This window comes from Dendrobates tinctorius, unplaced genomic scaffold (genome assembly GCF_039654945.1).
Source record: "Dendrobates tinctorius isolate UK_male_01 unplaced genomic scaffold, ASM3965494v1 ptg000028l, whole genome shotgun sequence".
Lineage (NCBI taxonomy): Eukaryota > Metazoa > Chordata > Amphibia > Anura > Dendrobatidae > Dendrobates > Dendrobates tinctorius.
In genome coordinates this window covers 59,541,974-59,686,152 of record NW_027361696.1, presented here as the reverse complement: position 1 = coordinate 59,686,152, position 144,179 = coordinate 59,541,974, and the positions used below count along the sequence as shown (strand labels likewise).

General features: G+C 45.0%; 1 protein-coding gene across 1 annotated transcript; it reads left to right on the top strand.

The window, feature by feature from the left end:
* Positions 1 to 57,843: 57,843 nt before the first annotated feature.
* BCAM (basal cell adhesion molecule (Lutheran blood group)) lies at positions 57,844 to 116,185 on the top strand. The gene is made up of 16 exons (XM_073570804.1): positions 57,844 to 58,070; positions 79,644 to 79,768; positions 82,392 to 82,608; positions 83,450 to 83,520; positions 87,512 to 87,608; positions 89,178 to 89,360; positions 89,460 to 89,584; positions 91,709 to 91,868; positions 92,705 to 92,820; positions 92,906 to 93,047; positions 93,938 to 94,065; positions 94,909 to 95,044; positions 95,766 to 95,801; positions 96,200 to 96,335; positions 114,839 to 114,950; positions 115,035 to 116,185. Exons 1-16 carry the CDS (start codon positions 58,037 to 58,039, stop codon positions 115,038 to 115,040), a joined length of 1,824 nt encoding a protein of 607 aa, XP_073426905.1. The 5' UTR covers positions 57,844 to 58,036; the 3' UTR covers positions 115,041 to 116,185.
* Positions 116,186 to 144,179: the final 27,994 nt, after the last annotated feature.

Genomic DNA, 144,179 nt, shown 5'->3' with positions numbered 1-144,179 from the left:
CCGTGGAAATCATTACTGCGCATGCGCCGGTACACTATGTCCCGGAACACAGCTAAATACTTCCGGAACATAGTGACATAGTGTACCGGCGCATATGCAGTAATGATTTTCGACTTTGCCCGCAGTTGGGCAAAGCACACTGCGCATGTGCGAAGCAAGATTGCTTTGCGCACACGCGAAGGATGGAGAAGACTACCGGAGAAGAGCGCGGACGGGGGCCACGGATGGGGTGGTGAAAAAAGAAGAAACCCCGCCCATCGGACCGGACCCAGGCCCATTTACATAGGCCTGCAACTTCCGGTGACAGATTCCCTTTAACAATTCAAATCTGTTGCTGTGGCCGACTGCACCACCATTTCACTCATGGGTGATTCAATGGCTTTGCTTTCTCTGGTTCTGGCTTGTGTTTAGTCTCACACAGACCTGCCATACACAGGGCCTCCTGCTCTGATGCTTGCAAACCAAAACTGACACACCCAAACCTTAACTGAAAGTTTAAATGGGAATTGTGGACATGTGTTAGGTGGCCAGGGTGGTAGTTATGGCGAGGGGCTGCTGTTCTGGCACACCCTGGCACCCCACAAAGAAAAAATAATGTCCCGTATGTTGTGTGGTGTGGGAGTATTGCACAAAACTCACGATTACGATTGCAGATCCTGCTGATCCTGTCTCCAGATGATATCACACACTCAGGAACAGACACTGTATGTATGTCTGCTCTTCTGAAGCGTTTCTGTGCTTTTCCGTACTGTGTGGCCCTCTGGTCTCTTCTTCCTTCTACTGAATCACTCTCCAGCACTTTCTTAACTTTACAACTATGGTACACTAATTTCCCCAGTAAACCTGACTGACTGAGAATCATGAAGTCTCCCCTTTGGAAAACTCAATCACTCACTCCTACCCCTCCCAACTAGGAAAATCCCTTATTTTAACTATTCTTATACTGGCACCCTAGTTTCCTAACTCTATTGTGCCCCCACTGAACTTGACAAGGGGTATTCGAGACTCTTCAAAGCTTCTAGTCCCCTTTATCCCCCTTTTAAAACAAAAGGGCTCCCCTTCTTTTCCAGCCCTTAAGCCCTTATTCCACCATAGATCGAATAATGACAAATACACATATTATTTGGATAATTTGGCCACAGCAGCCATTTATTAAACATACAAACAAACATTTTAAAGTAACTAACAACCCAAAGGGGCAGTCCTCGAAGCCCCAAAACCAAAATCCAAGATGTTAATAAACCAACATGGCTCCAGGTCGAGTCTTGCCTCCAGCCATAAAGCACCAGCTCAGACGCACCAAAAAACAACCCGCCTGGCCAGAAACCATTACCATATATCCGAGTCCCATTTATCCCTTCCTCGGGATAACCATCCCTTCCTTGGGATAACCGTCCACTTGAGTCCACGCTGGAGGGAGTACAGGACCTCTTCCGGGTCCCCCCCAGAGCCACCAGCCTCACCAACTTTGAGGACCACCCCCACGCCACCAACACAAATGTTTTGACCCCCTCAAACATTTGTGTCCCTCCACACTCTCAAACCTTTCTCTGTGCCTTCTTGCACCGCCAAACACCACATATCCAATCCCACAGGATTAAGATGAATCCCGTCCTTTCTCCAAAATTCCTCTTTTCCAGCTTCCAAATCCATATGTCGAACGACAAGCACCTCGTTTGCACCGCCAAACCACATATCCAATCTCACAGGATTAAGATGAATCCCGTCCTTTCTCCAAAATTCCCCTTTTCAACTTCCAAATCCATATGACGAACGACAAACCCCGTTTGCACCGCCAAACACCACATATCCAATCCCCCACGATTAAGATGAATCGTGGCCTTTCTCCACAATTCCCCTTTTCCAGCTTCCAAATCCTTTTGTCAAACGACAAACGCCCCATTTGCATCGCCAAACCACATATCCAATCCCACCGGATCAAGAATGAATCCCGTCCTTTCTCCAAAATTCCCTTTTTCAGCTTCCAAATCCATATGTCGAACGACAAACGCCCCGTTGTGTGCCATAAAACGTGCAACCGCAACCCTGTTGGCCTCTTGAACAGATCAAGCCCCATGCCAAACATTTTCGGAATAAAATCCGACCAAATGACCAGCAAACTAGGATACATAGACCACAAATGCAACATGTCAAATTTGACATTGTTGATCAATTTGCGGCAAGGTCGTTTACCCAAGTCATTACCCCCCGGATGAACTACCAGTCATTCCAGAGCTCGATCAAGTCCCACAAATCTGTGAAACTCCAGAAGCAGCTGTTTCCAAACCATGCCCCGTATTCCGATCCGTCTCACAACCGCTACATCCCGTGGCACACCCAGTTGCCTCCTGTCCGGACGAACCACTGCTCTCAACGCTGCCCCATAATCCAACAGGGTAGATATCCAAGCTCCGAAAAGTACTCAAAATACAATAACCAAGTAAGATGCTAACAATAAAACACAAAATTGTTGTACTTAAGCTAAAGCCGGGTGAACGTAAGAACGGAGCTTCATACCCAACGCCCAATCTACTTCACCACTTCGTCACCTAAACCTCTTTTCCACCGGTTCCATAGCCGCTCCAATCCAAAAAAAAGTGACCATTATAATTTTGCCGTGACGCCCACCCTTTCAGACAAGATCGAAATAACGCCACAAACTGAAAACGCGACAAAACAAACCATCCTTATGCACTAGACGCGGTAAATCCGCGGGACCGCAGTTCTCCATAAAGCTGTCTAAACACATCACCGGACACATGGGAGAACCCTTGACCTCAAAAGAACTAATTTTTGTAACAATTGCCTTCCTTATCCGTTTAGACATAGGGATAAATATAACTATCCTATCCCCATAAACATCCACCACTTGCCTCATAGCCCACCTCCTAAGACCTTAGAAGGACTCACCAATTCACCCGATCGAAACCAAAGAAAAAACTCGAAAAGCACCAATTTCAAATGAGAAGAACAACCTTTCCCTAACTGTCCATTCAATAATAACCAAAACTTCGTAGGATACCGGACGTCCACCATCCAAAAATTTCCACCCTTTTCTCCAACCCTTAACTGCCTGCAAGACCAAAATGTTTTTGTTTTTTGTTATTTTTTTGTTAGATCCCACCAACCCCCAAACTTAAAGCCAAATGTTAAGGCCATCGAAAATTCTTAACTTTTTTGGGATTAACCGAACCGATTCCCAATTATGTCCAAGCAGCATCATAACTAAATTTCATCATCCAAATCATCGCTCAAAGAAGCCTACCAATTCTCCCAAATGCTCCACGACTTCTTATAGTGAGCACATGTTCCAGTGGCAATGGCCTGGATAGTAACTCCCTTACCGCAACAACGGAAGGTTCCATAAATCCATTGTGCAACACAGCCATTCTGGTACCGCCTGAGGTGCCAACTCCTGTAAACGATTCCACTGTGAAGTAAAAACAGCCTCAGGAATAGGGAACTTAATTCCAGTACTCACCTCTGACATAATCCCTATATTATTACACAATCCTAACTGAACTAAATGTTGTGAAATATTCACTAACCGCTGCCATTGAGTTACTCCAAAATGAATCCTCCTGTCCTGAATTCTCTTCCCCAAAATGACAAGCAACAATTATAGGAAATATCTCATACAGAACTTGATAGGTTGACAAACCCTCGTCCTTCCAAGTTCGAGGTCAAATCTCCACAAGCCATTCTCCCTGAATTAAGCAATAACCTACAAGACCGACCAAAAGACCCAACTCCTCCACTGATAAAGCAGGAGCAATCCATATAGATCTGTCATTGTAAGACACCAAGAAAAACGCCCAGACTTTCAAAACGTCACCAAGCTGTAGCAACCCTGCTGGCATCATTGCATGGCCTCCCATTCCCCGCACACCAACTTACTTTCTGCTTCAAGCCATGCTGTGAATTCTGTCTGTTGCCAGCTCTGTGCCTCTGCTCTCCATGTTTCCTGACTGTGTGTATAGGGGGCAGCGCTTGAACTCTCTGGTTCTTATGCAGTCAGGGTGCACCTGGCTAATGGGTCCCTGACCAATCACCTAGAGCCCTGGACTATTTAAGCCTGCCACACCCACTGGAACATTACCTGAGCAATGTCTAATCTAAGTTAGTATCTTGCTGCTGAGGAAGCCAGGCCCTGTTCTGTGTATTTCCTCCTTCTCTGGAGGAATACTTCTTGTCTTGCCTCGTACCTTGTCTGCCTGCCAGGAGGCTGAATATTCTGGCCCTTGAGTCTTGGTTCCAGTACCTTGTCTGTACTCTGTCCTCCCTTAGTCTCCCTTTCTCCTTGTCCGTGGCTTCCTTCCTTGCTGTATCTTTCCTTGTGTCCTCCCTGTCTGTGCATCTGCACCCTTGCAGCTGTCTGTGAATCTGCACCCTTGCAACTCTATCTGTGCATCTGCACCCTTGCAGCTCTGTCTGTGAATCTGCACCCTTGCAGCTCTCTCTGTGCATCTGCACCCTTGCAGCTCTGTCTGTGAATCTGCACCCTTGCAGCTCTATCTGTGCATCTGCACCCTTGCAGCTCTGTCTGTGAATCTGCACCCTTGCAGCTCTATCTGTGCATCTGCACCCTTGCCGCTCTGCCTGCACGGCTCCCTAGCCACTCTGCCTGCACGGCTCCCTAGCCGCTCTGCCTGCACGGCTCCCTAGCCACTCTGCCTGCATGGCTCCCTAGCCGCTCAGCCTGCACGGCTCTCTAGCCGCTCTGCCTGCACGGCTCCCTAGCCGCTCTGCCTGCACTGCTCTCTAGCCGCTCTGCCTGCACGGCTCTCTAGCCGCTCAGCCTGCACGGCTCTCTAGCCGCTCAGCCTGCACGGCTCCCTTGCCGCTCAGCCTGCCCGGCTCCCTTGCTGCCCAGCCTACTCCGCACTCCGGCGGCTCTGCCTACTCCACACTCCTGCCTATATCCATACCTGCACCTCCTGTGTGAACAGGTCCAAATCCTGTTCCAACATACACCACTCCCTCCTGCCTGCACCTGCTGTGTGAACAGGTCCCTACCTGCCCCTTCTCATACCACGCCAGTCTGTCCTGTGTCTCCAAGCCATGCCCGCCTGTCCTGTGTCTCCCAGCCGTGCCCGCCTGTCCTGTGTCTCCAAGCCGTGCCCACCTGTCCTGTGTCTCCAAGCCGTGCCCGCCTGTCCTGTGTCTCCAAGCCATGCCCACCTGTCCTGTGTCTCCAAGCCGTGCCCGCCTGTCCTGTGTCTCCAAGCCGTGCCCGCCTGTCCTGTGTCTCCAAGCCGTGCCCGCCTGTCCTGTGTCTCCAAGCCGTGCCCGCCTGTCCTGTGTCTCCAAGCCGTGCCGGCTTGCCCTGTGTCTCAGACTGCTTGTCATTCGCACCTGTCCAGGTGTCCTGTTCCCGAGTGGGATCAGCAGCCACAGCCAGACACCACCCTGGAGTGGCACCCGGCAGCTACCTGCCGCACAAGCCTGACCTCACCATCAGCGGCTCCAGTGAAGACCGTGGTAGCTGCCGTAGTTACGCCCCTTCCAGGGTAGTCTGGCTTGTGGCACAGTGGGGCCATAACCCCCTGGCTCGCGCCCCTCAGCCAAGGCGCGAGCGTGACACAAGCTCCTTCTTTAGCCTGATGAAGTGGGCTGGTGATCTAATCCCAACCGTCACTAAAGATAACCTACGACCCAGAAAGAACTCGGGGAGTTAACCCGGCTTGCCGTCTTTTCCCGTGCTAGAGGAACCCCAAATCCTTGCGCTAAACTTTCCATGTATGCAACAACAACGGGCAATCGTTACTCGGAGCTGAACCAATAATCAAAAATCAACGAAGTAATGATTACATGATTTCAAAACCGAAACTGCCTTAACAGTCCATTCCCAAAAATGTGCTAAATGACTCAAAGTAAGCACACGGCAACAGGAACCCCATGGTCAACCATCGATCAACGTAATAACATACACCCCAGAAATAACCGCGCAAATGCATACTATCAGAATGAACCGGTAACAAACAAAAAATCCGGCTCTCTATCTGTTTTTTGACAACCAAGAACCTGTTCCACACAACCGAACCTAATCCATGGCAGTATCAAATGATGTGTACATCACTGAACACAACTGCGGGTCAGTCCCGTCGTTCACCGATAAACTCTTCGAAACGAGAGGTGATGAATTATTCTGAACTTGTTGGGCTCTTTCTTCGGTACCACATCTAGTGGTGAAATTCTCAAATTAGCTAGGGAAACCAAGTTATCGGGGTCTGCCCTGCTATCCAAGGCAACTTCCTTAGACAGCCATGCGAACGCCACCTGCGAAAAATGAATTGCCGATTTTTAAGTTCCCAGTCGAAAATCTCACCAAAGCATCAACACTAGGAATTTTCTAAACCATCCCTAAAAACCCTCTCTAAGCAATACCGCTGCTGACTTATCCGCATATTAATTTAGAAATTGCTCCATCTCTGCCAGATAAACCGGAGTCACTCCTTATTTACAATTCCATCTGACCCTCCCTGTCTCCCAACCTTGAAACACTTTGATGCTCCGTGACTGCCCCCGCATGATGAACACTCGTGCCTAAATATATATTTCCCTCCGGACCGACAGGATGCATCCATATAACAAAAGAGGCCTGAACAGTCGTCTGGGGCTTACTCCCTAACTACACTAGCTAAAATAGCAAATGCTTGCCACCCATTGGAAGAAGGTTCTAGGAATTAACGAAACCTCCTCCTCTCATTGTCCTCCTTCCTGTTATCCTCCCTTTTCTCTCTGTCCAGGTTAAAGCGTTTCAAAAGAAGTAGAGAAAATGACTCCATAAACTCCCATCTCCATATCTTTTCCCTAACCTCCTGTTTCAACTGTGTTCCCAAAAGGCCCTTCAGAGCAAACATAGACCTTTTCATTAGCCGTATCATCAACCCGAACTACCTCATACTCATACCCGGACACCCAACTTCTTCAAAAGCCGCCGTCGCGGTCCTCGCCGAACTGACTGCAGTCACCTCTGAAAGCACCTCTGTCCCTATCACCACTCAGCCATGTTGACGCAGGCGAAACCACATTTCGAGCCCAATGAACTAAATCATATAATCCATGTAACAGCAACCCCATAGTACAACTAACCTCCCCTACAGATTCCACACTATCCCTATTAACAATGGAAGTCAAAAAAAGGGGTTAACATTAGTATCTTGATAAGTCTCACCTAGCTGTATGGGCGCTGTGAACCCAGCAGCCAAAGACCCGGCATCCAGACGCAACAAATTGGCACCATTCTCGCTGTGTTGAGTTGCATCAATCGGGGGGGGGGGGGTTCACATCGCTGGCCACCATATTCTTCTACTACTGCCAGCCGTGCCGTTCCCCTCTGTGTTGACGACTGGCGTTCTGTAATGAGACCCGATAGGCCAGCCGAGTGCTGCCCAACATCCTGAGGTACTTCCAGGCCCTGTTACCCGCTGCAGCCCCGTCCCTACCTCCCCCTAGGCCAGCTGGTTGCTGCCCGACGTGCTATGAACCTACTGGGCTTCAATGCCTGGTGCAGCCCCGTACCTTCCTCCCCCTGGGCCAGCCGTATGCTGCCCAACAACTTGAGCTCCCACAGAGCTCCATTGCCCACTGCAGGCTCACCCCTCCCTCCCCTCCAGGCCAGCCGTGAGCTGCCCGCTATCCTGGGCTCCTTCCACACTCGACTGCCCTCTCAAGCTCTGTCCCTCCCACCCACCAAGGCAAACCGGGTGCTGCCCGCCATAATTTTGAAAGAAACACTGAGGTAGGTGAGTGGGCGGGGCTACCGCCACTTTGCTCACCGCGATGAAGTGCCTGTGAAACAGGCCTCCATCCTCCCGACTCCTCTGGGTGCCACCGCTGAACGGGTGCCGCGTCTAGTCACTGCCCCGCCGCTCCCACCTACAAGCCATCCATGTCCTCCCCGCCAACCGCACAGGATCCCGACCGGTGGGCGTGGCTAACTCTCCTCATCTCTCCGACGCCTCTCTGTTGAGAGGCCTGCACTGCAGACCCCCGTCGGCTAACGGATTCTCACTGGACACGCAGAGCGGGGCCCGTTCCAGGGTGGGCACCCGCCGTACCTGGACCCGGATCCTGCATCCCTGCTGCCGCAGATGAAGAGGGGTAGGCCGACACCTGCCCCTGCCTGATGTAGGCCCCGCCATACTGTTGGATTCCTCCCGGCTCTCTGGCTGTGAGCTTCTGGCCTGCAGCCCGCAGCTTGCGCCGGAGGGTCCCTGTAGGGGCTCCTAATGAGGCGCCGGACCAAAGGGGTGGCCTCCGGACTGAGGCACACTGGAGGCCTTGTTCTTCCGTGGCCGGCGTTCTTCAAGATGGGGCTGAGGGGAACAGAAGCCTGCAGCCATTGTCCCTCAGCATCTGGAGCATCACGGCATCCCTCAGTATTTGAAGAACGGATTCAATCTCAGTGTTAGCAGGTACCTCAAAGATTCCTACGGCTACTAAGGGGTACCGAAAATGGTTGTCAGTCTAAGATGGCTCCCCTTATTTATACACAGCCCCTTACCCCCCTTCTTTTTGACCCTCCTACCTACCAAACCCAACCCACTCAACTCTGCACAACTAATTAACCCCTTACCCTACCTCACCCTAACCACCATGCGCAGCTTCTTCTATCCCTCTCGACCCTGTCATGACGGCCTCCCTTTTATGGCCTGCGGCCTAGTACGGCCTCACTATACCTACCGTATATACTCGTGTATAAGCTGACCCGTGTATAAGCCGACCCCCCTCATTTTGCCACAAAAAACTAGGAAAACTTATTGACTTGTGTATAAGCCGAGGATGGAATCCATACACTATGCCCCCATATGCTGCTCCATAGTTTATGCCCCCATATGCTGCCCCATAGAATATGCCCCCTTATGCTGCTTCATAGACTATGCCCCCATATGCTGCTCCATAAAATATGCCCCCATAGGCTGCAAAAAAAAAAAAAAAGCCATACTCACCTGGGTCCATCGCCGCTGTCTGCCGGTTCTTCCTGTCTCTGCTGCATCCTGTGTGAGTGACTGTTCAGCCAGCAGAGGGGCGGCGCGCACTAATCACGTCACCGCGCCCTCTGCTGCCTAAACGTCACTGACACAGGATGCAGCAGAGACAGCGGTTAGCAGCGATGGACCGGGGGACAGGTGAATATCGCTATACTCAGCCATCCTGCCGCGGTCTCTGCAGCCTCGCTTCTCCACTGTCTCCCTTCCTGTCTTCAGCGGTCACGTGGTACCGCTCATTACACTCATGAATATGCGCATCTACTCATCTAGTAACTACTTTTGGGATTGGTTTTTTTGGTGAAATCTATTTTGTGCACACAATGAGATCTTCATGGCCAATATCTAGGAAAGTAAGAACAGGTGGAGCATTAAGCAGCAATCACCACTAGGTGTCACTTTCTAACTTTGAATCAGATCAAGTGATCTGTGGCGGTAAAATATTTCTATTACCCTTACATGAGATTTCCATATGTTATCTGATTCTTCATATATTATAAATGTGTGTGATCTGAGCATACAGTCTAAGTGTCATCCACAGGTTTTACTCACGGCTAAAATATAAAACATTGCACTGCATGTCACTAAATTGTAAAAACGTGTGCATTTAGTGGTGATTTTATAACACCCTGAATTTCAGATATAGGAATGATGATGATATCGCTGAGTACTTACTAAGATTGAATGCTAAAATTAATGAGGTTTCCACTCTGACAGCCACTGTTCTACCCCGCCTATCAGGTCTACCAGGCTTCATTTAGTTCTTGCCTAGCAGTAATAGGAGAAATGGAATGGGATTTATGTATAGTGATGTGGACTGTCTTAGGCTACTTTCACATTAGCGTTTTTTTAGCGCTGCGCTTCGTGTGCAATAGAAATGCATGCAAAAAACGCATCATGCGTTTTGCATGCATTTGCGTTTTTTAGGCGCATGCGTTTTAACCAGTTTCTAGCCATGTTAACTCTTAAAACGCTTGCGTTTTCTAACGCAGGCGTGCGCATAGACTGTAATGCGTTATTTTGGTGCATTCTGTGCACAAGCGCGCGCATGCGGTTTTTTGACGCACACTGTAAAACAACGCATGTGCACGAAAACGCATATGAACGCGTGCAAAAGCAAGACCATGTGCCCCCCCATGTTAAAGATAGGGGTGCATGACGCATGCGCATGGACGCGCACGAAGCGCTGCACTAAAAAACGCTAATGTGAAACCAGCCTTACACTGTTTCTGTCCCTGAAGACAACAGATACACTATGTGAATACCGCCTTGCGGTTTTAGATGTAAAAGTAACGTGTGTCCAATGTAATGTAATGTATTATGCTAATGTATGGTATATAAGGTATTAATGCATAATGTGAGTATAGCATAAGGATAGGCTAAACACAGCATATGATTTGGAGCAAGGATAATAGGTTTAGCATGTGAGAAAGATAGGTAATGATTAGAACTAGCCCAGTGGGAGGGCGCTAGTCCTAATAAAAGAGAGGCACTTCCTGGGTAGAGAGGAGATCAGTGTCATCCAGTGAAGTGTATAGTGGAGATCAAGTTGAGGTGGGGTGATAGGTTGCAAGGTGCAGCATGGGCAAAACATTCCAGGTAGTGGAAGGCCAATTGCAGATCCGTTTGGACATTTCAACAGCTTCTGGAGCCTAGGATTTGGGCCAGGTAGCAAAGAGCAGGCCTGGTCTTCTGACATCATGAGGTCTGTGGACATGGAATTACGTAAGGGGCAAGTGACCGGTCCCAGGTGCAATGCCTGAATGGACAATGAGAAACTCCTGAAACTGGTGGAATCAGAGGATTTGGAGGTAGTCCAGCACGAACGGGTGGCAAAACAGAGGAGGAGTTGTGATAATGTAAGGCAGAAGACCGGACTGTGGGTACCTGCATCATGCCGGGTCCGGAACTGTCGAGGCTACGTCCAGTGTTGAAGGGGTGAAAGAATAGGGGACCGAACAGGTCACATGACCTGGAGAAATTAGGGTGTGGCTAAGCCAGGCAGAGAACAGGAAGCACAGGAAAAAGCAGTGTTTCCCACCGGCAGTGAAAGCGGAGGGAGGTGTGCGGCGCACGCAGCGTGAGAGACAGCACGCAGTCGTGCCCTGGCAGAGTTCACGCGGATGCTCTAATAAGACAGTGGGTGTGCAGAGCATTGGGCGCCCAGGTGAGGAGAGTGTAGTGTCTGCCTGGAGGAGATGCTGTCGAGTGTAGGGCCCTGAGGTGCATTGTTATGAATGGGTCACCGAGGAGAAAAAAGCAAAACAAGTCACAGAAAACCAGAGAGGTTGGTAACTATGCAGATTGCAGATCCCTGATCCTACCACACAACTAGCAGCAGCCGTGGAGCGTACCTACAATGTTCCTAGACGCTTTGTCACAGCCGGAGGATTAAATAAGCCTGAAGCATGAAAAGGGGAAAACTAACTGCCCCAGAGCAGACCCCAAAGGAATAGATAGCCTCCACACATGTATTGACAGTGAAACAAGATGAAGGCACAAACACAGGCAGGAAAATAGGCTGAGCAAACGATGGGGCCCAAACTAACTAGAGAGGAAAGGAAAGACACTGTCTGCAACCTGCAAAAAACCCTACAAAAATAATGTCCAACACTTGTGATGGCAAAATTAACTCTGAAGTCACTAGATTTCTCCCACTATATCAGCACTCTGAAATATTCTGAGACAGAGCAAAAACAGACCAAACTAGTAAGGGACAAAAAGCAAATTGGCAAAATACTGATAAATAAGAGTGGAAATTCAGCACAGCCCCCAGCCGGGGCTGGCTGACCACACAAAAAACTGAATAGACCAACAAAATCAAGTATGATCATTAGCAGAAAAACTTAGCTTTAGATGACTGGAACAGAGCTGAAAACCAAGAGCTGACAAGCCAGAAGGAATCACCAGCAACTTAATAGGGCGTCGGCTGTCTTAAATCCAATCTGAGACTCCTGAGGTCCAATCGTCATCCTCATTCTCAGGTGACAGATCTCCACCGATCAAATCAGCCTCACTACCTCCTGTTACCACCAGAGGGAGTCTGGAAGGAGAACTCACAACTGGTGAACCAGAGAATGAACTCACAACATTACCCCCCCTTGAGGAGGGGTCACCAAACCCTCATCCACGCCAAGGGCCGATCAGGATGGGCCCGGTGAAAAGCACGAACCAATCCATTGGCATGAATATCGGAGGCAGAGACCCAAGAATTATCCTCCTGACCATAACCCTTCCATTTGACCAAATACTGGAGTCTCTGTCTAACCAAACGAGAATCCAATATTTTCTCTACCTCATATTCCACATTGCCTACAACTAGAGTTGAGCGACTTTTGTTTTTTTAGGGTCGCGTTTCGTTTCGTGAAACCCGACTTTTCCAAAAGTCGGGTCGAGCAAGATCGTCCGATTATAGGGAAAAGTTGGGGTCGTCCCGAAACACGAAACCCAATGTAAGTCAATGGGGAATAAAAGTCGGCAGTGAGAGGAGGACAGGAAACACACCTACAGTGCCCATTTGAATGCCAAAAGCATCAATTCTTCTTACTTAAGCTTGTCAACCTTAATTAACTTCATAATACAAGTTACGCACTGAAAAATGGGGGTTTTTTGGCTAAAGTTGTGGGGGGGGGGCTGGCTCCAGGTTTTCATGTGCCCTGGGCGAAAGAGCGCCCCTTTAACACATACCAAAACTCATCATGCTCCGATACGGCAGAGAAATAGCGGTATAGTACAATGAAAAATACTTCACTTTTTACATCTCATGACGAGGCCCATCTATTTGTCCATACAGAATCATTGGTCCCATATAATGTTTGAAACAGTATATGATGAGCTCCACATGATGCTACAGTATATGTTGGTCCCCATGGATGAAGCTCCACTGTCTTATGGGCCCAAATAATGCTCCAAACATAATGGGCCCCATTTCTAATGCTCTAGTGTATAATGGGCCCTGTAAATGCTGCTCCAGTGTCTGATGTCCACCTTTGGAATGTTCCAGTGTATGGTGGGCCCCATCTATCATTCTCCAGAGTAACGTGCTCCCCAAAAATTGCCGTCCCAACATTGAAAACAATCAAATAAGTCTCCTCGCTAGGGAATCCCTGTACTAGTCTGGACTCCTCGTCGTCCCCATCTTCCATCTCACTGCACAGTATTTCAACCTTGCAAGTGCTGTGATCCTGAGCAAGCAGGGGGGGCCCACTCGTTGGCGACGGCACTGGCACAGGGCCCCTGATAGTACGGTGGTGTGTCTGATGGCGGGTGGGCCGAACCTGCACTTTCATCTGCAGCTTCCTCTTTGTCACTTTGTAAGATGGAACTGTATATGGGAAGGGTAACCTGAGTTTCATCAGGGTCAGATTCAGGCCGTGTAGCGTGCGAGGGGAATGTAGTGGTCTGGGTCAATGTACCAGCAGATTCATCGAGCAGTGGCTGGGCATCAGTGCACTTGTGTCGCCCCCAGGAGTACGGTCGCCACAGTGGCATTACCTTCCTCCTAGGGAGTGTGATGTCATGCTTGGGAGCAACGAAGGATCTCTCTAGCAGGTTAACTGATTGGGCGGCGTTATTCCCACGAGTCATGACCCTCCAAACAGCGTTCATGAAGGCAAATTGTTTGTTTTACGTGGGCAGTATGGTTGCAAAGCTGAACCTTAAAGGAATGTCCAGAAGGGCACCACCAGGAGTGGAGCCTACGGTTAAATTCGACTCCACCTGGGAAACCTCATCCATGCCAGCTACAGAACAGATGCACACATTGCAAGCTTAATTCCGTTAACGAACGAGACTCCGTCATGCCCCACGGTCCGAGTCCGGCTTACTAGAGGGACATGTGAGGCTCTGGCACATGAGATTGGCCAATAACTGGTGTGTCATGCCCTTACATGTCCGTGGCTGCATGTGCGCTACACTGAAAAGGCCAGTGTTTGTCGCTTACAGGTGCAGATAACCCGCTGAACAACGTTAGTGATGGGGATCACTGATTACAATTATTACCCGCGAACAATGATTTCCCAGTAAGTGCAGGTCAACTGCAGTTCCGGAATTAGGCCTAACCGTCATTCCTGAAAAAATGAAAAACTTACGTGTGCAAACCACAGGTGCTGTAGCTTGCTTAACAGCTCGCCAGCCGTTCTCACGCCCAGTATGGATTACACGTGATTGCACAAAGGTTAGAAAGGGTACCGTATCCCCAGATAACATGTATGGATAGCGTAAACATTCAAAATATATGTCTCAGGAGGCAGGCTCAGACGGTGTTAGGCCCAGTATGGATTGCACGTGATTGCACAAAGGTTAGAAAGGGTACCGTATCCCCGGATAACATGTATGGATAGCGTACACATTCAAAATATATGTCTCAGGAGGCAGGCTCAGATGGTGTTAGGCCCAGTATGGATTGCACGTGATTGCACAAAGGTTAGAAAGGGTACCGTATCCCCGGATAACATGTATGGATAGCGTACACATTCAAAATATATGTCTCAGGAGGCAGGCTCAGACGGTGTTAGGCCCAGTATGGATTGCACGTGATTGCACAAAGGTTAGAAAGGGTACCGTATCCCCGGATAACATGTATGGATAGCGTACACATTCAAAATATATGTCTCAGGAGGCAGGCTCAGACGGTGTTAGGCCCAGTATGGATTGCACATGATTGCACAAAGGTTAGAAAGGGTACCGTATCCCCGGATAACATGTATGGATAGCGTACACATTCAAAATATATGTCTCAGGAGGCAGGCTCAGACGGTGTTAGGCCCAGTATGGATTGCACGTGATTGCACAAAGGTTAGAAAGGGTACCGTATCCCCGGATAACATGTATGGATAGCGTACACATTCAAAATATATGTCTCAGGAGGCAGGCTCAGACGGTGTTAGGCCCAGTATGGATTGCACGTGATTGCACAAAGGTTAGAAAGGGTACCGTATCCCCGGATAACATGTATGGATAGCGTACACATTCAAAATATATGTCTCAGGAGGCAGGCTCAGACGGTGTTAGGCCCAGTATGGATTGCACGTGATTGCACAAAGGTTAGAAAGGGTACCGTATCCCCGGATAACATGTATGGATAGCGTACACATTCAAAATATATGTCTCAGGAGGCAGGCTCAGACGGTGTCAGGCACAGTATGGATTTGACGGCCCAGATTACACAGCGGAGGAGCAGGGAGAGGTAAAGATTGCAAATGCTGGGGCCCTGCCCAAGCAAGGGGGGCCCACTCGTGGGCGTCGGTACTGGCACTGGGCCCCTCATAGTACAGCGGTGTGTCTGATGGCGGGTGTGCACCACCACCGTCAGAGACACTTGATTGCACTATGAGGGACCCTGTGCCAGTGCCCGCGCCCAAGAGTCGGCCTACCCACCTGTCCAGGGCAACGGCACTCGCACGGTGTCGTGCGCTAGGTGGTGACCCCGGCCATGGGGGGGAGGCAGCACAGTTAGGGAGTTTTAGAAAGTGGCATATGTTGATGTTGGACATTCAGCTGATGCAAAAGGCGAAATAGGTCAAGTCCCAGGAAGAGGTGGACCAAAGCAAGCCATTTTTCTGTCACCCTATGTGTCATCAGGGGAAGGTGGGACAAAATCCTTGGAAACCCATGCATGGTTCATTTTAATGAAGGTTAGATCATCCACATTTTGGGTTGACAGACGGGTCCTTTTTTCTGTCAGGATTGATCCAGCTGCACTGAAGACTCTTTCCGATAGCACACTTGCAGCTGGGCAAGCGAGCTCCTGTAAGGCATATTGGGCCAATTCAGGCCAGGTGTCCAGTTTAGCGGCCCAATAGTCAAAGGGGAATGACCTGTGTGGGAGAACATCGATATGGGAGGAAAAGTAGTTTGTAACCATGGTTGACAACTGCTGTCTCCTGTCACTTTCCATCGATGCAGTATTACCAGTTGTGTGAGCGGTATTTGAAAAATCAGTCCACAACATTGTCATGAAACCCCTGTCTCCAACGCCACTTCTGCTGTGTGCACCACGAACACCTCTGCCAAGCTGCCCCCGGCCCGTACGGCTCGTGTGAGAACCATCACCGCTGCTGTGTGCGGGGAATGCCTCAAGCAACCGATTTACCAGAGTTGCTTGTTTATTAGCCAATATTAGGTCAAGGTTCTCCTGTGGCATGATGTTTTGTAATTTGCCTTTATAGCGTGGATCCAGGATGCTGGCCAACCAGTAGTCGTCATCATTCATCATTTTGGCAATGCGGGGATCCGCAAGGCATAATCTGACATGTGGGCCAATGTTCCCGGTGTCAATGATGCACTGCGAGTGCTGGTTGGAGGAGCACTTTCTGGCAAATCCACATCCCTCCAGTCACGCACAAACCCTGTACCAGACCTTGCCACGCCAACATTTTCACTTGCCCCACGAGATGCATCCTCCTCCCCTAAGTAATCATCCCCATCATCATCCTCCTCCTCCTCTTCTTCCTCCACCTCGTCCAGGAGAGGTCCCTGAGCAGACAATGGCTGAATGTCATCAAGGATTCCCTCCTCCTCTTCCTCCTCATCAACATTGGCTGCAGACGCCTGCTCCTTCAGGTGCGTCAAAGTTTGCATGAGCAGACGCATAAGTGGGATGCTCATGCTTAGGATGGCGTCGTCTGCGCTTACCAGCCGTGTGCATTCCTCAAAACACTGAAGGACTTTACAGAGGTCTTTCAGCTTCGACCACTGCACACCTGTCAACTCCATGTCTGCTCTCAAAGTGCCTGGCCGTGTATCCTCCCACAAATGCATTATGGCCTGCCTCTGCTCGCACAGCCGCTCCACCATGTGCAGGGTGGAGTTCCACCTTGTTGCAATGTCGATAATGAGGCGGTGGTTGGGAAGGTGGAGCAATCGCTGCAGCTTCTGCATACGAACGGAGTGTACAGGCGACCGGCGGATGTGCGCGCACAGTCTTCGCACCTTCTGGAGCAGGGCTGTTAACTCCGGATAATTTTTGAGGAAGCACTGCACCACCAGGTTCAAGGTGTGAGCCAAGCAAGGTATGTGGCTGAGTTTTGAAAGGGCTATGGCTGCCACAAAATTACGGCCGTTATCACTAACTACCTTGCCTGCCTCAAGATGTACACTGCCCAGCCATGACTCAGTTTGTCGCTTCAAGTACTCGGCCAGCACCTCGGCGGTATGTCTGTCGCCCAAACACATCATCTGCAACACAGCCTGCTGACGCTTTCCACTAGCTGCTCGATAGGGGGACACATCGTGTGCAACAGTGGCAGCTGCAGATGGAGTGCTCGTACGACTGCGCTCTGTGGACGAGCTTTCGCTTCTGGAGGAGGAGGAGGAGGGTGGAACGCCTACAGCCAACTGTTTCCTATACCGTGGGCTAGGCAGCACTGTCCCACCACCGCTGTCCCCTGTGGACCCTGCATCCACCACATTAACCCAGTGCGCAGTGATGGACACGTAACGGCCCTGGCCATGCCGACTGGACCATGCATCAGTAGTGAGGTGCACCTTTCCGCTCACTGACTGCTTGAGTGCATGGACAATGCGGTCTTTCACATGATGGTGGAGGGCTGGGATGGCTTTGCGAGAGAAGAAGTGGCGACTGGGTAGGTCATAGCGTGGTACTGCATAGGCCATGAGTTCGTGGAAAGCTGTGCTTTCCACCAACCGAAAGGGCATCATCTCAAACGAGATTAGTTTGGCAATGTGGGCGTTCAAACCCAGTGTACGCGGATGAGAGACTGAGTACTTTCTTGACCTACTCATAGTGTCTGGGAGGGTGAGCTGGACTTGAGAGCTGCATATGGTGGAAGTAGCGGTGGACAGGGCGGACTGAGAGAGGGTTGATGATGGTGATGGAGTTGGTGTTCTTTCTGATGGCCTAGAATCAGTCTTTCGTTGATATAACAGTGGGATTCCCTGACTGCTGTGGCCTTGCAACGACACCTCAACATTTGCTGCTGTGCTAACCGGTGGGCTTACAGTGGGGGAAACAATGTAGCGTTGCTGACTACCTTCGTTGTGATCAGTTGCACATGTGGCACTTGAGGTTTGGTGTTGTGTCCACGCTTGCAAGTGCATGCTGGTTAAATGTCTAAGCATGCAACTGGTATTCAAATTTTTCAGATTTTTCCCTCGGCTAAAGGTCTTTGCGCACTTCTTACAGATAACCTTGGCCTGATCATGAGGATTTTGTTAAAAAAAGTGCCACACTGCACTCTTCCTACTTTGGCAGACATTTTGCGGCCTAGCACGCTGTGATCTTTTGACCCTCTGGACAAGCTGTCCAGCAACTCTTTTGATGTTTGGAACCTGTCTTTGGAGTGCTCCGGGCCTGCCAGATAACAGCTGTTGCGATGTCGATGTCTGCTGTGGATGCTCCTCATCTGAGCTATTGGAAGCAGCACCCTCTTCCCCCAATGGATGCCAATCTGGGTCAACAACTGGGTCATCCATCACCTCCTCTTCTATGTCATGTGCACCTTCCTCTGTGTCACCGTGTATGGTGGTATAGTGTGCGGGAAGGGGCACCTGAGTCTCATCAGGGTCAAAATCTGGCTCTGTACACTGCGAGGACAATGTAGTGCTCTGAGTGAATGTACCAGCAGAATAATCCATCAGCGGCTGTGCATCAGTGCACTCCATGTCAGATTCATCTTGGCCTGGGTAATTCACCATTTCACTTGATAATCCAGGCATGGTATGTGAAAACAGCTCCATGGAGTAATCAGTAGTATGGCCTGCGTCATCCTTCAATCTTGGTTGGGGTGAAGGACACAAGGAAAGGTGTGGTTCATGAACATGAGCCTCCAATGACGACTCAGTGCTTTTACTTTTTACAACTGAAGAAGAGGAGGCGATAGAGCTGGAGGCTGAGTCAGCAATGTAAGACAAAACTTTTTCCTGATGCTCTGGCTTTAAAAGCGGTTTGCCAACTCCTAGAAAACTAAGCGTTCGAGGCCTTATGTAGCCAGACGATGACGCAGGCTCAACACCTCCTGCATTCGGTCCTATTTTGCTCTTGCCTCTACCATCAGATCCACCACCAACACCATAATTACCAGCTGCCAACCCCCGCCCAATTCCACGGCCTCTTCCACCAGCCTTCCTCATTTTTGGTAGAAATGTAGACAAAATCCAACAAACTATATAGTATGTAAAACAAGGTACAAGGTGTCTATAGGACAGCGGAGTTTTTGAATCTCTGCACACACTTTTGGACACTGGACACTTTTGGATTGTGTGAGGCCCACTGATATCTGAGCGCTATGTGACAGGCTCGATGGCACAGCTGTGACCTAAGTGACTAGAGGATAAGTGAGATTTTGAATCTATGCACACACTTTTGGACACTGGACACTTTTGGATTGTGTGAGGCCCACTGATATCTGAGCGCTATGTGACAGGCTCGATGGCACAGCTGTGACCTAAGTGACTAGAGGATAAGTGAGATTTTGAATCTCTGCACACACTTTTGGACACTGGACACTTTTGGATTGTGTGAGGCCCAATGAATATCTGAGCGCTATGTGACAGGCTCGATGGCACAGCTGTGACCTAAGTGACTAGAGGATAAGGGAGATTTTGAATCTCTGCACACACTTTTGGACACTGGACACTTTTGGATTGTGTGAGGCCCAATGAATATCTGAGCACTATGAGACAGGCTCGATGGCACAGCTGTGACCTAAGTGACTAGAGGATAAGTGAGATTTTGAATCTCTGCACACACTTTTGGACACTGGACACTTTTGGATTGTGTGAGGCCCAATGAATATCTGAGCGCTATGTGACAGGCTCGATGGCACAGCTGTGACCTAAGTGACTAGAGGATAAGTGAGATTTTGAATCTCTGCACACACTTTTGGACACTGGACACTTTTGGATTGTGTGAGGCCCAATGAATATCTGAGCACTATGTGACAGGCTCGATGGCACAGCTGTGACCTAAGTGACTAGAGGATAAGGGAGATTTTGAATCTCTGCACACACTTTTGGACACTGGACACTTTTGGATTGTGTGAGGCCCAATGAATATCTGAGCACTATGAGACAGGCTCAATGGCACAGCTGTGACCTAAGTGACTAGAGGATAAGTGAGATTTTGAATCTCTGCACACACTTTTGGACACTGGACACTTTTGGATTGTGTGAGGCCCAATGAATATCTGAGCGCTATGTGACAGGCTCGATGGCACAGCTGTGACCTAAGTGACTAGAGGATAAGGGAGATTTTGAATCTCTGCACACACTTTTGGACACTGGACACTTTTGGATTGTGTGAGGCCCAATGAATATCTGAGCCCTATGTGACAGGCTCGATGGCGCAGCTGTGACCAAAGTGACTAGAGGATAAGGGAGATTGGATTGCTTTTAAAAAAGCAGTTTGCAGAGCAGTGGGTAAACAGCAATGCCAGCCTGTCAGGAAGCCTTAGAAGGCAGCCCAACAACCAACACCACTGATACACCACTATATAGCCTCCCCTTGCACTGCACACACAGTGACTGGTGTGTTGTGCAGGCCAAATCGCTAGCAGCAGAAGCAGTTTTTCTGTCTTCTTCCCTGCCTAACGCTCTCCCTACAGAATCAGCAGCAACCTCTCCCTATGCTAAGATCGGCAGAAGTAAGATGGCGGTCGGCGTGCACGCCCTTTTATACCCCCTGTGACGCCCACCAAAGCAAGCCAATCACTTGCATGCCCTTCTGAAAGATGGTGGTGACCCGTGCCTATGTCATCACGTTGCCCACAGTGTCCGTGGATCCTGATTGGCTGAAAAAGAGCGCAAAACAAACTTTTGAAACGCGACTTTGGCTCGTAAGTTGCTGACCTCGTGGCCGACCTCATCCTAGGGTCGGGTTTCGTTTCATGAAACCCGACTTTGCCAAAAGTCGGCGACTTTTGAATTTTTTCGACCCGTTTCGCTCAACTCTACCTACAACCAACACAGGGTCAGGAGGTGCTGCCATAGGAACCACTAGCTCAACAAACCTCTTCAACAGAGATTTGTGAAATACGTTATGGATCTTGAACGTAACTGGAAGAGCCAATCGAAACGAAACAGAATTTCCAAAATCTTATAAGGACCAATAAATCTTGGCTTAAATTTAGGAGATGCAACCTTCATAGGAATATTCTCAGACGACAACCAAACCATATCACCCACTTTAAACCAGGGACCAATGGTCCTATGCCGGTTGGAAAATCGCTGGGCCTTTTCCTGAGAGAGTGACAACTTATCCACCACTTGGTCCCATATCTGCTGCATTCTCTTAACCACAGTGTCCACACCTGGGCAGGACGAAGATTCCACTTGCCCTGAAGAGAATCGAGGATGAAACCCAAAATTACAGAAAAAGGGTGACATCAAAGTGGCAGAACTAGCTCTATTGTTCAGTGCGAATTCGGCCAAGGGCAAAAATGAGACCCAATCATCCTGATCAGCAGATATAAAATATCTCAAATAAGACTCCAAGGTCTGGTTTGTTCTCTCAGTCTGTCCATTGGTCTGGGGATGAAACGCGGAGGAGAAGGATAACTGAATTCCCAGATTGGAACAAAAGGCTTTCCAGAATCTGGAAACAAACTGGACTCCTCTGTCGGACACAATGTTCTCAGGAATCCCATGTAACTGAACCACCTGTTGTAAAAACAAGGGCACCAACTCAGCAGAAGATGGCAACTTTGGGAGTGGTACAAGATGGACCATCTTCGAAAATCTATCACAAATCACCCAGATAACAGTCATTCTCTGAGAGACAGGAAGATCAGAAATAAAATCCATTGAGATATGGGTCCATGGCCTCTTGGGCACCGGCAAGGGCATAAGCAACCCACTAGAATGAGAACAGGGTTTAGACCGAGAACAAGTCCCACAGGACTGTACAAAATTCCTGACGTCACGAGATAAGGCAGGCCACCAAAAGGACCGACTCACCAAATCTCTGGTACCAAAAATACCTGGGTGACCAACCAATGTGGAGCAATGAATTTCAGACATTCACTCTCTTTCTTCACAGGTCAGGAACATACAATTTTCCCATAGGGCAACGCTCAGGTTTATCCTCCTGAAATTCCTCCAGGGCGCGTCTCAAATCGGGAGAAATGGCAGAAAGAACTACCCCCTCACCTAGGATGGTAGTAGGCTCGGTCACACTAAGAGAATCGGCAAAGAAACTCCTAGAAAGGGCGTGTGCCTTAACATTCTTAGTGCCCGGAAGAAAAGAGACCACAAAATTAAAACGTGTGAAAAACAAGGCCCATCTAGCCTGTCTAGGATTCAAGCGTTTGGCCGACTCCAGATAAATCAAATTCTTGTGATCGGTGAGGACCACAACTTGATGTCTAGCTCCCTCCAACCAATGTCTCCACTCCTCAAATGCCCACTTCATCGCCTACAATTCCCAATTTCCCACGTCATAGTTGCGTTCAGATGGGGAGAATTTTCGAGAAAAGAAGGCACAGGGATTCATCTTAGAAGTCACAGAGTCTTTTTGGGACAAAACAGCTCCTGCACCAATCTCAGAAGCATCTACCTCCACATGAAATGGAAGTGAGACATCATGTTGCCGTAAAACTGGAGCTGAAGTAAATCTCTGCTTAAGCTCCTGAAATGCTGAGATAGCCTCAGGAGACCAGTTCAGCACATCAGCGCCCTTTTTGGTCAGATCAGTCAGTGGTTTGACAATATCAAAAAATTACCTAGAAATTTACGATAGAAATTAGCAAAACCCAAAAACTTCTGGAGGGCCTTCAAAGAAGTAGGCTGAACCCAATCATAAATGGCCTGTACCTTGGCCGGGTCCATTTCAATAGTCGATGAAGATAAGATAAATCCCAAAAATGAAATCCTCTGTACACCAAAGAGGCATTTCGATCCCTTAACAAACAGGGAATTCACCCTCAAAATCCGGAACACAGTCCGGACGTGTTCCATATGAGAATCCCAATCACTAGAATAGATCAAAATATCATCCAGATAGATGATCAAAAACTTATCCACAAAGTCACGGAAAATATCATTCATAAAGGACTGGAAGACAGAAGGGGCATTAGTGAGCCCAAAAGGCATCACCAAGTACTCAAAATGTCCCTCCGGAGTATTAAACGCTGTCTTCCATTCATCCCCGTGCTTGAAGCGAATAAGATTATACGCCCCCTGAGGTCAAGCTTAGTAAACCAGCAGGCACTCTTAACTCTGGAGAATAAATCAGACATCAGAGGTAACGGGTACTGATATTTAACAGTCATCTTGTTAAGGGAAAGATAATCAATACACGGTCTTAGTGAACCACCTTTCTTGGCCACAAAAAAAAACAGCACCTAAAGGTGACGAGGATGGTTTAATATGACCCTTCTTCAATGACTTCTTAATATAGGATCGCATAGCATCATGTTCGGGTACTGATAGGTTGAAAAGACGACCCTTGGGAAATTTACACCCAGGCATCAACTCAATTGCACAGTCATAACTCCTATGAGGAGGCAAAGACGCAGACTTGCTCTCACTAAATACATCAGAAAAATCGGCTAGATAATCAGGAATATCTTGAGACTGAGGAGAGGTGGAGAAAACAGGAGCGTCCCTAAGAACACACTGACAACCCCAACTCACCACAGACTCAGATTTCCAATCCAAAACTGGATTATGAGTTTGCAACCAAGGAAAACCCAGAACAATAGTATCATGCAAATTATGCAGCACCAAAAATTTACAATTTTCTTGGTGGTCTGGGGCAACTCGCATTGTCACCTGGGTCCAAAACTGAGGTTTATTCTCCGCCAAAGGAGTAGCATCAATACCCCTCAAAGGAATAGGCGTCCGCAGAGGGGTCATGGAAAAACCACGTTTAGCAAAGTCCAAATCCATCAGATTCAACGCTGCTCCTGAATCCACAAAAGCCTTCGTGGAAAACGTGGATAAGGAGCAGATCAGAGTAATTGCCAAAAGAAACTTAGGTTGTATACTGCCCACAGCAAATGTGTGTGCAAAATGTTTCTCTCGTTTTGGGCAGACAAAAATAATATGAGAGGCGTCTCCACAGAAAAAACACGGCTTATTACGCCTTCTAAACTCCTGATGTTGCACCCTAGACAAAACCCCATCACATTGCATAGGTTCAGACGTTTGTTCAAAAGGTGGCAGCGCCTCCCGTGTAGTTTTACGTTCACGTAAACACCGATCAACTTGAATGGCTAATGACATAGAAACATCCAGACCAGAGAGAACAGGAAATCCCACCATAACATCTTTTACGGTCTCTGATAAACCCTTCTGAAAGAGAGCTGCCAATGCACTATCATTCCATGTAATAAGGACCGCCCACTTTCAGAATTTTTGACAGTATAACTCTGCAGAATCCTGACCCTGGTTTAATGCCAACAGGGTTCTCTCAGCTTGATCAACAGCATTAGGTTCATCATACAACAACCCCAAGGCTTGAAAAAATGCATCCACATTAGTCAGAATAGGATTTTCAGGTGTCAGAGAAAAAGCCCAATCCTGGGAATCGACGCGCAGCAAGGAGATGACAATTTTAACCTGCTGCACAGAGCTCCCCGATGAGTTAGGCTTCAAGGCCAGAAATAATTTACAATTATTCTTAAAATTCAGAAATTTAGACCGATCCCCTGAAAACACATCAGGAGTAGGGATCTTAGGTTCAGCAGCATGTGACTGAATGAGATAGGTGGAAATTTCCTGCACTTCAGCAGCCAGCTGCTCCACACAATCAGACAATTGCTTAATCTCCATTAGGAAAAAGAAAAAAAAATCCTCCTACGGCCCCAGAGAAAAAATAGGAAAAAATATTAAAAAAAAAAAAAATTCTGACCCTTTTTTTTTTTTAACAACTTTTTCCTGCTTTTGAGTACCCTAGAATCTGCGGTATGGCTGGTGATTCTGTTATGAATGGGTCACCGAGGAGAAAAAAGCAAAACAAGCTAAGTCACAGAAAACCAGAGAGGTTGGTAACTATGCAGATCCTTGATCCTACCACACAACTAGCTGCAGCCGTGGAGCGTACCTACGATGTTCCTAGACGCTTTGTCACAGCCGGAGGATTAAATAAGCCTGAAGCATGAAAAGGGGAAAACTAACTGCCCCAGAGCAGACCCCAAAGGAATAGATAGCCTCCACACATGTATTGACGGTGAAACAAGATGAAGGCACAAACACGGGCAGGAAAATAGGCTGAGCAAATGATGGGGCCCAAACTAACTAGAGAGGAAAGGAAAGACACTGTCTGCAACCTGCAAAAAACCCTACAAAAATAATGTCCAACACTTGTGATGGCAAAATTAACTCTGAAGTCACTAGATTTCTCCCACTATATCAGCACTCTGAAATATTCTGAGACAGAGTAAAAACAGACCAAACTAGTAAGGGACAAAAAGCAAATTGGCAAAATACTTATAAATAAGAGTGGATATTCAGCACAGCCCCCAGCCGGGGCTGGCTGACCACACAAAAAACTGAATAGACCAACAAAATCAAGTGTGATCATTAGCAGAAAAACTTAGCTTTAGATGACTGGAACAGAGTTGAAAACCAAGAGCTGACAAGCCAGAAGGAATCACCAGCAACTGAATAGGGCGTCGGCTGTCTTAAATCCAATCTGAGATGCCTGAGGTCCAATCGTCATCCTCATTCTCAGGTGGCAGATCTCCATCGATCAAATCAGCCTCACTACCTCCTGTTACCACCAGAGGGAGTCTGGAAGGAGAACTCACAACTGGTGAACCAGAGAATGAACTCACAACAATGCATCCCTCATTACTGATAGACGCGCAGCAGCACACGTGTTGGACAGAGACTCCTGCAGCGCTCCCCACTTCAGCTGCACAGATGTAAGGACAAGGCGGGGCTCAACGGGCAAAACCGGTGACCAACCATTGCCACCAGAAGCTGGACTGTGATTTGTGGATTTCACCTTAGGACACCGTGCTGACTGCTGTCGGTACTCCAACTCCCATCAGACTATATGTGGATAAGGACCAGAGAAGCCCATGATAAGTGCCATTTATATATCAGACTGTCGCGTTAACCCTTTGTTTACTCATCTTGTTACTATTCATTGTTTAATGTTACTAGCTCCCTGCGAGGAGACCATTGCTATTCTTTTTCTTGCTAAGCAATTAAACAACCTTGCTATACAGCATTGTTCTGCATTCCCTGCATTACTGCATTCCCGCACCTGCTTACATTTGGCGTAGTCAGCAGGATGCAATCTACGAACTCAGAGGCTGCAGAACAATCTGTCATGGGTGCCCCGCAGTCCAGCTTGCCTCTGGGGGCCATGCTCAGCAATCTCCCTAAATTCACAGGGGATAATCTATTGTTGTGGGACTGGACCGAGCAGGTTAAAAGCATGTTGACGATGTATCCTATGACTCCTGCTATGCAAGCACAGATTGCTCTGATGGCCCTGGACAGTGAGGGTTAGATGTTCTGTGTATGTTTCACGACCCTCATGAATGGGACATATTGACCAAGGTGTTACAGTTTCTGGAAGTGATGCATGGAGACCCTATCAATGTTGGGGAATTGTGGATGCGCTTGATCAGCCGTGTCCATAGAGAGGGGGAGTCGGTAACGCAATACGTTAATGCACTACAAGAGGTGCACACGCATATCGCCCAAAGGGATGATGTGGGGTAATAGGAGTGGGGCCCCCAGATGTGATATTGAGGGCCCAATTCGTGGTGTGCCTCAGAGACACATTGCTTAAGCAAGCTTTGCGGGAGCGCCTGCGTGCTAGGCCGTGTATGACCTTTTTAGGAATTGGGGCAGAAGCGCGCGTAAGAGAGCAGGAGCAAGGGACAGCAGCCTTGGCAGGGATGGTCCAGAGTGATAAGGTACCCACCTCGCCCGCGGCAGAACCAGAGTGGGCCCGAGAGATTCGGAAGGAAATCCGGGAATTGCAGGAAGAGTGGTCCAGCCTTAGAAGAGAGCCCGCTTCAGCCCAACATACAGTATATCAAGAGAAAGGAGTGAGTCAGAGTCCCGCTTTTTTGTTGAGCCCCGTGCTGAGTGGAATTTGGCTTTCAAGTGTGGGCACACCAGACACTACGCCCGAGGGGGTGCAAGACGGGAACGGTCCCTACCTCGACAGCCGATTAAACAAGAGGGCTCTGTAGCTGGGGGACACTGTCTGAAGCCTGAGAGGCCAAGGAGGAGAGAAGGTAGTCCCGAAAGTTTAATTTCAATGAGTCCCTCGTATGGGCTGAGATGAATGGGCGAGCCGTTCGCTGCCTAGTTGATACCGGATCGCAGGTAACCACCATGCCGGAAACGCATTTTAGACGGTATTTTGCTGAGGTGATGCGGCCAGAATGGGGCCCAGGAATCAAGCTGACGGCAGCCAATCAGTAGCCCATCCCGGTCGCAGGGGTGGTCTGGATGCAGATTACAGTGTGCTGCAAAGATGTGGGCTGGAAAGGAGTCATGTTGGTCGCCAGAGACACTGGCAATGGTCCTGCAGTGACTCTGGGGATGAATGTGCTGAAGGAACTCGGAACCATCTTGATCAGCGAGCCACAAGATGCTTTTCTGGACTGATGGAGCCCATGAACCCCCCCAGAAGAAGGTGTTTCAACAATTGAAACGGGTTGCCCAGGCTCAGGAAACATCAAGCGAAGGGAGGGTTCTAGGAAAGGTGATAGTCCCTGCAACTGCTTAACTCATTCTACTGCCTGGTCAGACTGTACTCACATTGCCAGTATGAGCTTGTATGCCTCTTGAAGGGGTAGAAGTGCAGATAGAGCCAACCGTAATGGATCAGATACCCTCGGAGCTCCTTATTGCTCGGACATTAGCCACAGTCCATGATGGTAACGTGGTGGTGCAGTGCATCAACTTGGGGGAAGATGACCTCACCCTCTCTCCTAAGAGTGAAAATGGCTCAGGTACTGGGAATGCCATAAGAGCTGGTACAACCGGAGGCCATACAGTTGGCAGCCATGCAAGGGGACCCCTGGATCCTAGCCATCACAATGACACCGGAACATCCACCTGGAGGCCTGAAGGAGAGTCAGCGAATTCTGGAACAGATGCGGGCCGAACTGATGGGACTCTCCCCGCAACAGGTGCAACAGGTGGAAGCTGTGTTGGAGCGCTATCAGGTCTTCGCTTGCCATGAAGACGACTTTGGGTACACTACTGCTATAACCCAAGAAATTCCTACAGGAAGTGCTGCCCCAGTCTGGGAGAGATATCGGCAGATACCGCATCAGATGTACAAGGAAGTAAAGAAGATGCTGGTGCACACGCGGCAGAGTAGAGTCATACGGGAGAGTCAGAGGCCATGGATGGCTCCCATTGTTTTAGTTCGGAAAAAGGATGAAACCCTGCGTTTTTGTGTCGATTACTGACAACTGAATGCTTGTACGGTGTGGGACTCCTATCCAGTGCCCAGAATCGAGGAGTTGTTATCAGCCTTAGGAAAGGCGAAATATTTTTCGTCCCTGGATCTGACCAGCGGGAATTGATAGGTGCCCATGGCTGAAAATAATCGGCCTGCCCATGGGACTGTTTGAATTTAATCGGATGTCCTTCAGTCTGACTAATGCTCCCGGGACGTTTCAGCGATTGATGGAGAGATGCCTGGGGCACCTGAACTTCGAAGCAACACTGATCTATCTGGACAATATCATTGTCTATGCAGCCACCTTTGAAGAACATCTCCGACGGCTGGAGCAAGTATTAAGTTGACTGCAGAAACACGGCCTGAAAATGAAGCCCCAAAAATATCACCTTTTCCACAAATTGAGTACCTTTGACACATCGTATCCGCTGAGGGAATGAGACCTGCCCGTGAGAAGATAGTGGCAGTACAGAACTGGCCCACCCCTAAGACAGTGAAATACGTTTGGGCCTTTCTGGATCTTACTGGTTACTACCGAAGGTTCAGGAAGAAATTCACCCATATTGCTAATCCACTGCTGGAACTACTAAAGGGAGTGTCGTCTGGCTCAAAGAATCAGACTTTTAAATGGGGAAGAAGCCAGGAAGAAGCCTTCAGAGACTTAAAGATGGCCTTGACTGAGGCCCCAATGCTCGCCTATGGCGATTTCTCGCAGTCCATTTTCCTTCACACCGATGAAAACTTACATGGCCTGGGGGCCGTTCTATCACAAATGCAGGAAGGGAAGGATCGAGTGATTGCCTATGCAAGCCGGTCTCTTCACAACTCGGAATGGAACCCAGACAATTACAGCTCCATCAAGTTGGAATTGCTGGCATTTGTGTGGGCGATGACCGAAAAGTTCGCAGAATACCTGTCAGGATCTGAAGTCCAAGTGCGCACTGATAGCAACCCCAAGCCCACCTGGAAAATAAAAAATTGGCTTTGGAATAGCGATGGGTGGCCTACATGACGATGTTTCGGTACAATATCACTTATAGGGAGCCAAGAATACGCATGCTGATGCTCTTTGGAGAGTGACACATGAGCGGCCTAAACACGACCGAAATGAAGAATTGGAGGCTGAAGAGATTCCAGGTTTCTGGGACCTTGCTAAGTCGTTGGTGGCGACACAGGGACAGGTTGGAGAGCTGTCTGGGGAACAGGTGGTGGGACGACTGGGTGCAATTCCAACAAGCAGATAAGGAACTTGCCCAGTTGAGACAGTGGGTGGTCCTGAAGCGACTTCCCAGCCGGCATGAGAGACGCTCTCTCCCCAGGTGCCCTGCAGATTCTGAGACAGTGGGAGAGACTCCAGTTAGAGAACAGCTTGCTATATAGAAGAGTGTAGCTGGTGCGGGTTGGGGGTCACCTGGCAAGTGGTGCTCCCCGAGAAGTTGATCTGTGTAGTGGCTACGTAGGCCCACGAGAGAGGGGCTCACTTTGTTCCGGAGAAGACTTTCCAGTGGTTACAGAGCTTGGTATATCACCCCCGACTGAAGGCTGCCATAGAAGAGGCCTGTCAACGATGCCAAAGCGCCAAACCTCCAGAGCAGAGAACCCCGACGCAGACCATCATGACTTCTGCTCCCTTAGAGTTATTGATGATCGATTACTTAACCGTGGGCCGAGCCCATCTCGGGTATGAACATTACCTGGTGATGACTGACCACTTCACTAAGTTCGAGGTGGTGACGCCAAAGGCCCCGTCACACATAGCGATCTCACTGGTGAGATCGCTGCTGAGTCACAAGTTTTGTGACACAACAGCGATCTCACCAGCGAGATCGCTGTGTGTGACAGCGATCAGCGACTGGCCCCCCTGCCGGTATGGCTGAACGCTCTGGGAAACCTCTGGACTTTTCTTTGGTCGCTGGTCTCCCGCTGGCCAGCACGCATCGCTGCATGTGACAGGAGGGAGACCAGCGATCTGCTGGTAACTAACGTACACATCAGGCATCCAAGGGACGGGCGTCCCTTAGATACCCGATGTGTACGTTAAGGCCCGTCACACAGGCTCCCCGCATCAGCGGGCTGGTAACTAACGAACACAGCGACGCCGCGTGCTCGGCGTCGCTGTGCTGATCGCTGGTGAAGCTGTCTGACAGCTCACCAGCGATCATGTAGTGATTCACCAGCGATCCTGACACGTTAATATCGTTGTCGGGATCGCTGGTGAGTCGCTATGTGTGACGGGGCCCCAACTCAGTCAGCTGAGTCAGCAGCACAGGCCATTTGCTGAGACTTCATCCGGGTGTACGGTTGCCAGAAGAGGATCCACTCTGACCAGGGCGCTTGCTTTCAAGGCCGAGTGATGGAAGAGTTACATCGTCTGTACTGGATTGAGAAGTCCAGGAAGATGCCCTATCATCCTCAGGGTAACGAAGCCTGTGAACACTTCAATCGGATGTTAATTCCAATGATCCGAACATTGGAGGATGATCGGTAAATACATAGGTCTGAGTAAGTGGCCGAATTGGTCTGGGTGTACAATAATCTAGTGCACATTACAACAGGATACACTCCATACACCCTGCTGTTCCGGCGAAAGGGACGAGAAATTACAGAGCTGGAGTTGGATCTGGAAGAAGACAACCCGTGGATGGGGGTGTCTTCTTGCATCCGAGAACATCAACATCAGCTGCAGACACTTCACCGGCTGGTGCAGACTAAGTTTCGGGACCTCCAACACCATGAAACAACGCCTATTCGAGGGACAGCTCTCAAGACCGGAGATTGCGTGTTGGTCTGAGACAAGCGACCCCGGGGGAAGTTGGAGCATCGGTGGGAAAAAAATCCGAATCGAGTGAAATGCTGCGTTGGGTCCGATGGCCAGGTGTTTGAAGTTCAACCCGAATGGGAAGAAGGAGCGCCTACCTGAATAGTCTATCGCAGCATGTTGCGTCCTTGCTTGTCACAGGGTCCTGAAGGAGAAAGAGTGCCGACCACCACCGAAACACTCACCCCAACGGTTCTCAACTGTGATGAGGAAGAGACACTCGCCTCGTTCTCAGACTTGGATAATCCGTCATCCACCAGTCCAGGGAAGTGCGTAGGTCTGAAACCCCAGAGATGGCCGATTTATCGGATCAACATATGCTCCCATCTTCTATCACTCAACCTGATTCTACCACTCAACCTGAACTAGAACTACTCCGCACAGAGCAGACGACAGCTGGAATACCTCCCACTTGTTATGAACAAGTCCAGTTTATTTGGCAACAAATTAATCAAGAGATGGAAGAGTGTGAGAGTCTGATGAAGGAACTCTCACCTGTGGAATGACGAGTTAAAGGAGGGCGGGAGTGTAAAGAGGAATACCGGGTTGCGGGTACATTCATCATGTTGGGTCCAGAACTGTTGAAGCTGCGTCCAGTTTTGCCGGGGGGGGAAATAATAGGTGACCGGACAGGTCCCATTACCCAGAGACAGGGGGCTTGGCTAAGCCAGGCAGAGAACAGGAAGTGCGGGGAAAAAGCAGTGAGTTTCCCGCTGGCAGTGAAAGCGGAGGCAGGTGTGGAGCACTCCACAGCATGAGAGACAGCGCGCAGTCGTGCCCCCGCAGAGTTCACACGGACGCTCTAATAAGACAGTGAGTGTGCAGAGCATCGCACGCCTGAGTGAGAAGAGTGTAGTATCCACCCGGAGGAGAGGGTGTCGAGTGTAGGACACTGAGGAGCGTCCCCATTACTAATAGATGCGCAGCAGCACACGTGTTGGACAGAGACTCCTGCAGTACTCCCCACTTCGGCTGCACAGATTTATGGACTAGGGGCTCAGCAGGCAAAACAGGTGACCGCCAGTTGCCACCAGAAGCAGGACTGTGATTTGTGGATTTCAACTGAGGACACCGCGCCGACCGCTGTTACTTCAACTCCCATCAGACTATATGTGGATAAGGACCAGAGAAGCCCATGATAAGTGCCATTTACATATCAGACTGTCGCGTTCACCCTTTGTTTACTCCCCTTACTACTAATCATTGTTTAATGTTACTAGCTCCCTGCTAGGAGACCATTGCTATCCTTTTTCTTGTTAACCAATTAAACAATCTTGTTATACAGCCTTGTTCTGCATTGCCTGCGTTTCTGCATTCCTGCACCTGCTTACACCAAGGGGGAAGAAAATGAGAATTGCTGTGCCCTTTCCCAACTGTACTCACCTCATGAACTGTTTAACAAAAGGGACTGCATGGTTTGTGTTCCAGAACTACTGTGTTGGCCAACGGGACCGTTGTTAAAAGGCCATAGACACAAGGTATCAAGGTCTGCAAACTGGCGAGACCAGGGTCATGCGGACCCACGAAGGAACTGGACTAGGCACATGGACTGTCGGGCACCTGTTAATGTGTGGGCCTAAGGGCCATTGTTTTTCTGGAACATGGACTTGGATAGACATTGGTCTGAGGTTCTGACCGAGAGAACCACCTACTTAAAGCTTTTTGCAGGAGAAGGACATGGCATGTGCCCAGAGACTGACACTCTATACCCTAGAAGAGATGAGATTAACGGTTTAAAAATTTTATGTGATTATTGTGCTCCAAATCTCAGAATGGTCAAAGATGACCATGTTTAAAGAGGGGAGGAATGTAATGATGTGGACTATATCACCCTGTCCCTTCCCCTGAAGAAAACAGACACAAAATGTGAATACTGTTGTGCAGTTTTAGATGTAATGTAATGTATTATGCTGATGTATGGTAAATAAGGTGTCAATGCATACTGTGAGAATAGCAGAAGGATAGGGTTATGACAGCATAGGATATAGAGTAAGAATAATAGGTTTAGCATATGAGATAGGTAGTGGTTAAGTATGGAGCTCGCCCAGTGGGAGGGCACTGGTGCTGATAAAGGGGGGGCACTTTCTGGTTAGGCCTCTTTCACACTTCATTTTTTTGTGTCAGTTAAAATCCGCAAAAAGGACGGATAGCGTATCCGTTTTAGTACTGATGACAACGGAAGCCACCCGTCCGTTTTTTTGACGGAGCCGCAAAATGAATGTTAAAGGAATCGCAGCCTGGAAAAGGGGAGAGAGAGAGAGAGCGAGAGAGAGAGAGAAAGCTCCGTTGCAAGCTCCATTTGGATGTCTTTGAGGATGTTGACGGACAGCAACATTTTGGCGGATCTGCACAAAAACGGTTGCACGGACGGCAATCCGTCAAGATCCGCCAATAATGAAAGTCAATGGGGAAAAAAACGGATCCGCAAAGAAAAATGGCGGATTCGTTTTTTTTCCAAATCGGCGGATCTTGTCTGATTGTCAAAAACGGAAGTGTGAAAGAGGCCTTAGATGGGAGATCAGTGTCAACTAGTGCAGTGTATAGTGGAATTCAAGTTCCAGTGTGGTGGGTTTCTAGGGGCAGCATGTGCCAATCATTCAAGGCAGTGGGATGCCAAACAGAGTGGACATTCCAACAGGGTCTGGAGCCTAGGGCCTGGTCTTCTGACATCACAGTGCTGGAGTAGACAACGAGAAATTTCTGAGACTGGCGGAATCAGTAGGCTTGGCGGTCGTCCAGAACGAACGTGTGGCAGAACAGAGGAGGAGTTGTGCTAAGGGAGTAGGAAGTGAAAATTGCTGTGCCCTATCCCACCTGTGCCCATCTTGTGTACTTGAACTGTAAAAGTTTGACTGTTGCAAGGAACCCGGTGTCCTATGCATTGTGTACGGCTGCTCCTGAGGACGGAAGCCTGGAGGCAGCTGAGGCCTGCAGCCTACAAGTGAGTGTGATTCAGCCCCCAGCCTACAGCCTACAGCACACAGGGACTGGGACACTCCTTGTCTGTAAAGTGCCAGAGCACAACCGGACAGCAGCTCGGTCACGATTACTGCTCTCAGACAAGTTAAAGGAAAGGTGCCGTGTTTTTTCATAATTTAATGTAAAAAAGAAAATAGTGCAAAAAGATATTGTCTCCTAAGCTTGACTCAGTGGTGTGTATGGATTTTTTTTTTTACTGTATTAATGCAGCCACTGGGGGCTGCCATCTTACCTTTCTGGCTGCTGAACGACCCTATCTCTTTCATTGCAGCTGCATCAGGAGTGAACTGGCCACGCCTCTGTGGGCAGCTCAATTCACAGCTGTAGGTGTGGCCAGGCGCCATTTTATTAGAGCCCAGTGCTTTCCTTTTAGCTCCATTTACAATCTATTGCAAGCCCTGGATGCTGTACTGTTCCAGCATAACAGGGCTTGGATGTTCACTCTGCACATACCAGCTGCAGGAGAGGGATAAAGGACGAGCTCCTGGAGACCAAGCTGCTCATTCCAAAACACCCGGCCAGCTGCTGCCCCTGCTCTTGCAAAACATAGGAGGAGCTTCTCCCTGCTGTTTCAAAACACTTGGCAATCTGCTGGACATCTAATCCTCTCCTGTGTGATACTGATTGCTGAGCTGTGCATCTAATCCTCTCCTGTGTGTTGCTGACTGCTGAGCCGTGTATCTAATCCTCTCATGTGTGATACTGACTGCTGAGCCGTGTATCTAATCCTATCCTGTGTGATACTGACTGCTGAGCCATGTATCTAATCCTCTTCTGTGTGATACTGACTGCTGAGCCGTGTATCTAATCTTCTCCTGTGTGATACTGACTGCTGAGTCGTGTATCTAATCCTCTCCTGTGTGATATTGTCTGCTGAGCCGTGTATCTAATCCTATCCTGTGTGATACTGACTGCTGAGCCGTGTATCTAATCCTCTCCTGTGTGATACTGACTGCTGAGCTGTGTATCTAATCCTCTCCTATGTGATAATGACTGCTGAGCCATGTATCTAATCCTATCCTGTGTGATACTGACTGCTGAGCCGTGTATCTAATCCTCTCCTGTGTGATACTGACTGCTGAGCCGTGTATCTAATCCTATCCTGTGTGATACTGACTGCTGAGCTGTGTATCTAATCCTCTCCTGTGTGATACTGACTGGTGAGCTGTGTATATAATCCTCTCCTGTGTGATACTGATTGCTGAGCTGTGTATCTAATCCTCTCCTGTGTGATACTGACTGCTGAGCTGTGTATCTAATCCTCTCCTGTGTGATAATGACTGCTGAGCTGGGTATCTAATCCTGTGTGATACTGACTGCTGAGCCGTGTATCTAATCCTCTCCTGTGTGATACTGACTGCTGAGTCATGTATCTAATCCTCTCCTGTGTGATACTGACTGCTGAGTCGTGTATCTAATCCTATCCTGTGTGATACTGACTGCTGAGCCGTGTATCTAATCCTCTCATGTGTGATACTGACTGCTGAGCCGTGTATCTAATCCTATCCTGTGTGATACTGACTGCTGAGCCGTGTATCTAATCCTCTCCTGTGTGATACTGACTGCTGAGCCGTGTATCTAATCCTCTCCTGTGTGATACTGACTGCTGAGCCGTGTATCTAATCCTCTCCTGTGTGACACTGACTGCTGAGCCGTGTATCTAATCCTCTCCTGTGTGATACTGACTGCTGAGCCGTGTATCTAATCCTATCCTGTGTGATACTGACTGCTGAGCCGTGTATCTAATCCTCTCCTGTGTGATACTGACTGCTGAGCCGTGTATCTAATACTATCATGTGTGATACTGACTGCTGAGCCGTGTATCTAATACTCTCCTGTGTGATACTGACTGGTGAGCTGTGTATATAATCCTCTCCTGTGTGATACTGATTGCTGAGCTGTGTATCTAATCCTCTCCTGTGTGATACTGATTGCTGAGCTGTGTATCTAATCCTCTCCTGTGTGATACTGACTGCTGAGCCATGTATCTAATCCTCTCCTGTGTGATACTGACTGCTGAGCCGTGTATCTAATCCTCTCCTGTGTGATACTGACTGCTGAGCCGTGTATCTAATCCTCTCCTGTGTGATAATGACTGCTGAGCCGTGTATTTAATCCTCTCCTGTGTGATACTGACTGCTGAGCTGTGTATCTAATCCTCTCCTGTGTGATAATGACTGCGGAGCCGTGTATCTAATTATATCCTGTGTGATACTGACTGCTGAGCCGTGTATCTAATCCTATCCTGTGTGATACTAACTGCTGAGCCGTGTATCTAATCCTCTCCTGTGTGATACTGACTGCTGAGCCGTGTATCTAATCCTCTCCTGTGTGATACTGACTGCTGTGTCCTGTATCTAATCCTCACCTGTGTGATACTGACTGCTAGGCTGTGTATCTAATCCTATCCTGTGTCATACTGACTGCTGAGCTGTGTATCTAATCCTATCTTGTGTGATACTGACTGCTGAGCTGGGTATCTAATCCTGTGTGATACTGACTGCTGAGCCGTGTATCTAATCCTATCCTGTGTGATACTGACTGCTGATCCGGGTATCTAATCCTCCTGTGCGATACTGTCTGCTGAGCCGTGTATCTAATCCTCTCCTGTGTGATACTGACTGCTGAGCTGTGTATCTAATCCTCTCCTGTGTGATACTGACTGCTGAGCCGTGTATCTAATCCTCTCCTGTGTGATACTGACTGCTGAGCCGTGTATCTAATCTTCTCCTGTGTGATACTGTCTGCTGAGCCGTGTATCTAATCCTACTGTGTGAAACTGACTGCTGAGCCGTGTATCTAATCCTCTCCTGTGTGATACTGACTGCTGAGCCATGTATCTAATTCTCTCCTGTGTGATACTGACTGCTGATCCATGTATCTAATCCTCTCCAGTGTGATACTGCTGAGCGTGTATCTAATCCTCTCTGTCTCATACTGACTGCTGAGCCGGGTATCTAATCCTCTCCAGTGTGATACTGACTGCTGAGCTGTGTATCTAATCCTATCCTGTGTGATACTGACTGCTGAGCCGTGTATCTAATCCCCTCAGTGTGATACTGACTGCTGAGCTGTGTAGCTAATCCTCTCCTGTGTGATACTGACTGCTGAGCCATGTATCTAATCCTATCCTGTGTGATACTGAATGCTGAGTCATGTATCTAATCCTCTCCTGTGTGATACTGACTGCTGAGCCATGTATCTAATCCTATCCTGTGTGATACTGACTGCTGAGCCATGTATCTAATCCTCTCCTATGTGATACTGACTGCTGAGCCGTGTATCTAATCCTCTCCTGTGTGATACTGACTGCTGAGCCGTGTATCTAATCCTCTCCTGTGTGATACTGACTGCTGTGCCCTGTATCTAATCCTCTCCTGTGTGATACTGACTGTGGAGCCGTGTATCTAATCCTATCCTGTGTGATACTGACTGCTGAGCTGTGTATCTAATCCTATCCTGTGTCATACTGACTGCTGAGCTGTGTATCTAATCCTATCCTGTGTGATACTGACTGCTGAGCTGGGTATCTAATCCTCTGAGTGTGATACTGACTGCTGAGCTGTGTATCTAATCCTCTCCTGTGTGATACTGTCTGCTGAGCCGTGTATCTAATCCTCTCCTGTGTGATACTGACTGCTGAGCCATGTATCTAATCATCTCCTGTGTGATACTGACTACTGAGCCGTGTATCTAATCCTCTCCTGTGTGATACTGACTGCTGAGCCGTGTATCTAATCCTCTCCTGTGTGATACTGACTGCTGAGCAGTGTATCTAATCCTCTCCTGTGTGATACTGACTGCTGAGCCGTGTATCTAATCCTCTTCTGTGTGATACTGTCTGCTGAGCCGTGTATCTAATCCTCCTGTGTGAAACTGACTGCTGAGCCGTGTATCTAATCCTCTCCTGTGTGATACTGACTGCTGATCCATGTATCTAATCCTCTCCTGTGTGATCCTGACTGCTGAGCCATGTATCTAATCCTCTCCAGTGTGATACTGACTGCTGAGCCGCGTATCTAATCCTATCCTGTGTGATACTGACTGCTGAGCTGTGTATCTAATCCTATCCTGTGTGATACTGACTGCTGAGCCGTGTATCTAATCCTATCCTGTGTGATACTGACTGCTGAGCTGTGTATCTAATCCTATCCTGTGTGATACTGCTCTCCTGAAATACTCTGTGCTGCTGTCACCCTGCTCCTCCACCATATGTCTCCCTCTGTGCCCCCCTGTTGTGAGTTCATTTTCCCCATCACTACTGAGGCCCGAGGAACTCCCTCTTCTGGTGAAGAAAGGTAGTGAGCCTGATTGTCAAACACCTGGGGCTGATGATGATGACTGGCTGAGTGGAGTTAATGACTGGATATAAGGCTGCCGACGCCCTTCTGGCCTGCGGGTGATTTCTCTGTGGACTTCTAGGAAACCAGTCTGATTCCTGCTCATCTAAAGCTAAGATTTCTGCTTTGCCTTTTGCATTAGTGTTTTGTTTTCCTTGCTTTTCTGGATTCTGCCATTCCCTGCTGGGGTAAGCTGAATCTCCTTTTGCCTGTTGCTCTGTCTTCAGAATATTCCTGAGTACTGACATAGCCTTTATTGAAGCCTAGCGTCTTCAGGGCCTTTTTTACTGTCAGTTTGTTGGCTCTTATTTTCATAGGGTTTTTCACGGATTGCAGACAGCAGCCTTCCTGTCCTTTCCTATCTAAGCTAGCGTGGGCCCCATCTTTGCTCAGTCTATCTTTCTGTCTGTGTTTTGTTCTTTCTTCTTGCTTCACCGTCATTATATGTGGGGGGCTGCCTTTTGCTTTGGGGTCTGCTCTGGGGCAGTTTAGATTTCCCTTTCTGTCTTTAGGCTATGTAGTCCTCCGGCTGTGATCGAGGGGCCTAGGGCATCGTAGGAGCCCCCCACGGCTACTGCTAGTTGTGTTGATAGGTTCAGGGGTCTGCAATCTGATAGCTGCCAACTTCTCTGGTTTTCTGGACTTAGCTAGCATTTCTGTTTTTGCCTCCTACGGTGACTCAATCATAACACCCCCCATAGACCAGTACACTGCTGTCCTGAAATACTCTGTGCTGCTGTCACCCTGCTCCTTCCACCTTATATCTCCTTCTGTGCCCCCCATAGACCAGTACACTGCTCTCCTGAAATACTCTGTGCTGCTGTCACCCTGCTCCTCCCCCATATATCTCCCTCTGTGCCCCCCATAGACCAGCACACTGCTCTCCTGAAATACTCTGTGCTGCTGTCACCCTGCTCCCAGAATCCTTGCTGCCTGCCATCCTCGGTGACCGAAGACCCCATTCCTCTCCTCTGATCCTGTCCTGGCGATGTGTGAAAGCGAGGCGACAGGGGCCTGATATAAGGTGGAAGGAGCAGGGTGACAGCAGCACATAGTATTTCAGGAGAGCAGTGTGCTGGTCTATGGGGGGCACGCTGTTCGGTGCCAGAGATTGTACATAGAGCGCTGTGTTATATACACATGGATGGACCGTCTTCTTGTCTGCTCCACAGAAATCCAGGAAACATTTCTGCTGATTGATGGCCTGTTCTGATCCAGATTCTACACGCAATGACAGTCAGTAACTTTGCAGGCCCCATCAAAATGGCTGCTCACTGTGTTCCTAAATCTCATCCTCTCTTTTCCCTTAGCAACACCCAGAAGGGGAGGAGAGGAGTGACACCACACCCATGTCAGCAGATTCCACCCATAATTACTGCAGGGCAGTAATGTGAGCTAGTTGTACGCTAGGTTTTTGTGCCAAATTTCAGTAGCTGCTCCCCCTAGTGTCAACAAGTGGAAATGCCAAACTTTTTAAAATTATTTTTCATATTTTACAAATTTAAAAACAAATGATAATATTTTTTAAGAAAATGTAAACATTAATTCTTCACATTTTTTCAATTGCTGAAAAAAAATTTTTTGGATGGCACCTTCCCTTTAAATTTGCTTTGGACAATTTCTACTTGTTATAAAGGTCCCAAGGTAGTAAGCAGATCAAAACTCTCTTCATTGATGGAACCCCCAGAGATCAACTGTAATCTGATGGAAAGGTGGCAGAAAGTGTTCACCCCTAATAATGAAGCATTACACCACACTGATACAAAGCAAAGGGCTGTTGTGTAATATAACAATGGACATATCCTCGACAGGAAGAGATTCTCACTGTAGGCAATCTTCAGTCTGCTGTCTAAGGCTATGTGCACACGATGCAGATTTGCTGCGGATCCGCAGCGGATTTTTCCGTGCAGATGTAGGGAAGGTGAAGTGTGAGCAAAGGACTTTACAGCAGCTTAGGGCTTTAGAAACCGTTGGTCATGGGGGGCGTGGTGACAGTTAGTGACAGTTTCAAGGAACCGGGGAAGTTATAAATTCTGAGGGAGGGTTCCAGAGGGTTCCAGTCCCCAGGGGGAGCCCAGGTGACAGGAGGACTTCGCCAGTCTGTGTGCCCTGAGGAGAATCCGACCAGGGGGACTGAGGAGAGGAAACGTCAGGGGGGTGGTCCTGACAGGGAAGGACCGCAGCAGAGACAAGGCTCTGGGTGGAAGACACCGTATGTGTAACGACGAGACTGATTAGTAAAGTGCTGTTGGTGTACGGGCCTAAGGCGGCCACAGTAACCGAGCTGTCAGGATTGTCACAGTGTGAGACGGGACGTGACGTGTAAGTACGTCCCTTGTGTAACATACGGTGTTGAAGCGGCCCTGAACACGGAGGGCAGAGAGAGATATCGCGGTGTACCGCGAGGACCGTCAGTCGGACGGTGTGAAATAAACTTGGACCTGTTGCACCCAGAATCTGCCTCATCGTGTCTCTGTATCATCTCTGCGCAGTAAGAAGTGGGATCACCCCCTATCACCCCCCCAGCTCGGCACCCCACCACCGACTCTACATTTGGCGTAGTCGGCAGGATCGCCGCCGCTAATACCTCATCTTCTGCGGCAGACCTGCCTCAAAAAAATGGAAAAGGACTTAGTCTACTCAGTCTGGAATACAATTACCGGTGGATTACAATTTGTTTACCAGTGGATTATAAATGAGGAGCGCAGTGACGAATCTGTGTGGCCAGTAGAGGATCCGGGGCGGTACCAGAGACAGTGCAGTATGGCAGCGCTCCTTCAACGCAGAGGCGAGGTCCGGGTGTTCGCGGTAGTTCCGAATGGATTGGGACCCCCTCCAACGTACCCCCGTGGACAGCAGTATGTGTCCGGAGGCCGACGTTTCCAAGCATTGGACCCTGACAGGTGGGTGGAGAGGCCTACCAACGCTCCACCCCGCAGAGGGAGTGACACCGAAGGAAAGCCTGGGAGCGACTGTTTGGCGCCATTCGATTGCTGCCCACCGGACGGTATGAGACGCTGCGGAAGTCGGGGTATTGGCCGCCTAGAATGGCAGTGGCGGCAGGAGAACGAGCTGAGACAGAAGACGTCATCTTTGGGTCCATGGGCAAGAAGAGGAATCTGTGCGGAGCCCCTGCGGAACCAGAAGGAGCGGCCGCCATTGATACCGACGGAGAGTCTCCTTGCGGAGCCCCTGAGTCTGGAGGCTAGGCCCGCTGAGCAGCGAATTGGAGAGCGGAGGCTGCGGGATGAGCCATGCGGTGGTGTGACGGAGGCCGTGGCGCCGAGGAAGGTGAGAGTTCCCCCGGCCTTGCCGACAGCTTCACAAGCGGCCCCTATCATTTTGCCACAACACGCAGCCTCCAGTGTACCGGAAGGCCCGGCTGCGGAGGGCCCTATGCTATACGTGGAATTGAGCAGGGCCCTAGCTCCCGTTCCCGAACCTTCCCGCCCGGAGTCACCAGGGCGGGGCTTATTTACAGAAAGCGCGGTTGCGCTCCCTCGACCGGTGTCAGCCTCATCGCCCGGACCGGCCGTTACCCCGGCTTTGCTAGGAGTTGTGGATGCGGCCTACCGGGTGGCCGCGGTGAAGCCAGTATTGGAACCGGCTGGGGGCTGTTTATCGGGCCCTGTGGACCAGCCCTCCGGAGTCACGGCTGCTCCTATCCGCTACCTGGCCCCAGTGGCTGCGGGGCCACAGATATCATCGGCCGCCTCTACCCCACGCCCTTTCTCGGCAAGGTCCCACCCATCGGACTCTGGGACTGGTGCGGTACCCTCCGTTTGGGTTGCGGAGGTTATTAAGGGAAAGAAGACACGGGAGAAAGCGATTTGGAAACAGCTGCATGACAAGGGGGAGGCTGGCATGGCAGAGAAGAGATCGCAGGGGCGGCTGGTATACACCGACCTCGAGAAGGGGTACGGTTTCATCCGTGATAAGACTGGCCAGAAAGTGTATGTGAACGTGGCCTCTATACGGCATGGCCGGGCTCTGGAAGTAGGGGACTTGGTCTCTTATTATAAGGAATACTGCCCCCGCGGGTATTATGCGGTGGCAGTACTGGCGGAGCCTGAGCAAAGCGGACCCCCGTAAAAAAAAAGACTGTTATGGACACTCTCGGTTCCCCCAGGAGTTCCACGGCTGTGGAGCCCTCACCTCTGTCCATTGAGAGTGGTATAGACTGTCAGGAGTTCGGTGCACCGTTGTGCAGATTATAAGGACAGTTGCATTTAGAAAAAAGTTTTGTTGTTGTTTAACTGATGCAACTATTTTCTCTCTCTTTCTTTCTTCTTTCTATGTTCTTTATATACAAAAATATGTTTACCTGACAGAACGGGGATATGGAAAGCGGAGGAGTGTCCAGGTCCCAGGAAGGGGGGAGGAGGAAAGAAGACATGCAATGTTATGTTATATTTTGGTTTTAAAAGCAAGAGAAAATGAAAAAAAAAAAAAATTATAAAAAATGGGTACTTGTGCTATTATAAAGTTGTATGATGTATAATATGCAAAGTAAAATGCAACAGGTCCGGGTAAGGGAAGGTCTGCGGGACCAAAGGAAAGTGTGAGATCCAGTAGGGATCTAAGAGTTGAGGTCTGGGAGACCGGGACGCCGACCATGACATGTAATTGAAAGAAGGAAAATGAATGGGAAGATGTGAGAAAGACAGCCGTCCTAGGTCAGGTCCCCCGACACCACGGACACCCCTGAAGAAGGAAAGGCGGGCGCCGGCAATGATCTGGTAGGTGAGTGGCCTCGATCATGGCGTACCGGATAGTGAAAGGTAACAGTAGGGGAGAGTAGGGGAAAGATACACGCCGTAGAGAGAATACGGGTGTACCTTGCCCAATTTGAAAGACGTTGTCATGTGGCGTGCGCGCTGGTGAGTAGCAGTAGGCTGCTCAGAGCATAGTGCTCCCAGTGTGGTTCGGCCCCCGCAGATAGTGGGTTTGGCTCAACTTCTGGTCCGACAACAGAATGTAGGTGTAGATTCAGAACGACGAAGGCAGGGATGACGATTGTCGAGGACGACAATGGACAAAGGAAGGGGGAGTGTAGGGAAGGTGACCTGACGGACGGACGGACTAGTCAGAGTGAAGAAAGATAGGTTTGCACAGTGTAGGTAGGAGACAGTGATTACAGTGGGGAAACAACTAGAAAAGTGTAGTGGACGTGCAGTACCTTGGGATGACCATTAGATGGCAGGGTGGAGTGTGAGCAAAGGACTTTACAGCAGCTTAGGGCTTTAGAAACCGTTGGTCATGGGGGGCGTGGTGACAGTTAGTGACAGTTTCAAGGAACCGGGGAAGTTATAAATTCTGAGGGAGGGTTCCAGAAGGTTCCAGTCCCCAGGGGGAGCCCAGGTGACAGGAGGACTTCGCCAGTCTGTGTGCCCTGAGGAGAATCCGACCAGGGGGACTGAGGAGAGGAAACGTCAGGGGGGTGGTCCTGACAGGGAAGGACCGCAGCAGAGACAAGGCTCTGGGTGGAAGACACCGTATGTGTAACGACGAGACTGATTAGTAAAGTGCTGTTGGTGTACGGGCCTAAGGCGGCCACAGTAACCGAGCTGTCAGGATTGTCACAGTGTGAGACGGGACGTGACGTGTAAGTACGTCCCTTGTGTAACATACGGTGTTGAAGCGGACCTGAACACGGAGGGCAGAGAGAGATATCGCGGTGTACCGCGAGGACCGTCAGTCGGACGGTGTGAAATAAACTTGGACCTGTTGCACCCAGAATCTGCCTCATCGTGTCTCTGTATCATCTCTGCGCGGTAAGAAGTGGGATCACCCCCTATCACCCCCCCAGCTCGGCACCCCACCACCGACTCTACACAGAAACGCTGCAGATCAGCACTGTGATTTACAGTACAATGTAAATCAATGGGGAAAAAAAAAAAGCTGCGCAGATGGTGCAGAAAAATCAGTGCGGAATTGCTGCGGATTTAAAAGAAGTGCATGTCACTTCTTTTGTGCGGATCTGCAGCGTTTCTGGACGCCTCCATGATAGAAATCCGCAGTGGCAAAAACTGCTGAAAATCTGCACAAAATCCGCATCAGTTCCGCTGCAAATCCGCACAAAATCCGCATAAAAACAGCGGCAAAACCGCGGCTGCGGATTCTGCCAGGAGATGCAGTTTTTGTGCAGAAAATTCTGCACCACTTTTCCTACGTGTGCACATAGCGTTATAACTCAGAATTCCCTAACAATGTATATAAAATGGGTCTTATATTCCTTGATATGCACTATATATCCATATATATTAGGATGCACCTCTTAGGCCGGGGTCACACTGGCGAGGAATACGGCCGAGTGAGAGGCGCTAAAAGCACGCATTAGACACGGACCAATGATTCCCTATGGGGTCCCTCGCACAAGCCGTATATTTCTCATCCGTATTCTACGCTCCGTGCCAATCGCAGCATGCTGTGATTGTCAGCGTACTACGCCCGTAATACGCCAATGCAAGTCTATGGGTGCGCAAAAAATACGCATTACACACAGACCACACATGTGACTTGCGAGAAATACGCACCCGGTGTCCTTTACAAAAGCCGGCAATTCAGTGCGCTGTACAGTAAACTCACACTGACAGGTTTAATAAAGAAACAAAAGAATAGATATAGACACATAGAATACATAAATATATATATATGCATTCTATGTGTCTATATCTATTCTTTGGTTTCTGTTAGAAACCCTGTCATAGGGCTCCATTATATGTCCATTTTGCAAGCCTGCGAGAAAATCTCGCCATACGGATTACATACGGATGCTGACATGCGCAAAATACGCGACCAAACCTTGATTACGGATGACATACGGAGCACTATTTAGGGGCCATTCGTCCGTATTACGCATGTAAAATACTGACCGTATTTTGCGTCGGTTAGTGTGACCCCCGGCCTAACTCATTCATTTGGGGCTTTTCATTCAACCCCATAGCTCATAGTGGCCATCTGCCTTTATTAATATGTGACAGAACGGCCGGTGGTGCAGAGCTCACTGATACCAGAGCAGTTCTGTAATAGAAGCCACCAGGTTAACAAGTCCGTTCATGACATTTCTTCCCTCCTAAATCTTCCCCATCACCTGTGAGTGATATTATGAAGAAGTGAAAGGAACTGCAGCAACTCAACCATGAAGTGGAGACCCCATAAGTTACAGAAAAGGGGGCCGAGTGCTGAGGACCAGAGGGCAGAAAAGTCACCACCGCTCTGCTGACTCCAAACCAGTCCAGACCTCCTCTGGTATAACATCAGCACAAAGACTGCGCCCCCGCCTGAAGCTTCATGGTTGAGCAGCTGCATGCAGCCGTATACCACCAAGCACAATGCCGAGAGTCGGATGGAATGGTGAAAAGCCGCCACCACTGGACTCTGGATGAGACGTGTTCTTGCTGTGACGAATCACGCTTCTCTACCTAGTGTCTGATGGAGGAGTCTGGGTTTGGTGATTCCAGGAGAATGCTACCCCCTGACTGTATTGTGCACCCAGTACAGATGGTGGAGGAGAATAATGCTATGGGTTTTTATCAAGGGTCGGCCGAAGCTCCTTAGTTCCAGTGATGGGAAATCTTAATTCTTCAGTTCTAGACAGTGTGGACAATTGTAGCTTCCAGCTTTGTGAGAACAGTTTGATGAAGACCCTTTTCTATTCCCCATGACTGTGCCCAGTGCACAAGGTCCATACAGACATGGTTTGGGACAGTTTGGTGGAAGAACATGACTGGCCACACAGTGCCCAGATCTCAACCCCTTCCAACCACTAGACCAGAGATTGTGAGCCCGACTTTTCCCCAACATCAATGTCTGACCTCACAAATGCTCTTCTGGATGAAGGGGCAAAAATTCTCACAGACATCTACAAAATCTTCTACAAATTCTTCTTCGCAGAAGAGTGGGAGCCGTTATATCTGCAGAGGGACCAACTCCATTTTAATGTCTTTGCAAGTAGGATAGGGGGATCATAAAAACCTCTGTAGGTGTAATGTGGGGGGGTCACATTCTTTTGTACATATAGTGCATCTATATGCATTCAATAAGACAACGCTCCACCTGAACTTACCAGTATGTTTTTGCATTGCTCATTAGTTTTAAAGGGCATTGTGTAAAGCGTCATCTTTGCAGAAATAAAACCTCCACAAACCTCCCACTGCATTAGCATCTGATTGCCTTTGAGAGTCTCTGCAGCAGGAGCCCCCACAACAAGCTCATCACAGATATGAGAAAGGGTTATCTAAAGTGCAAAACCCCTTTGTTGTCACAGCTCCCCGCATACCTGTCAACAGTTCCCCCTGTATGAAAAGGACAAGGACACAGAGGGGTCAACTTAAGCCTGACACAAATTTGCTGCCGTGGCAGAATATGTATCTCTGAGATGACAGACACCAAAATCCAGCTGATATGTTTTGGATTGGATGGAGCCGAGAACATATACCTGATAGGTTCCCATTAAAATCTAATTCTAGCAGCACATTTCCTATGGAAGAAGTGGTATGGCTGCATGGGTTCTTGCCCCCAATACTAATTACACCTTTTTTTTTTTTTTTTGTAGTGAACTGATGCACAAGTCATTAAACATCTATCATAGAAGCCATATGTAAATTAGGCTAAAAGTGCACTGGGGGCGTGCTCATGCACCTTAAATAAGTGCATTGGAACTCCCCTTATTCCACTTCCAACCTTTGCATATGACGTCTTCAAAGGATTTCTTTTGACCGGCACATTGCCATATGGACACAGCTGATTGGTGAGAGTTTCGGGCCCTAATGTTGATTACCTATGGTGTAAAATCCCTTAAACCTATGAGTTAGGCGTGATTTATGGCAAGGCTCTCACCTGTCTGATGAAACACGTCCTTAATATCATGCCCACCATGTCAGCATGAGGGAAGCCAGTGGGCTCAGCACCGGATGGAAATGCCAGAAGAACTGGAGACCAGGAGGCTATGGCAGTGTAAAGTCAGGTGAGTACAATGTATTTTATTATTTAAACCCCTTCTTGGCCCTCTATTGTATTTTTATGTCTGGAGAGACCTTAGAGAATATAAAAGAAAATTCGGCACTCTCAATTATGATGCAAAAAATCAAACATGCAAATTTTATTATTGATCCACTGTACAGAAGTGCACTCTAAGCGCACCAGCATGCGATGCCATTAGCTCTAAAATTTGATCTTGCGGTCCATGTACACTGAAGACAAATAGTTCTGAGGAAGGCCTAGGTATTGGCCGAAACATCAACTAATTTTTGTCTACAGTGGATCAATAATAAAATCTGCATCTTTGATTTTTGGCATCATAATTGGGAGTGCCGAATTTTCTTTTATATTGATTAGGAGTGGTATCCTATTCGTGCACCCCACTCTTTCGGAGTGCCACGCAATTTCTTTCCATAGACCTCAGAGAATAATAAATTGCTATTCATGGCATTCAAGGCACTTGCAATTTGGATCAAATAAAATCTGCTTACCGAATAGAGCAAATCTGCTCAAACTTTAGGCAATCTGCATACGCCAAGATAAAACTCATAGACAAGAGTGCTTCTGCCTTTTTGTCATGATCTGCTTAGTTCATGGGATTAGGTAGTTCAGAGGTTAATCTGGATGGCCTCACTCTGAGAGTCTGGGAGGCTTTTTATAGCCTCATTGTGGGCTCATTCCTCTTCGCTTATACTCAGACCCTTGGCCGAGTGTGTGTGACCCTGGTGTGCTTTGTGACTGTGATACTTTTTGCTTGCTTGGTTTTGATCTGGTTCTGTCCCTGTTACGAGTTCTGTGTGTCCCTCTTGTACTGCTCTGCTATCTCCGTGTATGACTCATTGCTTATGTTCTGACTACTCTCTGCTTGTCCCCCTGGTACCGCGTCGCCCTCTCCGTGTATGACCCCCCTCGTTTGTCTGACCTGAGTTTCCCTCGCCACTACTACAGAATCCCTGTAATAGAATCCTACAGCTAAGCCCCGCCCACTGTGGTCACATGATCGTAGGTCCTTGTACTCCTTACTACCTTTAGCATTGCAGGTCCTGTCTGCCTGAACTTTCCCTGCAGTATCTGACCCCGGGCGTGGGTGAGTCACCCTGTTCAGCCGTGGCAGTGCGCCGGTGCTGACAGGATCCTGATACTTTTTTAAGGATTGCTATAGTCATCAGAAAATATTTCTGGTCCTGAATGACTCCTGTTGACAAACTTGGAGAGCAGAGAAAAAATAGAGGGTCTGCAGTTTGCCCCACCAGAAGGGGAGCTAGTGAGCAACTGATCTTTGGCTTTGCCAACTTAGAATGGACTCCCATATTTATGATATTGATGGACTATTCTAGGGATCGGGGGTGGACAATAGACAGAAGAGGACCTCATGCAAAAACAGTATGTCGGCTCTTTGCAGTCCAATAGTTCATCATAATGCACCACTTTATGGGCTGCTTTCGAATTGGAAATGGGCCCAATTACGCCTTGAGCCCTTATGCACGTGCACAGGTTGCTCCAATAGTAGGTCTGCCCTCGCGAGGAACAGTTTATCAATTTTGTAGTCCTGAATAACCACTGTAAGTATGGTGGTCGCTGTCTGAAGGATGAGGTCACAAGGGTAACACGTACTATAACCTGTGGAGACTAAACCCTTAGATTTTTTTGAAGATGATAAAATTCCACTGAATGTACAATTCTGTTTTCCATATTATTTATAGGCATATGACCCCAGTTCGCTCTGATAATCAGCTCCCAATGTGCTGACCCTATACCATGTTGGAAACATCTGTGTATTATCCTTGGCCGCAGTCTGGATGCCACGGTGGACGTCTCGCTGGAATGTCCCTGATAATACTCCCCTGCTGAAGGGATCTGGAGACTTTCGACTTGTACTTGAATAAATCACTCAGCCAGTATTTTCAGCCTGCCTTGACCTTGATTTTGTACTCTCCTCCTGCCTCTACTCCTTCGGTCTGGCCAGATTTAATTACAACATTCATTATATTGATTTTCTATATAAATAAACATTGTAAAAAGAACACTTGGAGTTAGAGAGGCGCGCACTCACCAGTAGCCACAATAGGAGCATTTAGGCTGTGTGCACACGATGCAGATTTGCAGCGGTTCCGCAGCGGATTTTACCGCGCAGAAACGTTGCATATCCGCATTGTGATGTACAGTACCATTAAAAGCAATGAAAAAAAAAAAACGCTGTGCAGACGCTGCGGATTTTTCTGCGCGGTTTTCCTGTGGTACAAAATCCGCAGCATGTTACTTCTTTTGTGCGGTTTTCCATCTCCCCTGTCACCAAATCTGCAGGGTGAAAACCGCAATGGAAAACCGCACAAAAACTGCATGAAAACCGCATGAAAAATGGAAGAAATTCGCAGGAAAAATGCAGGTCATTTGACCTGCGGTTTTCTTCCATTCTGCACGGAAAAATCCGCAGGGCTCAAAACTCCGTCTGCACTCAGCCTTAACCCCCACCCATGGGATAGTCCAAAAATATAGCAGAACATCCCAAAACCTCAAGCTTTGTAAACTCTGCCCCCTTTGTTCTACAATTCCCAGGATTGTCCCAGTAAAATCGGGACTGTTGGCAAAGATGGGGGTATAGTGAACAAATATTCCAAGGCTCCGATTCATGATTGCATTTTTGGTGTTTTCATTCTGTTTTTAATTTGCTCTTTTTCTAAAGTCAATTTGATATGGTTTGCCTGTTTTGATTTTTTGGGGGAAGGTTTGGGACTTTCCAGATGTTTTCAGCTGGTTCATCAAATGCAACTCTTTAAAAAGTCACAAAACTTTGGGGCATATGTATTCCAGTTTCCTCCCGTGGATCGATTTTATGTATGTCTGGAATTTTGGTACAGATTTTGCAACATTTTAGCACCTTTTTGTGCTAATAAGTTGCGAAATAGGTTAAAGGCAAAAATAAAGAGCATTTTTGATTTTGAGTAAAATTCATTAACTGCGTGCAAATTTTGAAAAATTTGTTGCAAAAAAACTTCAAAGATTACCAAAATCGCAAATGATGAATCAGGACACAAGTTCATACAGCCATGTATCTTATAAGGCAATTAGGTGATAACACGATGATAGCCGGGACCCCCAATGATCCCAAGAAGGGGCTCTGAGTACAGCATTCGGCACTCCTTTTATCACACACAGTGTAGGAAAGGCGAAGTACAACACAAAGGGATAAGGGAAGGGGAACCAAACACTAGGGATGGGGGGAGTGGAGACCCCTAGACAGACCTAACATCACCTTTTCTGTCCTACTGTCCCTATATAGGTTCTGCACCTATCGCCAAGCAGGATACCTTATACCTGTGTGACCCTGGAGATAAGCCCTGCATCAGAGAGGACAGGATATGCGCTAGTCAATCCCACTAACACTAAAGACAGCAAGGATAAATGAAACAAGGGGGACACTTAGCTTGAGTAGACTCAGAGAGAAACAATGACCCCCTCCAAACTCCAAGAGGACGGTAGCAGACTGCTACAGCTCCAAGTCTCAACAGAGAAGTACAAATAGGAAACAACACCCGCAACTCTCCATAGTAAGTTGGGAGTTATAAACACCCAGATCCAAGTGATACCATTAGGTCGGGGGAGTTGGCCACTAGTCTGCAGCCTCTGAGACCTTCTGCAGCCAGATGCAGTGCGACAGTCAGCAGCCTATGAAACACCTGTGACAACTGTAGACAATGAATAGATCAGTGCGGTAGTGTTTCAGAGCCATTTTTTTGGGAATGGTGGCAGTTTCAATGATGGGACTCCAAAGGATAAGCAAGTTATCAACTTTTCTTTGGGTAAGTGATAACACTTTAATGAGGGGGCTAAGATGGTCACGCTATAATGAGGGAACTGCTATGGGGCGCTTGGAGTGAGCGTGTTGTCCTGGTTAATCCCATCCATTTTGTTAGTAGGTGTAAGAACCTAAGACGGATGCTCTGGCACCTACGGCACAGTTAACACCAGGAGTTCAAACACAAACCCAGATTTTTGGCCAAGTGCCCCAGATGAGCACCTGTATCCATGCCCTCAGTTTGGGACTGGTGGATGTCCATCATGAGGACCCCTGACGTTGACTGCTTCATACTGGCACTGAGATACAATCAAGGAGCCTAAACTGTCCTGTATCCAAAGAGATTCCTGGACAACACACCAACACAGGCTTGAGCGATACAATGATGTCATCATAGCAGCCTGTGCCAACAAGGTCTGCAGACTGAGCTGCTTCGCTCGGAATTTTCCAGCAGAGGGAGTATTCCACCTGCAGACTAGGGGGCTGTTCATGACAATATTATGTGCATCATGCAATGCTGCTCTGTAGTTGCATATAGAAGAAGGCCCTCAGAGATTAAGTGTGGCGGGAGTGACTTCTACTGAATCTGTATCCAAGAGTTTGCAAGTTATAATGCAAGGTTTAAAAGTCTCCGCACCTTGGCATGTCACTCTCCATTATCTCTTGGATCCAAGTTATAATGAAAACTTTTGCAACTTTCCAAGATACCTTTGTATTTCAAGATGATGACTGCTTGCGGAGGTCACACAGATGAAAAGAACGGAAGAAGATGGTATCACAATAGTCTGAGTTTTCTGGATGACTGATCCTGGTCTAACTCAGATGAGCTGTGGAGCTTGTCATTAATCAATGATCATTTGTGACCTATATTTATGAAGACTGGAAACCTCTTAAAATTTGGTTTCTGCTACTTTCAATATCTCTACTTCGAGGCAATGAATGAAAACCTTTATTTCTGATATTCAGAAACTCATAACTTGTCCTGAATTAGTCGACAAGCCAGTATGTAAAGGGAATCTGTTTTTGCCACTTGAGAGCAGCTTGATGTAGCGACAGAGACTCTGATTCCTCCGATGTGTCACTTACTAGGCTGCTTTCTTTAGTTTTGATAAAATCCCAGTTTTATCGACAAGTGATTATTATTAGAAGACTACTTGACCTGCTGCAAGGTAGTCTAACCACGCCTCTGACCACTGATTGGCTGCTTTCTTTGTACACTGTGCATAGGCAGAATGCTGCCAATCATTGGTGTGGGCGGGGTTATACACAGCTCAGCATTCAGAGAACAGATTCTTTAATCAAAACTGCAGCAAGCAGCCCAGTAACTGATACATTACTAGAATCAGGGTCTCTGCCTCTACATGATGCTGCTCTCAGATGGGGGAACAAATCTAGTGAAAGATTCCCTTTAATCATTTTTTTATTTAGTAATAGAAAAATTGATCATCTAGAACCTGGCCAATCATTTCTACAATGCAGAAAAGTAAGGGCAATATATAGATTTATACCACTGCTGCGAGACATATGTTAACTATATTTGTTTTCATTCATTGACATCAAGCAGTGGAAAATTCTGAATTTGTTTTAGGGTGTGTACACACGCTGCGGATTCTGCTGCGGATCCGCAGCGGATTTGGCCCTGCGGATCCGCAGCCGTTTCTGCTGCTGTGTACAGTACCATTATAACCTATGGAAATTAAAAACCGCAGTGCAGACGGTGCGGATTTTTCCGCGCGGATTTGCTGCAATTTCTAAACCGCAGAAAGAATTGACATGTCAATTTCTGCAGATTCCGCAGTGGTTTACCATCTGCTCCATTGTAGAGATGATAAACCGCAGGCTAATCCGCAGATAAACCGCAAAATCTACGCAAATCAATCCGCAGGAGAATCCGCAGCGTGTGCACGTACCCTTAGAGATGTGTATGACTTGTATAACCGACACTCGTTTTGCCATGGTGCAGGCTGCAGTTTCTTGCACAGCTGTCTGGTCAGAACACTACTTGTGCAGGGAAAAACTGTGCATTTTCAGAATTGGAGATGTTCCAAAAGGTAAGTATTGGACTTGGGTAAAGGGGCCCACCAGAGGATTCTCCTGTCCTCCCGTGGGCCAGTCCAAGCCTGGTAGTGGGATATTACTAAGATAGGCTTTTAAATTTATGCTTGGTTCTTTTTGTAAGCCCCCATGCACTTTGAATTTTTAGAGCCATGCACATGTCCTCCTGCCTTATCTGATAATAAGGGTGTTGGGGGGGGGGGGGGATAGAGTCTCAGACAATGCTTGTACTATATATATATTAACTGGCAATATCCCTTTAACTGAAGAATAATGGAAAAAAATGAATCAAAAGTCTCAAGGTGCATGGGCTCCATTATCATGATTACACATGGATCACATGTAAAATATAATGTATGCAGCTCCGATGAATATCACATGGATTCAGTGCCAGAGGGATCTGACATCACACAGTTTTTATTTGAGTGATTTCACTGAATGATGTCTGTTCTGTGCCTCATCTGACAATTTATCATATGGATTTCTCTTTGTAAGCCTCACATGCAGTAGGATAACTGCAGTCTGATGGGCAAAATTTGGACCGGAGCCCCCCCCCATCCTGAGTAAATTATATATAGATATATATATGCATCCTCCATCCTGGTATATATGTAATGCATCTTAGTCTTAGCCCCATCCTGGTTTATGTCCCCCATTCTGCCAATTTTCTTTGATACATAAAAAATAAACCATTATATTCACCAGGGGTGTACATAGAAGTCATGGGGGCCCATAGCAGAAGTATAATGCACCCTTCATGGTCCTCCATATATTATAATGTGGCCCCTTAGTTCTCCATGTAGTATAATGCATTCCCCATAGTCCTCCATATAATGTAATGTGCAGCCCATAGTCCTCCCTATAGTATAATGCAGTCTCCATAGTCCTCCTTATAGTATAATGCACTCCATATAATCCTCCCTATAGCATAATGCACTGCGCATTGTCCTCCCTAGAGTATAATGCACTCCCCATAGTCCTCCCTATAATATAATGCGCTCCCTATAGTATAATGCACTCCCCATAGTCCTCCCTATAGTATAATGCACTCACGATAGTCCTCCCTATAGTATAATGCACTCCCTATAGTATAATGCACTCCCCATAGTCCTCCCTATAGGATAATGCAATCCCAATAGTCCTCCCTATAGTATAATGCACTCCCCATAGTTCTCTCTATAGAATAATGCACCCCTCATAGTCCTCCATATAGTAAAATGCACCCACCATAGTCTTCCATATAGTATAATGCACAGCCCATAGTCATCCATACAGTATAACGCACGGCCCATAGACATTCATACAGTATAATGCACAGCCCATAGTCATCCATACAGTATAATGCACGGGCCATAGTCATCCATACAGTATAATGCACAGCCCATAGTCATCCATACAGTATAACGCACGGCCCATAGACATTCATACAGTATAATGCACAGCCCATAGTCATCCATACAGTATAATGCACGGGCCATAGTCATCCATACAGTATAATGCACAGCCCATAGTCATCCATACAGTATAACGCACGGCCCATAGACATTCATACAGTATAATGCACAGCCCATAGTCATCCATACAGTATAATGCACAGCCCATAGTCATCCATACAGTATAATGCACAGCCCATAGTCATCCATACAGTATAACGCACGGCCCATAGACATTCATACAGTATAATGCACAGTCTATAGTCATCCATATAGTATAATGCATGGTTCATAGTCATCCATAAAGTGTAATGCACCCTATAGAAATACAAAGTCGTATGATGCACAGCCCACAGTTATACATAGTAGTATAATGCATGGCCCATATTCCTATATAGTAGTATGGCCACTGATTAAAAAATAAAGAAAGAAATACCTTCCTTTCGCTCCTCCACCATGCGCATCTTCTTCTGAAGTCAGCACCTGACTTCAGAGTGCGATGGTCACTTCCATGCGCCCCCTGTCATGTGCATGCCGACATCAGCTGCTGGCCTCTGATTGGCGGGCAGCATGTATTGTTGCACACAGACCAGATGGGTCTGTGGGGTGCAATACACTTCAGCTGGATGTGTGTCCAAGATCGCACATCCAGTTGACGTTTCAGCGAGCCCCTGACCCGCCAGGGCCGGTCGCAGCAGTTGCCGCTGCGACCACAGTCGTTTCTCCACTGCTCACATAGCTGGCAGATATGCCACAAATACTGCAAATTACATATTGTTCTTGGATTTTTGGAAGTGGAGTAGTTGGAGGGCAGAGGGGGAATGTGCACTGGATGCAGAGGATCTGTTCTAGCGAATCACTGGTCATTGAATCCTTTCTCCAGATGAAGCAATCAGAGTAGATTTGGAGCGATGGCACACCTGACTGTTGGTGATGCAAATTGATGGCCAAAGAGCTGAGGGCACTGTGTATGGCACATCTCTACTAAGGCTGGTGATTGGATACTGTTTATATGTAACACAGCATTCCAGGGGAAATCTATGCAGTCCCCACCCCTATGCTGGGGTATAAATAATTAGGGAACCGTTTTTTCACTCACAATCAGAGCACTTTATTCCATAGGGGCTTACAAGAGAGGTAAGACCCCACCAGGGGATAACAGTCACTCATTCATTACTCTAGACCACCAGGAATACTATCATTCATATAAATCATTATCACAGATCACCAGGGATACGTAAATCACCTTTCTTGATCAAAAGAGAAACTGGCATACACCTAATCATAACCCGAGACCACCGAGGGATCTGGTATTCACTGAAAAATACCCTAGACCACCGGGGATATTATATTGACATTCACCTATTCGTTACTCTATAACACCAGGGATGCTAGCATTCACCAATCCATTACTCTAGACCACTGAGAACACTGGCATTCTCCCATTCATTATCCTAAACCACTAGGGACCCACATTCATCCATTCATTACCATAGACCCCTAAGACATTGGCATTCATCCATTTATTACACTAGACCACCAGGAATGCTGGCTTTTAACCATTCATTACCTTAAACCAGCAGGGATACTGGTATTCATTCATTTATTACCTTAGACCACTGGGAATACTGGCATTCATCCATTCCTTACCGTAGACCACCAGTGAGGCTGTCATTTACCCATGCATTACCCTAAATCACCAAGACTTTGCCATACATCCAGTCATTACACTAGACCACCAGGGATACTGGTAATCATCCATTCATTTGACAAGTCTTCCTGAGATACTGGCATTCACTCATTCATTACTGTACACCAGCAGGGATACAGGCATTCTCCCATCACTGTACACCCAGGGATACTTAAATTACCTTTCGTTCTTCATGATCACTAAACACTACTCTAGGCCACCAGGATTACTACAATTACCTCCCTTTCTCCACTGACCTTTCTCAATAAACTTTATCTCTCCCTTAAAATAAAAGGGATATTATAATTACCCTCATCAATATACGTCATGACAACCCCCCAAATTGCCTATAAACCATATGCAAATGAAGCTAAAGTGCTCTGGGCATGATCATTGCACTTCCCAATCCGCTGCCTCCCTGGCTCTATTACGCGCTCAGCGCCATTTTCTTCTGTTTGACTGACACCTCATTGGCTGTGTAGTCAAGTCAGCGAGCTGTCAATCAAACAGAAGATGGTGGAACTGGGCAGTGAATACATCCAGGGAGACTGAGGCTCAGGAAGTGCTCCAATCACAGCTATAGCACTTCAGTCTAATTTGCATATAGGTTAAAACATGGATTTTTACATTTGGGAGCAGTGGACATTACACTTAATGGTACAGATTGGTTTACTTAAGCATATAGGCAGTTTTTTGGCAAGGATCATCATGATAATTCCCTAGGCTGACCCTTTTCACCCTCTACTTTAAAGTTATGGGTGTCCTTTTAATTGCATAAAGGGGAACTCAAAATGCTGTTCTGTGGAGAGGGGGCAGGAATGAATTCCTTTGTTGACTCTGTTCACATTTTCATTCTTTCTTATGGCTTGGAAGCAAAGTATAGAAAAGCAGTAGCCATAATAATAATAATAATAATAATAATAACAATAATAAATCTGCACTAGTTACAGGGAATCCATTATGAGCATCATAATCTATTTAATATGATATAAAAAAATATGGGACAGAATATTATATAACCTAATACAGAAAAATAGAACATAAAATAGCATAACATTACGTAAAAATAACATAAATAACATAACAAAAATAACATAAATTAACCAAAAATAACAACAAAAAAGTACATAAAATAACATAAAAATAATAAAAGAACATAAAATGACTCAACATTACATAAAAATAACAAAAAATAACAAAAAATGCATGACATTGAATAACAAAAAACCAGCATAATGTAATAACATAAAATATCATAACATAATATAGACATAAAATGACAAACATGTAGCAGAGGCAGAATCACTGTGTGCTATAGTCAGGGAGGGGGTCCCCTGCATCCATTATCTATGAGGGGTGGAAGCCTCTGCTGTAGGGAGGGTCTCCTCACAGTCAGGCAGCGCATGTCGTACAGAAGGAGGTCACTTCTTCTTTCTGAGGAGGCGTCTCTGCTTCTGTCCCTTTCATTCTCTCCCAGGGGCCGGTGCAGCGCTAGAGCCCTCCCTGCAGCAGAGACAGCCGGGACCGGGGGCTGGAGACGCGGCCACCACCCGACACCTGCTGCTGCCCACAGCCCGGGAGGACCCGAGTGTAGGGGACGGGACCCTCATGGATAATCTGCTGCTCGTCCTGCTGCTGCCAGGTGAGAGACTGGAGCCACCCTGTGCCCTGACTGCTGCCCGGTGCCCACATGGCTGACCCCTGCACTGTGTACACCGAGAGAGCAGAGCCCCACACGGTGCAGATGTGGAGGTCATACAGTCCTCTCTGCCTAATACTTATCTATTCTCTCTATCCATCCCAATTATCTATCTCACTATTATCTCTATATCTATCAATCTATCTATCATATATCTATCTATTATCTATCTACCATCTATCAATTATCTATCTCACTATTATCTCTATATCTATCTATTATCTATCGATCTATCTATCTATCTACCTATCTCATATCTATCTATTATCTATCTATCTACCATCTATCAATTATCTATCTATTAGCTATCTGTCATGTATCTGTTATCTATCTATTATCTATATATCTATCTGTCTACCATCTGTTATCTATCTATCTATTATCTATCTATCTATCAATTATCTATCTCACTATTATCTCTATATCTATCAATCTATCTATCATATATCTATCTATTATCTATCTCACTATTATCTCTATATCTATCTATTATCTATCTATCTATCTATCTACCTATCTCATATCTATCTATTATCTATCTATTATCTATCTATCTACCATCTATCTATTATCTATCTATTATCTATCTATCTACCATCTATCAATTATCTATCTATTAGCTATCTGTCATGTATCTGTTATCTATCTATTATCTATATATCTATCTGTCTACCATCTGTTATCTATCTATTATCTATCTATCTATCTCACTATTATCTCTATATATCTATCAATCTATCTATCTATCTATCTATCATATATCTATCTATTATCTGTCTATCTACCATCTATCAATTATCTATCTCACTATTATCTCTATATCTATCTATTATCTATCTATCTACCTATCTCATATCTATCTATTATCTATCTATTATCTATCTATCTATCTACCTATCTCATATCTATCTATTATCTATCTATTATCTATCTACCATCTATCAATTATCTATCTCACTATTATCTCTATATCTATCTATTATCTATCTATCTACCTATCTCATATCTATCTATTATCTATCTATTTACCATCTATCAATTATCTATCTATTATCTATCTGTCATGTATCTGTTATCTATCTATTATCTATATATCTATCTGTCTATCATCTGTTATCTATCTATCTATTATCTATCTATCTATCATCTATCTATCTATCTATCATCTATATATCTATTATCTATCTATCTATCTACCTATCATCTGTATATATATTATCTATCTGTCTTCTATCTATCTATCTATCTATCTATCTATTATCTATCTATCTGTCTATCATCTATCTATCTATCTATCTATCTATCTATCATCTATCTATCTATTATCTATCTATCTACCTATCATCTGTATATATATTATCTATCTGTCTTCTATCTATCTATCTATCTATCTATCTATCTATCTATCTATCAGATTGTCTTATCTGTTTTCCCTGATGATTTCTGTGTCTCACTGAGGAGTATGTATAGACATCAGGTCATGCTTGGCATTGGGGATGGGTGGGCACGGCTGGTGTTCATGGTTGGCGCACACCTCTCCAGTATATTGCACCGTCATGGTCAGTGGAGCTACATATCTACATGTTGTGTCTTGAGGCTGTGGAGACCCATTTTTGTTATCAGCACATTCTTCTTCCATCCATTATTGATCGTCATCTTCTACACATTAGCATTTACCAGTTCTGCCAGGGCAGTGGTTAATAATGAGATGCCTCGCTCTGTGCATGACACCTCCCCATGGAGTCAATGTATGGGATGTGAGGTGTACCGATGTAGCAGAGCTCGTTTTCTCCAGCTTCATACTTTATACTGCATCAGTGCATTATTAGGAATCACTGAACTAAGATAATGTGATTATTATAAATGCTGTGATCAGGAAACTCACCCTGGCCTACACTTTAAGCTAATGAGAGATGACTGACAAACTCACCTAAACTACAGTACATCTAGGAACTGAAATATTGTATCAGCTGGAAACCTCAGCTACACAGGATACTGTTAGCTCTGCTACAGCTATGAATCTCAGGTCCCCTATACCTGTAAGACTCAATTCTGCTACATCTGTGGATCCCAGCCCATTTACATCTGAGATACTCGGCTCCAGTAGGGTTGAGAATTTCAGCCCTGGTACAATTTCTTTCATCAAGACTCAATTGTTACAGCTGAGGAACTGAACTCTGCTGCATCTGAGAATTACATCTTCCCTATTACACTTGAGAAACTCTGCTCTGCTTCATATAAGAAACTGGACCTGACTCCATTCATCCTAGCCCCCTTACATCTTTGAGAACGTCAGCTCTGGTACAACTGAGAATCATCCTTCTTGCATCAAAACCCCCATGTTACATCTAAGAATCTCAACTCTGCTACATTTGAGGAACACATGTCCTGCTACTATGCTACATATCATTAATTAGTTCTGCTACATCTGCAAATATTTGGCCTGTTTTCTTTGATAAACTTGGCTCTGCTATATCTGAGAAACTCAGCACTGCTGCATCTGAGAAATTCAGTTCTGCAAAATCTGTGAATGTCAGCTCTGCTACATCTACGAATCTCAGCTCTGCTGCATCTACGAATCTCAGCACTGCTACTTCTACGAATCTCAGCTCTGCTACTTCTACGAATCTCAGCTCTGCTACATCTACGAATCTCAGAACTGCTACTTCTACGCATCTCAGCTCTGCTACTTCTACGAATCTCAGCTCTGCTACATCTACGAATCTCAGCTCTGCTGCATCTACGAATCTCAGCTCTGCTGCATCTACGAATCTCAGCACTGCTACTTCTACGAATCTCAGCTCTGCTACTTCTAAGAATCTCAGCTCTGCTACTTCTAGGAATCTCAGCACTGCTACTTCTACGAATCTCAGCTCTGCTACTTCTACGAATCTCAGCTCTGCTACTACTACGAATCTCAGCTCTGCTGCATCTACGAATCTCAGCACTGCTACTTCTACGAATCTCAGCTCTGCTACTTCTACGAATCTCAGCTCTGCTACTTCTACGAATCTCAGCTCTGCTACATCTGCGAATCTCAGCTCTGCTACTTCTACGAATCTCAGCACTGCTACTTCTACGAATCTCAGCACTGCTACTTCTACGAATCTCAGCTCTGCTACTTCTACGAATCTCAGCTCTGCTACTTCTGCGAATCTCAGCTCTGCTACATCTACGAATCTCAGCTCTGCTACTTCTACGAATCTTAGCCCCTTTTTAAGAAGCTTGGCTCTGCTACATCTGAGAAATTCGGCTTTGCTACATAAGAGAATCTGCTACACTTGAGGATCTCAGTCCTGCTACATATCATAAATTAGTTCTGCTATATCTGAATATCTTAGCCCTGTATGGTTTGAGAAACTCAGCACTACTACATCTGAGAAACTCAGCTCTACTGCATCTGAGAAACTCCGCTCTGCTACAACTGAAAAACTCAGCTCTTCTACATCTGAGAAACTCCTCTCTGCTACATCTCAAAAATTATCTATGCTCCATAAGAGAAACTCGGCTCTGCTACATCTGAGAGGCTTGGCTCTACTAGATCTGAGAAACTCAGCACTGCTACATTGGATAAACTCAGCTTTTCTACATCTCAAAAATGGTCTCTGCTACATCCCAAAAATGAGCTCTGCTATGTCTGAAAATCGCATAGCTCATATACAGTGGGGAAAAAAAGTATTTAGTCAGTCAACAATAGTGCAAGTTCCACCACTTAAAAAGATGAGAGGCGTCTGTAATTTACATCATAGGTAGACCTCAACTATGGGAGACAAACTGAGAAAAAAAAATCCAGAAAATCACATTGTCTGTTTTTTTTCTTCATTTTATTTGCATATTATGGTGGAAAATAAGTATTTGGTCAGAAACAAAATTTAATCTCAATACTTTGTGATATATCCTTTGTTGGCAATGACAGAGGTCAAACGTTTTCTGTAAGTCTTCACAAGGTTGCCACACACTGTTGTTGGTATGTTGGCCCATTCCTCCATGCAGATCTCCTCTAGAGCAGTGATGTTTTTGGCTTTTCGCTTGGCAACACGGACTTTCAACTCCCTCCAAAGGTTTTCTATAGGGTTGAGATCTGGAGACTGGCTAGGCCACTCCAGGACCTTGAAATGCTTCTTACGAAGCCACTCCTTCGTTGCCCTGGCGGTGTGCTTTGGATCATTGTCATGTAGAAAGACCCAGCCACGTTTCATCTTCAATGCCCTTGCTGATGGAAGGAGGTTTGCACTCAAAATCTCACGATACATGGCCCCATTCATTCTTTCATGTACCCGGATCAGTCGTCCTGGCCCCTTTGCAGAGAAACAGCCCCAAAGCATGATGTTTCCACCACCATGCTTTACAGTAGGTATGGTGTTTGATGGATGCAACTCAGTATTCTTTTTCCTCCAAACACGACAAGTTGTGTTTCTACCAAACAGTTCCAGTTTGGTTTCATCAGACCATAGGACATTCTCCCAAAACTCCTCTGGATCATCCAAATGCTCTCTAGCAAACTTCAGACGGGCCCGGACATGTACAGGCTTAAGCAGTGGGACACGTCTGGCACTGCAGGATCTGAGTCCATGGTGGCGTAGTGTGTTACTTATGGTAGGCCTTGTTACATTGGTCCCAGCTCTCTGCAGTTCATTCACTAGGTCCCCCCGCGTGGTTCTGGGATTTTTGCTCACCGTTCTTGTGATCATTCTGACCCCACGGGGTGGGATTTTGCGTGGAGCACCAGATCAAGGGAGATTATCAGTGGTCTTGTATGTCTTCCATTTTCTAATTATTGCTCCCACAGTTGATTTCTTCACTCCAAGCTGGTTGGCTATTGCAGATTCAGTCTTCCCAGCCTGGTGCAGGGCTACAATTTTGTTTCTGGTGTCCTTTGACAGCTCTTTGGTCTTCACCATAGTGGAGTTTGGAGTCAGACTGTTTGAGGGTGTGCACAGGTGTCTTTTTATACTGATTACAAGTTTAAACAGGTGCCATTACTACAGGTAATGAGTGGAGGAAAGAGGAGACTCTTAAAGAAGAAGTTACAGGTCTGTGAGAGCCAGAAATCTTGATTGCTCGTTTCTGACCAAATACTTATTTTCCACCATAATATGCAAATAAAATGAAAAAAAACAGACAATGTGATTTTCTGGATTTTTTTTTCTCAGTTTGTCTCCCATAGTTGAGGTCTACCTATGATGTAAATTACAGACGCCTCTCATCTTTTTAAGTGGTGGAACTTGCACTATTGCTGACTGACTAAATACTTTTTTTCCCCACTGTACCTGGGAATACTTCATATAAATATATTGCTAATTTTCAGCTTTGTCTTTGCTGACTCAATGACGGCTCATACCAAAAACCTGCCCTGCAATGTACGACTGTCGCTCACATGGTGTTTACTGCATTTAATCCTCCTGAAGGGTAGAGAGAATCTAAGTTGGCGCCAACCCTTGTGCCAGATGTCCAGTGGCAGCGCCAATGTCACCCACCCCTGTGTATGCGCTCTACCAAGTCAGGCAATATAGTGTTTTCCGCTCAATAATGGCACTGAGAACTAGAGTCAAAATGTTATCACTCTGAAATGGCTGATAACAGGGAGCAATAGACCACAGTAAACGGCAGCAGTTATTGGGAACACTGGCCGGACTCTATAAAAATTGGTGCTGTAAAACATTATATAGGACTACTATTTAAGCACCGTTTGGCACTGTCATATGTGCACTGCATGGTCCTGTGTGGTACAGTCTGAATATGGGGCTGATGTTTAGGTACTATGTGAGACCATTGTTTAGGTACTTTGTGGCATTTTAATATATCTACTATATAGGACAATATATGTGTATGATATATCAATGCAGTATTTTCCCTATGTGAGAATAATATTTAAATACTATATGGCACTGTTTATGTTCACAGTACGGGACAATTATTTAAGTGTGTATATGGCAATGTTATACTGTATATTGACTGTAGAGGGCTATAATATAACTCCTATACTACACTGATATATAAGGACTATGTAGGACTGAAATTTAGATAATATGTAGCACTGTTATATTTTCATTGTATGGAATTATTAAGCACTGTTATATGGTCAGTGTATGGAACTCATATTTAGGTACTATGTGGCACTGTTATACATTCACAGTATGGGACTAATATTTAGGTACTATGTGGCACTGTTATACATTCACTGTATGGGACTAATATTTAGGTACTTTGTGGCACTGTTATATGTTCACTGCATGGGACTATTATTAGGTACTATGTCGCACTATTATATGTTCACTGTATGGGACTAATATTAGGTACTATGAGACACTGTTATATGGTCACTGTATCTGACTAATATTAGGTACTATGTGGGACTGTTATTTGTTCATTGTAGCACCAAATGTATAATAACATGGTGTACACCAGTTGGCAGACATCTAATAGCCCAATTTGCCACCATAGGCTCAAATCACCATTGTTATTCTCTATTTAGGGCGCTGGATCCATGTGGTTTACACTATTCGTTTTATAGATGACGATACCTGCATTGCATCTCATTGAGAATTTTTCAAACAAAGCCCAGGTTGTTGCAGACAATTACAACCTGGTGGGCGCTCAGTGAGCAGGTTAGGGCACGCTCTGTGTACTCTGTTATTTCACAGCAAATTCCCACATTCCAGACATGGCAAAACATCACCCTTCCCCATGACAAAAACACACAGAGCCCCCCTCCAACAACAAAGAGATCATATGGCCCCCTCCAAATAGGCAGACAGGTGTGAACTGCTCTCTCGCTGAGGTTTGGAATCTTTGATGATTCATAGAGCTGTGTGGCAGCAACACTTCCCATCGTCCTGCCAATCTTCTGACTTTGCTCCTTAAAGGGGGTTTTCAGGTGTGGTTGATAGGCTTTCCTTTACCTGGGTCAAATATTCAGTCCTTTGCCCTAACCCTGGCCAAAAATAGTGGTACATTGGTGCTCCCGTTCTTCTTGGCATTCGGCACATTGGGCCCCCCAACCCTTTAAAGTTCACCTTCTGTAATTAACATTGATCAAAGTACCGGTAGTCAAGTCTGGTAACAGACACCAGCTTTTTGGTAAAGATGTCACTAAGAGTCAAAAGACAGGTTAGCTGCACCATGGTTTGAACAGCAGGCATGATGAGAATTGTGGTCTACATTGGCTTTACCTCCAAACTTATGACCGAAACTGGGAATTGACAGTTTCATAGTTCTAAGGTTGAAGGTCCATCAAGTTCAACCAATGGTCCATCAAGTTCCACCAATAATTCAGACTAATCGTTTCACATCTTTATGATCTGGGGCAACCGGAAAAGCGGTGGCACCATCTGATGAGAACAGGTATGTGCCTCCGCTTCTCATAGTCCATGACGCTTTTAATAGCTCATAAAAGCGGACCATTACTTTAACTCTTTCTGGTTACAAGTCGCAGTATGAAAGGGTTCAAATAGAATAGAATGGGATTGAAATCCCTCCGGAATATTACAAGGATTCTTCAGTTGCAGAATTTGCTGGCGTAAGGTGGCAATAATAGGAGAGTGGGCACTGCCAGTCAGAAAATCGTCAAAGCACCAGAAGCACTTCTGTGGCTTACAGAAACCCATTGATATAAATAATCCCTTGGGCTACAATTAGATATCGCAGACTCCTTTGGTGATATATTAGGTCATTTTGGCAAATATTAAGGTGTTTAGGTGCTGGTGGACATATGTCCTCAGGCAGGTAAAGTCCCGGTGGGACCCTCCTCACTTTCGATTTTTTCTTCTAAATTTCCGAGAGCTATAGCTATTTTAATTTTTTGGTCAATAGAGTTTTATCTGCGCTTGTTTTTTAGCAGTACGAGATGTCGTTTTTTTTGTTACCATTTTGGAGGACACTAAACTTTTAGATCTTTTCATGATTGGAGAAGTTAACATTTTATTTTTATTTTTTTTTTGGAATTTATCGCATGGGCTAAATATCATCATAATCCATTAGTTTGGACAGTTACGCACTCAGCAATACCAAATTAGCTACTTTATTTATTTTGTTATATTTTTACTTATATTGTTTTTATTAATTTTTTACATCTTTCATTTATTTTATTGGTTTTGAACCTGCAGTCGCTAATACAATACACTGTAATACTGTAGTATTGCAGTTTATTGTAAAATTATATATCTCCTTTAAAGCCCAGCCATAGGAGATCTATAGGTGTGCAAACATGGCAGATGCAGGAGACCATGACAATACCATGAGCACCTCGTATTCATGTTGCCTGTGGGTGCAATGGGCTTCAGAAGGGACACCTTCCCCAATTTCAACCTCTTAAATGCAGCTGTCAAGGTTGACAGCGTTATTTAAGAGGTTGAACTGCCGGGTTCGGGGCTGTCCTCAATCATTGCAGTTAGACTCGGATACACAGCAGGCATATTTGCTGTATGGGGAAGGCTTTGCTCCTGAGTACGTTGCATACATGTAGGGGCATAACTGTAATAGGGGCAGGTGTTGCAATCACATAGGGCCCTGGAAATAAAGGGGGCCCAAAGGTCCCTTTTCCCCATAAGAAAAGAACATTACAATTAAAGACTTGTGTTCGTTGGGTGCCTCATTGGAGATTTTGCATTGGGGCCCATGAGCTTCAAGTTACGCCATTGGTATGAAGGATGTTGCAAACTGAGACTTGGGTGCTGTGGGCCCCTTCAGGTGGCGTTGGCCCTTGCCTGGTGCCGCCCTTGGGTGTTTGATTCCAGCTTTTAAAAACAGGACTCGGGCAGTAAACCGAACCTTTCCAGAGTCCGACTCAAAAGACATATTTCGCAAGGTGCCCTACAATCAACCCTTGCCTCCTTCTCAGGCCACTCCTCAATATTTACCAGATTATCATCTCTTTTTATCTCCTCTCCGTTCCTCCAGCTGCCTGGGGTCACCTCTGATCCCCCTGTGACTGTCTCAACGTTCCCTATTGACCTATGCTCCAAGAGCAGTGGTCCTTTTAGGGTCTGTTTAACCAGAGCTTAGCGGCATTGTGAACATTACCACGTTGTATTTGCCTGTCAATGAATCAGCGATTGTTTGTCCTTTAAAACCTGTACCATAGACTGAAATGAATGGTGACCCTGTGACGGAGACCTATGGGGTGGAGGAGGCTGAAAGCATGGGTCATGAATATTCAGAGACCCTTGTAAAACAAGGTTTAGACATTTCTAACTCCTATACAACACTCATGACAGCCATGCTTTATCCCTAATATGTTCATATTTTTCTTTTTTATATGATAAACTGGACAGTAGGTGGCGCTAGTCTTGTGCTAAAATGAACCTTCAACCAATATGGCCGCCATTACTGCTCTTTCAGAGTTGTCACACAACTCTCAAGACGGCAGGGTTCACTTTCTTTTTATGAGGGCTTTTTTTTTTCAAGTGAAAGTGACAAACCATTATTTCTGCTCATGACCCCATTTGGGGGGAAAATCTGTAGTGAGTGCATAGAGAAATACCCCCAAAAATGTAACATGCAGATTTTACCCATCTACCTAGAAAGGGGAAAAAAATTGTGGTAAAGAAATGACTGGATGAAATTTACTAAAACTTGTGAGAACAAGGCAACCCAAGATCCTATATGTACCTGGAGTTGCCCCTAGCAACCAATCACAGATCAGCTTTTATTTTACCCGAACAGTTTTCTAAATGAAAGTTGATCTCTGATTGGTTGCTATGGGCAACAAACCTTGTTTTGATAAATGAGGCCTACATTTCTTTTTACATATTTCTCTGGTAAATTTCAGACATTATGCCAATCACTAAGCGCCCGTTTGGAGCTTAATTGATTAGCATGCACTAATTCCATGTAGTTATTATGCCTCGTGGCATCAAACTGGTTCTAATTGACTGATGTAAATTATGTCTGCTGAGACAAGGGGAGTTCCCTGTCATAAATTGATTGTCATGGAAAGAAATAAGTATTCGGCGACCTACGCACACGAAGGGGGATTTTTAAAAATGATTGCAAATAGGGGTGAAAAAAAATGCACCGAAACGTTGTCATAGCAACGAATTAAATGACAGCTTTAATCTTGAAAACCCGCTCACGATGATTTTTCCTTTCCAGCAATTTTCGAAAATATCCCCCATACTCAGTGCCCGCCTCTGGTAATCCAGCTGCGCGTGGATCGGCTCATATTTACCGCCACTTTAATTTCCCAAGTGAAAAATGGGAGCAGATTGGAGGAAGGCAACATTTTTTTGTCTGCTCTAGTTTCTACAAATTGTTCTGGTTTTTCATCCATTTTCGTTTTTTTTCCTAAATTTTGAAAATGGCTTACAAAATAGAAATGCGAAAAGTGGATATAGATAATAGCGATTGTACTGAAAATTGTGAAAAAAATCATAAATAACTAAGTAATAAATACCATAACTTAAGGGCTCATTCAGACGTCCGATTTTCGCGGACGAGTGCTACCCATATTTTTCACTGACAGTTGTGATGTTCTATGTGGCCATTCACAAATCTGATATTTTCCTCAGACCGAATGGTCTGCAGGTAGTATTGGAGATATGTCCAATTTTGATCTGAGGGTCAGCTCAAAATCATCAATTTAAGTCAATGGGCCTGTGGAAAAAATAGGACTGCACTTGGTCGACATCAGAGAGTTGTCCGATTAACACAGACTGTCAGAACAGTGAAAGTGAAATTTTAATATTTTTTTTATTGCTTAAGAGAAAATCAGAAGACACATTGATGGTAAAAATACGCACAAAGAAAAATAGATGAAGCAAACAGATAAAAAAAAGGCTCAGTTTTTACTCGTACGCAAAAAAAATTAAAAATAATAATGTCTATATGAAGTCTAAAGGAGAGTCACTACAGAAATTTTGCAAACTAGTACTAGTTTTACATTTTCCTAATAAAATACGCTTCTTAAAAATGTTATAGATAATTGTTTATTTGACTTTATTATCAAAAACTTTCCCCCAACTTCTGGAAATTGAAAATAGAAACGTTATTCTTCTAATGGACGATAGATCCAGTTACTCCTCATTAGTTTTTTTAAGAACATGACCAAGTTCATTCATGAAAAAAGTACGATACCTTAGGTCTCATACATCTGACATTCACTGAACCTGAATATTGGCACTTGAGGTCACTATTATAGATGCTATTGGCTATTTTTGGTTGCAAGACTTGTGTTGCAGCCTAAGTATCGAGTTTAGCTTTTAAAATAACTTCATTAAAAATGCAAAAAAAATACAGATTTTTTTCTTGTATTATAATGCACAGCCATTTATAACCATGTTTTGATATTTAATTTTTATGCAGAAGCAATTATTTTTATCGTTACTCATTTTAACACTCCTTTTTATTATCTTTTTTATTTATGTTCTTTTTTTCTCTCTATTTCAAAATTTTGTCGCCTTCTTTTTCGTTTTCTGTGTCGCTACTTTAACAAGCAATCTATCTTCTCTTTCTTTCTCGCTTCCCCTCACCCCCTCTCTCAGGCTTTGGTGAAGTGTTTAGAATTCAACAATAGCTCATGTGACTGCCTATGAGACACTCTTATTGTGTGGTGACTCCGAGGATCCTGCTCCCCCCTCCACCATTTTCCCTCTGCTTTTTCTCTCCAATTCCGTGCCCTCCCTGTGTAACCCTCTCTATGCCCTCTTCTTTTATGCTCTCGTCCAGTACAGTTGTCTTTAGCCATCAATGTCCCTCTTTGGTTCATTCACACTTGTACTGACGCAGAAGAGCAGAATTTATCATTTACCATTGCAATTTCTTGGTTTATAGTAGTAACTCTTTGAATTTAGATATTGCACAATATGATATCCTGATGACTGTGCTACTCTGCTCTGCTACATTTGAAGAATTCTGTTGCTTCCTACACTCTGCTACATTTGAAACATTTTGTTGCTTCCTCCGCAATGCTACATTTGGAGCATGTTATCCCTTCCTCCACTCTGCTACATTTGGAGCATTTTGTTACTTCCTCTGCTCTGCTACATTTGGAACATTTTGTTGCATCCTCCACTCTGCTACATTTGGAGCATTTTGTAGCTTCCTCTGCTCTGCTACATTTCGAACATTGTCTGACTTTCTCAGCTTTGCTACATTTGAAGAACTTTTTTCCTTCCTTTGTTCTGCTACATTTAGAGCATTTTGTTCCTTCCTCCGCTCTGCTGCATTTGGAGCATTTTGTTCCTTCCCCCACTCTGCTATATTTGGAGCATTTTGTTACTTCCTCCATTCTGCTACATTTGGAGCATTTTGCTCCTTCCTCCGCTCTGCTGCATTTGGAGCATTTTGTTACTTCCTCCACTCTGCTCTGCCATATTGGAGCATTTTGTTGCTTCCTCCATTCGGCTGCATTTGGAGCATTTTGGTCCTTCCTCAACTCTGCTACATTTGGAGCATTTTGTTCCTTCCTCAACTCTGCTACATTTGGAGCATACCAAAAACAAAACACAAAACAAATATCCTGGAATAAAAAAGTAAAAAAATATATTTTTTTACTTTTTTATTCCAAGATATTTGTTTTGTGTTTTGTTTTTGGTTTTCTCTGTGTAAAGGTCATGTGTTCATATGCAATTACATTTTGCATGCACATTAATTTACTTTTTCTGCTCAGACCCAGTTTCTCATTTGTTTCATTGTGCATTCTGTGCATATAAGGGTGTGACCGCCCTGCTTCTGAGTTGGAAAATCCATCCTGTCTGGCCTACACTATTACTGGTGGTTCGGTCCCTCTGTCCTTGTTCACATTTGCGTCACTTGACAGGTGACAAGAGTTAGGACTGTCCCACAAGGGTTGCCGTGACGTGGCGGGATGGCTTCTACATTATTTTGATCAAAATTATGTTAACTAAATACCCTTATTATTACTATTATTACTACCTTCATGCAATTTTTGCAATATATTTTTTTACTTTTTTATTCCAGGATATTTGTTTTGTGTTTTGTTTTTGGTTTTCTCTGTGTAAAGGTCATGTGTTCATATGCAATTACATTTTGCATGCACATTAATTTACTTTTTCTGCTCAGACCCAGTTTCTCAGTTTTACATTTGGAGCATGTTGTTGCAACCTTCACTCACATTTTGTTGCTTCCTCCGCTTTGCTACATTTGGAGCATTTTTTGCATCATTTGCTCTGCTACATTTGAAGCATATTGTTCCTTCCTCTGCTCTGCTACATTTGAAGCATTTTGTTCCTTCCTGTGCTCTGCTACATTTGGAGCATTTTGTTCCTTCCTCTGCTCTGCTACATTTGAAGCATTTTGAGCCTTCCTCCGATCTTCTACATTTGGAGCATTACGTTCCTTCCTCTGCTCTGCTACATTTGGAGCATTTTGTTCCTTCCTCTACTCTGCTACATTTGGAGCATTACGTTCCTTCCTCCACACTGCTATATTTGTAGAATTTTGTACCTTGCTCTGCTCTGCTACATTTTGGAGCATTTTGATCCGTCCTCCAATTTACTACATTTAGAGCATTTTGTTGCTTCCTCCCCTCTGCTACATTTGGAGCATTATGTTCCTTCCTCTGCTCTGCTACATTTAGAGCATTTTGTTCCTTCCTCCATTCTGCTACATTTAGAGCATTTTTGTCCCTTCCTCCATTCTGCTACATTTGAAGCATTTTGTTGCTTCCTCTGATCTGCTACATTTGGAGCATTTTGTTCCTTCCTCAACTCTGCTACATTTGGAGCATTATGTTCCTTCCTCCCCCCTCTGCTACATTTGGAGCATTTTGTTGCTTCCTCGACTCTGCTACATTTGGAGCATTACATTTCTTCCTCTGCTCTGCTACATTTAGAGCATTTTGTTCGTTCATCTGCTCTGCTACATGTAGAGCATTTTGCTCCTTCCTCCATTTTGCTACATTTGGAGCATTTGCATTTTTTCCTCAATCTCTTTCCTTGCATCGTGAACCTGACATTTCTACCAGTGCATTGTTTTCTGCACAACTTATGGCTTGCCGATTGCTCTGGCCACATACTGTGATACTTCGCCTGCCCCCTCCCCCCTATTCCATCTCATTGCCCTGTTCTCTCTATAGGTGCCCCCTCTAGCACCAGCCTCATTATCTTCACTCCCTCTGCTCCAGTGCACTTCCCTGTCAATTTTCTCTCTCTTACTGTGTCCCCATTAGATTGACAGCCCCTCCTTCCCGCTCTCTACCCCTCTCTGTTGGTTTTGCAGTCTGATCTCTCTGCACCTGTTAATCTTTAATCCTTCATTTCTCTTCCCTGCCTTCATTAAGGTAGAAGTCTGCAAAACTTCCACAAATCTCACTAACAAGAATTCTGGTGAACCCTACAGCAGAGTTACCGAACTCCTCTATTTCCTTTACCATGCATCCCAATATTTTTGTTTTCCGCACAGTCCCCTCCCCCAGTTTGCAGAGATTCCCACAGTCCACCATAACAAAGACCTATGGTTGCTGGTGGGGAGATTCCAGACTATTCATAGATAGACCCTTCACACCTTCTTGTGCTGACAGTGCACTCTGCTTACAATCATTTGTCTTCATTATATATTTTTACAGATGTAGTAGAGCTGAGTATGCTCCTTGGCTCCTAGTTTGATACATTGCTCATCTAACTCTATGGAAATACTTCATGAGGTATACCTTTGGAGTCAGTTTTCCTTGTGGTTCCATTGCCATTATTTGCACAAAATGTAGTAGTATCGTACGACGTTTGATCAATTTGGTGCATCTTTAAATTTAAGACTTTTGTCTTGAGCCGATTTTCCCCTTTTATGGGTTACTAAAATTATCTCTCCCTAAAAATAATTGCCGGGACCCCACTAATTATTTGGATGAATGAGTCTTAGACTCCTTCCAGGGACATAGCTATATGAGATTCAAAAGTAGCAATTGCAAATGGGCCCTGGTGGGTAAGGGTGCGCAGTGCATGCCAAAAGTACCACCATATATCATCCAAATGTAAGTGAGAAGCATATAGGATCTGATTCATTTAGACAGTCATTGTACATGCCAGTCTTAACTAAGCGGGCTCTTTGAACTTTGATGCTCCAAAGAGGCACACAACACTTAATGAATTTGACACATTTTCTCAGTGGTGTGCGCCTCTTTCCACCAGAGCCGAAATTCTATTCTGGTCAAGGACTAGATCACAATTTCTGATGTGAAAAATGCAGCTAAAATCAATTAATTTGATGATTTGCTGTAGCCACGTTTCATCATGTCCTGGCTTCTCTCTAACTCCAACCCCTTTTTTGAGGAGCTTCCCAAAATGCGTGAAATGCAAAAAGTTGCTAAATTATAGCATACATTATTTTTTAGACTTTTCAAAGGGTTTTATGCCAGTTTTCTGGAGTAAACATGTTGATGAATCGGTGTCAAAGTGTAGAGAAGTACAATCTCTGACATTCTCATCAGAATAAATGGACGGGTAGTGCACATGATTGACCTACGCTCTAATTGGTCAGGGCACCTCAGACGATGTGAAACCCTCAGCGATCATACATTTATTTCCTGTCCCATGGATTGAGGATAACTTTCAATCTTGAGGATACCCCTTTACATCATGAAAATGGGTAATGGGCAACCAGAAAACCATTTGTAGATAGCTGTTTCAGGCCATTTGGTCCTCATCAGTGCAGAGCTGAAATCACAACTAGGTGAATGTGGTTGTGCTAAACTGCAGCAGGTTTGGAATATTTCCTGTCCCATGGATTGGGAATAACTTTCAATCTTGAGAATACCCCTTTACATCATGAAAAGGGGTAATGGCCAACCAGAAAACCATTTATAGATAGCTGTTTCAGGCTATTTGCTCCTCATCAGTGCAGAGCTGAAATCACAACTAGGTGAATGTGGTTGTGCTAAACTTCAGCAGGTTTGGAATATTTCCTGTCCTATGGATTGGGGATAACTTTCAATCTTGAGAATACCCCTTTACATCATGAAAAGGGGTAATGGCCAACCAGAAAACCATTTGTAGACAGCTGTTTCAGTCTTTTTGCCTCTCATCAGTGTAGAACAATCGCCGCAACTAGGTGAATATGGTTGTGCTAAACTGCAGCAGGTTTGGAATATTTCCTGTCCCATGGATTCGAGATAACTTTTAATCTTGAGAATACCCCATTACATCATGACAAGGCTATTTGCTCCTCATCAGTGCAGAGCTGCAATCAAAATTAGGTGAAATGTGGTCATGCCAGGTTCGGGTCTCTGTTTCGTGTCCCGGTCATGATGATGTCACTATCATCAGTTGTGATCCAGGAGTGCGAGACTGCGTTCTTATGTTTACAAGTCGCTGGGTGGTCCTAGCCTAAAAGAGGGTGCTGGTAGCTCCAGTCATTGTATGGCCTCTCGTTCCTATTTTTTAACCATGTTGGAAAAAGGAGTTGTTGATCCTCTCAACAGAAAAATTATGTATGCTGCATGGTGTATACAGTTACATATAAGTAGGTTATAATATGAGCATACACTGGGTGCACACGCCAAACCTGGTGTGAAAAAAAGCGTCAGAGATTAATGACCATCGTAATGATCCCTTCTGGCTACACCTCATCTATTGTAGACACAGCTGCTCGTTTTTTTTATCAAGATGTACTAAACATTTATCAGATGCAGCCTGTGAGCAAAGGTTCCCCCCCAAACACTTTAGATGAAAGTCTTCTTAATTTAGAAATAGCCTTTTAAGCACCCTAACCCCTCAATCTTATCTCAATACCATAGTTTTAGCTTTGGTTTAGAAATCGCAGAGCTCAAGAACTTGCAGTCATTGCACCATGACATGCTTAAAAACCACAACCAAGAGGTTAATAAAACCTGCAAAGCATTCTCCATCCTAGTACTTAAAACATAATCCAAAAATTCCTTCTTCTTTATCAAGTTTCTAATGCCCTCGTTGTGCAGAGACTGAACTTAGAAACATGCTTGGTCTTAGAAAACTTTGATACGTCAAGAATGTGTCACTGATGGCTTCCAACCGCAGGAACAGAGTTGTTTGGTCCTTGAGTTGGACGTGCACGGACTGCCACTGTCCATTACAGGAAAAAAAGGAGTAAGTCTAAAAGTTTAGGAAATAATTCCATAGTATAGGTGCAGCACGAGAGAAGTTCTAAGCATAAAAGAGAGAAAATTCACGAAGGGAGTGATGTCTCTTACTAAAAACCTCCAGTAAGGTTGCTTGCAACATTTTCCATTTTGCCAATAGAAGGGTTAAGAAGCTGATAAGAAAGCTCCCGGTAAACAGTCACTCAGTGATCAATGATCGGGCCATACCATGTGGTTATAAATAGCTGTGTGTACTGCGCTGTAATCAATATAAAGGACAGAGTGACACAGTAACGGGCATTGATCGACCCAAGACGTTACTTACAGCAGTGATGTATTACTTATATATAAAAATGCTATGGCAACAGCAAGAAAACCATCTGGGCCTCTTAAGACTTAGGTTTTGCCTTCTTGTAGGTGTACAAGCTCGTAAAAATTGATGCAAAAGAGATATCAGTAAATTTATGGCTACAGTTATAATTAGTGTCTCTGCACGACAACACCGTGTCATTGATCAATAGGCCCAAAGGTGTGTGGAAGGAGGGTTAGACTGGGTTTTCTAAGACTTCTATTATTCTTGATGCATTGGAGCCAAAGTGTAGAGAAGCGTAATCTCTGGTGCTCCTATTAGAATTAATGGAGTCATGGGCCATGGCGGGCAGACACCAAGCAATTGGAAAGATATTCCCTGTCCTATGGATATGAGATCATTTTCAAATTTGAGAATACCCCTTTAAAGCGTGACAAGGAAGTCCAGGCTGCCGCTGATCTCTGACTTCCTCTTCAAATTCAATTCGACAGAAGACGAGGACAGTGACGCCAGAGCTGATTGGGTGCCGGGCTCACGTATCACAATAACAGCATGGGTGCCCCGGGGAGAGTGACTGCCAACACCGTGGCAATGGTGCGGAGGTAACTATAAGCTTTTTCATTTTGTCGGGTCCAAGCGTGTGGTATGAGAAGGAAGTGTCCAAGTTGTGGACAACTTCTGTAAGTTTGGCCATCGTATCTCTTGATTTATTGCTTTTTTTGTTGGCATCTATAGCCTGACACTGCATCAGCTAATATTGGATTTTTTGAGCTGGTGATATAACAAAGTACTCAATATAAGCCAAAAAAAATCCAACATACCAAGCCAGTATGAAAATTAATCAGTCAGTCATAGGTCAAAACAAGTGGTTGGATCATTTGTTTCACTAAAACCATGAACAATCATTTGTTATGGTCAAAATCAGCCATATCGGTCAACTTTTATCTTATGTGCATTTGCTTCATCAATCGTTCAATGTCGGATGAACTTGCTTTTGGTAGAACTGTCCGATCATTTAATATATATAGATGGGTAATGAGTCTCCATCAATGGTAGATGCTATGAGCGAGAGAGAATGACTGGGGATCTGGATTTCAGCATACCCAATTCTTTTTTCTGCAGTTAAATTGGGGTCTGGTGGCAGCTTATTTCCATCTCTCCATTCAGAACACATGCATTCTTGGCCTTTGTCAAGTTCCCTTGATGGAGTTGTCTGGTTTAACATCTCCACTATGTTTGATAGAAACATGCGCTCTCAATTGACTTAAAATGCTCCTACTGGAGATTTCAAAGGTGGGGTCTTAACCAGACTCTAGGACATATGTCGTATGGAGGCAGGACAGGTGGCTTTAGAGCCCTTGAGTGGGGTCCAGTTTGGGTTCCCGTTTTAATGAGTGGATAGAACCAGCAGTAGGATATGGTCCACATCTTCGAAAACTGGAAAAAGTAGAATAGGAGTGCCAAGACCTCCTTTCTGAGTGTGGTGGTAGTCAGTCTCTCGAGAGGGGTCTTATTTTTATCTTTGCTCTTGTACACTTCAATAATGAACAAAAAAGGAAAAGTCTTTTATTTCCCCTCTAAATAAACCAGCCCTTTATTTCTCTGAGACTAGAAGACTAGATAAAAATAATGCAGTAGAAATTCTTCCATAGGAAAGACCTGTGAATATGGCTCATTTTCCATTTCCCACAGCACCAGAAATAGTCAAATATTTAGAGTTAGAAATAGCCATCTGGGGTCGGACCGTGAGATTGTGTTCATGTGTGATGTGTCCTGTCATTCAGGACATACAGCAGGGAAGAAATCTGCAGATCATTTCCATCCTGCAGACCGGGAAGCGACTTGTATTTAGGTATGACATTAGATTGATCTGATCCCGTTCACAATTTTGTAGGGGATACGAAACCCCTATTCTTGAATCCTACAGATCAAATACTTGTGGCTGAACCAGCTAATATGCCACAAATGTAAATAGAGGGGATCTCTTTAAGGATGCACATGAGGTTTTGATTTAAAGGAGTTTGTTAGACTAGATTCTGATTCTTTTCAGTTGAAGCTCCACCATTGACTATATCTGTGTCTGGTATTGCAATATTTAAGGAGGAGGATTTAGCCAGTTTCTGCTCCAAAACCTCAGTGTAAGCTAGTGTATTTTCACACTGATTTTTTGGGAGCAGAAACTGAGCAGAAAATTTCCAAATCCTCCTCAAATACTCACAACTTGGTTCTGATGATGTATTAATGTACTGCTGGTGGTTCTGGTGATGTATTCATGTAAATACACCTTTAAAAAAATGTTGCAGCCCTTGGGATTGGTTCAGTATGGCAATATGGCCCTTGGAGCAAAATATGTTGTGCACCATTGGTATAAGGGCATGTCTATTTATCTTACGGAGGCGCTAAGTCTCCGCAAAATACCCAGTCTACGAATAGGATGTGGTGATTCCGCATGTGTTCATTGAACACATGCGGAATCACCGCATGTACAACAGGGGGGCGTCCAAAGTGCTACCAGTACTCAGTATGGAGACGTAGCCTAAGATTATACCCAAACTTCCTAACTAATCAATAGAACGGTGTACCCAAACCTCCTTTCTTGGAGAAGTATGAAGTGAGGGGCTTGTGTGCTACCGCCCCATTCATTGTCTTTAGCACTGATGGAAGTTGGCTATCTCTGTGTCAGTCCCAAAGCCACACTTGATCACTATTACATTCAAAGGTCCCCGAAATAGAGGCTCAAAACATTAATTTTAGTTATCAGTGCGGGGTCCCAGCAGTTGGACCCCCAGCAATAATACATTTAATGCCTATCTCATGGATAAGGTGTACATAAATAATCTGGTAAGTTAACCCCATTAAAGTGAATTAGGCCGAGCTGCAATTCCAAACACTGCCATGGACTCGAATGGCGCTGTTTTCTGCTGTATGTCCCTGGACACAGTGGTAGTTTTCGCTTTTGACCCCCCACTAACCTACATGCAGCACAGTTACTGTACATTAGCACTACTTCCATTCCTTTACATGACAACGACTTGGTCTACACGATACATTTCCTTCTCACGAGTGCTCACATTGCTCAGGTTCCAGTTGGATGACATATCATTTAAAGTGTTAATACCAATCATTCCAAAACTATATGGAGGTGGTAACGGGAGCTGCCATATGCGGAAATGTCCATTCTGATCATGTGGACTTCATTCTTAAGGTTACAGGATTGGTCTTTAGGCTCCTTGAATGTTCTTCTTTCCCTTCCCTAAAGCTGTGCGCAGCATCACATTACTCTCACAGTGGCCACTTCAGGAGAAGTGTAGTATTGTATGGCACCCATTCAAACGAGTGATCCTCCCACGAGGGCGAGAGGAATCAACTCTTTGTTAGTGGTAATCCGCTTTGGCATTTCACCCTCTTCTATGATGCCATATACCCTAATGAGTCAAATGGAAAAAGGCTTTTCCCAATAAGGCATCCCTGTAACACAACTGGACATTTTCTGTGGGTGAAAGTTCTGTATATTGAGAAGATATGGACACATCTTGTACTGTAAGTGACTTGTGATACTCTTGCACTGGGCATCGTTGGCCTCTTGTCTCCATCTTGCTTCATCTATTTTAATGCATTGCTTTATAGTAAGGTCTTGCCGACATATTATTGTCCCACTAATGAATTGGAGGTCAGAGGTTGGATAAATGCTATAGACCAAGGAGCCTGTCCATCAAATCCTGTAGATCTTTTGGGATAACTGGGAGATATGCATCTACTGACCTTTGTGAACGTGACTCATAGGTAGAAATATGCAGCAACATTCCTGCATCTGCGGTTGTGCCAAGGCCCTGCTTGACGATGCCTCTTCCAAGCAGAAGCAATGTATGGGACAACCCTTTGAACAAGGAATATAAAATTGTACCAGTAATCTGGAATAAAATTTCAGTATCAAATGATCGATTAATAGAATTGACAAAGGTGGTGCAAAGAATCTTTTATTTTTATCTGATCAAGGTGCCAGTTATATATTATTCCTTACCTGGTGGCATCTGCCAGTTATTGGTACCAACTCTGGTTCCAGTAATGCAATGACAACCTCAGCTCCAACTGAAACTGCTAGCTGCTCGGATCCTACATGAAAGGGGCCCCAAGAGTCATTTTATTGATGGTGTACCTGAATCTCTGTATTGAAGACCCTGTTTCTTCTCTTTCGCAGGCTTTCTCTGTGCAGTGACGGTTACCGTCCTACCAAGGGTTGAGGTTGAATTCGGGCATGAGGCCATATTCACGTGTAAACCGAAGTTCAGTGGGTCTCCAAAGTACAGCTTGGAGTGGTCTTATGTAAGTAGAGTGAGATCAATGTCTATATGTACATCTACGAAAAATATTATCCCCTTCATAGCCCCCGACCCCCTTGTAGAGACGTTAATGACAAAATATGCAATGAAATGTGCAGCATGGATCAAGCAGAGCATTTTCATTTTCTGCTGCAAAGACATGGTCATCAGATGGCTTCTCAATTTGAAGGCCAAAAAACAATCAATCAAATTAAAAGACAGAATTCAGTCCTGAGTTCCCCTGCCATAAGCATTAATCTTCAGACGGCCGAGCAAGAAGAAATTATTCTTGCCAACTAGACACTTCTCTTAGGCCTCATTCAGATGTCAGTCAATTTTCACATATGCAAGAAAAAAATTGGTCCAGGTGTTTTGGGTCTGAGTTTCATCAGCGTATGGCTATTTTTTTTTTACAATGTGCCTACGCACTAACACGTTACCTACCTGGTTGTTTTGCCCGCAGATGATCTGTGCCGGCAAAGGGCGATCACTGACAACTCATGCCGGCGATTCAGTGGCTTCCGCTGATGTCAAGTCAACAGAGCGTCAACAGAGCAGTGGCTCCTTCCCTGTTCTTATGATGGGCTCCCCGCTGCCTAACTGCAGGGAGCCCACTGTCAATCAGCATGACACCAGCAGTCCACAGAGCCGCCCTAAAGAGGAAAAACTGCTCTATTGATGTGGATCAGTAGAATTGATCAATGACGCCTCTTCACCGGCATTGGTGAAGCTGTCACAGTTAGCAACTACCTGCCTGTTAGTTTTTAAGCACATAGTAAAAAACAAAAAATAATTCCTGGATAACCCCTTTTACGGCCGGGGTCACACTTGCAAGTGTGATGCGAGAAACTCACACAAGTCTCTCGCATCAATACCCGGCACTTGGACCGGAGTGTGCGGCTGCATGTATTTCTATGCACACTCTGGTCCCAAGTGCCGGCGGCAGTGCCGCGTATTGATTGCAAGAGACTTGCGCAAGTTTCTTGCATCACACTCGCAAGTGTGACCCTGGTCTAAATTTTATTATATGTCAGCTTAGAAAAAGTTTTGAGAGATAAGAGATCTTGACAGATTTGATTGTCAACTTATTCTGCAGCCCACTGTGTACTATGATCCATAAAGGCTGCAGAAAATAAATGGTCCTAAATTTTGAATAAAACCATATTGAAAAGTAACAAACAGGCATGCATTTAAATGGAAAAAAAACACAGGGGTCCAGTTTAAATTTTGTCATTTACATTGAAATATGAAAATATAGAATCAAGATAGCAAAGTTTGCCTTTTTGAGCATCTGGCCAAGGCAGCCTTCTTTTCTTTTTGCAGTCTTTGCACAATTCATTTCAATAGGTGACATGAGATGGGGGATGGGTCCTAAGATCGGGGACCCCCCACAATTAACTTATCACCGGGGGACCTGCTACTTGCAAAAGAATTGCCCCTTAAAGTATTGTAGAAGCCATTTAAGAAACCCGGAATTCACTCTTGAGCAGTTCTTTGGTCCTTAGTAGCAATTTTGGTGTTACTTGTAATAAGAATGGAGGGTCCGCAGGAGACCCGTGTGGTGATAAGCCGTGTATTGTTTAGGAAGGGATTAAAGTGTCACTGCTTATTCTTTCCTTGCTTAATCTTTTCTTTTCTGGAATCACAAATATCAATATTTCATTGTTTCGGAATTCCGACTGTCGACAGGCCATTGTTCTGGCAACGAGAAAAGAGAGGATTTCAGTGTCACGGATGGTTCAGCTGAAAACTGGGGAATATTAGAAATGGGGACTAATTAGGAATTAGGGAATTATGAGGATGCAGATTCATCTGGACGAGACTGGGGGGAATTATCAAACTTTTTTTTAAAAGAAAAACAATTTTTGTTATCAGTAAGAGCCAATCATAGAGCAGTTTACATTTTTCATGAGAACTGAGAAATTAAAACTGCGCTTTGATTGGTTGTCACTGGAAAGAAAGACAGTTTATCTTTTGTATACCTTCATTAAAGGCGGTTTCCACCTTTGGGGACAGTTTTTTTTTACTGAAAGGCATGTATTCAGGGCACAAGCTGCCTGTCAGCAGGAGTTCACTGACAGATTCTCATTTAGCTCATTCTACACCCAGTAATAAAGAGTACAAAACGGAGGATATAGAGGTCAAACGGTGCAAAATTGTTATGGAAAAATATTTGTAGCTTGAAATATATGGATTTAAATGAATAATAATTGTCTCTAAAAGCCCATAATTAAAGGGGTTTTCCATGATTTTACAAATGCTGACCTAGAAAGTAGGAAATGTAAAAAAAAGAAAGGAAAGACGCATGACTTACCATATTCTTAGCATCATCACTGGTACCAGAAGTGATGATGTGTCGCCCATCAGTCACTGGATGGTTTGGACTGGACCAGACCGTAATTTTCTCACACCAGGACCCAAATGGTCTGGTCTGAGCTTTCTACAGAGCTATTACTTTCTTAAAATCAGTGCTCAACTGAGATCAGAGACGTCATCCATGTATGACATATCGGAACGTGATAGATTCGTCCCTTTAAGAAAAACCTGTTATAGCGATAGTAATCACTGACCGACAATGGCTTCATGTAACTGAGCCTTTACCTTTATCCTTCATATTTGACCCACAGACAGATCAGGATGGACAAAGGAGTCGCATAGCCAGCTACACTGATGGGAAGACATCGGTATACCCGGGAACGCCGTTTACCAGCCGAGCGGCAATCAGGAGCGACAACAGTCTGGTCATAAGTGAAATCCGCATAAAGGATGAAAATCAATTTACTTGCAGAGTGAATGCAGGGAGTGAAGGGACGGGTGAGGGCAACACTCTGCTGAAGGTTTATGGTGAGTACAGACATCTAGTAGATGGGTAAGGCTGATTTGCACTCAGCATCATTACCCCTTATATCCTATATACTAGAATGAAATCCCTTTTGGAGAGGTTAAAAACTACAAATATTAGTGAATTGTAGGCCATATCCCATGAGGAATGGGCTAGAATCCCCAGGAATGTTGTAAGATATGTATCACATTTGCATCGGGTTACAACAGCCAGAAGTGCATCGGGTTACAGCAGCCGGAAGTGCTGTACTAAATACTGAAGACACTTGTCATTACAGAATTTACAGAAACTACTTGTTAGATTAGTTCATTATTCTCACTTGACCAGTTTATTGTAAATTGGCTGAAAGTTTGTACAGTTTGCTAATATACCAAATTTGCAATTGGACGGTTAAATAATTGACATTGGAATTGTCTAACACTAAAAATCGAAACTAAAAAAAGGTTTCTATCGCTTGCAAAAAAAAAAAGATGGATCCCTACTATTTAATTTACAGTAGAAAGGATACAGAATATATTATCAAATAATTCAATTTAATGTACTGTATAAAGCGACATGATATAACATGAAATACCATATACTGAAGAATAATGTAATTAAGTACAATGTGTGTAATATGATATAAAGTATTGCTTAATATAATATATACGTTTTTGTGTTCATTTTATAAGGAAAATATGGTGATGATAATGTAAAGTCTAATAATATAGTATAGGTTAATATAATAGAATGTAAATGATGCAAAATACTGAATACTTTATTATAATATAATATTATTTGGTGGAATACACGGTATAATTTTCTTTATGCTTTGTACTAATTTTCTTTAATTTTTGCCTTTAGTGTCACCTTCATCCCCGGAACTTTCTGTGAGCACCCAAGTATTATCTATCACGGAGCCTATAGCAGCAGAGGTAATATAATGCATTCTGATGGAAAGTTTCTTCCCTGTACCGTATATGTATGCTGTTCTTTCTAGATTCTTGTAGAAATATATAACTTATTATGACTTAGAAACGGGTGCCCCAATGGGAAACTAGTGACTTTGAAGCACAGTTCACAAACTTTACTGTGCTCTTTCTTAAAACTGATATCCAAGAAGTATCATTTCTCCTTGCGGAGAATGACATGCTAAGCATGTTGAGGTGAGGAGACTTAAAGCCGCAATGCTCCTCTGGGAAATATGCTAATTATGCAAATTGTCTCTTCAGAGAGGAAGAGGACTAGAACTCTAGTGCCACCTATTGGAGGTAGCAATCCTAAAAGTCAATGTTGACCCTGTAACGAGCCTAGTTACATGACTTAGAATAAAAGCCAAGCTAGAATCTCCATTTGCAGACACTGTGTTTCAGGGTACTGCCCCTCATCAGTGCAAAGTGGGAGATCTGGTTTGGCTGTGAGAGAGGCGTCTGACCGATATCCAAGAAGTATCATTTCTCCTTGCGGAGAATGACATGCTAAGCATGTCGAGGTGAGGAGACTTAAAGCCGCAATTCTCCTCTGGGAAATATGCTAATTATGCAAATTGTCTCTTCAGAGAGGAAGAGGACTAGAACTCTAGTGCCACCTATTGGAGGTAGCAATCCTAAAAGTCAATGTTGACCCTTTAACGAGCCTAGTTACATGACTTAGGATAAAAGCCAAGCCAGAATCTCCATTTGCAGACACTGTGTTTCGGGGTACTGCCCCTCATCAGTGCAAAGTGGGAGATCTGATTTGGCTGTGAGAGAGGCGTCTGACCGATATCCAAGAAGTATCATTTCTCCTTGCGGAGAATGACATGCTAAGCATGTCGAGGTGAGGAGACTTAAAGCCGCAATGCTCCTCTGGGAAATATGCTAATTATGCAAATTGTCTCTTCAGCGAGGAAGAGGACTAGAACTCTAGTGCCACCTATTGGAGGTAGCAATCCTAAAAGTCAATGTTGACCCTTTAACGAGCCTAGTTACATGACTTAGGATAAAAGCCAAGCCAGAATCTCCATTTGCAGACACTGTGTTTCGGGGTACTGCCCCTCATCAGTGCAAAGTTTCTTAAAACTGGCACATTAGTGAGTCACTGTGGCCATTCCTGCTGTAACCCCACACATAGGCCTTATCTTCATCGTGGCATATGTCACTCTTCTGTGGGCACTTGACAACTTTGGCGAGACTCCTTCGTCTTCCATCACTCTGATAAGTTGGAGGTTACTCTTAGCTCATTAGGATTCCTCCTCACCTGGTGTCACTGCAGTAACTCGAATTCCCTCTTAACGCCACTCTACTCACCATGGTGTTCAGCTTCTCAGCATATTTCATCCATTTGGCTTGTAGGGGATGGCCCGTCACCTGCAGAGATTAGGTTCCATGGCCTATCTTGTACAAACAGCCTCTATATCAGGCAGCTCCACCCACCATTCTTGGCCTGAATTTTGGTTCCCAGCCTATTTGTTCAGCTAGTGTCCAGTTTGTGCCTTGTGTGTTTGTTCCTCCCATTTTTGACCCCGCTCGTGTACCCGTCCTGTCTGACCTCTCCGCTTCTGATTTCCTCTACATATCCTTAACCGGTGCTGCCTGCCCCAACCTTGGACCATTTAACCAAGTCTTTGACTTTGCCCTCCTGTATCGCGTACCCATGACTCTGACCATCCTTCCGATGGACTGCCCTAGTGTGGCATATGGTGTTTACCAGCAGCCCAGCCTATCATCACCACCAGAGGTTTAGTGAAGACCCGGTAGGCACCTAGTCATGCCCTTCCAGAGTAAGCTCGGCCCATGGTGCAGTGGATCCACAGGCAATAGTGTTCAGTGTTACACCTGGGATAGTCACAGAGGTTTTGTCTCATCCAGAGACGTAGCCTGATGTGGCACTCAATTTTTCCATCACTCACCTACACATACAGTGCCTACAAGTAGTATTCAACCCCCTGCAGATTTAGCAGGTTTACACATTCGGAATTAACTTGGCATTGTGACATTTGGACTGTAGATCAGCCTGGAAGTGTGAAATGCACTGCAGCAAAAAAGAATGTTATTTCTTTAATTTTTTTTTAAATTGTGAAAAGTTTATTCAGAGGGTCATTTATTATTCAACCCCTCAAACCACCAGAATTCTGTTTGGTTCCCCTAAAGTATTAAGAAGTATTTCAGGCACAAAGAACAATGAGCTTCACATGTTTGGATTAATTATCTCTTTTTCCAGCCTTTTCTGACTATTTAAGACCCTCCCCAAACTTGTGAACAGCACTTATACATGGTCAACATGGGAAAGACAAAGGAGCATTCCAAGGCCATCAGAAACAAGATCGTGGAGGGTCACAAGGCTGGCAAGGGGTACAAAACCCTTTCCAAGGAGTTGGGCCTACCTGTCTCCACTGTTGGGAGCATCATCCGGAAGTGGAAGGCTTATGGAACTACTGTTAGCCTTCCACGGCCTGGACAGCCTTTGAAAGTTTCCTCCTGTGCCGTGGCCAGGCTTGTCCGAAGAGTCAAGGCTAACCCAAGGACAACAAGGAAGGAGCTCCGGGAAGATCTCATGGCAGTGGGGACATTGGTTTCAGTCAATACCATAAGTAACGTACTCCACCGCAATGGTCTCAGTTCCAGACGAGCCTGTAAGGTACCTTTACTTTCAAAGCGTCATGTCAAGGCTCGTCTACAGTTTGCTCATGATCACTTGGAGGACTCTGAGACAGACTGGTTCAAGGTTCTCTGGTCTGATGAGACCAAGATCGAGATCTTTGGTGCCAACCACACACGTGACGTTTGGAGACTGGATGGCACTGCATACGACCCCAAGAATACCATCCCTACAGTCAAGCATGGTGGTGGCAGCATCATGCTGTGGGGCTGTTTCTCAGCCAAGGGGCCTGGCCATCTGGTCTGCATCCATGGGAAGATGGATAGCACGGCCTTCCTGGAGATTTTGGCCAAGAACCTCCGCTTCTCCATCAAGGATCTTAAGATGGGTCGTCATTTCATCTTCCAACAAGACAACAACCCAAAGCACACAGCCAAGAAAACCAAGGCCTGGTTCAAGAGGCAAAAAATCAAGGTGTTGGAGTGGCCTAGTCAGTCTCCTGACCTTAACCCAATTGAAAACTTGTGGAAGGAGCTCAAGATTAAAGTCCACATGAGACACCCAAAGAACCTAGATAACTTGGAGAAGATCTGCATGGAGGAGTGGGCCAAGATAACTCCAGAGACCTGTGCCGGCCTAATCAGGTCTTATAAAAGACGATTATTAGCTGTAATTGCAAACAAGGGTTATTCCACAAAATATTAAACCTAGGGGTTGAATAATAATTGACCCACACTTGTATGTTTAAAATTTATTAAAATTTATCTGAGCAACATAACTTTTTGGTTTGTAAGATTTATGCATCTGTTAATAAATCCTGCTCTTGTGTGAAGTTTGAAGGCTCTAACTTATTTGCATCTTATCAAACCTGCTAAATCTGCAGGGGGTTGAATACTACTTGTAGGCACTGTAGCTCCTACACCTATTACTTGCATGGCAGGAAGCAGAGGCCTATATGCTCTCTGGTACAGCTACACGGACAACCACATCCGTCTGAATCAAATCCCACGTCAGCACCAATCGGCCAGCTGCACTCTTGTGCCATACAGGTAACACAACTTTGTTCACAGAGCCACAGGAACACTGTCCGGAGCCATCGGGCAAGCACATCTCGGCACATTTTCCTATCACTGCCTACTCAATCAATGTATCCCAATACACCACACGTCATCTGCGCTTATATTAGGTGGTACAGCCAATATGGTTAAACATAACATTAGCAAGAGTGAAACATTAATGGTGGAATTTGGCTCTTTTAGGAGTGTATTAAGACAGTCTGTTTCACCCCTCTGATATACTGTTCCATTCCTTCTCCAAAAGTCAGTTATCTTCTCTTTTATATGTAAGGTTGGTACATGCACCAGCAGAAATTCATACCCAGCACCCACCATCGAGTGGTACAGAAATCAAGCCTCACTGAATGCTGGAGCTGAAAAAACAGCAGGTAAAGTGGAGTCAGCAATATTAATATGATGTAATATTAAGGGGCCAGTATGTCTGTGCTGCACACTTACCATTTATAGCCCACTGATTACAATAGGAATTGTGCAATGCTTCATTTCTATTGCAGTGAGATTTTAGAGGAATTAAAAACATATTCCAACTTTTCCCAAAAATGAAGAAATCTTGCATTTTTCACACTGTCAGTTAGACCTAACAATAGACTCATATGTCCTGTTTTGAAAAGAAGACTCATCAGCAGCTTCCTTCAAGGATTACAAAGATAACACCTGTATATACAATAGGTAATAGGTCACAGCTCACCTCCTCGTCCTGTACAATGACTGATAATACCTCAATATACAGCAGATAACACAGGATCCACCATTCACAATAGATGATGTCACAGCTCACCTCCTCCTGTAAAATGACTGATAATACCTCTATATACAGCAGATAACACAGGATCCACCATTCACAATAGATGATGTCACAGCTCACCTCCTCCTGTACAACGACTGATAATACCTCTATATACAGCAGATAACACAGGATCCACCATTCACAATAGGTGATGTCACAGCTCACCTCCTCCTGTACAATGACTGATAACACTTCTATATACAGCAGATAACACAGGATATACTATTCACAATAGGTGATGTCACAGCTCACCTCCTCCTCTTGTACAATGACTGATAACACCTCTATATACAGCAGATAACACAGGATCCACCATTCACGATAGGTGATTTCACAGCGCACCTCCTCTTGTAAAATAACTGATAACACCTCTATATTCAGTAGATAATATAGGATCTACAATTCACAGTACATGATGTTACAGCTCACCTCCTCCTCCTGTACAATAACTGATAACACCTCTATATTCAGTAGATAACACAGGATACACCATTCACAATAGTTGATGTCACAGCTCACCTCCTCCTCCTGCTGTACAATGACTGATAACACCTCTATATACAGTAGATAACACAGGATCTACAATTAACAGTACATGATGTTACAGCTTACCTCCTCCTCCTGTACAATGACTGATAACACCTCTATATTCAGTAGATAGCATAGGATCTACAATTCACAATAGGTGATGTCACAGCTCACCTCCTCCTGTACAATAACTGATAGCACCTCTATATACAGAAGATAACACATGATCCATCATTCACAATAGGTGATGTCACAGCTCACCTTCTCCCCCTGCATGTCTGGGTAAACTGTCTGCTATAACTTAACTGGTCAGAAACAGTTCACTGCAGCTTATGCACATTTTTCTTTCTGTACAGAACAGGATGCTTGAGTCTAGTATTTGGCTTAGTGGCCAGTGGGAAAATTAAAATATTCATTTATTTTTTATTACAATGATATGAGAAAAATAAAAACAAAAATATCATCAAATACTTTGTAAAAAAATACATATAAGATAAAAAAAATAAGTTGAACAATAGACCATTTAGTTATGACACTTTCTTTTGAAGCATTCCGAGTGACGACCCCCTCATGGTGTCAATTTTTGGGATTCGTCTTTAATAAAACTCTTGTCTATAAACAGATTTATATGCTTCTTCCCGAACCACCACCGAGGCGTCTGGCTTGTACACGGTCTCCAGCACTCTCTTCCTGAAGCCCACCAAAGCTGACGTTGATGCGTTATTCTCCTGTAAGATTGTGTTCCCCCTACCAGGGAGCACTTCCAGTACCATGGAGTCCAAGGAATTCGAACTGTCTCTCCACTGTAAGTAAGACCTGATGGCACCCATCGTCCTGCCTCGTCTTGGAATATGTTTTATAATGTAATGTCCATTTCATTTTTTTTTTTTTAATTTGTTCCCAGATTACACCGAAAATGTCAAGTTATCCGTTTTACCCGATCAGCCCCTTAAAGAAGGCGACCGAGTGACTCTCCGGTGCGAAGGAGACGGGAACCCGGCACCGACTTACTTGCTACAAAAAAAAAAGGTGTTTTGAGTTGAACACTTGGAGCTCGAAAAACTAAAAGAGAAACAGCACCACTTTGGTGCATAGGATGGGTCGGTATTGCAACTAAGTCCTATTGAAGTGAATGAGACTGGCCAGTAATAGCCCTCCAAGCAGCTTAGATGACTGTCAGACAAATTATTGTTTCACAATCTCATCTAACTCCCTCATGCTTATCTCAGGATGCACAAAAATAGAAAACATCTGATCCCTATGTCCTTTTATCATCATTTGTCAAGGTCCCCCATACACAGGAAACTGTTGGTTGAACCCACGGTATTGGTGGGTACCACCAACGTTTGTCTATTGTGTATGGGGGGGAACTTAAGGGTTTACAAAAAGGTGGTTTTGACACAATTTTTTTTCCTTGATATATAGTTTTGCATTCCTTTGAGCTGCAATGCTGAAAAAATCCATGAATGAAGAGTGGTGCTGTTTCTGGAAGACAGCAGCTAAGCAAAAATTTCTCAAAAAACTGTGTGCACGTAGGCAAAATTCTTCTCAATACCTAAAACTCCTCAAAAACTTGGAGGTTCTGCTTAGCTTCTGCTCCAAAAACTTGACAAAGAAATTCCATATGCACAAACCCAAACGCTATCTGCACTCAAAGTTTTTGAGTAGTTTTTGGAGCAGAAACTGGGCGGAAACTGATCAGAAGCTGTGTAAGACCATGTTCACACATTCAGTATTTAGTCAGTATTTTACATCAGTATTTGTAAGTCAAACCCAGGAGTGGGTGAAAAATGCAGAAGTGGTCACGTGTTTCTATTATACTTTTTATACTGATTGCTCCACTACTGATTTTGGCTTAAAAATACTCATATAAAATACTAGACTTGTGCACGGGACCTAAGGCTTTGTGCACATTGAGTCTTTTTGTGGAAACTGATAAGGAACTCCAATATTTTAAGAACTTTGTGTTTTTTGAGGATTTGGAGAGTTTCCACTCAGGTTCTGATCCAAAACTTTTTTAAAAAAAAACCTCTGTGTGCATATAAGCCAAATTCTCTTCAAAACTTAAATCTCCTCAAAAACTTGGAGATTCAGCTCCAAAAACTCAGCAAAACGACTCCATGTGCGCATACCCTAAAGCAGGATTGGGGATTTTTTGGAGCAGAAACTCTCCAAGGCTATACGCAGATAGAGTCTGAGCTGAAACTGAGAAGGAACTCCCAGTTTTTGAAGAGTTTTTTTTTGAAGATTTGAAGAGTTTCTGCTCAAAACTTCTCTCTGTGTACGTATACGCAAATTTCCTACCTCAAAACATAAAAATCCTCAAATATTTGGAGGTTCTGCTTCAAATACGCTGCAAAGAGACTCCATATGTACATAGTCTAAGGATATCAGAGTTTTTCAAGCAGAAACTGATTGGAAACTCTACAAATCATCCTCCAAATCTCAAAACTCTTTAAAAACTTTGCTGCAGCTCTGCTAGTCTTCTCAATGATGAGGAAGTGCTGCATCGTCGTCGCTATTCAGGAGCTCTGGCTTGTCCTAGCTCCAAACATAGATTTTTATTTCTGTACGCTGTAGGTAGTAATCTGTCAATCGATGGTCCAGGATCGGTTACACAGATATTATCCTTTAGAGGACGGGACAAGTTGCAGGAGATATATTAGTGATTTTAGCAAAACTACAGCAAACAGCCCAGTAAATTTCCAAGCGCTGGAATCAATGTATCTGTCCCAATATTATGATGCCCTCAAATTGGGAAACAAAAACCTGGTGACAGATTGAGATAGGTCATAAATATTCAATCAGTGGGGTTCAATCGGTCGCACCCCCTCAATCAGTCAATCGAAGGAAGGTGCTGCAGTGTTTTAGAAGTTGCACAGCTCCATACATAGGGTAGTGGCTGTGAAAGTTCCTACAAGCTCTCCCCTATTTACTTGTATGTCATAGAGCTTGCAGTACCAATCATTGCCACTATACAATCTATGGCGCTGTGTCACCTTTGATCAACTGATCAGTGATCTCTGATTATGAACTGTTCAAAAGATAGGTCATTAGTATCAAGAGTCCCAGAAAACCCCTTTAGTACCCTCCTTATATTTTACTATTTCTCCAGTCCTGTTGTTCCTCTCCGTGATCGCTTCCATATTGCAGGCTGACGGATCTGTGGATGATTTGAACTCTGCTCTCAATGGAACTTACGTTTTCCAAAACATCTCTCGAGAGGATAGTGGGACTTATACCTGTGAAGCTCTGGATTTTGACAGCCCTGAAGACATTGAGCTCAAAAAGGAGATAGAAATCGAAATTCATTGTAAGTGAGAAGTATCTGCTGGCAAGTTATCCTTCTTTTCCCATACAGATCATATGCATGCTTTGAGAAAGTGGACGTGCATGTGTTGGGGGATCGAGAGACATGGCTGTTGGCCAACAGCTGCTTGACATGTATGGCCATCTTTAGGGGCTCTGAGTAAGTGGGACCCTCCCCTTTTAACTCTTACTGCCCTTGTATGGTGTGTCACTGACTAAGAACGCAGTGAGATAGCTGTATAAATCAGACTGAAATTTAACTGCAATGCAAGGACTGGCCGGCAGCTTACCCAAGCCGAGCATGAAAGCTGTGTAGAAATATATGCAGCTGTCAAACTCGGCTTGGGGGACCCACCGGCCAGTCCAGATAGATTTCGGGCCAATTTATACTGTATCTATCTTCGCCTATGCCTAATAAAAATGTTTTCTGTTGTGTTGCTTTAAGAGGATTATCGGTGAAGGTCTGGCCCAGACTGATCGGCAGGGTGGGGCACTTTATCCCATTAACATGAAGTACAGGTGTGCATTCTCCACCTCTGCACAATCCATTCCCTATGGGGCTGTAGAGCCCTTGGCTTTTTCAAGAAGACTCCTAGAGAAAGAATGGAGCGGTAGTTGGGCCGGTACACCGTTGTGTAAAACGCTCCATTGGGAATAAAAATTCTCCATTCAGCCATTCGGTGTAGGTCCCAGGTGTAAGATACTCACCAATCAGCAAGTTATCACCGAGACTTTCTACACTTACCTACATGAGACATAGAAATTTCCTGAGCCTGAACCATTCTGCAGAATAACTTTCTCTCTTTTTTTATAACGTAGCATCCAATTTTGCTTCCGCAGACCTAAATCCTCTCTCTCTCATCCCATCTGGACAAGTTCGACCCTCTGTTGGTGATGACGTTCCCCTTACCTGCATAGGTGATGGCTTAGAAAGACCCGACTTGGTCTGGAAGAAGGTAAAGCTCTGCCCGCTCCTGTCTGGTGTCAACTTATCTATTCTCTTTGGAATAGCTGACAAGCTTCTGTTCGTTCCTCTTACAGGGGGATGTTCTTCTCTCTAGCAGCAACAGGCATCGGTTGCGTAATTTAACATATACCGACTCGGGGGTTTATACTTGTGAAGCTACCGTGCCCTCCGTGCCAGGTCTGCGCAAAGAAGCGAGTATCACAATTGTTGTGGAAGGTAAGCTAGACTAACCTAAATTGACTCTACAGCACCTTCAGGGGTTGTATGTGATTAGAAATAAGGATCATTCTTAGTTCTTTTTTCAGAACAGCGCCACCATTTTCTATTGGCTGTGTGGGGTATTGCAGAGTAACAAAGTTTACTTCAACAAGGTTGAGTTGCAAGACCAGACCCAGTTTTTGAACAAAGATGGCATTGTTTCTGGGACAAAAAAAGAAAGACAATTGATTTTTCTTATCCAATTTAATGAGCTGTTACTGCACATTTAAATATATGATGAGACCATACACCTAAAGTCTTCAATTAGTTTTGATTGAATCGTGTATGGGGTTCGGCTGGTGAGCTCTCAACCGATGTCTAAAACTGGGGCCTCAAAGTCCACTCTAAGAGTAAAGTGGTAGTGAGCATGTGCAACCATCACTGTAAATGGAGTAGTGGTCGCACATGCTCAGTGCCAGTCCACTCTCACAGAGGACTTTGAAATATCTGTTCTGATTAAAAGTGGCGGAATTGGACCTCTAGCAATTATATATCATCTATTCTGTGGATAGATAATATATGTTTATTGGACAACCCATGTAAGTCCTTAAAGGCTCTCCTATCATGTAGCTGGCAGCTATCTAAGCCAACTCTCCCATACACAAGAGCGTTCCTGTGTTCTCTATGAGAGTGCCACCACCAGCGGGCTCAACAATCTGCAGTTGGACATGCCGTATACTTAACTCGCCCCCACAATCAAGTGTCTGGGCCCCCCATACACATTAGACTCTTGACCGAACCTGTCTATCATCGGGTTCGGACGACATTAGTCTAACATTTAAGGTGGGCTTTATTATAGGACTTCACAAATCAAACAATCCATTTTTACCAATTATTTTCTTTTTTAGGACCCCCAGATCTTGGACCTGAGAGTGAATTAGTTGAAGTACCTTCTGAAGGACACACGTTAACATTATTGTGTTCAGCAACAGGATACCCGGAGCCTGAGATAAGCTGGCATCCACCGGAGTTGAAGGTTAGCATCTACACGCCATATAGAGGAAACAAATTTATAGACAGGATAGCCGATTGCAGCCATTTCTCCAATTGCCATCCTCAGCCCCATAGATTCATTTTTCATGCATTATTCTATATGGCAAGACGAACAAACAAATCAATTTTGGAAACAATCAAGCCAGACATTTCACTCGAAGAAAGGATGACCAAGCTATGACTTGCCTCCTTTGGACACATTATAATCATACGAAGAGAGCAGTCACCGTAGAAGGACATCATGGTTGGAAGAATAGAAGGAACAAGGCGAAGAGGAAGACCAGCAACCCTTGATACTATCAAGATGATGGTGGAGAAGTCCCTGGTCAACCTATCTAGGCTTGCACATTCTTTCTACAGATCGATCATTCATCAAGTTGCCATACCTCGGGATCGATCCGAAGGCCATGAAAACAAAAAAAAATTACAATATTGAAATGCCTTCATTATGAGTATAATTTAGTAAAAAGTACCATAACGTCCCAAGAAGCTCCCCCCCCTCCATTGCTAGCCATTACTCCTTTCATACGTTCTGACCCCCGTTGATCATGTGCCATGTTCATGTTTGGGAAAATCCATTAAGGATCCTTTGTTTTGAGAGCACAATTCACTCTTTTTGTCTCTATGATGCCTCTATGACTCAATGAACGGGACCTACGTGAGCAGTGATGACTCTAGATATGAGGCCACCACGATCCTTTGTTATGTGTCCGGTGGGCTTTGTGACCATTGCTTGACTACTTCCACCCTAACAATGCTCATTGTTTTCAGATTCCTCACTAATTCCATGTACTGTATACACTGATTGTTTTATTTCTTTTTGCAGCCTTCTCAGACTCTTTTTGGCACGGGTGTAAAAAGTGAGGTTGCTGTAAAGGTCACTTCCAAGCTTATTAATGATATTTCATGCACTGCAAAAAATCCACTTGGATCCAAAGAGAAAAAATTCAAGTTGAACATCTGTAAGTCTGGCTCAGGGAATCATGGGTGTATTTTAGTGAGTTCACAAAATATTATTTTACCATATAATTTATTTCGGCTTAAAGACTAAATAAACTTCTTTCTTTATTTAAATATCGCTCATGTTTTGCAAAGTTATGAATGATTGTAATATACTTCGTTACCTTATTTAGCCTGCTTCTCTCACAAACCCTTTGCTGCAGTGCTATTTCCATGCCCAGTACATGCTCCTTTAGAAGTTGCTTTGAACTGCTGCTCAGTGGGATCTCTACTCTGTTTTGCAGAGTATATAAATTCTCCTCTTTAAGCCTGTTTGATCTCCTCTGGTTCTCTGGTACCTGGATAGAAAAAATGCTGTGCTGGAGACTAGTCAGACTAGTTCTACCGCCTACTGCCCTGGAGTGACAGGTCTCTGCCTGTTTGCGCATGTACGCAGACACCTGTCACTCCAGGGCAGCAGGCATAGAGAAGCTGCCAGGGACCAAGCCACATGGGAGACTAGACTAGTCGGACCCACTTCTCCAACTAGTCTGTAGCATGGCTCGGTCACTTTAAGGTAGTTTTACATAAGGGTGCAGAATCCGAGTCCTTAGTGCCTATAATCCCTTTTTATGTATATAGTAGGGAAACTTTGACCAATGAATTACCAATGATGGATGTGTGTAATAATACTTACCGACAATGGGTATCACTATTGATGCAATGTTTCTTCTTTTTCTACAGTAAGTATGGTGGCCCCAAGCACAGCGCCTGCTCAAGGTATGTCTGTCTATCTATCTATCTATCTATCTATCTATCTATCTATCTATCTATCTATCTATCTATCTATCTATCTATCGAAATAAGAAAGCAGCACACCATAATTCAGTGCAAAGCTGTTTTTAATGGGCCATTGTGCGACATTTCAGGCTCTGTGTGTGAACCTTCTTCACTGCTGTTCGACAATCGTTCCACATGTAAGGATTGCCTGTCCCTACATAAATTGTTGCGGCTGCCCGGATAGCACCTTATCCCAGCACGTTCGCTCATCACTACTACTGACTAAACTACTTAGAATATCTCCCACCCGTACCGCCTTGCTTCTACAGCACTCATCACTATTTTTCCATTTCAGTCCAATCCTACTCGGCTCATGCTATTACCTTCATCTCTTGCAGAGCAAAGCGGTGGCAGCAGCACAGCCATCATTGCCGTGGTCGTCTGTGTACTTCTCCTACTCCTGGTGGTCGCACTTTTCTACTTCTTACAGAAAAAAGGAAAGCTAGCGTGTGGTCGATCTGAAAAGCAACCGTTGTAAGTGAAGTGGGCAGAATGTGCTTGTAAATTGGGGTTGGCGGAAATTCAAGTGTTAAATGGAAACAAGTTTATAGTCTATCTGAAAGTGAATGTAAACTGCTGTATATACAGTAAATGTATGCAGTAAGCTCCTAAGCTCCCCCTAGTGGTGGCTGAAGACAGGCAGAATTGTGTCATTTTGCTCTCAACTCTCCAATATCTGAGCTTGGACCTCCCTACTGCATAGGTCCCACAACAGCTGTTCCTGATGTATCTTCATCCTCAGATGTTCTTTAAAAATTGTTCCTCCTGATGGTAGCTACACTATATGGAGAGATGTATTTTGCCCTACCTATTTATCATTGAATTAAAGTTTTCATTCAATCCCATTGCCCCTTGCCGTATTACATCTGGCCCCCCTTTCCTGATGTATAACATCCAGCCTCTCAGTCCTGGTGTGTAACATCCAGTCCCTCACTTCCTGCGTATAACATCCAGTCCCTCACCTCCTGTGTATAACATCCAGCCCCATTCCTGCCCCCGATGTACAACATCCCGCCCCTTGCCCCCCGGTGTATAACACCTGCCCCCCACTCACCCTCATATATAGCATTCGGCCTCCACCATCTCATCTGCCTTTACTGAAAGGACAGAATTGCTGGTTGGTGCAGAGCTCACTGATACCAGCACGGTCCTGTAATAGGACCCACCAGTCTATAACAAGTCCATTCACGATATTTCTTCCCCACAAAATCTTCCCCATCACCTGTGACTGATAATATTGAGAAGTGGAAAGAACGTCAGCAACTCAGCCACGAAGTGGAGACCCGGTAACATTACAGAGAGGGGGCCGAGTGCTGAGGAGCAGAGGACAGAAAAGTCACCAGCGCTCTACTGACTCCATAACTGCAATGTCCAGACCTCCTCTGGTATAACATCAGCACAAACACTGCACCCACACTGGGATTTTCATGGCTGAGCAGCTGCATGTAGCCTTACATCAGCAAGCACAATGCCGAGCGTCGGATGGAGTGATGTAAAGCCGCCATCATTGGACTCTGGAGGAAACGTGTTCTGTGCAGTGACGGATCACACTTCTCTATCTGGCACCTGATGGACGAGTCTGAGTTTGGTGAAAGCCAGGAGAATGTTACCCCCTGACTGCATTGTGCCCACTGTACAGATGGTGGAGGAGGATAATACTATACGTTAATTCTTCAGACCCCTTAGTTCCAGCAAAGGGGAAACTTAATTCCTCACTACAAGACATTGTGGACAATTGTAGCTTCCAGCTTTGTGGGAACAGTTTGTGGAAGACCCTTTTCTGTTCCCTATGACTGTGCCCAGTGCACAAGGTCCATTCAGACATGGTTTGGAGAGTTTGTTGAGAGAACATGAGCGGTCGCAACCCAGTCCAACACCTTTTGGGATGTTCTAGACTGGAGATTGTGAGCCCGACCTTTCGCCATCATCAGGGTCTGACCTCACAAATGATCTTTTGGATCCCACAGACCCTTCTAACATCTTGTAGAAATCCTTCCCAGAAGATCCGGACCTGTTATTACTGAAGAGGAGCAACGCCATATTAATGCCTATGGATGTAGAATGGGAGGTCAGAAAAGCTCCAGGAGGTGTAATGTAGAGAGGGCACATACTTTTCTCCATATAATGGATATTTATGCCAATAAGTTTCATCTATCTTTGCTTGGAGTCCTCCATAATTATAGCATTGTCTGCTGGGAGTGCTGGAGTTTCACACATATACGACAAGCAGATATCTTACGAAGCCTTCCATAGCTTAAATGCCGCTCTTCCTATTTGGCAGCTCTCGCTATTTTTTTTTTCTGCCGGTCGACAGCTGTGCTTGGTGACTCCCCACCATTGTATTTGCCAGAATTAAATTGCGAGCATCTGTTTTCTTCTATCATGTACTGTAAATGATATAATCGTGCCTGTGACATCTTTTTTCCTGCCCGGCCGTGTGAAGCATACGCTGCTCTGCTTCCTTGCGCTCATCCATTGTACATAACAGGCTTGTAGGTTATGAATGGAAATGCCAATTTATCACACAGCCTGGCACGTGGCTTCCGACAAAAACCTGAAGGCTACATTTCCCACTTTAACCCTTTCCAAAGTCATACCTACAACCAGTCTCGGACTGGGGTACCAAGGGTCCGCCAGTAACCAACTCCAGGGCCACACTTTTCAGCTACATGCACATGTGACATTATCCTCAATCACAAATTTGCATAACAAAGAACTGGGTAGATTGTTAAATGAATAAGATGCCGCCTTTGTCTGTACATAGTGATTCAAGTATATTGTGCCAAGTTATGTTCATATAAGGGTGGGCCCACCAGAGGATTCTCCAGTTCTCCAGTAGGCCAGTCCAAGCCTACTTACAAGCAGTGGTATACTAATAATGGGAGCATGGGTGGCAGTGGCTCCTTGGCACTCAAGCCAGAGGAGGCCGAATTACCCTTCATTATGGCCACATAAGCCCAGCAGTGGTATATATGGCACATGATAGCTGGGGATACAAATTTTAAATTGGCATTCGAAAGCTTCGGGCTAGGTTCACACATCACTTATTTAGTGCTTAGATTTTTTTGCAAGTAAAATCTTCAGCATCTTACGATATCAAAAAAGTGCAAGAAAATTAGTTTATGTGGAACTTTGTTTTTAATCCCCGGGATGACAATTTCTGTTGCAGTAATTAAACCTTTTGAATAGAGATTTTACCCATTATTGTCAATAGGAATTCTAAATCTGCAGGTTATAACACTGGCCTTGCAGTGTTTTATTGCCTTTTTTAGGGTGCATCGCCACAGCAAAAAGCACACAAAATGCATGAAAAAGTGCAGAAAATATGCACTTATTTTAGATGATGCAGATTTCAGCTTAGTAAAATCCATACTACCGGTTCTACATTGCGTATTTGATGTGGATTTTCTGCGCAGTTTTGCTTCCAACAGACCTCATCTAGACATTGCTGTGCATAAATTGAACTGCGGTGTGGATCTTAAAATTTCAATTCTTTGAGCAGAATCAATGTGGGTTACAACAAAATCCCCAGCAAATTCTACATTGTGCTAGATCGTCTCTCTCTGCTGCACACGGAGGTAGGCACAGGAACGCTGTCTCTTTAAGTATCTCACTCGTTAGCAAAAATAAACACTAGCCTTTCTGACCTAAAGGGAAACAAAACATACCATACAGCACAGTCCATGTTGTAGCGGGGATCCGCTCGCTCAGGAGATCAAACATACACCAGTTTGGCTTTCCTTATCCGGACACATACCACTGGAGTTTCTCTCTCCAGGCCTACTGAACCCTGAATGCCTCAGAAGGCTGACTATTTACATCCTAGACGCCACCCTGGGGAGAGGGGATATGGTGAACAGCCTCCCACCCACTCTTCAGCTGATCACTTAAAAACCTAATCCTTAAAATGGCTGATTAACCCCTCTCACCACTTAGTGTGCTGGAGCAAACTTACAGGTTTCATATCACTGAAGCTAATAGCCTCAGTGAAACATATCTCCCCTCCAGTACTTTGCCAGTGACTTTTTTTACAGCATTAAGAATCCTGGATTTTGTTCCAAAAATTCAGAAACTGAAGTTGTCTGCTCGCCACACGCCTGGCTTTAGAAATCATGAGTAACCTACTGTTATCACAGGAGGAAGTGGCATCCAGTCATGGCTACGCCAGAATAAGAGGACATGTATAAGTATTACACTCCCATTTGGATCCACCAGATTGGGAGCTGCCCTTTAGTAGCACATGGTTTGTAAAGGTGGTCCTATATTTGGCCCACCCCTCTAATATGACATATGGGAACCCCTGACATGCTGCACATCCCTTTTGAAAGGACCAATCACCTCTCCTGACAAACTCGTCTTATAACGTACATGTATTCTCATAAAATAAGAATTGTATTGTTTCTCCATTCCTTTGTTGCAGAGCATGCTCCTTTTACAGTGTATGCTATATGTTTATGGATTTTCTGCAACTATCCATAAACCCAGTAGGGGAGGTAATAAAAAATTTGACTGAGGGTCTCTTTTCGAGCAGCGGGGGAATCATAGATGGCTATTTTTGTGACATTTTAAGCGACTATGATATTTATATCTGTGGCTAGCTTTTCTATTTTGGAAAGGCAGCCTCGTTTTGTGCATTTTTTCCCACAGGAAAGACGTTCTAACTATAGCTAATTTATCCTTATGAACCACAGAACACTTAAGATGTGGCATCACCCCGCCTAAAGCTAAAATTTTCCGGCCCATCTGTTTTTTTTTTTCTTTAAATCCACAATCCCAACGAGTCTGAGGTTTAAGAATAATTGAATTTTATGGAATTGAAATCCCAGATTAGATTCCAGTACGTTCACCCATCTCTGTCACGTCAGCGTCTAAATATACTGTAAATTACAGGTTATGGTCGAATAAATGAACACTCTGTTACACAGTTATGAAAGAGGATGAGTTAATTTCCATAAATATGTAAATTTTTTTACCTAGTGTAAATGTTGCTCTTCTCCTGAATCTGGCGTTGTTTTTGTTTTGTTTCTACTCCTCTCTGTTCCTTAGATATGGCCTCTGCTACCCTATTTATTGATCTAGTTGTTTTATCCAAATGGGCCTGATCTTCAAGGAGGTGACCATAGAAAAGGGTTAATGGTCATGCCCACTTGGCTAACAAGGCTAGATTTATTTACAGGGAAGAAGAGGCCTCAGCTCAGGAACAGAGAGGAGCAGAAACAAAAGAAAAACAATGCCAAATTCAGGAGAACAGCGGCATTTACACCAGATAAAAATATTTGTGGGAGGTGAGAGGACATTTTTTTATATCAATTACCTTTTTTCTTGGAAATTTTCACCATTCTTCTTGGAAAACAGGTGTACTGTATGTGTAAAGGTTCCTTTACATAATTACCAACATTTAAGCGCCAGCAAAATTCAGGATATTTAAGCCTCACCTTCAGTATCTCGTGGGAATGTCCCAAAATGCTCACTTTGGGAATAGATTTATTAAGCTGATGGCAAGTATGCCTTTTGCTGAAAGTATAGTGCAAGTTCAGCTAAAAAGGTTTGGACATAAAATTTTGCTGATTATGGGGATTCCAGGAACTTTAAACCCCAGTGTGTGAATTTGCACTAACCCCTTAGATGCCTGATTTTTAAGAAACCGTAGCATCTTAAGGGGTTTGACAAAGAGAGGGTGTGCTGATAGGTTATCATGGCAGTTGCAGGTTTGATGCCAGGTCTGCTATAAGTGAAAACCTACAAGACCTAATGGATTGCCTATCAGTTTTACGCTGACGGATAATAATACTTGAGTGTCCAAAGTGTTATAAAAGCGATCAATTGATTGCAGCTTCCAGTTCTCTTAGATTGGCTTCAAACATCTGACCTTCACTGTCTAAGTATAGACCATTCCCATACCCAAACTCAACAGAATAGTCTGTCGATTTTGCCCCTTTTAATTACTTTGGTCTCCCAATTTGGCCCTTCACAGTATAGTGATAGCAAAATATACAATTTGCATTTTTTTCTGGATCTTTTTCTCCCATTGTGTTGTGTTTTTGATGCTTTGAAGATTTGTGCTCTGTTTCCTTCAGCTTGATGTTGAAGCTGAAACATGCCTGTGTAGGAAAGAGAGGCAGTCTCTTGTACTGAAGTTAGAACTGTTTGTCATCTTTTCAACCCATAGAGTAAGTCACCAAGGTGTTAAGCCATTTCTACGAAACTATTGTACTTTTTGGGTCTTTAGGGTCCCTTAATTATTAGATTTTATGATATATTGCTGATAATTTTTAGGTTCTGGTTTGAGCGCCTGTCTTAGCAGTGATAAATCCATTTTGCTATGCTATGGACAGTATAACTCTTGTAGTGGACACCTCCCTTGAGTGCAGTAAAGTAATATTGTGTCCGAGTCTAGGATAGAAATCTGAAAATATCCGCGGCCTTATGCATCTAGTTACATTTATCATAAAAGCATACCTTTTCATTACAGAGAACCATCTCCAGACTTCAAAGAGCGCGTAGACTGAAGTGCAACTGTTGAAAGAGCACAGATTTCCACACAGAGTGGAATGCAAGAGGCTTTTGATAAGAGGACGGCTACACATAGCTGTCATGTCAGGCTGGATATAGGGCTTGATATGGACAGCGCCTTCTTCGTGTTCACTAAAACAGGGAAATCTTTCTGAAGCCGGCTATATATTGCAGTTGACAACTGTTTCATCCAGCTTGGCTGAGCGTGCATGTGTCCACCTTTAGCAGAGGCTTCTATCCTTTATGAATTTAATGATGAGGCAAGTTGAAATCCAACAGTTTGATCCTTCTTTTTCCTGCCATTGAGAATAGTTGGGATGGGATACCGACATACATATACTGTATCAGCAGCCATTCTTCCCGATCAGTTTGGTCCAGCGTGTATATGTTATCAATGAAAAACACCACTGGCAGAGACCTTTAAAAACAAAAGTATAAAGCAGCCTGATCCTCCTTTACCTTGACATCTGCCATGGTTGGAAGTTTGGACACCCCCGTATGTATTAGATGATCAGGTAAACAGTATAGTCCTGTTAGGCATCAGGTTTCTGCGTTTGCTCTGCAGGAATCCAGACCCTTACATTCTGCGGTCTCTTGCTGTTTATCTACCGCAGAGGAGATTGCCTTGCAGCAAATCTCTCCAGGGGCTAAGTCCCTCTGTCCTCCTACTGAGCATGCTCATGAGACGATTTCCCATTGGAGATCGGGAGTCATGTGCTCAGATCCTGCTCCAGATCTCATTGGTCCATCTCGGAGATCTGGGAGCTTCCGGAAGGTCCCGGCTGCTATAAAAAGTGCGCATGGCCGTTCCGCCAAGCGCTAGTATAGTCTCTAGTTGCTACTGTGTGTATGATGATGAATGTATGATTCTGGTGAATGACTCATTTGAAACCCCTTCCCTCTGATATTACGTATGTGGACAGGGACTAAGCTTAGAGTCAGTGCCAGCGCGCCACTACTACATCATCCACAGTTGCTAGCGTCCGACATTGTGCTTTCATACTCGCTTTGTCGTCTAGTGGCAGTGTCCTGCGCCGCGCTGCAGTTGCAGCCCTCTTTGGCGTCCGCAGTTGTGACGTCGCACGCACGGTAGGCCTAGACGGATGCAGTTCCGCTATCTTTGGCTCTGCTCCTGTGACCAGATACCATGTGTGCCTTTACTCTGAGTACTGTGACTCCAACAGGCTCAGCCTTATTGTATTTGTCTTTGTTGGCACCTCTGTGACTTAACAGAGATTGCTCTGCGCTCTTGGGTGACGTTTAACCCGCATGCGCATTTCCCGCCATATTGCTCCTGCCACCACTTAGCAGCAGTCATATCATCTACTGCACGGTGGACCCCGAGCGGCGAACGCACTTTATTATTATTTTTATTTAGTGCATTCCGACTTCCGCCGTTCCTAACATTATACTAGCGCCAGGGTCTGGCTAGTGATGGCAGAACAGCAGCAACTCTTATAGTATATTCGGCAGCTGGAGGGCCAGTTGGCTACTCTTGAGAGTGCTATCTCAGCTGCGAAATCCACTGAAGCTGCTGTACAAGCAATCACAGACGCGGTTTCACGTATGTCCATGTCCTCCCATGCGCCGACAGTTACCCGCCTCCCGTTGCCCGATAAATTTTCTAGCGATGGCGCCTCCTGTAGGGGTTTGGTCAGCCAGTGCTCTATCAAGCTGGAGTTACTGGCTGCACGATTCCCTACGGAACGGGCCAAGGTGAGGTTTATTGTTTCCCTTCTGTCGGGCAAGGCGGTGGAGTGGGCTACGCCACTATGGGAGCGTGGTGACCCGGAGGTTCGGACCGCTGTTCAGTTTTTGACAGCTATTAAGCAGGTCTTCCTGGGAGCACGGGTCATGCACGACACCTCTCTACAGCTACTTGCTTTGACTCAGGGATCCCTCTCGGTTAGTCAGTATGCCGTTCGTTTTCGGACACTGGCTTCCGAGCTGGAGTGGTCTGACAAAGCCCTCATCCCTGAGTTTTGGAGAGGTTTGGCGGAGCATGTTAAGGATGCTCTCTCTACCAGAGAGGTTCCTGCAAGTTTGGAAGAGCTGATTGCCATTTCCACCCGCATTGATCTCCATTTTTTGGAGCGCGGCCTGGAGCGTGCTCAATCCAAACGGAAGGTTACCTCTGCTCCCAACTTTTTTGAGCCTCTGGAACCACCCGAGCCAGAGACTCCACTCCCAGAGCCCATGGAGGTGTCTCGCGCCGTTCTCGAGGCGCGTCCGACACAAAACTCCATTTGTGGTTACCATTGTCAACACACTGTTTCTCAGGACAACAGTGCCCCGCAATGGCCAAACTCTGTGCCGCCGTGCAAGACCTTTGTCCCTCCCTGCCTTCGGCCGAGGGTTCTCACGTGGGCACACGCCTCCAGGAGGGGTGGTCACTGTGGCTACATGCAGACCACAAAACTCCTGGCGGGGTCGTATTGGTGGCCGCACAGGGCTCGGGACATTAAAAAGCCTTTTGTGCTCGGAATAGCTTCCTTAAACAGAGAGTGGAGACGCCAGCCGACATACTACGGCGTTCCACTTTAGCTTCTGCTCCTGGCGATTTTGCAGCCCCGTTGTCTCCCACGCGTCCCTTCTCAAACCTGGCGACCTTGCCGCCTCTGATGCCTTCCACGTGTCCCAGTTTTCCTTGTCACCTACTGGGGCATCATGCTTGCCTTCGAACGGGTCTGAGGCCTGTGCCCCTGTTGGGCACAAGGTGGTGGATCAGAAGGCTCAGGGAGGAGGGGGCCCTAGGAGGGGGAGTAATGTTAGGCGTCAGGTTTCTACGTCTGCTCTGCAGGAATCCAGACCCTTACATTCTGTGGTCTCTTGCTGTTTATCTACCGCAGAGGAGATTGCCTTGCAGCAAATCTCTCCAGGGGCTAAGTCCCTCTGTCCTCCTACTGAGCATGCTCATGAGACGATTTCCCATTGGAGATCGGGGGTCATGTGCTCAGGTCCTGCTCCAGCTCTCATTGGTCCATCTCGGAGATCTGGGAGCTTCCGGAAGGTCCCGGCTGCTATAAAAAGCGTGCATGGCCGTTCCACCATGCGCTAGAATAGTCTCTAGTTGCTACTGTGTGTTTGATGATGAATGTATGATTCTGGTGAATGACTCATTTGAAACCCCTTCCCTCTGATGTTACGTATGTGGACAGGGACTAAGCTTAGAGTCAGCGCCAGAGCGCCACTACTACATCAACCACAGTTGCTAGCGTCTGACATTGCGCTTGCGTACTTGCTTTGTCATCTAGCGGCAGTGTCCTGCGCCGCGCAGCAGTTGCAGCCCTCCTTGGTGTCCGCAGTTGCGACGTCGCACGCACGGTAGGTCTAGACAGACGCAGTTCCGCTGTCTTTGGCTCTGCTCCTGTGACCAGATACCATGTGTGCATTTACTCTGAGTACTGTGACTCCAACAGGCTCAGCCTTATTGTATTTTTCTTTGTTGGCACCTCTGTGACTTAACAGAAATTGCTCTGCGCACTTAGCAGTGGATGATGTAGATGATGTAGTAGTGGCGCGCTGGCACTGACTCTAAGCTTAGTCCCTGTCCACATACGTAATATCAGAGGGAAGGGGTTTCAAATGAATCATTCACCAGAATCATACATTCATCATCATACACACAGTAGCAACTAGAGACTATACTAGCGCATGGCGGAACGGCCATGCGCGCTTTTTATAGTAGCCGGGACCTTCCGGGAATTGCTCTGCGCACTTGGGTGGCGTTTAACCCACGTGCGCATTTCCCGCCATATTGCTCCTGCCACCACTTAGCAGCAGTCATATCATCTACTGCACGGTGGACCCCGAGCGGCGAACGCACTTTATTATTATTTTTATTTAGTGCGTTCCGCCATTCCTAACAAGTCCTCTTTAGGGAGTTCTGATATTGAGAGATATGGTGGAGGCTTGTGAGCAGTATTCTTCACCGGTATCCAGAACATATGGGCAGTAAGGACCATACAGGCACTGGAAAGGTCTACCTTGTTTTGGAAACTAGTGGTTCTCTGCTTGACATAGTTAAATTGATTTGCAGTATCTGATCAATCATCCACGTCAGTAATCTATGGCCAGTGGACCGGAATCAAATAATCACTTTCTATTTCTCCGCATCCATGGCTCTGCTTTTGATTAACCAGACTGGCACGACGTCACATGCACATCACGTTGCGACAAATACATCGCCCTAGGCTTTATAATTTAAAAAATGAGCTACAGTTGTTATCAGATAAGAGGTGGTTCTTACAGCTCCTTTCCAGTGGCCAAAGATTACTGGCATGGCTGCTTCCTGCGAATCAATTCTCACCAACTCTAAATCTTCTCATCAAAATTAGCTTTTTCATGTTGTTATGACTTTCTACATACAGGGAGGATCCTGCCATCACATCTGATCCGCATACAGTAGATGTAGCAATGTGCTATTGTCATTTACCAGGAATTAATTTTCCTTAGTGCAAGCCAGCATGGCAACATTGTTCCGGCCATCTCCATGATGATTGTAGTTATACAATCAGGAACAGACAATGCATTTGTAGAAATACGCGAAGGCCAACAAGGACGGAGATAATGGTTTGTGATTGACTATATATCAACGGAGTCATCCTTTACCAGCATGCCTTCATCGGGAAATTAGTAGTAAAAGTTGGTGCTGCACAAGGTTGTTGCAAATTCCTAATGCTTTTTTTCTAATGAAGAAAAGAGATATTGTAGGTATATTCTCAATCAGTATCCAGAAAGTATTGACAAACCATACTATAGGTATGCAGCTCTTCTTAGCAAACTTGGGGAAGGGAAGGTGAGGAACTGGTTCATTGGTTTATTTTTTATGTGCTGTATACTAGATATTGGCAAAGTTATGGTTTGGGCTACTGTATGTAGAGACTGGCTTTATAAAAAAAAATATGTAATGGCGATGCCCAATTGTCAACTCGGTACATTTCGAAGAAGAATAATAAGAGAATGGTACTGTCATGGCTCAGTTTGGGGATTCGATCCTTTGACCACTTGCGCTGTGGTTGGTTCTCCTGTCTGCTGAGCTATTGCCCTTTTCTTCCCTGTTGTTATCCTGATGGTCCTATATCCTTTATTTTTCCTTTCTGGGTTTGCGCCTCTTCACGTGTTTCCCATTGTCGCATTTTGATAGCCCTATCCCATTCTTGGTTGGGCTATACAGTATATATATTCTCCCTTCACTACACTGCCTTGCTGGCTATACTTCTACGTGCATTAGTGCTAAGAAGTTTTCCTGGTTAGGCAAATACTGTTTGTATTTCTGCTGTGTGTTTGTTTGTCTGCCTTCCCAGCACCTTTCCTTTCTCCTCAGTTAGGTTGGTAGGAAATTATGCTTGGTTCATTTATTACTCTCCTTGGTTCTTTTTATTTCCCCTTTTGTGCATGTTCTTTATGATTCCTCACCCTGGATCCTCATATCCCTCTGCACATTTTACCTCTGATGATTAGCTGAGCGCAGTGGCGTTCCCTCTGGTTCCTCAGGAGTTAAAAGGAACCCCTCAATGGCCTTTTAGGGAGCCAAGTGGTGTTTTTAGTTGTGTGACTAGGGATTGTCTAGTCTATACAGGGACCAGGAATGTGTGGGTGTGGCTTCTCTGTGTTGCAGGCTTTATTATTCCCGTTACCCATATATGAGTGAGTTACATGAATAACACAGACAGCGTAGAGTTCTAAGAAAAATGCTCCAGATCTGGGTCAGATCCTCATTAAATAATACAGATCCTTTAAAAATGCTATCTTGTGCTCCTCGGGAGCAGAGCTGTGATATCCTCTCATTCATGATTTCTCTGTTAGAACCTGGTGGATCTCATGAATATCTCATTTGTCAATGTGTTAATATACAAAAGCAGCAAGTGATCATAATTAGAGTGTTTTACGCTGCCAAAATCGTACTAAATCCCCAGCTATGCTTGCTTTTAATTTTCAGCATACCCGAGGACAATGACCTTAGATATCACCAGCCCTCATTTGGTGCTGTCAAGTTCAAAGTCAGGAAATCTAAGTTGGTGTTTGACATGAAGGAATCACATTCCTTAGAGATTATATTTTCCTGTTATTCTATACTGCTAAGAAAACTAATCACATTTTTAGTGGACCTTCTTTAAAAAATGTTATCACTGTAGTTCCTTCCTTAGTCAAGTAAAGATGTATTATACGTACGTTACAGACACATTGTGTTTATATAGTATTTTGGGGGTCTTTTTCTATACCTTGTTGCGGTGTATTGACAGTTCTGTAATCAGGACTCCAAGTCAATCAGATGTGTCTTCATTTCTGCTCCTCCTCCCCTCTCACAGCATACAAGTGTAAGGAGATAGACCGGACCTTGGGTACTTGCATGCCGGGTCTGGAACTAGAAAGGCTGCATCCTCTGTTCCCAGGGGGAAGCCTGAGCGGGGTGGACCTTCCCCTGCTGCCTGGGGAAGCCGGAGAGACTGAGCTTCCTGCTGAAAGGAGGGGGCGGGGAGAGCCAGAAAAGGGCGCGCAGCAGCCGGCAGATAAAAAGTCAAAGCACGCGAAACAAGGGGTCGCAGAGAAAGGGCCCCGTCACCAGCAGAGCCAAGCATGTACAGTAGCACGCCAGAGAGAGAGACTGCTGGGCAGAACCGTGCAGAACCGAGCCGTGTACATAGAGCAGAGACATGCACACTGAGTAGAGCTGAGCCAGCCTTGCAGCAGCCAGAGGGAGAAGTGCCATGTCCTGATAACACCAGCAGCGCGTGAGCTAGTGCCTGGCTGACGTGGCCTGCCGCCAACACCGGGGACCAGAGAGAAAGAAACGTACAGCATGGGTCCGATGACTGTCAGAAAGCAAGGCACATAATGGTCCGTGTCTGTAAGTATTACACACGTGCCCCATACGACTGACCAAGGACAGGACAGACCCTTGCACCCTGACTGTGCCGTTACACAACTCCTGAGCCACATGGGGCCCGTACCAGATCGTGACCCCTTTTACCGTCAGCTGCTTTGGGCTCGCTTAACCGAGACTGTGAGGAGAGTTGTGCAGGAGTCTCGTCGAGCTTAGACGGTACCGTGGCCCTTAACTTTGTAGAAAACTACAGTATAAGCACTAGGGCAGTGGAAAGTACCGGAGACCGACCACTGTCACCAGAAGATGAGGGTATTGTTGTCTGCTTGACCCCATTAATAAGGACACCTCATCGGCCATTGGCGGCACCATTGAGATTGCAGCAGGAGCTGCAGTATTAGGACTTCCTTATACATTTGATAATATTTGAACTGTTATACTGTACTGTGCCTTTAATACTGTTTAACTCTTTACCTCCCTGCATGGAGTATTTCCCCTGTAAATAAACCTATTAACCCTTGCTCTGCCTGCGTCCCGTAACTGCATCCCGCGTTCCTGCTCGTACTCTTACACAATCACAGAGAGCGAGAAAGTGCACTTACGTCCCCTCTTTTATTTTGTTATATCAATATAGAATATTCTCTAAGACTAAGAAGGTTTATCTGCATGGACAAAGAGCCCACAGGTTGTTTGCTGCATACATTTTTAGCCAAAATTGGAATTAAAGGGAGTCGGTCACCCTCAAAGTGCAAAAAAATTAAAGTTGCAGTTAAAAATTTACATAGATGACTTATTCCCTACAAAAGTCATACCAGAAGTATACATTTTATTGTATTTGTGGCTGAGAAAATCAACTTTTCATCTATTTACAAATGAGGGGGCTTCAGTTCACCCTTGGCATCGCCCAAGGCTCATTGCATAATAAAACCCCCAATTTATATTTTTAGCACTTCTCCTGATCTATTATTAACAGGGCTTGCTCTGGGGAAGTCTGAACTCAATTAGCAACCCTGCATGCTGCGTGATTTGAGCAGCCCGTAAACTGTGTGTGCAGGAGCGCTCAGATCCCTGGCTCCTGTCTGCGGCCACCTCTCGGCTTCAGGGAGGAGGAGAGGGTGTAGTACATCACATGCGGCTCCTGACGTTGCAGGGATGCTGATTGAGTTGGGGTAGCGATTACTTGCCAATCAGGATCACGGGGGAGTCCTAAAAATGCAAATTGGGGGAGAGGGCATAACAGTACTTGCCAAGGGTGCACCAAAGCCTCCACATTTGGATACGACCTAAAGTTGATTTCTCAGCCAATAATACACTAAAATGTATCTTGCTTGTATGATTTTTATAAGTTCTTTATATGGCTGTTTAAGTTGTTTATTTTTCATTTTCACACATGCAGAAGAGAGAAAAAAAACAATTGGCCTTTGGTTTCACTTTTTTTTTATGGCTGTGCATGATTACTGCACAATCAAATGATCAATCAGTCGTGAAATGATCAATCAGTCGTGTGTCTGATAGTTACGTTAAATCTTATGTTGATCACCAGCTTCAGCTTTCACGTCTCATTAGTTTATTTTTGTTGCTATTACATGAAACTATGGAAAATACAATTGTTTCTACCCCCCCACTGAGCCGAAAATATCTGTCGCAGCGAGAGCGTACATAAACAAATCCTCATGGAATATACACAGTACAGTGGTTTTACCCTTTAAGACTTGCCAAGTCTATTATTTTCTAGTTTTTATGTGTCATAGTCCACTCTATGAAAGCTTCCAGCTGATGAGTAATCAGAGATTAACACATTGCCTCCACTTTATATAAAAAGAAAAGCGCAATCTCGTCGTGTCCTCTGCTTCCTCGTAGAGTTCTGTTGTGTCAAATATTGTTTGGTCATTTTTTTCTAACATCCTTTCAGGAAACACATAGAGCCTGTGAAATAACATTTCTCCTTCAAGCTGCAGAAGTCTTTAGGCACTAAGACACTGCGAAGTAACCGCACTAACAAGTCCAGGAACCCCCATCTAGCTACAGGTTCCCCTTGTGCGCTTTATGGAGCCATATTTTATTCCTAAAATGTCATCCTTTGTAAAATTTCATGTTTATTACTTAAATTTCTTCTTTGAGAAGGATCTCGAATAGATAAACTCAGAGGTGTATCTAGGCTTTCTGGGCAAGAAGTCGGTTTGGCGCCCCCCCCCCCCCCGGATTCCCCCATAATGTCCTCGGGTTTCCCCCATAATATCCTCAGGTTTCCCCCATAATGTCCTCAGGTTTCCCCCATAATATCCTCAGATTTCCCCTATAATGTCCTCAGGTTTCCCCCATAATGTCCTCAGGTTTCCCCCATAATGTCCTCAGGTTTCCCCCATAATATCCTCAGGTTCCCCCATAATATCCTCAGGTTTCCCCCATAATATCCTCAGGTTCCCCCATAATGTCCTCAGGTTTCCCCCATAATATCCTCATGTTTCCCCCATAATATCCTCAGGTTTCCCCCATAATGTCCTCAGGTTTCCCCCCATAATGTCCTCAGGTTTCCCCCATAATGTCCTCCTCAGCTTTCCCCCTCCTCCCCCCATATGTTCCTCATCTTTCTCCACCACACCACATGAATATGTTTGCACCCTGGCCTTGCTCCGAGTCCTCACACAGTGTCCTCAGTAAATTTACTCCCCCTGCTCCCTCTCTATCCATTCCATGGGACTCTGCAGCCATCCCCCAATCTTCCCTTGCACAGTCGGTGGTGTCTTCAGCTCCATTACCCGTCTGGAGCACTTACCGCACCAACCGCAATGCTGCCTCACTGCCTGAGTCTTTGCCTCTGAAGAGCCAGCGTGTGACGTCAGCAGCGTGATCATGTGACCTGATCACGCTGCTGGCACATGCGGAAGTGCCGGCGGCGGTAAGGCGCCGCTGGCAGTGGCAGCGCAGCGGCGCTTGCACCTCTCCCCAAGTGAGTCAGAGTCAGACAGTGTATGTACTAGCGTCTGAAGATGCTAGTACACAGACGCACAGCACTTTCTCTGCTCCAGCTGTCAGTTTGACAGCCGGCTCAGAGAACGGGAGAATCTGAGTGTGGGGGCAGCAGAATGCCGCCGATGGGGAGTCTCCTCCTTGGACCGCCGCATCAGGCAGCCCGATGGCGCCTCCTGTCGGCTGCGCCCAGGGCAAATGCCACGGCTGCCCCCCCTGGATACGCCCCTGGATCAACTAACTGTCACGGGGTTACCGCAACAGCGAGAAGCCAGAATACCACAGCGTCTGATTGCTTCTACTCCTGCGTCGAGAAGAAGCACTCCTCCTACGTTTTAATGGTGTTTATTTCTTTTGGCAGAACAGAGGTTAATCGGCCATGTTGGAATCTCTGAGCTCTCAGCTGAGCTCAGTTAGCCACTCCTTTCCCCTTTATAATCTGGGTTCTGATTCTAATCCATGTCAGAGATAGCATTTGCTGCATGGCTTAGGAGGAGAGGTGTTCAAATAAGAGGGAGTTTTGGAGGAGTTATCTGTGACTGTTCTGTTATGATTGAGTCACCGTAGGAGGCAAAAACAGAAATGCTAGCTAAGTCCAGAAAACCAGAGAAGTTGGCAGCTATCGGATTGCAGACCCCTGAACCTATCAACACAACTAGCAGTAGCCATGGGGGGGTTCCTACGATGCCCTAGACCCCTCGATCACAGCCGGAGAATTAAATAGGCCTAAAGAAAGAAAGGGGAAATCTAAACTGCCCCAGAGCAGACCCCAAAGCAATAGGCAGCCCCCAACATATAATGACGGTGAAGCAAGATGAAAATACTAACACAGACAGAAAGATAGACTGAGCAAAGACGGGGCCCAAGCTAACTAGATAGAAAAGGACAGGAAGGCTGCTGTCTGCAATCCGTGAAAGACGCTAGGCTTCAAAAAAGCTATGTCAGTACTCAGGAATATTCTGAGGACAGAGCTACAGGCAAAAGGAGATTCAGCTCACCCCAGCAGGGAATGGCAGAATACAGAAAAGCAAGGAAAACAAAAAACAAAACAAAAATGCTAACAGGCAAAACAGAAAACTTAAGCTTTAGAGGAGCAGGAATCAGACTGGTGTCCTAGAAGTCCACAGAGAAATCACCCGCAGGGCAGAAGGGCGTCGGCAGCCTTATATCCAGTCCGTGACTCCACTCAGCCAGTCATCCTCATTAGGCTCAGGTGCCTGATAATCAGGCTCATTACCTTCCTTTACCAGAATAGGGAGTTCACCAGACCTCAGTGACGAAGGGGAAAATGAACTCACAACACTGTTCCATGATTTGTAAGTGTGATAATTCCCTTCCTTCTCCTACTTTGGTCCCCCCCCCCGTCTTCCTCTCCTTGGTGCATTCCTCTGTTATATGTAAGTGAATATTTGTATGCTTGGTGTTTTCAGTTTACCCTTGTTTGTATTGCCTTGTTCGTCGGGTTTGTGTACTGTGGTCTACAGTAGCGTCCTTCTTCCCTGGAAGGGGAAGGAGAACAGACGGAGGGCTAAGACAAGAGTGGCAGCCCCGGTATCTTCACCTTCAGAAGTGTCCCACGGAATAGGGTGAGCTAGGGTGTACCTAGCGGTAGAGACACGGAAGTAGCCCCTGGTACTGGTCACCCGACAGCTGAGTCGTGACACTAACAGTCAGTGGGACCTATCATGATAATGCGCTATACAAGCAAAACATTACTTTCAATTTGGACTGTGTAATTCCTAATATCACCAGCAGGTGTGCTGCTGTGGAAATGAAGACATGCTGCCAAGTTTCTCACATATTTTTTTTTATCTTCAGTCCAAACGATTAAGCAAACCTATCTACCTCTTAAAGGGAGTTTTTGCCTAGTGTTTGGCTGTCTTTATTTTTTAAAGGGCCTAACTCTAAATTAAGTTTCTATAGAACTAAAGGGACACCTTTTATTCTTGTACATGAGATTAAAGGGTAAAGGCACACTCATGAACCGACCCATAGGCACATGTAATCAAGTTGATAACTGCATATTGAAGGTCTGAGAGGGTGTCACTGGTCTGACTCAAAAGGTATCAAATTAATAAATATGGGAAGGTCTCTAAGGTCTCGAACAGAAAATGAGCTAAAATTTGGAACACATAATTTTCAAAGGAGATTACTAATTATATTGATGCAGAATAATTTAATCGGACCTGCTGCATCATATCAGTCAGTTCCACCCCACTCAATTTTGATTTCATTACCTGTCTGTTAATACAAAAAAAGCAGAAGGGCGGAAGCCGCGCTTATTGTAAGCTTTTGGGTTACCGTCTTTGATGTCTATGATAAGGGATCTGTCTCTTGTCAATGATCTCAGTAGAGCTAATCAAAAATATTCATGCTGCCCTGTGTCCACTATGGTTCTCCATGGTGGATGGACAAGGACAGTCTTTACTTCTGTGGGCCCTTGTGCTTGTTATGCCACACAACGTCATAACTCTACTTGAGGCTTAGTCATGATATGTCATCGTGAGGCCTAATAAATGCAAGAGCGAACCAGGATGCCGGTTGGCACGGATGACTGGACTAGACAAGGGAATCTTTTTATCCAGCTCAATTAACTTTTTCTCCTTAGAATCAACTTTTTGAAAACTTTATGAGATGAGCTTTTTCTAATAAGTTGATCTCCTTTCAGATCTCAAGATCCAGCTTCAGCTGAACTTGCTGTTGAGTTAAAATCAGAAAAACGAAATGAGCAACATGGGTTATTGAGTTCACGTGGAGGAGGAGGAGGCCCAGCTGCAGAGGTCAGTCCATCATCCATCATGAATTTCTTTTCTGTTTTTGCTTTGCACCATGCTAATTCTTTTGCCCTTTCTATATTTTCACAGTGTTAACAAGCAAAGATTCGAGGGTGGATTATCCTCTTCTACTCTTCGATGGTCAGCACCATCTTATCGTGACTGGCACGTCAACTGACATCTCCAACCTGTGGATTCGTGTTTTCATGACTTTTTGCTCTTGAATAGAGTTGCAACAGAAGAAAAAAAAGAAAACGCAAGGACTCAATGTATAAGAGATTACGCATCAAGATCCTACAAATTCCCAATCAGATTTTTTTAGGGAATGCATTATTCTATTTTGGGGTCTTATTCCTTTTTATTTTTGAATTTGAAGAACATTTCAAGGTTCACTTACAAAGGTCTGTTATTGGGTATACTACCCTACCTAATGTTGCCTTAAGTGGTGGTTGGCATTGCTGCAGTGCTCGCCACAGACCTCAGTCAGTTACCCTTATTTGTTGAAGGTTTTTCTTTTTATGCCTATGGTTTTGTTGATTTTTTTGTACCTGATTTAATTATTTTTTATTTCCAAATTATGTAAATGATTTCCACTATCCTGCTGTTTGAAACTGTTTTTCCAGCATGTCTTTGTGGGGGGCAACAGATCTCAGTGGGCTTTAAACTGTTACACTGGTCTTGGCCTGCTTCTGTCCGGCCTATATGTATATAATGTATTTCTCTATGGTCATTACACTGGTCAGACCCCTAAAATTCTTGTAAGATCTCATGATTTATTTGCGTTATAGTAGTGGTTATAAACCACAGTTGAGTTTCATCTGGTTGGCCATCTTGGTCATTTGACTTTTGACAGGTTTGAGGGCTAATTTTCATGGGAGTTTACACATTCAGAATATCTGGCAACAGATGTAGCATATGTGTTAATTTGAGGGGTGGAGCATGAAAGATGCACTGCATCAAGCATCGCCCCTGAGGTCGTGCACTAGATCTTACTCAGTGATTCACCCAAAGTGTTAATTGATGAACAAACTACCTAGTCATTTATCCTTTTACATGCATAATTAATGAATGCAAAAATTCAATGCATAATTAAGATAGATACCTATAGTAAAAATAGATATCGATTGTCACTGACAAATTATTCATTGCATTAAATAAAAAGAAACTCAATGGCAAATATATCAACATACATAGTGTATATTAGTGAATAAATGAATAAATATGCGTACAATTATAATACAGTGATGACAGATCCCTAAAATTCTTGTAAGATCTCATGATTTATTTTCATTATGGTAGTGGTTATAAACCACAGTTGAGGTTCATCTGGTTGTCCATCTTGGTCGTTTGACTTTTGACAGGTTTGAGGGCTAATTTTCATGGGAGTTTACACATTCAGAATATCTGGCAACAGATGTAGAATATGTATTAATTTGAGGGTGGAGCATGAAAGGCACACTGCATCAAGCACCGCCTGTTATGAATGGGTCACCGAGGAGGAAAGCAAGACCAAGCTAAGCCACAGAAAACCAGAGAGGTTGGTAACTAAGTGGATTGCAGACCCCTGATCCTATCCACACAACTAGCAGTAGCCGTGAAGCGTACCTACGATGATCCTAGACACCTCGACACAGCCGGAGAACTAAATAAGCCTAAAGCTGAAAGGGGAAATCTAAACTGCCCCAGAGCAGACCCCAAAGGAATATATAGCCCCCAAACATATATTGTCGGTGAGACAAGATGAAAACACAAACGCAGGTAGGAAAATAGACTGAGCAAACAATGGGGCCCACACTAACTAGACAGGACAGGAAAGGAAAGACTCTGTCTGCAGTCACGCAAAAAACCCTGCAAAAAAATGCCCAACACATCTGATAGAAAAATACAGAAGTCACTAGACTTCGCCCACTATATCAGTACTCTGGTATATTCTGAAAGCAGAGCAAAAAGAGGCCAATCTAATAAGGGACAAAAACTGGCACAAGCAGTAACATAAGGATGGAAATTCAGCACAGCCCCAGCCGGAGCTGGCTGGACACACAAAACTGAAATAGACAAAACCAGATCAAATGTGAACAATAGCAAAAGAACACTTAGCTGAGCATGCAGGGACTGAGCTGGAAACTAAGACCTCAGGAGGCAGGAAAAAATCACCAGCAGGGATAGAGGGAGTCGGCTGACTTAAATCCAGTCAGAAACTCCAGATCTCCAGTCATCCTCCTCATTATCAGGTGGCATGCCTCTGTTAATTAGATCAGTTCCATTACCTCCAGTAACCACCAGAGGGAGCCTGGAAAGAGAACTCACGACCCCTCTGTCAATACAACCAGCTCCACTACCTTCACTAGTAACCAGAGGTAGGCCAGAAAGCAAATTCACAACAGTACCCCCCCTTGAGGAGGAGTCACCAAACCCTCATCCACGCCACCAGGCCGATCAGGATGGGCCCGGTGAAAAGCACGAACCAATCTATCGGCATGAATGTCAGAAGCAGAGACCCAAGAATTATCCTCCTGGCCATAACCCTTCCATTTGACCAAGTACTGGAGTCTCCGTCTAGCCAAACGAGAATTCACTATTTTCTCTACCTCATATTCCACAATGCCTTTAACCAATACAGGGTCAGGAGGCACCGCCATAGGAACTACTGGCTCCACAAACCTCTTCAACAGAGATTTATGAAACATGTTATGGATCTTAAACGTAACTGGGAGAGCCAATCGAAAAGAAAGAGGATTAAGAATCTCCAAAATCTTATAAGGTCCAATGAATCTTGGTTTGAACTTTAGAGACACAACCTTCATAGGAATATTCTTTGATGACAACCAAACCATATCACCCACTTTAAATCGGGGACCAATGGTCCTATGCCGGTTGGAAAACCGTTGGGCCTTTTCCTGAGAGAGGGACAACTTATCCACCACTTGGGCCCAAATCTGCTGCATTCTCTCTACCACAGTGTCCACACTTGGGCAGGTCAAAGATTCCACTTGCCCTGAAGAAAATCGAGGATGAAACCCAAAGTTACAGAAAAAGGGCGACATCAAAGTGGCAGAATTAGCTCTACTGTTTAGCGCGAATTCGGCCAAGGGCAAAAATGAGACCCAGTCATCCTGATCAGCAGATATAAAACATCTCAAATAGGACTCCAAAGTCTGGTTTGTTCTCTCAGTCTGCCCTTTGCTCTGAGGATGAAATGCAGATCAGAAAGATAACTGCATTCCCAGTTTAGAACAAAAAGCTCTCCAAAATCTGGAAGCAAACTGGACTCCTCTGTCCGACACAATGTTCTCAGGAATCCCATGCAACCGAAACACCTGTTGTAAAAACAAGTGTCATGGTTAGGACATGGTTAATGTCCTGTTCTCACAGGGTTAACTTTTGCCGGCCTCTCTTTGGATCTGGGAGGGGTATTTATACTCACTCCAGACTAGGATTCCCTGTCAGCTATACTCTTATTCTGGCTGTGTGTCTGACCCCTGGTGTGCTTGTATACTGCATTGCTTGTTTGATTCCCATGTATGGCCAAGTCTGTCCCCTCACTCTGTTCTCTGTCTCACGTTTTGGTACTATCATCTTCTCTGGTTCTGACCTCCTGGCTTGACTATCGTTACTCCATTACAGTTTGTCCCTATTGTACCGTCTATTGCCCGTTCTGGTTTTCTGATCTATTGCTATGTCCTGACTATCCGATCTGTCAAACCCTTTGGTATTGTTGTGCTATCTCGTGCTTTGACCCCGGCTTAATCTGGTTTACGTCTCTGCCTATGCCCCTTGGTAACTTGTCCCGCAGTTACCATTCTAGGAGATTTAGGCCATGCCTCCAGCAGTCACGTGCTGCAGGCCCTGTTAGTCTGAAGCACGCATCTTCTCCGCTGCTGCCCCGCTCCACAGGTATCTTTGAGCACCGTTTTTGTACTCAGGACACGCGCACTGACTCAGTGAACAAGAGCAGTGCGGTGTTCCTGACAACAAGGTGTCACATGCCCCATCCTGTGTGAAACGGCCAGCAGGCCGGTAACTAATACAACAGGACATGGCATGTGTAATTGTCCAGCAACGGAGTCCAGCACCTGAGTGCAGCTGTCCAGCAAAAGAGTCCAGCAACTGAGTGCAGCTCTACACCATAGCTGCCACTCCACCAAGCTTTGCAAGAATTCTTCACTGACACCATAGCTGCCACTCCACCATGCTTTACACGAACTCCTCGCTGACACCATAGCTGCCACTCAAGGACTCTGACAGAGCTGTCCTGGACTCTCCTCAGCTCCTTCCTTCACCCAGCATGGTTGGAAAAGACCAACAATATCACCAACGTCAGTGAGCACAACTGACACACCTTTATTGAGTAAGCACACCTGTTAGTGATTCCCTTGCAATTACACTAACCACCACCGGGGGGAAAAACTATCTCTAAAAACACCAGTGCAATGAGCATATTGGCCACCGGGGGAAAACTATCTCTAAGCACAAAGCTTAGAGAGAGGAAAAAAGGTTACCAGTACTCTTATCTGTCATGATCCCGCATGGATCATGACAGTAAAAAGGTTACCAGTACTCTTATCTGACATGATCCCGCATGGATCATAACAGTACCCTCCCCTTAATGAGGGGCCTCTGGACCCTCAAAACCGCTCCTCATTAGGAACTACCCACAGAGGGGACGCCCAGATCCAGAGTTCCCCCCAGCAACCACCTGCACTTCAGGTTTATGACAAACGCACCGCTGGTATTGGCAATATAAGTTCTAGAAGCACCAACCATCTCCAAAGCGCCCACCTGGGGAACGAGTTATATATGTGTATGTTTGGTATGAGCTGGTAAGACTCAGCAACACACTTCCAACTAGATGTTTTTTTGGTGGGACCCATACACACTCGTTCACACACAGGTCCGGACCTGAACATTTATTGCCACACATTCGTTTGTCAATAATCGGTGAACTCTCTCTGGGATTGACAACATAGGCGTCCCTGTTGTGAGTTCATTTTCCCCTTCACCGTCGATGTCTGATGAACTCCCTCTTCTCGTGAAGGAAGGTAGTGAGGCTGATTACCAAACACCTGATCTGGTAGATGATGACTGGGTAACAGGAAATTCTGACTGGATATAAGGCAGCCGACGCCCTTCTAAGTCGCTGGTGATTTCTCTGCTGGATTCTTGGAGACCAGTCTGATTCCTGCTTCCCAAAGATTTGCTCTGCTATTGAACTTATTAGTTTTGTTTTGTTTACCTTGTTTTTTGGAGTTCAGCCATCCCCGGTCGGGGGTGTGCTGAGTTCCATTTTTGTCTGTGATCAGTTTGTCTCTTTGCTCTGTCTTCAGAATTTACCTGAGTGCTGATATAGTCTTTTTGAAGTCCTAGCGACTTCAGGGCCGGTTTTTCCTATCAGACTGTTGGGACATTTTTTGGTAGGGTTTTTTACGAATTGCAGACAGCAGCTTTTCTATCCTGTCCTTTTTAGTTAGCTTGGGCCCCATCGTTTGCTCAACCTATCTTTCTGTCTGTGTTATTGTTTTCATCTTGCTTCACCGTCATTATATGTTGGGGGCTGCCTATTGCTTTGGGGTCTGCTCTGGGGCAGTTTAGATTTCCCCTTTCTTTCTTTAGGCCTATTTAGTTCTCCGTCTGTGTTTGAGGGGTCTAGGGCATCGTAGGAATCCCCCACGGCTACTGTTAGTTGTTGTGGATAGGATCAGGGGTCTGCAATCCGATAGCTACCAACCTCTCCGGTTTTCTGGACTTAGCTTGTATTTTTGTTTTTACCTCCTTCGGTGACTCATTCATAACAGAATCACCAGCCATACCGCAGATCCTAGGGTACTCAATAGTAGGAAAGAATTGTGAAAAAAAAAAAAAAAAGAGTTTGTCAGAATTTTTTTTTTTTGTGTATATTTTTTCCTCTATGTTTCTGAGGCCGTAGGAGGAATTTTTTTTTCTTTCTCAATGGAGATGAAGCAATTGTCTGATCGTGTGGAGCAGCTCACTGCTGAAGTGCGGGGAATTTCCGCCTATCTTGCTCATTCACATGCTGCTGAACCAAAGATCCCTACTCCTGATGTGTTTTTTGGGGATTGGTCTAAATTTTTGAATTTTAAGAATAATTGTAAATTATTTTTTGCCTTGAAGCATATCTCGTCAGGGAGCTCCACGCAGCAGGTTAAAATTGTCATCTCTTTGCTGCGCGGCGATCCCCAGGATTGGGCGTTTTCTTTGAAACATGATGATCCTATTCTTACTAATGTGAACGCATTTTTTCAAGCCTTGGGGTTGTTGTATGATGAACCTAATGCTATTGATCAGGCTGAAAAGGCCCTGTTGGCATTGAGCCAGGGTCGGGATTCTGCACAGTTGTATTGTCAAAAATTCCGAAAGTGGGCGGTCCTTACTACCTGGAATGATGGTGCCTTGGCAGCTCTCTTTCGGAAGGGTTTGTCAGAAACCATAAAAGATACTATGGTGGGATTTCCTGTTCCCTCTGGTCTTGACGATTCTATGTCATTAGCCATTCAGGTTGATTGGCGTTGGCATGAACACAAAACCGCACGAGAGGTGTTGCCACCTGTTGAACAAATGTCTGAACCTATGCAATGTGATAGAGTTTTGTCTAGGGCGCAACGTCAGGAGTTCAGAAGGCGTAATAAGCTCTGTGTCTTCTGTGGTGATGCATCGCATATTATTTCTGTCTGCCCTAAACGAGAGAAACGTTTTGCACACACATTTGCTGTGGGTGGTGTTCAACCTAAGTTTCTTCTGGCAATTACTCTGATCTGCTCCCTGTCCACATTTTCCACTAAGGATTTTGTGGATTCGGGAGCACCTCTGAACCTGATGGACTTGGATTTTGCTAAACGTTGTGGATTTCCTATGACACCTCTGCGGACGCCTATCCCTTTGAGGGGTATTGATGCTACTTCTTTGGCGAAGATTAAACCTCAGTTTTGGACCCAGGTGGTAACACGGGTCGCCCCAGACCATCAAGAGAATTGCAGATTTTTGGTGTTGCATAATTTGCATGATACCATTGTTCTGGGGTTTCCCTGGTTGCAAATCCATAATCCAGTTTTGGATTGGAAATCTGTGTCTGTGGTGAGTTGGGGTTGTCGGTGTGCCCTTAGTGATGCTCCTGTTTTCTCCACCTCTCCCCAGTCGCATGATGTTCCTGACTATTTGGCTGATTATTATGATGTATTTAGTGAGAATGAGTCTGCGTCTTTGCCTCCTCATAGGAGTTATGACTGTGCAATTGAGCTGAGCCCTGCGTGTAAATTTCCCAAGGATCGACTTTTCAATTTATCTGTACCCGAGCACGAGGCTATGCGATCCTATATTAAGGAGTCGTTGGAGAAGGGTCATATTAGACCATCCTCTTCACCCTTAGGTGCTGTTTTTTTTTTCGTGGCTAAGAAAGATGGGTCATTAAGGCCTTGTATTGACTATCGTTCCCTCAACAAAATTACTGTTAAATATCAGTATCCGTTACCCCTGATTTCTGGTCTATTCTCCAGAGTTAAAGGTGCTTGCTGGTTTACAAAGCTTGACCTCAGGGGGCGTATAATCTTATTCGCATTAAGCATGGGGATGAATGGAAGACGGCGTTTAATACTCCGGAGGGACATTTTGAGTACCTGGTGATGCCTTTTGGGCTCACTAATGCCCCTTCTGTCTTCCAGTGCTTCATGAATGATATTTTCCGAGACTTGGTGGATAAATTTTTGATTATCTATCTGGATGATATTTTGATCTTTTCCAAGGATTGGGACTCTCATGTGGAACATGTTCGGACTGTGTTCCAGATTTTGAGGGAGAATTCCCTGTATGTCAAGGGATCAAAATGCCTTTTTGGTGTACAGAGGATTTCATTTTTGGGATTTATTTTGTCTCCGTCAACTATTGAAATGGACCCGGCCAAGGTACAGGCCATTTATGATTGGGTTCAGCCCACTTCTTTGAAGGCCCTCCAGAAGTTTTTGGGTTTTGCTAATTTTTATCGTAAATTTATAGCTAATTTTTCTGGTATTGCCAAACCATTGACTGATTTGACTAAGAAGGGTGCTGATGTGCTGAATTGGTCTCCGGAGGCTGTTTGTTCCTTTCAGGAGTTGAAGCGAAGGTTCACTTCTCCGGTTTTGCGGCAACCTGATGTCTCACTCCCGTTTCAGGTAGAGGTGGACGCTTATGAGATTGGTGCAGGAGCTGTTTTGTCCCAAAAAGATCCTGTAACATCTAAAATGAATCCCTGTGCTTTCTTTTCCCGAAAGTTCTCCCCATCCGAATGTAACTATGATGTGGGGAATCGGGAACTGTTACCCATGAAATGGGCATTTGAGGAGTGGAGACATTGGTTGGAGGGAGCTAAACATCAAGTCGTGGTCCTTACTGACCACAAGAATTTGATTTACCTGGAGTCGGCCAAACACTTGAATCCTAGACAGGCTAGGTGGGCCTTGTTTTTCATACGTTTTGATTTTGTGGTCTCTTTTCTTCCGGGCACTAAGAATGTCAAGGCAGACGCCCTCTCTAGGAGTTTCTTTGCTGATTCTCCTGTTGTGACCAAGCCTGCTACCATCTTAGGTGAGGGGGTAGTTCTTTCTGCCATCTTGCCCGATTTGAGACGTGCTCTGGAAGAGTTTCAGGAGGACAAACCTGAGCGTTGTCCCATTGGAAAATTGTATGTTCCTGACCAGTGGAGGAAAAGAGTGATGTCTAAAGTTCATTGCTCTGCATTGGCTGGTCATCCAGGTATTTTTAGTACTATAGATTTGGTGAGTCGGTCTTTTTGGTGGCCCGCCTTGTCTCGTGATGTCAGGAATTTTGTGCAGTCCTGTAGGACTTGCTCTCGGTCTAAACCTTGTTCTCGCTCTAGTGGGTTGTTGATGTCTTTGCCGGTGCCCAGGAGGCCATGGACCCATATTTCAATGGATTTTATCTCTGATATGCCTGTCTCTCAGAGAATGACTGTTATTTGGGTGATTTGTGATAGATTCTCTAAGATGGTCCACCTTGTACCACTCCCTAAGTTGCCATCTTCCTCAGAGTTGGTGCCTTTGTTTTTGCAACAGGTGGTTCACTTGCACGGGATTCCTGAGAACATTGCATCTGACAGAGGAGTTCAGTTTGTGTCTAGATTTTGGAGGACTTTCTGTTCCAAGCTGGGAATTCAGTTGTCCTTCTCCTCTGCGTTTCACCCTCAGACCAATGGGCAGACGGAGAGAACAAACCAGACTTTGGAGTCGTATTTGAGATGTTTTATTTCTGCTGATCAGGATGATTGGGTTTCATTTTTGCCCTTGGCCGAATTTGCTTTAAATTATAGAGCTAGTTCTGCCACTTTGATGTCACCTTTTTTTTGTAACTTTGGGTTTCATCCTCGATTCTCTTCAGGGCAGGTGGAGCCTTCTGCCTGCCCAGGTGTTGACACTGTGGTGGAGAGAATGCACCAGATCTGGGACCAAGTGGTGGATAAGTTGTCTCTCTCCCAGGAAAAGGCCCAGCGGTTTTCCAACCGGCATAGGACCATTAGTCCCCAGTTTAAGGTGGGTGATATGGTTTGGTTGTCATCAAAGAATATCGCTATGAAGGTGGCTTCTCCAAAGTTTAAACCTAGATTTATTGGACCTTACAAGATTTTGGAGATTCTTAATCAAGTCTCTTTTCGATTGGCTCTTCCTGTTACATTTAAGATCCATAACGTGTTTCATAAGTCTCTGTTAAAGAGGTTTGTTGAGCCAGTAGTTCCTGTGGTGGCACCTCCTGACCCGGTATTGGTTGAAGGTAATGTGGAATATGAGGTTGAGAAGATACTGGATTCTCGCCTGGCTAGACGGAGACTCCAGTATTTGGTTAAATGGAAGGGTTATGGCCAGGAGGATAATTCTTGGGTCCCTGCATCCGATATTCATGCCGAAAGATTGGTTCGTGCCTTTCATCGGGCCCATCCTGATCGCCCTGGTGGCGTGGATGAGGGTTCGTTGACCCCTCCTCAAGGGGGAGGTACTGTTGTGAGTTCATTTTCCCCTTCACCGTCGATGTCTGATGAACTCCCTCTTCTGGTGAAGGAACGTAGTGAGGCTGATTACCAAACACCTGATCTGATAGATGATGACTGGGTAACAGGAAATTCTGACTGGATATAAGGCAGCCGACGCCCTTCTGAGTCACTGGTGATTTCTCTGCTGGATTCTTGGAGACCAGTCTGATTCCTGCTTCCCAAAGATAAGTTTTGCTCTGCTATTGAACTTATTAGTTTTGTTTTGTTTACCTTGTTTTTTGGAGTTCAGTCATCCCCGGTTGGGGGTGTGCTGAGTTCCATTTTTGTCTCTGATCAGTTTGTCTCTTTGCTCTGTCTTCAGAATTTACCTGAGTGCTGATATAGTCTTTTTGAAGTCCTAGCGACTTCAGGGCCGGTTTTTCCTATCAGACGGTTGGGACATTTTTTGGTAGGGTTTTTTACGGATTGCAGACAGCAGCTTTTCTATCCTGTCCTTTTTAGTTAGCTTGGGCCCCATCGTTTGCTCAACCTATCTTTCTGTCTGTGTTATTGTTTTCATCTTGCTTCACCATCATTATATGTTGGGGGCTGCCTATTGCTTTGGGGTCTGCTCTGGGGCAGTTTAGATTTCCCCTTTCTTTCTTTAGGCCTATTTAGTTCTCCGGCTGTGTTCGAGGGGTCTAGGGCATCGTAGGAACCCCCCACGGCTACTGTTAGTTGTTGTGGATAGGATCAGGGGTCTGCAATCCGATAGCTACCAACCTCTCTGGTTTTCTGGACTTAGCTTGTATTTTTGTTTTTTCCTCCTTCGGTGACTCATTCATAACACGTCCCTCTGTGTCACCACACTCACACCCCCGCAGTCCACCAAGGGGTACAACACCCCCCAACCCTTTCCACCACGAGGTCTGCGCCTCCAGGGTTGGCTAATGGCGAGGGTAGACACTTGCCCCTACTCCCCCGCAGCACACCTGCTGCTCACACCGGTGAGGGAGGGTCCTGGGATATGGAGAAAAAATACACTCCCTGGTCGCCTTCCTCCACACGACCAGGAGCGGGCGACTTCTTCGGTGGTATGGAAGATTTGGCGTGAGCCCCATGGACTATAACACCAGTCAGCTCACTACCAGGATGTACCCCTTCACGTCAGGGAACCCCAGACAGCACCATGGGGACACCAACTCCACCCACCTGTCTGGGTGCGTCCGCCTGTATGAGCAAGTCCCGCTCCGCAGCAGCGACTCTAGGGGGCTTCATTGCCAGCCGCTATTTGATTTTCCGGTTGAGTCAGAGGGAAGGCCCCAGACCCTGATTACTGCTGCTGGAACTGCTAACACACAATGCAGCTCCTCACTCACCTCAGTGAGGACCAGCAGCAAATGCTCACAGGCCTGAACATGGCCCGAGGCTCACCAGAAAAAATGTATGGGTTGGTGATAATGTCACGTGCCCCGTCCTGTGTGATGCGGCCAGCAGGCCGGTAACTAATACAACAGGACACGGCACGTGTAATTGTCCAGCAACAGAGTCCAGCACCTGAGTGCAGCTGTCCAGCAATGGAGTCCAGCAACTGAGTGCAGCTTCCAGCAAAAGAGTCCAGCAACTGAGTGCAGCTCTACACCAGAGCTGCCACTCCACCAAGCTTTGCAAGAATTCTTCACTGACACCATAGCTGCCACTCCACCATGCTTTACACGAACTCCTCGCTGACACCATAGCTGCCACTCAAGGACTCTGACTGAGCTGTCCTGGACTCTCCTCAGCTCCTTCCTTCACCCAGCATGGTTGGAAAAGACCAACAATATCACCAACGTCAGTGAGCACAACTGACACACCTTTATTGAGTAAACACACCTGTTAGTGATTCCCGTGCAATTACACTAACCACCACAGGGGGAGAACCTATCTCTTAAAACACCAGTGCAATGAGCTTACTGGCCACCGGGGGAAACCTATCTCTAAGCACAAAGCTTAGAGAGAGGAAAAAAAAAGGTTACCAGTACTCTTATCTGACATGAGCCCGCATGGATCATGACAGTAAAAAGATTACCAGTACTCTTATCTGACATGATCCCGCATGGATCATGACAAAAGGGCACAAACTCTGAGGAAGATGGCAACTTTGAGAGTGGTACAAGATGGATCATCTTAGAAAATCTATCACAAATCACCCAGATAACAGTCATTCTCTGAGAGACAGGAAGATCAGAAATAAAATCCTTTGAGATATGGGTCCATGGCCTCTTGGGCACCAGTAGGGGCATCAACAACCCACTAGAACGAGAACAGGGTTTTGACCGAGAACAAGTCCCACAGGACTGCACAAAATTCCTGACATCACGAGATAAGGCAGGCCACCAAAAAGACCGACTCACCAAATCTCTGGTACCAAAAATACCTGGATGACCAGCCAATGCGGAGCAATGAATTTCAGACATTACTCTCTTCCTCCACTGATCAGGAACATACCATATTCCCATAGGGCAATGTTCAGGTTTGTCCTCCTGAAATTCCTCCAGGGCACGTCTCAAATCGGGTGAGATGTTGGAAAAAACTACCCCCTAATTTAGAATGGTAGTAGGCTCGGTCACAATAAGAGAAACCGCAAAGAAACTCCTAGAAAGGGCATCCGCCTTGACATTCTTAGTGCCCGGAAGAAAAGAGACCACAAAATTAAAACGTATGAAAAACAAGGCCCACCTAGCCTGTCTAGGATTCAAGCGCTTTTTCTGATTCAAGATAAATCAAATTCTTGTGATCGGTGAGGACCACAACTTGATGTCTAGCTCCCTCCAACCAATGTCTCCGCACTTCAAATGCCCATTTCATGGCCAACAATTCCCGATTCCCCACGTCATAGTTACATTCAGATGGGGGGAATTTTCGAGAAAAGAAGGCACAGGGATTCATTTTAGAAGTCACCGGATCTTTTTGGGACAAAACGGCTCCTGCACCAATCTCAGAAGCATCTACCTCCACCTGAAATGGGAGTGAGACATCAGGTTGCCGTAGAACCGGAGCAGAAGTGAATCTCTGCTTAAGCTCCTGAAATACCGAGACTGCCTCTGGAGACCAATTCACCACATCAGTGCCCTTTTTGGTCAGATCCGTCAGTGGTTTGACAATACCAGAAAAAGTACTTAGAAATTTACGATAGAAATTAGCAAAACCCAAAAACTTCTGGAGGGCCTTCAAAGAAGTGGGCTGAACCCAATCATAAATGGCCTGTACCTTGGCCGGGTCCATTTCAATAGTCGACGTGGACAAAATAAATCCCAAAAATGAAATCCTCTGTACACCAAAGAGGCACTTCGATCCCTTAACATACAGGGAATTTTCCCTCAAAATCCGGAACACAGTCCGGACATGTTCCACGTGAGAATCCCAATCACTGGAAAAGATCAAAATATCATCCAGATAAATGATCAAAAACTTATCCACAAAGTCCCGGAAAATATCGTTCATAAAAGATTGGAAGACAGAAAGGGCATTAGTGAGCCCAAAAGGCATCACCAGGTACTCAAAATGTCCCTCCGGAGTATTAAACGCCGTCGTCCATTCATCCCCGTGCTTGATGCGAATAAGATTTCACACCCCCCTGAGGTCAAGCTAGGTAAACCAGCAAGCACTTTTAACTCTGGAAAATAAATCAGAAATCAGGGGTAACGGGTACTGATATTTAACAGTGATTTTGTTAAGGGAACGATAGGCAATACAAGGCCTTAATGAACCATCTTTCTTGACCACAAAAAAAAAAGCACCTAAAGGTGAAGAGGATGGTCTAATATGACCCTTCTCCAATGACTCCTTGAAATAAGATCACATGGCATCATGTTCAGGTACCGATAAGTTGAAAAGCCGACCCTTGGGAAATTTACACCCGGGCATTAACTCGATTGCACAATCATAACTCCTATGAGGAGACAAAGACGCAGACTTACTCTCACTAAATACATCAGAAAAATCAGCCAAATAATCAGGAATATCATGATACTGGGGAGAGGTGGAGAAAACAGAAGTGTCACTAAGAACACACAGACAACCTACACTCAGCACAGACACAGATTTCCAATCCAAAACAGGATTATGAGTTTGCAACCAGGGAAAACCCAGAACAATAGTATCATGCAAATTGTGCAACACCAAAAATTTACAATTTTCTTGGTGGTCCGGGGAGACCCGCATTATCACCTGGGTCCAAAACTGGGATTTATTCTCTGCCAAAGGAGTAGCATTAATACCCCTCAAAGGGATAGGAGTCCGCAGGGGTATCATGGGAAAACCACAACGTTTAGCAAAGTCTAAATCCATCAGATTCAAAGCTGCTCCTGAATTTCTAAAAGCCTTAGCGGAAAATGTAGACAAGGAGCAGATCAGAGTAATTGCCTAAAGGAACTTAGGTTGTACACTGCCCACAGCAAATGTGTGCGCAAAACTTTTTTCTCGTTTAGGGCAGACAGAAATAGTATGAGAGGCGTCTCCACTAGTGTTGAGCATTCCGATACCGCAAGTATCGGGTATCGGCCGATACTTGCTGTATCGGAATTCCGATACCGACTTCCGATATTTTTTCAATATCGGAATTCGGCATCGGAATCGGAAGTTCAGTTGATTGACGGCCTGACGTCATCATGATGCGCGGTGTGTGCGCATCATGATGCGCCGTCATTTCGGGCCTTCCGGGGGTCTCTGCCGGCCTGCCGGGGGGCTGTGCCGGCCTGCCGGGGGGCTGTGTGGACTGCCCGGGGTCTGTACCGGCCTGCCGGGGGGCTATGCCGGCCTGCCGGTGGTCTGTGCACCCTGTGGGGGTCTGTACCGGCCTGCCGGGGGGCTGTGCCGGCCTGCCGGGGGGCTGTGCTGATGTCCGGGGGTCTGTGCAAGCATCGTCCGATGGGACTACAAGTCCCATCTGGCGATGCCTGCTACCATGACAGTGATTGACACATTAGCCAATGATGGGACAGTAGTAGTCCCATCATCCGGCTAATGTGTTAAATGTTAAAAAAAAAAAAAAAAAATACTACATACATACTACATGCATGCTACATACATACTACATGCATGCTACATACATACTACATATATACTACATACATACTACATATATACTACATACATACTGCATACTACATACATACTGCATGCTACATACATACTACATACATACTACATGCATGCTACATACATACTACATATATACTACATACATACTACATACATGCTACATACATACTGCATGCTACATACATACTACATACATACTACATGCATGCTACATACATACTACATACATACTACATGCATGCTACATACATACTACATATATACTACATACATACTACATACATGCTACATACATACTGCATGCTACATACATACTACATACATACTACATACATACTACATGCATGCTACATACATACTACATATATACTACATGCATGCTACATACATACTACATATATACTACATGCATGCTACATACATACTACATGCTACATACATACTACATATATACTACATACATACTACATACATGCTACATACATACTGCATGCTACATACATACTACATACATACTACATACATACTACATACATACTACATGCATGTTACATACATACTACATGCATGCTACATACATACCACATACATACTACATGCTACATACATACCACATATATACTACATACATACAATACATTCATACAATACATACATAGACATACAGTACATATAACATAGAGTAACATACTTACCAATACTTGTCACATTGTTCCCCGAAGCCATTGTCTTTTCCGGGATAAATATTAACATAACAAACCACAAAAATACTCACCCACGATCCGAAGCAGTCCACGAGTGTGTCCCACGACGATCTTGGGTAGAGAACTGCAGCATCAGATGATGCTGCCGTTCTCTACGGGCTGCAGGAATCCAATGACGGAAGGTAGGTATCCTTCCGCACTGTATTCCTCCGCCACTTAAAAAAAAAAAGTCCCTAGTCTCACTTTATGCCATTGCTGTGTGGGAATTTCCCACACAGCAATGGCATAAAGTGAGACTAGGGACTTTTTTTTTTTTAAGTGGCGGAGGAATACAGTGCGGAAGGATACCTACCTTCCGTCATTGGATTCCTGCAGCCCGTAGAGAACGGCAGCATCATCTGATGCTGCAGTTCTCTACCCAAGATCGTCGTGGGACACACTCGTGGACTGCTTCGGATCGTGGGTGAGTATTTTTGTGGTTTGTTATGTTAATATTTATCCCGGAAAAGACAATGGCTTCGGGGAACAATGTGACAAGTATTGGTAAGTATGTTACTCTATGTTATATGTACTGTATGTCTATGTATGTATTGTATGAATGTATTGTATGTATGTAGTATATATGTGGTATGCATGTAGTATGTATGTAGTATGTATGTAGCATGCATGTAGTATGTATGTAGCATGCATGTAGTATGTATGTAGTATGTATGTAGTATATATGTAGTATGTAGTATGAATGTAGTATATATGTAGTATGTATGTAGCATGTAGTATGTAGCATGCATGTAGTATATATGTAGTATGTATGTAGCATGTAGTATGTATGTAGCATGCATGTAGTATATATGTAGTATGTATGTAGCATGTAGTATGTATGTAGCATGCATGTAGTATATATGTAGTATGTATGTAGCATGTAGTATGTATGTAGCATGCATGTAGTATATATGTAGTATGTAGCATGTAGTATGTATGTAGCATGCATGTAGTATGTAGCATGTAGTATGTATGTAGCATGCATGTAGTATATATGTAGTATGTATGTAGCATGTAGTATGTATGTAGCATGCATGTAGTATATATGTAGTATGTATGTAGCATGTAGTATGTATGTAGCATGCATGTAGTATATATGTAGTATGTAGCATGTAGTATGTATGTAGCATGCATGTAGTATGTAGCATGTAGTATGTATGTAGCATGCATGTAGTATATATGTGTTATGTATGTAGCATGTAGCATGCATGTAGCATGCATGTAGTATGTATGTAGTATATATGTGGTATGTATGTAGCATGCAGTATGTATGTAGCATGCATGTAGTATATATGTAGTATGTATGTTGCATGTAGTATGAATGTAGCATGTATGTAGTATGTAGTATGAATGTAGCATGTATGTAGTATGCATGTTGTATGTATGTAGCATGTAATTTTTTTTTTTTTTTTTTTTTTTTTACATTTAACACATTAGCCGGATGATGGGACTACTACTGTCCCATCATTGGCTAATGTGTCAATCACTGTCATGGTAGCAGGCATCGCCCGATGGGACTTGTAGTCCCATCGGACGATGCCTGCACAGACCCCCGGAGCCTGCACAGCCCCCCGGCAGGCCGGCACAGCCCCCCGGCAGGCCGGCACAGCCCCCCGGAGCCTGCACAGACCACCGGCAGGCCGGCACAGCCCCCCGGCAGGCCGGCACAGCCCCCCCGGAGCCTGCACAGACCACCGGCAGGCCGGCACAGACCACCGGAGCCTGCACAGACCCCCTGGCAGGCCGGCACAGCCCCCCGAAAGGCCCGTACAGACCCCAGAGAGGCTGTACAAGGGCAGGAAAGGGTTTTTCTTATTCCGATACCGGAAGTCCCATAGACTTGAATGGGACTTCCGGTATCGGAATCGGCGATACCGATACTTTTTTTAAAGATCGGCCGATACCATCCGATACGATACTTTGAAGTATCGGACGGTATCGCTCAACTCTAGTCTCCACAGAAAAAACACAGCTTATTACACCTTCTAAACTCCTGACGTTGCGCCCTAGACAAAACCCCATCACATTGCATGGGTTCAGACGTTGGTTCAAAAGGCGGCAACGCCTTTCGTGTAGTTTTACACTCACGTAAACGCCGATCAACTTGAATGGCTAAAGACATAGAATCATCAAGACCTGAGGGAACAGGAAATCCCACCATAACATCTTTTACGGTTTCTGCCAAACCCTTCTGAAAGAGCGCTGCTAAGGCACCGTCATTCCATGTAGTAAGGACCGCTCACTTTCGGAATTTTTGACAGTATAACTCTGCAGAATCCTGACCCTGGTTCAATGCCAATAGGGTTTTCTCAGCTTGATCATTAGCATTAGGTTCATCATACAACAACCCCAAGGCTTGAAAAAATGCGTCCACATTAGTCAGAATAGGGTCTCCAGGTGTCAGCGAAAAAGCCCAATCCTGGGGATCGCCGCGCAGCAAGGAGATGACAATTTTAACCTGCTGCACAGAGCTCCCCGATGAGTTAGGCTTCAAGGCAAGAAATAGTTTACAATTCTTAAAATTCAAAAATTTAGACCGATCCCCAGAAAACACGAGGAGTAGGGATTTTTGGCTCAACAGCAGATGATTGAGCGAGATAGGCGGAAATTCCCCGCACTTCAGCAGCGAACTGCTTAACACAATCAGACAATTGCTTAATCTCCTTTAAAGAAAAAATCCTCCTACGGCCCCAGAGAAAAAGAGGAAAAGATATATATAAAAAAAAAAAGACACTTTTTTTTTTTTTTACAATTCTCTCCTGCTTTTGAGTACCCTAGAATCTGCGGTTTAGGCTGGCGATTCTGTTATGAATGGGTCACTGAGGAGGAAAGCAAGACCAAGCTAAGCCACAGAAAACCAGAGAGGTTGGTAACTAAGCGGATTGCAGACCCCTGATCCTATCCACACAACTAGCAGTAGCTGTGAAGCGTACCTACGATTGTTATGAATGAGTCACCGAAGGAGGAAAAAACAAAAATACAAGCTAAGTCCAGAAAACCGGAGAGGTTGGTAGCTATCGGATTGCAGACCCCTGATCCTATTCACACAACTAACAGTAGCCGTGGGGGGTTCCTACGGTGCCCTAGACCCCTCGTTCACAGCCGGAGAACTAAATAAGCCTAAAGAAAGAAAGGGGAAATCTAAACTGCTCCAGAGCAGACCCCAAAGCAATAGACAGCCCCCAACATGTATTGTCGGTGAAAAGCAGATGAAAACACAAACACAGACAGAAGGACAGGTTGAGCAAACGATGGGTCCCAACTAACTAAATAGGAAAGGACAGAAAAGATGCTGGCTGCAATCCGCAAAAATACTGCAAAAATAATGTCCAACACCTCTGATAGAAAAAAGGCCCTGAAGTCACTAGACTTCAAAATCACTATATCAGCACTCAGGTATATTCTGAAGACTGAGCAAAAGATCAACTTGACCAGAGACAAAAAAGGAGCTCAGCCTGTACCAACAAGGGCAGGCAGAACACAAACACTAAGTAAACAGACACAATCTCATGGAAAAATAAGAGAGCAAAAACTTAGCTTTCAGAAGACAGGTACTGAACTGGTTTGCAAGAGCACAGAGCAGAAAGGATCACCAGCACCCCTGTAGGGCGTTGGCTGCCTTATATCCACTCAGTGATTCCGGGTGTCCAATCAGGCTCCACCTGTTCAGATGACAGGTTCTTCCCAACCCAATCAATTTCACTACCTCTCTTCACCAGCAGAGGGAGTTCATCAGACATCAACGGTGAAGGGGAAAATGAACTCACAACATACGATGATCCTAGACGCCTCGACACAGACGGAGAACTAAACAAGCCTAAAGCAAGAAAGGGGAAATCTAAACTTCCCCAAAGCAGACCCTAAAGGAATAGATAGCCCCCAAACATATATTATCGGTGAGACAAGATGAAAACACAAACGCAGGTAGGAAAATAAACTGAGCAAACGATGGGGCCCACACTAACTAGACAGGTCAGGAAAGGAAAGACTCTGTCTGCAATCACGCAAAAAACCCTGCAAAAAATGCCCAACACGTCTGATAGAAAAATACTGAAGTCACTAGACTTCGCCCACTATATCAGCACTCTGGTATATTCTGAAAGTAGAGCAAAAAGAGGCCAATCTAATAAGGGACAAAAGCAAACTGGCACAAGCAGTAACATAAGGATGGAAATTCAGCACAGCTCCAGTCGGAGCTGGCTGAACACACAAAACTGAAATAGACAAAACCAGATCAAATGTGAACAATAGCAAAAGAACACTTAGCTGAGCATGCAGGGACTGAGCTGGAAACTAAGACCTTAGGAGGCAGGAAAAAATCACCAGCAGGGATAGAGGGAGTCGGCTGTCTTAAATCCAGTCAGAAACTCCAGATCTCCAATCATCCTCCTCATTATCAGGTGGCAGGCCTCTGTTAATTAGATCAGCTCCATTACCTCCAATAACCACCAGAGGGAGCCCGGAAAGAGAACTCGCGACCCCTCTGTCAATACAACCAGCTCCACTACCTTCACTAGTAACCAGAGGTAGGCCAGAAAGCGAATTCACAACAACCGCCCCTGAGGTCCTGCCCTAGATCTTACTCAGTGTTTCACCCAAAGTGTTAATTGATGAACAGGCTACTTACACATTTATCCTTTTGTAGCACAGAGCATCTTTCAATTCTCCTGTTTATAGTCAGAATTACCCCAGCAAGACTTGATATTCTACATCCACCTCTATATCAATTTATTCTTGCCTGTTGAGATGAATTTATGGAAGGATAAAAAACAAGAGTTGCTCACTGTGCAACACCAGAGGCAACGGGTGAGGGTGAGTTGGAGGGCTAGTTGATCACCGGATCAGGTAGCAGCAGAATTACGTAAAGAGTGATATATAATTAAATCATGGCTGCTGCTCCTGCCGTTGTACTCACAACACATGGAGAGAAGCCATAACAAGTAAAGGAGGGAGGAGTACAATGGATCCCAGGCACTGCCGCTGACAAAGGCTGATTCAGGCAGTAAGTATAAAAATGTCCAATTTGTTGCAATGCGTTTCGGAGCAGAACCTACTGTTTCCTCAGGTATTTGAGGTTCTACTCCGAATCGCGTTGCAATAAATTGGAAATTTATTATACTTACAACCCGGGATCCACCGCACTCCTCTCTCCTTTAATTGTTGGGGATGATTTGGCACAGGTAAATCTCTGACTACAGCATAGAACATAATACAGAAACTATGATACAATGCTTCGTGTAAAATCCATGGAAGTGTGTTTGAACATCAACCATCTCCTCCAGCCTCGCTCATAAATGTAAATTTTATTTAAATGCATTGAGGGGAAAAAGCTATTACCAGACATTGCACAACGCACCTTAGGACCATGGTGGTCCTAGTAAACACAGGAGATCATGTCTGCATAAGTGGATGAATGTCACATGCTTCAAGAAATCAAACATTAAGGGAAATACTTCCATAATTCATTTCCACTCTTTTTTTGGATAATGCTAGTCACACACCATATCTTCAGAGCTGAAATCATCCTGCCCTTTTTGTTGGCCCATTTTATATTTTTTTTTATACCAGGTATGATTCAGTCATTGATGTAGAGAAAACAAACCACCTCATTAATAAAGAACATCAGCCTGAGTGATGGACGTGTGCTTGTGTAAGGCAGCCAAGGTGGTAGTCGTGGCAACGAGCTGTAGTGTTTCCACACCCTGACGCCCCACAGATGAAATATAGTGTCCCTTCTGCTGTATGTGCAACGTGTGCAACAGAACACTCACATTTACTCCATCTTCAGCTCCCTGGGCCTCTCAATCATCTACAGAGACAGTGTCCATTCTTAAGAAGTTCACTTTACTTAACAATAGGGTTTTCAATACGAATGCGGCACAATGTGCACAGAGTGACATTTCTTAAGCTTTTTGTGCCTTCCCGGCACCTTCTGTTCCTTCTGTCAATCCCTGCCACGCTTCTGTCAATCCCTGCATCGCTTCTGGCAATCCCTGCCTCACTTCTAGCAATCCCTGCCTCGCTTCCAGCAATCATTGCTCTTTCCTGGACAATCTCTGTCCCATCCGTGCTTTTAGGCCCACCGGCTTTCTACCATTCACCAGGTCCAGCTTCGAATTAAAGGGCAACAGGCTCTAAGCTTCACCTAATCCCTGCCGTAAGCTTCGGATCCTCCTTGGTACGGTCCTATTTTAACCCCTATACTGGTGGTATAGTACGTCTGATGGCAGCACCTCCGCTTTGATGTGGGCTCCGGCGGTGAGCCCGCATCAATGCTGGGACATATCAGCTGTTGTGTACAGCTGACATGTGCCTGCAATAGGTGTGGGTGGAATCGCAATCCACCCGCGCCTATTAACTAGTTAAATGCCGCTGTCAAACTCTGACAACGGCATTTAACGCGTGTTTCCGTCCATCGGGCAGGAAATACACGCACCGCTGACCCTCGTCACGTGATCGGGGGTCATCAGTTAATTGGCAAAATAACCAAAGGTCCTTGAGACCTCTATGGTTGTTGATGCCGGATTGCTATGAGCACCACCCTGTAGTCGGTGCTCATAGCAATGCAGTAATTCTGCTACAAAGAGGCGATCTGAGCATCACCTCTATCTAGCAGAGCCGATCAAGCTATGGCAGCTTCTTGCCTCCCATGGAGGCGGTTGAAGCATGCCAAAAGTAAAAAAAATAGTTTTAAAATTATATATAAAAAAATATACATATATATAAAAGTTTAAATCAGCCCCCTTCGCCCCATTTATAATAAAACAATAAAAAAAAATCAAACATATACATATTTGGTATTGCTGTGTTCAGAATCGCCCGATCTATCAATAAAAAAGGATTAACCTGATCGCTAAGCGTAGCAAAAAAAAGTCAAATAGCAAACTTTGGAATTTTTTTTCACCACTTAGATAAAAAAGAACCTAGACATGTTTGGTGTCAATGAACCTGTAATGACCGGGATAATCATAATGGCAGGTCGGTTTTAGCATTTAGTGAACCTAGCAAAATAGCCAAAAAAAAAATAAGTGTGGGATTGCACTTTTTTTGCAATTTCTCCGCACTTGGAATTTGTTTCATGTTTTCGAGTACAGAACATGGTAAAACCAATGATGTCATTCAAAAGTAAAACTTGTCCTGTAAAAAATAAGTTCTCACGTGGCAATATTAACAGAAAGATAAAAAAGTTATGGCTCTGGAAAGAAGGGGAGCGAAAAACGAAAACGCAAAACTGAAGAAAGCTCAGTCATGAAGGGGTTAAGCTGGTGACCGCCAGCACGACTCAGCCTGGGGCCCCTTATTCACTAAGCAACTTTATCTCCAAGGATGTCAGACTGTCCTTGATCACTGCTGCATCTCAATCTCAATACTAACCAGGAAGTCCCTTCCCTATATTCCACTGCTCTGTCTTGCACTACCCTGTCACTCCTCCCAGTCCGGAAAACCCCTATGCTACCTATACCTTAGCTAATACTCCTATTCCCTATCTCTAGTGTGCCCCCTGTAGTGTAATCCCACTATTGTCCTATACTACCTTCTATTCCATCCCTACTTTACCCATAACACAGATCAAATACATTCACATTGCAGTACATAAACACATTAATACTTATAAACGCTCTGGAACCACACAGAATATATGCGAACAACGTCCAAAGAGAGGGAAGCATATGATGGCCTCCGTCACCTCCTTACACTTGTGTCTAGTGATGACCAGCAAAATTATGAATGCAGCTCTGGATTGTGAGAAAAAGAGTGTAATTTAGTAAAGCATTGTATTTATAGTGTTTGTATTGTACATAAATATACGCTTGTATATGTGTGTAATGTATGTTTATGAATGTATATATATGTATGGATATATGTATATATGTAATGTGTAGTATGTTGAACGTTTGTATTTGTGTCATAGTGATGGCGTGTATGTGTGTGTGTTGTATAGTGCTACTGTATCTGTGTAATTATATTTAAAGCTTTATAGGTCTGATTTATTATTGCATTTGACTTTTTCTATTTTCTACTTTTTGGTGTATTTCACTTGTTTTTCATTTGTACTTTATTCTTCCTTTAGGTTGCTTTTTTATATGTAGTCAACTACTTTTTTGTTTCTGTAGGGGGTTTCCAAATGTTTTTGACTGATTCAATTATAGCTTTTTTGCAAAATTTTATTCCAATGGCACCTCCTCCCCCGAGTGACTTTATTTAAGCCTACATTTATTTTTTTTGCACACATTTTAGGATATTTTAACTAAAAAAGTCTCCAAAAAAGTCAAAGTCAAAAGCAAAAAGCATTTATAGTTTGAGCAAAATCCATGAACCACATGCAATATTTTAAAGAATATGGCAGAAAAATGTCAATGATTACCAATAGTGACAGGCGAGCGTGCTTGGTCGGAGTGCTCGATCGAGTATTGAGCAGGGTCGAATGTCGCGTGGTGCTCGAGTGCTCGTTTTACAGAGGCTCCTGACTCGCGGACTGGAGAGATAGAGACTGAGACTCTCTCACCAGTGTGCGAGTTAGAAGCCTCCGGAAAACTGCTTGAGTTCCCTATTAACTTCAATTCTTCTCGCTAGTCGAGACGAGCACGTCTTAGCGTTCGACGTGTTCAATTCGATTAACGAGCACTTGAGCTTTTCACTGCGAAACGAAAAAAAAAAGGAGACTCAAAAAATAATGCAAATACAGTGAGGCAGGTGAACCACAGTACTGAATTTTTGCACCAAGATATAAAGTGGTGCTACATTTCCCCTGCAGCTGACGTGAAGGGAAATTGTCTAAAGCATGCATAGTAAGCAGGTTCTCACAGCTGGGTGTTTGCCGTGTTTTGGAAAGGGATTGCACATTGGGTAGACTATTCCTCCAGAGTTGGATTGATGAACTTCTTGCTCCTACTGAACAGTTTTTCCGCTTCTGAGCTTAATTTGTGATTTTCAATCATCCGGTAGCTGCTTGCTTATATTGCCCTGGAATAAATTGAAAAGCTCCTTCCTAAATTCCATGTCATATCATGCTGAAAAGAAAATAAACATCACTGTGAGATTATGAGGGTAAGCGGCTAATTACAAATTTAGGGATAAAAGCCAGAAATAAGACGGACTGTGTAGAGGAAAAACTGTAGTGGAGGGGGATTGTCAATTGCTGAAAACCCCACAAAATCCCTTAGAATTAAAAATAAAAGCTTCCAATATTAAAGAGGCAGAATAATAATCCATGTAGGAATTTTAATTCAACCTTGTTCCCTGGTGCCGTGCACATAGAATTAGTTTTGGGGAACCAATTTTTCCTCCTTATACCACCATGATCTCGCATTTATTGGACATCCTACAAGACTTTGCTATATAATCCCCACACCTAATTATCTATTACTGGAAGCTCATAGGCCCCAAAGCAAAATCTCCAACAGGACCCCCTATACAACAAGCTTTGTTAACAGTATGAGTCTTAACGGCCAAAGGGGCTTTTTTGGCCACTCTAGGCTTCAGTTCTAAGCTTACGTGCTATCCCTGCACTCTCTATAGTTACTCTCCCGACTACTACAGCACAACTCTAGGCTTCAGTTCTAGGCTTACGTGCTATCCCTGCACTCTCTATAGTTAATCTCCCGACTACTACAGCACAACTCTAGGCTTCAGTTCTAGGCTTACGTGCTATCCCTGCACTCTCTATAGTTACTCTCCCGACTACTACAGCACAACTCTAGGCTTCAGTTCTAGGCTTATATGCTATCCCTGCACTCTCTGTAGTTACTCTCCCAACTACTACAGCACAACTCTAGGCTTCAGTTCTAGGCTTATGTGCTATCCCTGCACTCTCTGTAGTTACTCTCCCGACTACTACAGCACAACTCTAGGCTTCAATTCTAGGCTTATGTGCTATCCCTGCACTCTCTATAGTTACTCTCCTGACTACTACAGCACAACTCTAGGCTTCAGTTCTAGGCTTATATGCTATCCCTGCACTCTCTGTAGTTACTCTCCCAACTACTACAGCACAACTCTAGGCTTCAGTTCTAGGCTTATGTGCTATCCCTGCACTCTCTGTAGTTACTCTCCCGACTACTACAGCACAACTCTAGGCTTCAATTCTAGGCTTACGTGCTATCCCTGCACTCTCTATAGTTACTCTCCTGACTACTACAACACAACCCTAGGCTTCAGTTCTAGGCTTACGTGCTATCCCTGCACTCTCTATAGTTACTCTCCCGACTACTACAACACAACTCTAGGCTTCAGTTCTAGGCTTACGTGCTAACCCTGCACTCTCTATAGTTACTCTCCCAACTACTACAGCACAACCCTAGGCTTCAGTTCTAGGCTTACATGCTATCCCTGCACTCTCTATAGTTACTCTCCCGACTACTACAACACAACCCTAGGCTTCCGTTCTAGGCTTACGTGCTATCCCTGCACTCTCTATAGTTACTCTTCCGACTACTACAGCACAACTCTAGGCTTCAGTAGTAAGGGGGCTGTATTACTCGTCAAAAAGAAATCTGACAGGTGCCACGCCCCTATCAAATTGTATCAAACACGCCCCTTTTATACAATTTGATATCAAATTGTTATAAAAGGGTTGTGTTTGATACCTTTTATATCAAATTTATATCAAATTGATCTAAAAGTGTATCATAGGACAAAATATTTATATGTCCATTATTTTCTCTTTTATAGGCCTTTTAATAAAGTAGAATAAAAGTAGAATAAAAGGATCGTGATTGAATCACTTTTATATCAATCGCTACTGTTTGATATAAAAGACTGTGTTTGATACGCTTTTATGTGACCAATAATGGGTCACTTTTATAGCCATTGGGTATATTATTTATATGACAATTATTTTAATAAAGGAAACATTTTATTCGAATTGTAAATAAAAATGAGAGACGCTATTTTTATAGAAAATGATAATAGTGTTTATTGAACAACAATCAAATGCATTTTTATAAAGCATTACATTTGACATTTACGCTGTCATTTTTAGAAGTACATTCAATTACATTGTATTTATCACAGCGCTGCAGTTAATCAAATCAATATATACATATATATATATATATATATATATATATATATATAATACAGGTCAATATAAACCTGAGTGTATTTTCTGGATTGCTTGCACTTCCGGAATGCAGAAGGGACTACAGGAATACAGGAATTCTGTATTCTGGAATACAGAAGTGAGCAGGACGGAGCCGGACTAAAGATTTTATGAAAAAGGAGGAAAAAATAAGTTCCAAAGGAGAAAACAAGAATCCCCTGGAGGACAGACAGCAACCACCAGGCAGCACCAGGTCTGACATCCAGAGGACAGCACCCGCAGGTAGGACCATCCTCAGCCTCACCACACTCAGAATCTTGCTAGAACTTAAAACTATCAGAAATAAGAATTAGAATTATAAAAATGGAAAATGTTAATTTGGAACAAGGGAAACTGAACAAAGTAAATGTTGATAGAGAGCCGGAGACACCGGGCAGCAGGGGGTCTAAGATCGTGGAGATAACACACTCTGAAGGGCAGAAGAACAGTCATGCAAAGAAAGCCATAAAAACTGCCACAATTAGAGAAAACCCAGAGACCCTGTATGCAGACTTCACATCTAGTGAGGAAGAGAAAAGGAAAACCAATGTGTTATTCTTCACAGAGCATCTCCGAGCCTGGCACACCGCCCTGTGCAAGCAATATCAACACACAACCAAGTCTGATACCAATAATAGCCGGCAGATCAGAGTCAGAAACCATGAAGACGACGAATGCAGCTCACTCACCATCACTCTGTACAACAGTGGCACCGTCCTGGTGCAAGGGACTGAGCACAATCTGGGGCAATTTGAAGACAGGTTCCCTCATATTAAACTCCAGGCCCAATCCCACAAAGAACAACAAACCCCAGCCACCTCTGATATCCACACCATTACAGCCACCTCTGATGTCCACAGGCCTACAGAGACCTCCAGAGACACCACTGCCCCCAATGCTTCACACCCCTCACCCCAGACCCTCAGAGACTGTTTATCTCAATTAGAAAGAGAATTTGTACAATTTAAGGAAGAACATCTGAGAAACACTGGTGACAGAAATGCTAATGACCACATAGTTACTGAGATAAGCAAACTGAAATGTGAATACAGGTCATCCCTGCAGCAAATACGAGCCGCAATGTGTGAACTGCAGGAAGAAAATGCCATGCTGAGACAGGAGATAGAAAAGCTGAAAGCACCAACACCTGGACATCTGAGCCAGGAGGGGGCCATGGAAACGAGGAGTGGAGAGGACATGACCTCCACTGGCCAGGAGGCTGAGAGGCCAAACAACCCCAATATGGAGGAACCGGAGTCTAATCAAAGTGAGCCAGAAACAAGACCCATAGAGGAGAGAAGAGAACCTGCTACCAGCATAATCTCCAGCACAGACCCCCATCAGCAGCCACATCCCCCACCAACAACATCACAAAGTCCTGACACCGTCCTCATAATGGACTCAAATGGGAAATACCTGAATACAAGGCGGCTATTCCCAGGAAAAAGGGTAAAAAAAATCCGCTGTGCAACTATTGAGCAGGTGACAGCGGTCATCAATAATCCACGGTTTTCCAACCCAAACCATATCATTATACACACCGGCACAACAGTGGCGTAGCGTGGGGGGGGCGGGGGGGGCGGTCCGCCCCAGGCGGCACGTGTGTGGGGGCGGCGCGGCAGCAGAAGCAATTCCTCTCCTCTGTGGGAGAAGCGCGGAGCCTGGACTCACTGACTGTACATTTCGGCCTGCGGGGCTGTGCAGTGAGGGGGTAATGTAATGCAGCCTCTTCCCACCCTTCCTCCATCCTTCTCCTCCGCCTATCGGGAGTCTCTGTACCCCTGCTACCTAGCAGCTTCTCCCTCCTCTCCGCCTGGACCCTCAGTGAGCAGCGCTGCGCTGGGCAGAGGCAGTGCTGACTTCAGCCCCGCTGCACTGGAGGACTGTCATGGTGGGATGGTCGCGACTGCCAGGAATGTGATGCACACAAGGAGCCATGTTAGGAAGAGCCGAGCAGTGAGCTGGTGAGTGCGGGGCTGGGGTAAGGTGGTCTGCGGCTGCCCCCGGCGGCCCTGTGTGCAGGCAGCTGTCATCCTCATCACAGGCTGCGCTGGGTGTGTGTCTGCCTCCATTGTGTGCAGTTATGTGCCACCAACACCGCTGCCTGTGTCTCACCATGTGCAGCAGCGACAGGATCTGTGCATGCAGCCACACTGTGTGTGTGTGTATGTACACTTATGTGTGTGTGTGTGTATGTACACCTGTGTGTGTGTATGTCTGTGTGTGTATGTATACACCTGTGTGTGTGTGTACACCTGTGTGTGTGTGTATGTACACCTGTGTGTGTGTGTATGTACACTTATGTGTGTGTGTGTGTATGTACACCTGTGTGTGTGTGTGTGTATGTACACCTGTGT

What these genes read in the sequence shown, in the direction of transcription:
- BCAM (XM_073570804.1), top strand. Translation starts at nt 58,037, where the DNA reads ATGGATAATCTGCTGCTCGTCCTGCTGCTGCCAG. An exon ending in ACTTGCTACAAAAAAAAAAG is followed by an intron (nt 89,585 to 91,708) that starts GTGTTTTGAGTT and finishes TCCATATTGCAG; the next exon opens with GCTGACGGATCTGTGGATGA. An exon ending in TATCACAATTGTTGTGGAAG is followed by an intron (nt 93,048 to 93,937) that starts GTAAGCTAGACT and finishes TTTCTTTTTTAG; the next exon opens with GACCCCCAGATCTTGGACCT.